General features: G+C 46.8%; 2 protein-coding genes across 3 annotated transcripts; one reads left to right on the top strand and one right to left on the bottom strand.

The window, feature by feature from the left end:
* Positions 1-4,811: 4,811 nt before the first annotated feature.
* mettl25 (methyltransferase like 25) lies at positions 4,812-75,000 on the bottom strand. 2 transcript variants are annotated; one of them, XM_070900192.1, is made up of 12 exons: positions 74,529-75,000; positions 64,593-64,745; positions 61,782-61,888; positions 44,353-44,991; positions 42,759-42,912; positions 27,321-27,415; positions 27,172-27,201; positions 22,040-22,137; positions 17,533-17,623; positions 7,582-7,656; positions 5,730-5,801; positions 4,812-5,217 (listed from the first exon to the last, which is right to left on the bottom strand). In XM_070900192.1, exons 1-12 carry the CDS (start codon positions 74,728-74,730, stop codon positions 5,131-5,133), a joined length of 1,803 nt encoding a protein of 600 aa, XP_070756293.1. In that variant the 5' UTR covers positions 74,731-75,000; the 3' UTR covers positions 4,812-5,130. The 2 variants fall into 2 exon arrangements, with proteins under 2 accessions (XP_070756293.1, XP_070756294.1); XM_070900193.1 differs by lacking the exon at positions 64,593-64,745.
* A 41-nt stretch (positions 75,001-75,041) lies between these two features.
* Positions 75,042-85,370, top strand: ccdc59 (coiled-coil domain containing 59). The gene is made up of 4 exons (XM_070901572.1): positions 75,042-75,207; positions 77,785-78,019; positions 79,428-79,506; positions 84,668-85,370. The coding sequence occupies exons 1-4, from the start codon at positions 75,060-75,062 to the stop codon at positions 84,836-84,838; spliced, it is 633 nt and encodes a 210-aa protein (XP_070757673.1). The 5' UTR covers positions 75,042-75,059; the 3' UTR covers positions 84,839-85,370.
* The last annotated feature ends 33,661 nt before the right edge of the window (positions 85,371-119,031 follow it).

Raw genomic sequence — 119,031 nt, 5'->3', positions numbered from 1 at the left:
AGCTGCGTCTGGCTGATCTCTCTTGAGCTTCTCTCAGTTTGTAGTTGATTGCTCGCATTGTGGGTTGATGAGGTGTGAACGGCCGTTCCTGTGGCCCTTGATGGCTTCTGCCTGCAGTCGAGAGCCTGTTCTCCCAGTTTTGTCTGTGTATGGGGGTAGCAGCTTGTTTCGTGCTATGAACTTCTTGTTCCAATATTTTGTTAGTTGTCGTACCTGCATTGTAAATCAACCTAGTTTCTTCTTCCCCTACCAAGAATGTCTGTGCAACCAGTGCTGCTGCCTCTAAGGTCAGGTTTTTGGTCTCTATGAGCTTTCGGAATATGCCTGCGTGGGCTATTCCTTCAATGAAAAAGTCTCTCAGCATTTCTCTCCTCAGTTCATCGGAGAACTCACATAAACTAGCCAACCTCCGAAGTTCCGCCACGATGTCGGGTATGCTCTGGCCCACACAGCGTCTGTAGTTGTAGAACCTGTGTCTGGCCATGTGTAGGCTGCTCACTGGCTTCAGGTGGTCTCTTACCAGTGTGCTCAATTCTTCAAACGACTTGTTTCCTGGTTTCTCGGGTGCCAACAGATCCTTCATTAAAGCGTATGTTTTCGAGCCACAGCTGGTCAAGAGATGGGCTCTTCTCTTGTCTGCCTTATCGTCGCCTAACCAGTCTTTGGTTACAAAGCTTTGCTGGAGCCTTTCTATAAAGTCCTCCCAATTGTATCCCGCATTGTACTTTTCATCTGATCCGTTGTTCGCCATTCTGTGGATTCTGTAATCCCGTAACCCGTCGCCACTGTAAAGTCCTGTCCCCTCAGTACAGATTCACACGAGGCATGTCGTGAAGCCAAGGTCACTCTGGACCTGCACCTTTATTTCACAGCTCTGGAATGCTGCACTTGCCTGAGACCTGTCCTTATATACCTGTCTCTTGCAAGTGCACCCCTGTTGGTAAGGTATGCTGGTGGTTACAGATCATATCTTATTACAGTCATGTATAGCATGTTGGGATACAGTTATATATAATAATGTAAGATACATGACAAATACCAAATATTTAAAAGTGTGAAAGCAAGCCGATAAAGCTGTAAAAAAATGTTGGGATCCAAGATTTTTAATAAATAGCAAAAGCAATGGGGTAATGTTGAACTTAAATTGTGGTTAGGCCTCAGTTAAATTTTTGGGGGAATTTTAATCTCTAAGGACAAGTGGATTGGGGGCGAGTGGGAGAAAAAAAAATTTAAAAATGCTGAAACCCGACCCCAACCCGCTCACTTCCGGTTGTAATGGAGGAGGTTAAGGCGTGGGGGACCAATCCACTCTCAGGAGGCAAGTTGGTTAGTTCAATCTTTTAAGGCTACATTCCTCCAGTATAACTGGATTTTTATTTTTAACTCATGGAGACCAGGTTTCCAAGGCAAGTCCAGGAAACCTGGCAGGAAAAATGAGAGAAAGCCGGGATTCATGATGCAAGTGCATTTACAGTACTGCTTGTGGGCCAGGAGTTCTTCCCCCCGGCGCCCCTAAGCTAATTTCTTTACACATCCGTGATCGGACACTGCGATGTCCAACCCGCACACAACAATATCCGACTCACCCCACCCCCGTGATCTCCGACTCCTACCCCTCTGCGTTCCCCAACTCCCCCACAATCTCCGCCATCCTCCCCTCCCGCGATCTCAGACTTCCTCCATCCCATCCTCCCTCGATCTCCGAGTCCCCTCCTATGACCTCCACCTCCCTCCATCGATCTCTAACATCCCTCAGCCCCCCACACATGATCTCCGACTCTCTTCACCACCCCCCTCCCTCCGTCCAATCTCAGTCTTCTCCTGCGATCTCCGACTTAGCTGGCAACCGTTACCCGACTGCTTTCCTGCCCAACAGGCAGTCACAGCCTGTCCTTCTGACTGGCTGTCGGGCGAGAAACCTATTGAGAAAATGTAAAAGATGTCCTGCAGTTAATTTCAGCAGGACGTTCAGGAAACCCATACTTCCGAAATGAGTGGGTAAAAAGACATAAGCCTGCCTAATTCTCAGATGCAAATCCTCACCCCTGCTCTCTTCACAGGCCCGAGTAAATATCAGGGGCATTGTGTCTAGTTTAGGGTGCTTTATTTCAGCAAAAAAGTCAAGGCCACTGAGAGCTACGGACAAGACTGACAAAAACTAGAGAAACTGGGGTTCATTTCCCTTGAACAGAGAAAGCGAAGAGGGGATCTGATAGATATGTTAACATGACGAGGGGGACATTGATACGTTAAATAAGGATAAAACATTTTTACTGGTTGGTGATTTGATAACTGGAGTGCATAAGTTTATCATCAGAAGAACAAAGGGAGAAGTTAGTTTATTTTTTTTAACACAGAGGCCTAAAAATTCGCCAAACTTGCACCCGTTTTTTTGGCGATATTGCGCCAGTTTTGGCGAAAAACGGTGTGGCGGGAAATTCGGAGAAGCCTTGCAGTGGCGCTTTTCAAATACCGCTGGAGAGAGGCGCACCACTGTGCAAGTCTCGAAATATCGCTTTCGCCAAAAATTTGGCTCTGAGCGCACCTGTATTTAGGACAAAAAAAATGCCAAGGAAAAAGTTGCGTTGCAGCCCTTGGATCAGCGGTAAGTATGAAGACCTGCAAAAAAGGTAGAGAGTTTTGATTTTTTAATTCTTTTGCAGCGATTCACTTGTTAAGTGTCTTGTGAATGTTTTGTGATTTAAAAATTTTTTTTGCAATTTATTTTTTGGTGTTTTCCCCCCTCCCTAGGCCTCTCTCACAACAGTATCGGCCTCGGAGTAAAGTTGCAGATAATTCGCGGTTTGCTCCACAATTCCTCGTGCAACGCCAATTTTTACCGTGGCGCAAATTAAAGCTTGAATTTACGGCCTCATAGCGATAGTGTTGCAGTAACGGTATTTTTTGCGAAAAAATACAATTATCGCCGAGAACCGAATTTCTAACCCTCCAGAGCATTTGTTTGGAAGCAAAGTGGATAAATCGCTGAGAAAAAAAATGAAAACGTCCAGGGAAAGGGACCTTTTCCAAAGAGCAATAATAGATGACATTGACCTTCTTTGCCTTCTATGATTCTATGACTCCACTGTAATAGAAACATAGAAAATAGGTGCAAGAGTAGGCCATTCAGCCCTTCGAGCCTGCACCACCATTCAATATGATCATGGCTGATCATGCAACTTCAGTACCCCATTCCTACTTTCTTTCCATACCCCTTGATCCCTTTAGCCTAAAGGGTCACATCTAACTCCCTTTTGAATATATCTAACGAACTGGCCTCAACAACTTTCTGTGGTAGAGAATTCCACAGGCTCACAATTCTCTGAGTGAAGAAGTTTCTCCTCATCTCGGTCCTAAATGGCTTACCCCTTATCCTTTGACCGTGAACCCTGGTTCTGGACTTCCCCAACTTCGGAAACATTCTTCCTGCATCTAACCTGTCCAATCCTGTCAGAATTTTTTATGTTTCTATGAGATCCCCTCTCATTCTTCTAAATTCCATTGAATATAAGCCTAGTCGATCCAGTCTTTCTTCATATGTCAGTCCTGTCATCCCGGGCATCAGTCTGGTGAACCTTCGCTGCACTCCCTCAATAAGCAAGAATGTCCTTCCTCAGATTAGGAGACCAAAACTGTACACAATATTCAAGGTGTCACAATGTTGTAAAGCTTTCCCACTACCCATATTGTGGATATATGACGGAAAAATAAACACTATTGACAGAACAGTAAAGAAATTGCATATGATACCGTTTACTTTTAAAAGGCTGCTCTCAGTATTAAAATGAATGGGTAAAAAGATATAAGCCTGGAAATTCAATGGCTCCCTGCCTAATTCTCAGGTGCAAAACAGGTCCTTAAGTATCCAATATGCTGTACGTGCTCATAATGGCCCAGAAGTGCACCACCTGCTATATTGGTAAAGGCAGGAAAAGAGGCATCCTGGGCCCACACCTGATACAGGCATTAGGCCCTTTACATATCCAAGCCAAACAAGCCAAAGGTGGGCAGAGGAAACGTTACAAGGACACCCTCAAAGCCTCTGCAACATTCCCACTGACACCTAGGAGTCTCTGGCCAAAGATCGCCCTAAGTGGAGGAAGTGCATCTGGGAGGGCGCTGAGCACCACAAGTCTCATCGCCGACTGCATGCAGAAATTAAGCGCAGGCAGCGGAAAGAACGTGCAGCAAACCTGCCCCACCCACCCTTTCCCTCAATGACTATCTGTCCTACCTGTGACAGGGACTGTAGTTCTCGTATTGGATTGTTCAGCCACCTAAGGATTCATTTTCAGAGTGGAAGCAAGTCTTCCTCGGTTCCGAGGGATTGCCTATGATGATGATGATATGCAAATAGGGAGCCTAATGCCAGTTTAGTTGCAAAATTGGGCTACATTGAATGCAGCTGGTGCCGGATGTGTTCAGGAAAATGTGGTCTACATGTGACCTCACCAGTGATGTATAAAGGACCGCTGAAGGCTGCCACCAAAAAGGTCTGTTTTTAAAAAATGCTCACCTGAATGGGGAGCTAAGAGGATCAGGACTGCTCCTGATGGTTCCACTGCAATGCCGCAGACCGATGCTGGCCCACCCCCAATCACACCCTCCCAGCCGGCGCAAACCAGTTTCTAAGCCATAAATTCTATGATGTTACTCCAACTCTTAAATTTGTCAGAGCATCATTCTAATGCACTCTCAGCCATCATTTATTCTACATAATTTAACTTCTCTAACAAAAATGTGCAATGCAAGTAGATTTGAATTCATTTTCCATCTGTTTACACTGAGTGAAGGGGCCCATATAACGTGGCTACTGAACTAAAAGCTTTATTTTGGATTATGAAAACTTGACTTCAACTGACTTTGCTCTTTCAGTTGAGCATGTCTTGCCAAGAAATGCAACATATAAAAGAATGACTTTCCCGCTCAAATGTTTTCCATTTGTTCATTAAATTGCCACATGTGCACTACGAGAAGAAAACATTTAATCAACAGTTTAAAAATACCATGTAAAACTAGCAACCTCGGAACTCTTAAAACCATGAATTTAAATTGTACAGGGATGGATAAACCAAAAGGCGTGGAGTCAAAACTTGTATCAACAATGCGGTAAGTGAATTTGGAGCAGTGCTACTTCTTCATGCCAATTATTGCATAACATCTTGGGGACTTCAGGGGATCAAACAGCTGTACTAGTGCTGACCAAGCTATGTTTTCCTGCAAAGGATAGAAGTTTTAGAAATCTTTCAAATGGTTCATTAAAAAAAGGATTCAATAAAACACATGCCATCTTACATTGAATACATGTTTCTGCATTTATAGTCTTCTATTTAATGATAAAATCATATTGTAATTACAGTATTTACCATATGTAAATAATTTATTGTAACTAACACAGGTAATTCACTGCAATTAAGGTACTGTAATTTCACTATTATTCTGTTTATGCCCCATCGCTGTAAATTATATCTCTCAATAGGATTATATAACTGTCTTCTGTCTAATGGCTGTATTTTAAGTGCCAGTTTTTTTTTAATTAAATGAAATAATCAAATGTAACTATCAAATATAAAGAACATCTGTTAGCCATATGTTTCAAAGAATACAAAATTATATAGATCGATTTAAAGAAATATAGCATTTTCTGAAAATCTCTGAAATTACATTAGGGCATGACATCTTTGGCAAAATGAAGAACCCCATATACACCCCCAGAGAGAGAGATTTACCTGTTCTTTGAGGTAGCAAAGCCGGTCCAAAAGTATCAAACCCTCTATACAAGGGGCTAAGGCTACTTTCAGCTGAAAGAAAGATGCATAAAACAGTTCCAATTGTCTAAGTAGTTCATAAGTATCAGGTCTTCAGATACCTCAGCTGAATGGTGTATTCAATAGTTATAATTTTTAATCTATTTAAACAGCTGCCCATAATTGTACTTAATAGAAAGTATTTTTCATTGAGGTTCACGACTTTCACTCATATGGTATAGATTCTTATGTCAATATAATATTCTGAAATTCCATGGTATTTTAGCATCAAGAAGGTCTTAGTAAAAGTTAATTAAGTATACTATACATAAATATGCCAACACATTATATGAGAAAATGACCTCTTCCTTTTCCTTGCTCTAATTAGCACAATTCTGGAATATACAGGACACAATATGTTTTACCGAGAGACACAGTGTGCTCTTTGTTGGACTCCTTCGACTTGTTGCCAACAAAATTGCAGAGAGGCACTGTAGCATAGCTGTTAAAGTGCTCCCTTCATGGTACTGATGGTGTTCTAAGGATGGCTGAGCACCAGTATGTGTCATTAGGACTGTTTTTAGATGGACACCCAGGAATGTAATATTGTTCATCAGACTGTACTGACACAAACTTCAAGGATGGGAATTGGGCATCAGAAGGTCTGAAAGAATCCACATTTTGTTCACCAATACTGCAACCCTCAGCATGGTGTAGAGGTTAACTTCTTGATTAGCAGCAAACAATTAACAAAACCAAATATTAGACGTTTCATCCCTAAAATGTGTAATAACCAAACTTTAAAAAAATAGGTGTAAATCGTTTCTCAACAATACAACTTCTACTTAACTATGTTTGTGGTTTAAAATAAATTTCTACTAAAGCCAGGGAACCGAATGATGTCATTAAGCCGGACTATACTGCAAGAGATCTAAAATAACTCAAACTGAAATGTTATTATCTCTTTAATTACAAGTGCATCCAGCGGTATTACAGGGTTTAAAATGTCCATTTGTATGTGTGATGAGTAGGTTTCTCAGAAGCATTTCGATTAAGGTGTCAGTACTGCGATAATTGTCACAGCAGTTGCAAATCTAGCTCAATTATCTATTTCTGTACTCATTTACATTCTTGGTAAATTTAAAAATAAACTTTTTGTTGAATTTGTTTTTTTTGTTCTGGTTAAGGTAAAGGATGTCAATACTGGAGGATGAAACACATTCTTAACTTTTGGCACCCAATGTCAGCATCAAGCACTCTCACATCTAGTACACCTTGGCACTAGAGTACCAATATGAGTTTTCTTTTTTTCCTCAGACACTACGCTGTGGCCTCTTAGAATGGGATTTCTATTTTAAGCCAAATGACAACTTTGTGCCGTGGACCCATGTTCAATATTGACGAGATTGAGTCGGTCCAAATTCATTTGACTTATGACCCTTACAGCCATCAAAGAGAGCAGGCTTTCATTCAACAGTCCGAGCTGATTCTGTGATGAAAGGATAGTGTCTCCTTTGAATGGGCAATTGAGATTTCTTGTTGAAAAAAAGCCAACTGCTGCATTCAATTATTCAGCAGATATGAAATACCCTCCTTCCTATCCAGTGCTTGATGGATCTTGAGCAGGACACTTTTCATTTACTATATTTAGTTTATTGCAGATTTGGTCCGAAGAATCTATACAATGTTACAAAAATATTGCTATTACAACAAACTTTTGTTTTGGCTGCACTGTCAGGCTAACAGTGTTAGCAGCAGTGATTCCGGAGGAATGAGCACACTTCCTTTGTTTCACATGTGCAAAGTCTTTTTATGTATATTCCCCAAAGCTTACCAGGTTAAATGCTTCCAACTCTTTCATTCGGGGCATGTATCTGTCATAATAACCTTGTATTAAACTGTCTGACATCTGAAAAATGGAAAAATAAGGCACACATCTAAGTCCAATTATAACCATGTGATCGACTGGAATTGTTCCAGCTAATGTCATAAACATACCTGTCAAAGTACAATTGTTACAATATGTAGTTGGTGTACCCCATACAGATAATAATACATAGCTTTGGCTAAAAGCTCGTTACTTAAGCAATTTGATTTGGGAGAGGTCAAGAAAGCCTTTGCAGACATGCCTTCCTTTCTATGGTGCCAGGTCTGCCACATTTAGTCAAGTAAGACACAACAGAATATGGTTAATGTCAACTTATATTTAGAGGGGCATTACCTTCATGAAAAATCTTTAGTTATTGCTTGGGCAGGTGAAAAGCTAGACAGTCTCTTGTCGCTTTTCTCAAATTACCTCACTGACAGATTCACTTCTTTGGACGAGATTTATTTCATAGCATTCAGTATTTGTAAATAAATCAAAAAACACGTTATGCCACTTTAAAGTATAAATGGTGCTGGTTTTGTAATATTTCTACTTCAGGAATAATTATCCAGAACATCTTCTGATTACCATGAAATGACTGCAGCACATTTAGCACAAGCTTTTCAGTATAATGCTTGCCAGCAATAACTAGTGTCAGAGAATATTTGACAGTTTCAAAACAGTTTAAACTATATAATTTTATCGGTTTTCTGTAGAAGACAAACACAACATAAAATGCATATATAAAGACTCTCTGCAAAACAAAACAGAGGTAGAAAAAGAAGGAAACAGGAAATAACTTAGATGAGTCTCCATAGGTTTCTGAACATGGTCGCTCCACTACCAAATGAAAACCCTTGGTTTATTCTAAGGTATCAAATGGATGCCTATCCTATGGAGAGATGTTTCAGTGTGAAGGAGGGCATGCCGAGGAGAATAGTGAGGAGCAGCAGAAAGAAAAGACAGACTCTTTTACAAGTATGATTCTGCCAAACTACAGAAAATTGAAATGTTCTTGGTTATCTTTTAGGGTCAGGTTATACAACCAATTGATTCCAAAACTACTTTGCAAAACTGCCAGTATAACTTGAGTGAAGTTGCTAAAATGGCAGCACTTCACATTCTGATAAGTGGTGTAAGGCTATGTTAAGGAAATAAGCTCACACCATTATGCATCCTGGGGAATGCAGCTATTCATGGTGTGAGATCTGTGACTCTGCTGCTTGAGAGCGATGGCAAAGTGGCGGAATTAGGCTTCTCTATGAAAGAAGATGTCTGATAGCTCCATGTGCATGACTCGAAAGCTGCCTGGCTAAAGTTGAAGTCATCAAAAACTCGGCTGCCCGTGTCTTAACTCGCACCAAGTCCCTTTCGCCCAGCACCCCTGTGCTCGCTGACCTACATTGATTCCCGGTTAAACAACGCGTCAATTTTAAAATTCTCATTATCGTTTTCAAATCCCTCATGGTCTCGCCCCTCCCTATCTCCTTTAAGATGCTCCTTAAAACCTACCTCTTCTGCCCTTATGTGGCTCAGTGTCAAATTTTGTTTTATAAAGCTCCTGTGACATGCCTTGGGACAGTTTACTACTTTAAATGCACTATATAAATTCAAGGTGTTGCTGTTTGGCTAATGTTGTTCAGATGCCCTGTGGCAGTCTGGAGGGATACCAAGCTGGAAACATTGCGATTTGCTGTCACCTTTACTGCCACGGATGGAGCAGTTGTGGCAGCTGAAAATCTTCGTGATGAAGTTAGCAGAAATGTCCAATGGCATCCTTGGACAGGTGCAGCCATTGGATGCACAGTTCCTCAGAAATGTCCTCGTAGGACTGGTGCAGGGGAGTTCAGTAGCTGGTGGGCTGCTGTCCTCAGCCATGCTGCCCGATTCTCCTGGCCTGGACATGCTGCAACTCCTCCTCCATTATGATGGCATTGAGTTGTATGCCCATGGGGAAAGGTGCCCCTTGTCTGAAGTTGATCTGAGTGTGGGCTTGGAGGTGGAGAAAAGTCAGGTATCCCAAAGTTGTTTTTACTGGGAAGAGAGAACAATACTTTGGTAAATTAAGAACAGGTGTCAGCGATTAAAAAAGTGAAGGAGTGGGTTAAAAAAAAGTTCTTCGGTAGCTTGCGGTCAGTAAGTGAAGTCGATGCCCTCTTCAGCTCACCAATCCCTCAATTACACTTGTCTGATGTGATAGGGGTAGCTATTAGACCATCTTTTGGGGGTTGTAAAATTACACTGAGTACAGGATGTCGTAAAGCAAGGAAGCTTCTGTGTACTTGAACAGTGCAGCTATTCAAATAAGCCCTGAGGGACTTTGACAGACTTACGGTTTGCAGTTAAAAATATCGAGGAAACCTATGTTTAGTAGGTTCGCATAAATGCACCCAAATGCGCTAACATGCAAATTTCCTTGATCTTTTCATGGAATAACTATGTAACAATGGCGCAAGTCTTGAAGACAGTGAGGTAATGGAAGGACTATCTGTTTGTATCCAAATTTTTTTCCCTCTTTGTTTTATATTTCTGTCTCTCGACAGGTCACCCATAAATGTTCTTTAGCTGATGAATCAATATGCATCTCTTGCATTTCTCAAGGCTGGGGAGTAAGCAAGAAGCAATATATAGTGTATTTATAGAAGGGCACCTGGATTAAGTAAATAGAGGCTGTCAGAGAGGTGCTACAGGCGAGTAGGTGGAACTGAGGCTCAGGCCAGGAGGAGCTGAGGTGGAAGTTATGGACACAAGGAAGCAGGAGGTTGGAGCACATGGGGACTGGGAATAATCAGAGAGATTTCAGTCTGGGGCACGAGAAGACTTGAGATGTAGGAGCAATCGTAGAGTGGGATGTGCTCCAGTAAACAAGGAATACTTAATCTCAGGCCCCCCGAGAGAGGACCCTGGGGCAAAATCTATTGGACAGATTTCCAACAGTACTTCAGTCATTTTATAGCCAAGTTTTGGCATTGGTATTGACTTGTTTTTTTGCATTATAACCTTTGTTTTTTTGATGTATATAGTCGACAGGCTGAGAAAACAGTATGGCCACGCATAGACGTTTGAAAAATGTTTGAGTGATTTGATTGTTTTGCTTTGTGGTAGTTGCTGGTTCCTGATTGGCAGCTTTGAAAATATTCGATTGGTTATTTTTTTCATGTGGGGGGGGGGTGTTGATTCATGCTGGATAACATTTCCTACCTGTCTGTATTTCAGCAAATCTGTGTGGCTAACATATCAAATAGTTGTTATTTTGGCCAATCATCATCATCATCATCATAGGCAGTTCCTCGAAATTGGGGAAAACTTGCTTCCACTCTAAAAGTGAGTTCTCAGGTGGCTGAACAGTCCAATGTGGGAATTACAGTCTCTGTCACAGGTGGAGCAGACAGTGGTTGAAGGAAAGAGTGGGTGGGGAGCCTGGTTTGCCGCACGCTCCTTCCGTTGTCTGCGCTTGATTTCTGCATGCTCTTGGCGACTCGAGGTGCTCAGCGCCCTCCCGGATACTTCCTCCAATTTGGCCGGTCTTGGGCCAGGGATTCCCAGGTGCCGGTGGGGATGTTGCACTTTATCAAGGAGACTTTGAGAGTTTGAGAGTCCTTGAAACGTTTCTTCTGCCCACTTGGGGCTCGCTTGCCGTGTAGGAGTTCGGAGTAGAGCGCTTGCTTAGGGAGTCTCATGTCGGGTATGCGGACGATGTGGCCCGCCCAATGGAGCTGGTCGGGCGTGGTCAGTGCTTCGATGCTGGGGATGTTGGCCTGATCGAGAACACTGACATTGGTACGTCTATCTTCCCTGTGGATTTGCAGGATCTTGCGGAGGCAGTGTTGGTGGTCCTTCTTCAGTGCTTTGAATGTCTGCTGTATATGGTCCACGTCTCTGAGCCATATAGGAGGGCGGGTATCACTACTGCCCTCCTCCGTTTTGGCTGCCCCCAAAAGTTTGTCACCATCCTCCACCTGTTCCTCGCTGACATGCAAGCCGTGATCCTGACCAACGGATCCACCGCACTCCCAATCCACATCCGGCCCGGGGTCACGCAGGGCTGCATCATCGCACCAACGCTCTTCTCGGGCCAATCAAATGCAAGAGTGACATCTGTTGCATATGTTATACATTGAAGTGTGAGGAACAATTACAACAAACTATGGATACACGTTGGATTCAAGACTTTAAACGGTGCAGACATATATACATTATTTTATATGTTATTATCCTTCCACAAATAGCTAGTTATTAGAGGACCTCCAGGCCATATTGTAAAAGTTCCCCCATTTCAAGTTATTTTGTGTGAGATGAACAATCCATTCGGTTAATTTTTAGCTTTCTGAAAAACCCAGTATTCAGAATCACAAATTGATTGCATTACTTCCTAAACAATCCTTGCTGATACATCAAGTAGCACAATGCAAGAGATTGAGCTGCAACTACTCTATAAATAATCAGTTGGTTTGTTGGTGCTTGGGAGAGAAGGTATAAAAATAACTATAACTGCCAACTGTTGGAACAAGAGGCCTGGGTCCTTTTGTTCTGGTCGGTCGTAACTTTATCATGCTCAGTTCTTGGCTTAGTTACGTTCCACCGAGCAAGTTAAACAATAAACAGATTTTTTTCAGCAAGTTATGAAGGATTCTAAAAAACAACAATAACTTGGAGAACAGGAACAAAGAGAAAATATTACTACATTTTGAGCAATGGAATAGATTTTTAAATGTAATTCGGCCTTTTCCATCGAGTGAGATCAGATTCAATGTGCCAGGGTTTAGATTTAAGTGAGTAAAGCTCATTAATATATATTGGAATCTAATATACTCAGACACATTAGTCTTCAAGAGTATTTAAAGGGTATAGTTGAAGGAAAATAACTTTTGGAATTAGCCAGGATCTCAAACTTAAATCATTGCCCCTGTAACCAGTAATCTTGCGAATTCTTTTAACATGTATAATATGACAGACAAAACTAGAAACGCACAATATAAACAAGAGGATAACATCAACATATCAGAAGATCTTATGTTCTCTAATCTCGACATAACCAGTACTCTGGTCAGCATTAATAGCTGTTATTTGTGCTTTTACAACAATCCTTGCAGCTCAATCTTTAGTTTGAGAACAACGATCAAAGACAGATCTTGCACAACTCTGGTATTCTAACAGTACCTGCATCAATGAAGGTTTCCCATGGTGCCAATCCAACTTCAATCTTTAATTAGAAAGCCAAACTTCCAGCACCCAAAACAGACAAGGCCACTCTGCTTTGCCAAATACATTTTTACCATTAACTGGTGTCATTTATTCTCTGCATAAAAAAAGTGAGACTTACATTTATGGCACTTTGATCAGTAGGGTATCTGGCCAGAAAAAAAACTAGACTGATTAGGGACCAGAGTAACCAAGTCGAAGAAGATTTGGAATCAATATTGATGAGTAAAGCACTTTGGGACATTTTACTACAATAAAGGTGCTATATAAATGCAAGTTGTTGTTGTTGAGTGACGTGGCTAAAGCTGAACCAATTTAAATAGTCCTGCTTTTAAAAAAAAGAGTAAAAATAGCTTGATTCAATATATCCGGTAGGTAGCCTTTGCCGCTGGCTTCATTAGAAGTCTGTAACAAGAGAGGTACAGAGGAAGGTGCCAATTTTTTCTTTAAATAAAATCCAGATGAGCATCATTCTGAGCTAGGAGCTTTATATGGTGGAAGTATTAATAGCATTTTCTATTTGTTGAAGAATAATTGGTTTCTCCAGCTCTTCCATTACAGTTGATGTGGGTTTGGGTAATTTCAGTAGATTGAAACAAAGAAACTCAATCAGCATCAGAACATCCACTCGTTCATTTATAAAATACCACAGAAAAGATTTTTAAAATTGCTATTAATATAATTTGGATTTGTAATTAAATTATTAGGGAGTCTGCCAAAATTATATATAAAAAATACGTTTCCTAATCAAGTGGTGGGGTGGGAAAGGTGGCGGGGTCTGACTTCCAAGTTAGAAACCACCTAATGCATTAAAACATAAAATTATAGGAAATCAGTAGATTAAGATTCCACTTTTTGTGAGGAGAGGAATGATATTTATGTATTTTCTACTCAATTTTCACTTTTTAACAGCTTCCTATGATGTGCTTCATATCCAATCCAAGCGAGCAGGCTATCTACTCCCAAGTTCTTAAACTGGATTCTTTGAGGTGCTTGAAAGCAGCCTGAATAGACTTTTGTTCCCACTCTATGGGGAAGCAACTGGCATGAATTCAGCACATTCCTAGAGTGGTACGTCTTCGATGGGGAACTCCAACATGTGGGGAATTATCAGTGCAAACTTGCATCAAATGCACGGTGGCTACAGTGTGTACCATCCACAGGCTGCATTGCAGCAACCCACCAAGCTTACTTTGATGGTATCTCTCTCCCCTGAAACCTCTACCACCAGATGGATAAGAGCACCATTACCTCTACATTCATCTCCAAATCGCACTCCATCATAGTTTGAACATATACTTTTATTTGTTCATTGCTGCTCGGTTAAAATACAGTAATTTCCTACGTAACACTATCTTGGGAGTACCATCACCACAAGGACTGCACCAGTTCAAGGCTGTGGCTCACCACCTTCTCATAGCAATTAAGCACAGGCAATAAATGTAGTTCTGCCAGTGTCACCCATATCTGGGAACAATTATATAAAAAAAAATTGAAAAGGAAATGTTTGTCACTAGAGGATAGATATTCTGGGTCCTCGCTCACTTCTAATGCATATTGAAAAATCATGGGCAACACACCGATAATCATCTTATATGCTGGATGGGCCAGGACTCAAATATCTGCGCTTATTAGCGGTTATAATAGACAGCACAAAAAATTAATTTTTAGAAGACTTTTTTTCTTTTAAGTTAGCTCTGAATGGACTTTCTCCTGTATAAAAAAAAAACCTTGCTTTCTACAACAAATAATACCGTACAAATCACTGCAATATTCTTACAAGTCCTCAACAATATGCATAAGGAGCACTTCAGATTTTCTTTTAAAACTTTTTTGTTTACCTCCCCATTGAAAACAGCTGTAACACAATCCATGTATTAGCTTATATAGAACGCCTAGGAAGCAGACAATTCTGAATGCTTTTCAACATGAATTTGTATCACCACTAATTCATTTGGTTTTAAATTGGGGATATTCAGGAACTCAAATCCCTCAATGCATAATTTTATTCAAAAAATCTGGGGCAAAGTGCGTCCAACTTAGAAATTCGAGGCATAAAATTTGGTTTGAATGTTCTTTATACCTCCAAGGAAATGTCCTATCTAATGATTACCCTAACCCCCCCACCACCACAGTTGAGTAGGATCAGTCACTCGCATAAGCAATCTGAGCATCTTACTTTTATTGGTGTTGACTCACATTGCTGTATATCTGTTTGCACAATAGTAAAACCCAGGTGTACAATAACATTACCCCCTTGTGCCTTGGACTGGATCGTTGTGCCATTTACACGTCTATTTTTTTCAATCTCTCTGAAGGCAAATGGAGCAAATATTTAGTGAGATTAAAGCCAGATACACATCATTGCTTTGCTTTATTTCACAGGATAGTGAACATACAGAACATCCGCTCTGGCCAGATTCACTTAATTAATCTGTATAATGCACTTTAATAATATAAAATAAAGAATAGGCCACGCTACACCACATAAGTGGATCACCATACTTGGCTTAAAGATGGCTTCCATCTATCATCCAGCATTTTTAATCACTTCATCTCGTCAAATGCCCTCACAGCTCTCTTTAGCAACCATTCCGGTTTCAAAAATCTCCACTTTCTTGTGTTTTAACGCTTGCTGTTCAGAACTAGAAAGGGATGACTCACTGGACCTCCTTGCAAAGGACTCGGATAAGCAATTCCCCAACACAACATGTGTGAGATGTTTATTAATTACTGAAACAAGTTAACAAATTGCTCATTAATTACAGACAATGAGGAAACTTCAGTGAGTTCATTAGCATTTTAACTACCCATCATCTCAGAACCCTTTTTTTAAACTGTGCATGATACATTATGCTTTAGAACACAATACAGGTATTGTATTTAAAGCAAATCTCTTTTTCCAAATTCTTTCTGTGGAAAATGATCAAAAGATCTAGAAATGTGACAATCTTTGATGTCCATTATATCTACCTTGTAAAATCAAACAGCATGGTTACTCACTAACATTTTGTCAAAGACCACAATGCCAATCTCTGTTACATACCTTGGCTCCAGCAATGCCCCAGAGGAAGAAGGGCAGGGGTGGAGGGGTCAGCTGTGGATGGCGACCCAGACACACTTAGAGAAACATGGCTATGAGGTCCACAGGTGGGGGGGGGAAATGTGCAATCCAAGTGCACCTTTCCTCGAGAATACAGCACTCACTCTTACAGATCATATAACTCTCAGAAATCCCCTGAAATTTGATCTAAGCAATCTCATTAAATTAAACACAGGGGTCAAAAACAAATCCCAACCACTGTATTATTACAAGATCCACTGACTTCTACTGAAAGTTGTATACGATCTTGCAACCTAATGATTATTAATTACTTGAACATAAAGGTTTCAACAGACACTAGGGATACATTCTAGTGGGGGTTCTCCTGCAGAAATTCACCCCCACTATTCTTTTGTCAATAGGTACATCTACAAGAAGTTACAATTTATATATTGAAATAGGTTTGGGCTAGTAATGGCAACGAGGTTTGATATTTCTTTTTCTGTCAGCTTTTGTTTCCTCCTTGTTTAATTCACAAAGTGGACTTCTCGTGGAAAATAGTGAGAAAGGGCTGTTTGAATTTTAGTAATTTGATTGCATATTGCAACCAGTGCTTCAAATTAAGGGGTGAATAAATAATTTAAAAAAGGTTGTTCCAAAAATATATAACACATTAAACCTTTTCTCGGCAACACAAGCTTAAATATAGTTGGTCATTCCATGAAAAATCATAGTGTGAGCCACTAATGAAAGAAGAGCTAGCTGTACAATGTATTATGAATACATGCTTCCAAAAAATCCTGCAATCCGTTAAAGGAAACAGCAGGCACGTAACTCCCATTGTGTAGTCCAATTTCTCATTGGCAACATTTGATTGATTGCTGGATTTGGAGAATAGCCAAAATAACCAGTCATATTTTATAATTTCTTGCTACTGCATCTAGAGATTTATTAGACTTTCCTGCTGAAATGTTATTGTTACAAGGGGAAAATCAGTTGTTTTTCCTTTTAATTTTGCTGCATTCTAATTTGTACCCTTGTTACTGTCTCCTCTCTCTTGCTGTCCTCCTGGAATGTACAAAATCCAGAAGCCTGTGTGGCCCGTTAATTTTTCATGGTCCCACATTGGCACAAACTGAAAGGTATAAGAAGTTTCTCTGCTGATTGGTGGGGTCGCTCCACTTCCATGAGTAGCCTTCACGAAGTGAAACTCATTCACAGAAGATCACATAGTTCAATGGCAGCAGAGGTCCCAATTCCAAGCCAATCTAACCTGCCCAGTTCCTATACAAATGCTTATTGTGCCTGTGGACTGTTCAGCCACCTAACGACTCTTTTTTTTTTTAAAGAGTGGAAGCAAGTCTTCCTCGATTCCGAGGGACTGCCTATGATGATGAAAATTCTCTGTGCGCTTTTTGAATGCAGGTGTGAACCAATTGATTTTAAACAGGTCAACGCCTAGTATAAAACCATATGGAGGAATGTATTACCAGAGCGTGCAGGAACAACAAACCATTTAAAGATTCTAGCAACATCTAGTGGCAGACAGCAAGCAGTGCAAGAACATGTGTAGCGCACAATTCACATTATTCTGCCTGACATGAAACTAATGCATTGTGACAGTCTGAATTCAAATAGTAGATCTCAGAGTTTGAATAAATAAAACTACCAACCTTTGAGCTATCCATTCCCAGCTTTTCTATGGATTTTCTGGTGTAGTCCACAAAGGATGAGGACTTAGAATAGATCTTGCCAACATGGTTGCTGCAGCAGTTAGTCAAATGTCACAAAATGCAATCATTTCAGTTAAATTTATTACTAAAATAGCTAAACATATTAATTGCATTTATTTGTTTCTCATACCAGAAAACCTCAGTTAAGTCAATTTTCATTGTTTTAGCAGAAAGTAATATGGTACCACAATGGGACACACAGTGTCAGCTGTGGCTCAGTGGGTAGCACACTCGCTTCTGAGTCAGAAGGTTGTGGGTTCAAGTCCCACTTCAGGAACTTGAGCACACAGTGCTGCACTGTCGGAGGTGCCGTCCTTCAGATGAGACGTTAAGCCGAGGCCCCGTCTGCCCTCTCAGGTGGACATAAAAAATCCCATGGCACTATTTCGATGAAGAGCAGGGGAGTTATCCCCGGTGTCCTGGCCAATATTTATCCCTCAATCAGTCAACATAACAAAAAATAGATTATCTGGTCATTATCACATTGCTGTTTGTGGGAGTTTGCTATGCGCAAGTTGGCTGCCGCGTTTCTCATTTTACAACTGTGACTACACTCCAAAAGTGCCTTTAAAGCGCTTTGAGACATCCGGTGGTCGTGAAAGGCGCTATATAAATGCAAGTCTTTCTTTCTTTTTAATGTGCTATTGTACAGAACCTCCTTGGATGTGCAAAGTTCATAAGCCTCTGGCATTCAATCAGCAGCATTTCTTCAAAAGAGTGAACGAGCCAGAAAGGCCTTACTCCTTCAGCATGCAGTTCAGCTGGTCATTCAATACATTTTTTCATATAAAAAAACATTTTTAAAAGCAGTTTTTATTTTTGTAGGCCGTGTAAAAAGAACCCAGTAATGCCCGTAAAAACATCACATTTTTCATAACTGCTGACATACACACACGACAGAATATTGTCCTTCCAACTGAAATACTCCCAACCTGCAGTATCAGTTTTACAACAGTATTATGTTTAAGATTAATGCATTTAATAACTCTTGCTATCAACTCCTATTTTATTTTTCACCTTGTTTTATTAAAAGTTACATATCCTGAAGAAACTAAGTGGTGCAAAATGTGTTAGAATCAGAATATTGGGCTTGATCACCTCTGGGAACCAAGTTGAAATTCAGCCCAGATAGATTAAATGAAAGTCTGTCCTCTTTCAGAGCATTATAATGGATTCTATGTGAAATGATTTCAGCCAGTCGCAACCCAGCTCCCAGTGGATTCCCCCGAAAAGAAACTGCTCTTAAATTTAGCACTAGCTGAGGGTTCAGCAATCTCTCTACAAGAAACCACGAGGACAGGCTGTGTGGGAAATGGAAATGATACACTGGTACAGCATGCAAACTACTCAGAGTTTGGGATGAAGTGCACAGCTCCATATTGCATATTGTGAAATATAACTAAGGGATAAGGTCCATCAATGTAGAGCAATGCAAGGGGTGACCTAATTGAAGTGTTTAAGGCTGACAACCTCGAATCTCGTCGCCGAGAGCATGCAGAAATCAAGCGCAGGCAGCGGAGTGTCCAGCAAACCAGTCCTACCCATCCTTTCCTTCAATGACTATCTGTCCCACCTGTGACAGGGACTGTGGTTCTTGTGTTGGACTGTTCAGCAACCTAAGGCCTCATTTTTAAGAGTGGAAGCAAGACATCCTCGATTCTGAGGGGCTGCCTATGATAATGATGATTAAGATGACTGAATAGTAATGTTGTCGTGTCACTCCAGGAGGCTGCTGCGGAAATAGTGAAATATTGCACGGACACAGTAAGGGATACCGTACTGTGATTGGCACTTAGGCAGATATTTTGGGTCAGCATAGAGGCAACTTTACTCTGCAGCTCACTCGTGCTGAGCCCCACTTCTGCTCGAGCGTGTGATGCTAGCAATGGGAAAGAATCCCTCACCTGGAGCATTAAAGAAAAATAAATTTGGTTGGAATAAAAAAAGATGTCGCAGGCTCAAAAATAGGAGTTTTTAAAAAAAATTACGAGTCTCTCCATAAATTTTCTTAAAATAATGTCAGATAGTTGCTTGAAAAGGACTGCTTCAGGATATGGAGAGTGAGCAAGGATTAGATTAGATGGCTGATGAGATGAAAAACACCGTCACAAGTTTGATTAACTGAATGACCTCTTTGTGTGCTGTAACACTCCATGATTCTACGACTATTCTCCCTTTTTGATAATTTAATAGTACAACTAGCCTCTACCATGGAAGGATTTGAGTGCACAATGTGTGTGTGCGTCTGTCTGTGTGTGCGTGTGCGCATTTGTTTGTGTGTGTGTGTGTGTGTGTGTGTGTGTGTGTGTACATCTATCTGTGTCTCTGTGTTTATCTGTGTGTGTGTGTGTGTGTGTGTGTGTACACATCTATCTGTGTCTCTGTGTTTATCTGTGTTTATCTATGTGTGTGTGTGTGTGTGTGTGTATGTGTGTGTACATCTATCTGTGTCTCTGTGTTTATCTGTGTGTGTGTGTGTGTGTGTGTGTGTGTGTGTGTATGTGTGTGTACATCTATCTGTGTCTCTGTGTTTATCTGTGTTTATCTGTGTGTGTGTGTGTGTTTGTGTGTGTGCATTTGCATCTCTGTCTTTTCCTTTTCTCTTTTCCTCCCCACCTGGCCCTCCCTCCCTCCCACTCGGCTGCCTGCTGGTTGTAGAGAAGTCTACAGGCCAGAGCATTCCCAGGCTTCTAGATTCAGGGTTGTGCGCGTGTGTGCGCTAGCAGAGCCTGGTCTCCAATCATCCTGGTTCCCCTTACGGTTGGACCAAGACCTTGCTCTGTCAAGTTCGTGTGGTGGCTGGTGTGCAACGGCCACCCCCACATTAAAAGAATTCACGCACAGGCACCTTCCACCCTCTAAAATGAAGTTCGGGACCTGCAACATCAGGACCCAAATGGACAACCCCATTTAGAATTTATATTAGTGTGGAAGCAAGTCATCCTCGACTCCGGGGGACTGCCTAAGAGAGAGATTAAAGGATTTGACTGGGTAGATAGAGAGAAACATATTTGTTCTGGTGGGCGAGTCCAGAACAAGCGGGCATTACCTTAAAATCAGAGCTAGGCCATTCAGGGGTGACGTCAGAAGGCACTTCTTCACACAAAGAGTATTGGAAATCTGGAACGCCCGCCCCCAAAAAGCTTTTGAGGCTAGGTCAACTGAAAATTTCAAAACTGAGTTTGAGATATTTTTGTTAGGCAAGGGATATGTAATCAAGGCGGGTAAATGGAGTTAAGATATAGATCAGCCATGATTGAATTGCGGAACAGGTTTGAGGGGCTGAATGGCCTACTACGGTTCCTATGTTCCTAACACAGGCAATTCTTGATTATCCGTGCACGGATCTAACGGAGAACCCGCTGTAACGGCGTTTTAAAAAACTGTCGCACACGTGAATATCTCGATCGCCTCAAGTGTCAATCACACATAAATTCACTCAGGCGTGCACTCCTTTGCAACTGACACAGGCATTAAATAACTGTCACACACGTGAAAATCTCAATCACTTCAACCAGCAAGCACACATAAATTGAAGCAGGTGTGGACTTCTTTCTCACTTTGCAACTGCCACACGCATTGAAAACAGTTCAAGCAGTCGGGTGCACAATTTAAAATGTCTTGTGGAGGCACTAAAAAGAAACGAAAGATATTGTGCATTCAGCAGAAGTTAGAAATTATTTTAATGAAGAAGAAAATGAATCCATTTAAACAAGCAGATATAAGATCGCTTTTTAAAAAATCTCAGTTTTAACACTTAACTCTTTTAACATAATAAAATAATTTATAATTTCGAGACGCTATGAATCCATTGTCATGTATTTTATTACGTTCACGCTATGATAACACGAACTAAGACTTTGTGGTTGGTTCGATCACCGTCAAATTTCAGCTCTGAGATGTGCACTCGCCCTAGCAGCAAAATCGGTTACCCGGAATAGCCCAATCCCCGAGGGACCCGGATAATCAAGAGTTGCCTGTATTACGGAATAGTTCAGTGTCTGTTAAATTGGTAGCTTGGTGTTGGTAGCAAGACAAATGATACTGCCACTGTGGCCTAAAGATCTCCATTAATGCCAAGCTCAGATCACTCTTAGTGTAGAATGTTCACTTGTGAGTGAGATAACCCACTCTGCTGCCAAATTATGAACATATGTGCGTTGTGGACTCATGCTCACTGGAACTAGATTGAAATGTTATAAACTGTTTAGGAACCTTGACAGCCATTAGAAGAGGAGCTTTTTTGCCCCATTACTTTGGGCTTAAGTAGAGATGAAAGGAAAGAGTACAAGCTCACCCCGCCACCCAGTCCCCTAGTTCTATTCCAATGAATTGTACTCCGATGCTGTGCAATGTACTGTGTCCTTCCTAAAGTCTATGTCATTCAAGATCCCAGAGATGCCAACTATTATATTCTTGAAATTTCACGCAAACCTCCAAAACCTACTTTGTTCTTTGCAATGTAGTGTATGTCTTTCCATTTCCAAAGTGTTCTTTGATAATAACTTGCAGGACTGCACGATAAAATAACGATTCTGAAGGAAGCTGCCAATGACAAAAGGACAAACAGCAGAACACAGCGTCACCTTACTATCAATTCAGAACAAATCGACACATGTAATTTAGCACACACACAAAATCAAGGGATTAAGAGTGTAATGGGTTTGATAACAATCGGCAGTGATGGCAACTGCTGGTAAGAATACTGTAAAAATTCCGAATCACAGTAGTGCCAACTACCTACAGTGCAGCGTTTATTTATATGCTTAACTTTTTGTCTTGCCAAAAGTCAACACCATATTGAGTTTTCATTCTGTCTCTGTTTTTTGTGGTTTTTGCTGCTGTTTTCTATAAAACAGCCACACTGCTGAGAATCGCTTCTGGAATTCTGGGATAGTCTGATCAAATGACAAGCACACAGCTGAATTCTGAAAATGTCGTGTCATGTATCACACCCACAGAAATGATGGAAGCAACAGTAAATTGTGCAAAATGGTTTCTTGCAAAATGAGCAACTACTTCTACTCTGAATAAGCAACCAGTCAATCAAATAATTATTCATCAGCCAATAAAATCTGAAACTGTTTGAACATCTTCAAAACACTTCCCTTACTATTTGTTTTGCTCTAAATTCAGCAGTAAAAGACACCATGGCCTCACATTCCTCTATTTCACTACATATCTATGCATGAAGAAACAAAGTGCTGCATAAAGGGTGGGAGGAGTGTGAGTGGGAAGGATTATATTAACTATCTACAAATTATTTTATCACATTAGCAAGGGAATAGCAATGAGCCCAGTTTAAAGAGATCCCACATCCTTCCACCAAGATATAATGTGATGCTAAAAGGCTGCAAGGTGACTTGGACAGGTTAGGTGAGTGGGCAAACGCATGGCAGATGCAGTATAATGTAGATAAATGTGAGGTTATCCACTTTGGGGGCAAAAACACGAAGGCAGATTATTAGCTGAATGGTGACAGATTAGGAAAAGGGGAGGTGCAATGAGACCTGGGTGTCATGGTACATCAATCATTGAAAGTTGGCATGCAGGTAGAGCAGGTGGTGAAGAAAGCAAATGGTATGTTGGCCTTCATAGCTAGGGGATTTGAGTATAGGAGCAGGGCGGTCTTGCTGCAGTTTTCCAGGGCCTTAGTGAGGCCTCACCTGGAATATTGTGTTCAGTTTTGGTCTCCTAATCTGAGAAAGGACATTCTTGATATTGAGGGAGTGCAGCGAAGGTTCACCAGACTGACTCCCGGGCTGGCAGGACTGACATATGAGGAGAGACTGGATCGATTGGGTCTATATTCACTGGAATTTAGAAGGATGAGAGGGGATCTCATAGAAACATATAAAATTCTGACGGGACTGGACAGGTTAGAGGCAGGAAGAATGTTCCCAATGTTGGGGAAGTCCAGAACCAGGGGACAAAGTCTAAGGATAAGGGGTAAGCCATTTAGGACTGAGATGAGGAGAAACTTCTTCACTCAAAGAGTTGTTAACCTGTGGAATTCCCTACCGCAGAGAGTTGTTGATGCCAGTTCATTGGATATATTCAAGAGGTAGTTAGATATGGCCCTTACGGCTAAAGGGATCAAGGGGTATGGAGAGAAAGCAGGAAAGGGGTACTGAGGCGAATGATCAGCCATGATCTCATTGAATGGTGGTGCAGGCTCGAAGGGCCGAATGGCCTACTCCTGCACCTATTTTCTATGTTTCTATGTACATATGTCAAATCATAACAGAAATTATATCCACTCTTGTTGGACAGGAATTTCTTTACAATTAGCACATGAACTAACTAGTCCTTTGAGCAAAGTCCTTCAAACTTCAAAAATAATAAAAGCTTTCTTTAACATTCTCAGGTCTCACTGTTAAGCTGAAAGTATTTTGAATCAACAAAAAGTTTAACACTCTTGCACAACCAAAGATAATTCTTCCTCCAATTTTTCTCTCTGAGTGATGTCGGGGTATTGGCAGCACTGTAGTATCTCACTCAAAAGACCGTTCTTCACAAATTCACATAATTCAACAATGGGAGATTTTGACATCAAGCTTTATGCTATTCTACAATCACAGCTACATACAACAGCAAAACGACATTCATTTACATAGTGTCATTAACATAGAAAAATGTCTCATGGTGCTTCAAAGAAACACAATCAGACAAAATTGGATGTCAAGCAAAAAGGAGATGTCAGGAAATGTGGCTAACAGCTTAGTCAAGGACTTAGGTTCTAAGGAGGGTGTTAAAGGAGGAGATGGAAAAGCAGAGAAGTTTAGGGAGGGAATTCCACAGCGTTGAACCTAGATTGCTCAAGGTACTGTTGTCAATATTGGAGTGAAGGGAATGGGTGATGGACAAGAGGCCAGAGTCAGAGGAAAGCAGAGTTTTCGGAGAGTTGTAGGGTTGGAGCAGGCTACAGAGATTGGGAAGGGTGATGAACATTTTATATTTGAGGTATTGGGAGACCAAGAGCCAATGTAAGTCAATGAGCACAGGTTAGTGGAATTTGGTACAGGATAGGATATGGGTATGTGATGAGGAGGAGTTGAAATTTATGGAGTATTGAGGCCGGCCATGAAAGCTTTGGAATAGTCGAGTCTGGAGATGACAAAGGTATGGGTGATATTACGGAGGTGGAAGTAAGCAATCATTATGATGAAGAAGATATCGGGCAGGAGTGACCACAGACTGAAATGGAGTCAGTGGCAAGGGTAGGGAGTCCGAGGGAATGAAGAAGATGGCTTTGGTCTTCTCAATGTTTATGTGGAGGAAACTGCGACTCATCCAGGACTGAATGTCGGTCAAGTAGTCTGATAGTGGAGAGCCACTGGAGGGGTCAAGGGGGTTAGTAATGAGGCAGAGCTGCGCGTCATCAGCATACATGTAGAACCTGACATTGTGTTTTCAGATAATGTCACCAAAGATTGGCATGAAAATGAGGAAGAGAAGGGGGCCAAGATAAATCCTTGGAGAACACCAGAGGTAATGATGTGGGGGAGGGACGAGATGCCATTGCTTGAGTTGTTCATGCTATGAATGTTTAGGTAAGAATAGATGCAAACAAGGGCAGTCCCACTGAGCTGGACAACGGAGGAGGGGCATTAGAGGAGGATTGTGTGATCGACTTGTGTCATGGGCTGCAGAGCGGTCAAGAAGGACCAGGAAGGATAGTGCACCACGATCACAAGGATGTCATTTGTGACTTTGATTAGGTCTATTTCAGTTCTGTGACCGGGCAGAACCTAATTGGAGAGATTAAAACATGGGAAGTATATTTAACTTTGAACGATGGCATAAAATGGGTGATATAACACCCATTAAAATTATCTCATGGAATTGCAGGAAAGATGGCTACAGATTTCAGAGGCGACAATACATTCAATGACTTTGGAGAGAAAAGGAAGATTGGAGATATAGGGCCCAAAATTGCCCACCGCCCGAAACGAGTCACACCTACAGTTTTCAATATGTTCCGTCTGCCCCAATGCATAGGGCGGTCAATCGGGAGAAATTCACTACTTCGTGCTTTTTTTTTTGAAGCAGGGCGGAAGTGGCCTCAACATTGGGGCGGGACGGGGTGGAGTAGCGGTCACTAGCAGGGCAGAAGTGGGGGCAGGGCGGAGTGGCCAACGCTGTAAGTCCTCAGCACCGTGCTGATGACATCAACGCGCTAGCGCATCACAACGTCCGTCCCCATCAGTTAAAACGAAGAGCCGCTGCGAACTCTGCAGCCACTTTAGTGGCAAACACTGGGCCACCAGGGAGGGTTTTGGCCGGGTTAGCGGTTTGGGGGGCGCCGGGCTGCCAGCCAAACACTCGGCCATAATTGTCGGCCCGACCTCAAAAAAAACACGGAGTTACTGACAGAGTCACCTCCCCTTTAAGGGCGGTCACGCGGTCAAGCCACAGAAATGGTACTGAGAGCAAAAGCTGTCAATGGCACCGAACGGCGGTTGCGCCGCTCCCGTGGGGCAATTCCGGAAAGCGGTCATTTCCCACGGGGCAATTTCAGGAAGAGATCGCCACCGATCGGTAAGGAGTTGGCGCGTGCACGAAACGGCAGGAAAACGGTCAGAGTGGTCCCCTAGAAAGGGGCAATTTCGGTCCCATAGTTTGCAAGGACAAAGGGGTGGAGGTGGATTATTTTTCAGGAGAGGTGGCATGGCAGCTGCTCTGAAAGAGAAGAGAGCAATACCCGAGAGAGGGAACCATTTACAATGTTAGATAGCATGGGGACCAATGTTCCCTCTAATTTTTTCCCCTGCGTGGGCCCTTTAAATTTGCTGCGTGGCCGCATCTTTTCCAGCGGTAGCAGCTGGTGAGCAGCCTGTGTGGGATCTCGCGATTAATGTGTGGCCACATGGCTGCGCATCTTAGGGGCAACATTGGTGGGGATCAGGATGGGGTGATGGGTGGCTAAATCAGTTGTGCACCACATATACTCAAGCATGTGCCCCATGCTCTTACCTGCAGGAGTTACGGATAATAATCAGAAACCTTGCTGACTTTTCTTTCCCTAGTCCATGGAGAATCAATTTAATTACTGTGCTCCACCACTGGTTCAGCGGAGATCAGCTCACTCAGCCTACACCAGGGATTGAATCTGGGAACTTCCTTGTCTGTATGGCCCAATATCACATCGGATAGTATCAGCCATGTTAAATTTGTGAACCCACACATTACATCATAGTAGTTCATTTCTTTTCTTTACAAAAAGACATGCTTGGGTTTTATCTGAGAACTGTACAAAAGTCATATGAAGAGAATTTCAATCCTTGGCGGTTATGCAGAAGGAAAGGAACTGTGTATTCATTGGCTTCATTGGGAAGGAGTGACTATTCTTCCTGAACTACTGAAGTGAGTCTGCAACATAAGTGTTTTGCCCCATAGCTGCCAAATTATTCTCATGCCCAAGACATTCTATAATGCTATCAGTATTCATATATACATACTACCTGACAGCTAAGAAAGGGCAATCAATATTCCATCAAACACAATTGCACTAAAGTTCAAAATAAAGTTATTACATTCATTAGTTGTTAAAGGTAGAATATAATTGGATACACTTACCCCGTGGCCAACTGTCACTCTTTCCAATGGCTACAAAGTGAGATGAACATAAGATTTTTAAGCTTTGAATAGGTTGACTGTGTAAACCTATAATTTACGAAAATCGTGCATCACACACAGTAAATTGCAAGGCTGATGTGAAAATGTACCAGACATGCAGACATTCTAGCATTCCGTCCACAACGCCAGACACTGCCTCTCAAGTACCGGCTCATAGGAAACCCCCATGGTCCCGGACAGCATTCTGCAAAGAAAGAAAAAATGAAGAACTCATTATCCTTCAGAGGTAAATTCCGAAGCCTTCATATTTTGAAGTTGTATTTTTAAAATACCATTTTGGATAAGTAATTGCTAACACATCAGTTAATATATGAAAATAAATCAAGAAAACTAGTGCTTGAAGACAATGCTGTAACTCAAACTATAAAGGCTCTCTCAGTGTCGAGGTACTGTCTGGTCTGCCATGGCTGTTAAGTTATTTAGGGTTTCTTGTTTCTCAATTAGCTTTTCTACAATGCCATTTACAACCCTCTGCAGTACTATATATGTTCTTAAATTTTACTTTTGTGCTCCACAGGGTGAAAGATGTCCATGCCAGGGAATGGAATACTTCCCTACAGTTTTCTCCCAATGTCAGCATCAAGCACTGCTGTGACCTAGCAGCATGTCTTAAATCTAGCCTTAGAAGAATGCTCATTACTGCACCAACTTTTCCCAAAATAGCCTTCCTTGTGGCCTCTTTCAGTGAAACATCTAATTTAGTGCCAATCTCTGCTGAATTGTAGGAGGTTTGTGATATGGACTGGTAATTGGACTGAGAGTGCCCCAAATTTATTTCAGTGCAATCCTTGCAACAAGCAGAAAGAGAGATTTATTCCATCAGAGTGTGCTAGATGCTAACCCAGGTCTCAGATAAAAAGACAGATTTTTAACCCACTGTACCGAGTCACTCTACAGTAACATTGTTCCTTTTTGCTAAGTATGACAATATCTTACTTTATTTTTCATGCAGCAGGACAATAAAGGACAACAATAATGGAGTGACATAATTAGTGCAGGGTTAAGCATAGCCAAATGCAGGAAATATCACTGATCTGCATTGAACCCAAATGTTAATTACCCTGTATATCCAAATCTGTTGAGCTAAAGTTGAATGAAAAACAAGGATAGGTGCAAAATCCTTTGTTTAAACTGAAATTGGATCGTCCTACAATTCTAAATATTAAATGTTAAATGGGAAATATCTACATACCTACTGGTACCTTTTATCTGGCCCTTGCTACTTACTACATTGTACGCTTTAAAGGTGCTGCTTAGAGGTTCCCGATATGACAAAATAGGTAAAAGCAAAATATCTGGGGGTACTGAACCAGGAAGACCTCAAGTGTGTCCCTAAGTTATCCCTGACTTAATGAGCCTCAGCCAGGCCAGCAGTACAAGCATTACAATTGGCCTGATTGTCTCTGGACTAGGAAGGATAAACTGCTCATCAATATGCAGTCTGTTGGAAATTGCATACATGTGGACAAAGGGTATGGTCAGGATTGGACCTAGTGGCGATATCTCCATAATCCAATAGCTCAGTGACATTCAATGCCTTTGGGTGATGTACAGCTGAACTGCACACAGACACACCACAAATCATTGTTTTGAGGAGAAAATTGGAAACAAACTGGTCATTGGGCATCAATGAGAACATACACATTTATTCTGAGGCTGCCTCATAACCAGCAGTTTTAAAGCATAAGGTAAAATACCAAGTGATGGCTGAGAGGCACTAATAAGTGTACACATATCTTCCTTTAGGATTGTGTGACTTCTCAGTAAAATACATTTCCCCTTTAGTATTTATGAAAATAGAAGTGGCATCAATTTCCTGTGACAATTGTATTTCAATATAAAAAATGCATCGACAAGTTAAAATTATAATGTTTTCATTGCAGACTGTAAATATTTTGACAAAATTAAATCATCCAAAGAACAGATATCAAAGTCAAATTACTGACTATTCCGAAGGCACCTCGCGGGAAAAAAATGATGGTAGAGGCCAAAGAAAGAGCAGTAAGACAGTACAGGAAGATAAAAATTGGCTAAATTGCTGCCAGATAAATAGAATAAAAAATCAATGCAAAACAGAACCAAGCAAGGATCAGACACAGCTGCAAGTGAGGTAGTAGTACAAGACGCAGGCAAGTACATCATTAAATCCAGTTACTGGCAGGGATTACATTGGAACGAAAGCCAAATTCAAACTATGGGGAGTAATATGAGAGGGTGGAAAAGCATGTATGCAGCTGAATCCACAAAACTGGAATCAAGTTGTTTTCTCTGCTCTTTAATTATAACAAAAAATTCTTTGGAGGTAACTGGGGTAATGTGAAGATGGTGAGCTCTATGGTATAGTACAGTGTGTAACGCAATCAGTGAATCCATAAGTGTGGGGTAATATTTAACTCTCTCACCGCAGTGTGATGTTTTTGATGTAGATTTGTAGATCCCATCTTGAGACATTAAAGAAAATGATGTGGTTGCTATTATGGTCACAAACGGAGATGGTTGACAACATTACGGTTTAATCTAAATGCTCATAAATAATGTACACAAGTCATGTCCTAAAGTAATATCACCACTGCTGAATGGTGGCGCTAAGTTTACTGCCAAACTTTAAGAAGGATTTTGATCTGACAGCAGTTGTGATGAAAATAACGCTAGGGAAAGATAAAGAAAACCTCCTGAAATCAGCTCTAAATTATACCTTCCATAACTGTGATTAGTTTTCAACATGCAATGAATCTGAAATGGAGCACTGCCCCTTCTCCCCGTCACTCAGGCTGAAGGAAAGTAATACGGCAGGCCTTTTTGATCACTACACTGTCAACTTAAAAGTATCAACTGCAGGTTACAACTCTACACTAATAGCACCAAAACAGATTCTAACTGCTCACATATCTCATTGCTGTTTGTGAGATCTAGTTGTGCACAAAATAGTTGCAAGATGTGTCTACATAATCACAGTCACTGCACTTTAAAGCAATTCATTGTATGAAAAGTGCTTTGAGATGTTTCTCAGAGATGATATGATGTGCTATATATATGCAGGTCTTTTTTTCTATAGCCAGACAAGTGATATATTTTATCGTGACTGTGATAATGGTATTTACTATCATGTATTATTTGCTGCATCATTTGCCACGCCCACTGGCTTGACCAAAACTATCAAACTGCCTCTGTGAAATGAAATAGTAATAGTACTATACCTGAGGCACTGCCAAAGTAGCTGTATTTAAAAAAAAAAGCTAACACAGATTATCTAGTCATTATCATATTGCTATTTATGGGAGCTTGCTGTGTGTAAAATGGCTGCTGTTTCCTACATTAAAACAGTGACTACAAAAGTACTTCATTGGTTGTAAAGCACTTTGAGATGTCCTGAGGACCTACAAGTTGCTATACAAATGCAACATCCTTCTTTTGGGCCCCAGGAGGTGGCACGGTAGTACAGTATGCTAGAGGTCCAATGTGCTCTGCTACAAGGCAGCAGGATGATTCATGCTCCTGATTCTCACTTAGCGAGCTACTGACCTCCGATATTACATAGGATAAACGACACAGAAACAGGCCATTCAGCCCAACCAGTTCATGCCATCACAGGAGATGTTGAGCAGACAGCAGTCATTCACCCCACTGGATAAGAGGGAAAAGTTGATGAGTTAACCTAGACTGGTCTCACATAAGCCCCAGCAACTGGTCCCTCGCGATATAAGCAGAAGCCTGGGAGCAGATGGTGAAGGGTGGGCAACACTGGGAGACATTAACAAATATAGGGAGAAAAAGATATAATGAACACATTTTTATATAGAGCCCTAATCTCAAAGGACTGGAGTTTCCCAATAGTCTTAGTGCACAAGAAATAGCAAGAGTAGGAGTAGGAGTAGGCCATTTGGCCCCTCGAGCCTGCTCCGCCATTCAATAAGATCATGGCTGATCTGATCATGGACTCAGTTCCACTTCCACACCCCTACCCCATAACCCTTTATTCCCTTATTGCACAAATATCTGTCTATCTCCGCCTTAAATATATTCAAAGACCCTGCCTCCACAGCTGTAGGGAATTCCACAGATTCACAATACTCAGAAGAAATTCCTCCTCATCTCAGTTTTAAATGGGCAGCCCCTTATTCTATGCTTCGTAGTTTTAGTTTCCCCCATGAGTGGAAATATACTCTCTGCATCCATCTTGTCCAGTTCTCTCATTATCTTATATGTTTCGATAAGATCACCTCTCATTCTTCTGAACTCCAATGAGTATAGACCCAACCTAATCAACCTATCTTCATAAGTCAACCCCCTCACCTCCAGAATCAACTTAGTGAACCTTCTCTGAATACGGAGACCAAAACTGCACGCAGTACTCCAGCTGTGGCCTCACCAATACCTGTACAGTTGTAGCAGGACGTCTCTGCTTTTATACTCCATCCCCCTTACAATAAAGGCCAACATTCTATTTGCCTTCCTGATTACTTGCTGTACCTGAATACTAACTTTTTGTGTTTCATGCACAAGGACCCCCAGATCCCTCTGTGCTGAAGCATTTTGCAATTTTTCTCCATTTAAATTATAATCTGCTTTTCTATTTTTTCTGCCAAAGTGGATAACCTAACATTTTCCTACATTATACTCCATCTGCCAAATTTTTGTTAACTCACTTAACCTGTCTATATCCCTTTGCAGATTTTTTGTGTCCTCCTCACATTTTGCTTTTCCACCCATCTTTGTGTCATCAGCAAACTTGGTTACATTGTACTCGGTCCCTTCATCCAAGTCATTAATATCGATTATAAATAGTTGAGGCCCCAGCACCGATCCCTGCGGCACTCCACTAGTTACTGTTTGCCAACCGGAAAATGACCCGTTTATCCCGACTCTCTGTTTTCTGTTAGTTAACCAATCCTCAATCCATGCTAATATATTACCCCCAACCCTGTGAACTTTTATCTTGTGCAGTAACCTTTTATGTGGCACCTTATCGAATGCCTTCTGGAAATCCAAACACACCACATCCACTGGTTCCCCCTTATCCACCCTGCTCATTACATCCTCGAAGAACTCCAGCAAATTTGTCAAACATGATTTCCCTTTCATAAAACCATGCTGACTCTGCTTGATTGAATTATGCTTTTCCAAATGTCCTGCTACTGCTTCCTTAATAATGGACTCCAGCATTTTCCCAATGACATATGCTAGGCTAACCGGTCTATAGTTTCCTGCTTTCTGTCTGCCTCTTTTTTTTTTTTAAAACAGGGGCGTTACATTTGCGGTTTTCCAATCTGCTGGGACCTCCCAGAATCCAGGAAATTTTGGTAGATTACAACCAATACATCCCCTATCTCTGCAGCTACTACTTTAAGAACCATAGGATACAAGCCATCAGGTCCAGGGGACTTGTTCGCTTCTAATCCCATTATTTTGCTGAGTACTAGTGATTGTATTACTACCTCCCTATCGCCCCTTGATTATCCCCTATTGGGATGTTTTTAGTGTCTTCTACTTTGAAAACCAATACAAAATATTTGTTCAAAGTATTTCCCTGTTCTCCATTATTAATTCTCCGGTCTCATCCTCTAAGGGACCAACATTTACTTTAGCCACTCTTTTCCTTTTTATGTACCTTTAGAAACTCTCACTGTCTGTTTTTATATTTCGTGCTAGTTTACTTTCATAATCTGTTTTCCCTTTATTTATTTTTTTAGTCGTTCTTTGCTGGCTTTGAAAAATTTCCCAATCCTCTGGCCTCCCACTAGTCTTGGCCACATTATATGCCTTTGTTTTCAATTTGATACCATCCCTAATTGCCTTAGTTAGCCATGGACGGTTATCCCATCTTTTACAGCCTTTCCTTCTCATTGGGATATTATTATTTATTATTATAATTATTTAAATTATTATTTATTTAAGCTTAGGACACTGGTTAGAGATCCAACTTTCTCACCCTCCAACTGAATTTGAAATGCAACTGTGTTATGGTCACTCATTCGTAGAGGATCCTTTACTACGAGATCGTTTATTAATCTGGTCTCATCATACAGTACTAGATCTAAGACAGTCTGCTCCCTGGTTGGTTTCGCAACGTACTGTTCAGGGAAACTATCCCGGATACGCTCTATGAACTCTTCCTCAAGGCTACCCTTTTATCCCGGATACGCTCTATGAACTCTTCCTCAAGGCTACCCTGGCCAATTTGCTTTCTCCAATCAATGTGAAGGTTAAAATCTCCCATGATTATTGCCGTTCCTTTATTACAAGCCTCCATTATTTCTTGATTTATAATCTGTCCAACAGTGTAGCTACTGTTAGGGGGCCTATAGACTATGCCCACCAGCAACTTTTTCCCCTTATCATTCCTTATTTCCACCCAAGCTGATTCAACATCTTGATCTTTTAAGCCAATATCATTTCTCACTAATGCACTGATCTTATCCTTTATTAACAGAACTATCCCAACCTCCTTTTCCTTTCTGTCTATCCTCCCGAATTGTCAAATACCCTTGAATATTCAGTTCCCAGCCTTGGTTGCCTTGCAACCATGTCTCTGTAATGGCTATCAGATCATACCCATTTGTATCTATTTGTGCCGTCAACTCATCGATTTTGTTACAAATGCTGCGTGCATTCAGATAAAGAGCTTTTAAATTTGTTTTTCTACCCTTTTTTCCTGCTTTGACCCCACTTTCTGATTCACTTTTTTGTTTATACATTCTGTCCCTTCCTGTCATGCTCTGGTTTTCATTTCCCCCAGTGCTACCCTGCTTTATTGCCTTCTCATTCTTTGACTTCTTAAATTTTCGTTCAGCTGAACCCTCTCTCCCACTATTTAATTTAAACCCCTCTCTACAGCCCTAGTTATTTGTTTCGCCAGGACCCTAGTCCCAACACGGTCTAAGTGGAGACCATCACAACGGAACAGCTCCCTCTTACCCCAGTACTGGTGCCAATGCCCTACGAACCAAAACCCATTTCTCCCACACCAGTCTTTGAGCCCCTTGTTTAACTCTCTGATCGTATTTACCCTATGCAAATTTGCTCGTAGCTCAGGTAGTAATTTGGCCCCTAGCTGCTCATACTCCCTTAGCAGAACCTCTTTCATTGTCGCACCTATGTCGTTGGTAGCTATGGGACCATGAAACTGGATCTTTCCTCTTCATCTCCTCTCCAGCCCAGTGGAGATGTCCTTAACCCTGGTGCCAGGTAGGCAACACAGCCTTCGGGATTCACGCTCTCGGCTGCAGAGAACAGTATCTATCCCCCTTATTATACTGTCCCCTATCACAACAACATTTCTTTTTACTTCCCGCACTTGAGTGGCTCCCCGTACCACGGTGCTCATGCCTCACCTTTATTCCTGGGCCTACACCTGGGGAGGAAATAGCCTTTTAAAATTTCCTGCACTGTGTGAGGCCATTTCTTCCCCAGCACTCAGATGTCATTCCAGAATATCAGGAACTCATTTAAAATTGACCATGGATGTTAATTTATCAGTAGGAAGCTTCAAGTCACAACACAAATACACAAGTATCATGGTACGCTAAATTTCTCTGTCATCAAGACAAAGAGTGTAAATAAAACTGAAGCTATTGTATTTTTTACACCGGGACTAACAATTGTAAGATTGCTGTTGCTCCAATATCAGCTATGCAGGAATCAGCAGCTCAAGAGGACTGTATGGGTGGTTTCAATTAAAGTTATATGCCTGCTCAATTTAAATGTCATTTCAATGTGATAATCGCATTAGTGTTTTTTCTCTCCTCCAGAATACCATCTCATAGAGCAGACTGACGACTCTACAGTGCCTTTACTGAGCATTACACTGACTTCATAATCTGACAGTGTGTTAAAACAGACCAAGATCTAATTCAGGCATTAGTCAGGACTGTCAAGTTGGCGTGTTTTAACGTATACTATAAGCATGGGAAGTTTTACCCGTGGTTTCTGACCATTGCTCTGTGCCTCCTGCAAGCCACTGCTGGAACGTACATCAAACGTTCACTTTGGGCTGTGAAACAGCAGTCAAGCCATGACACACGGCATGACATCACAATGGGGAGCCAGTGCGCAGAAGTAAGCCTAGCCAAAACAAGCAAATAAATCTTTATAACTGGACTTCAGAAGAGAATTAGAGCTGAAAAAACAACGCGTGTAGTGCAAATAAAACATAAAAGGGACCAACAGATTACAGAAAATAAACCACTTGTGATGTGGTCTCCATGAGTACAAGTGCTGTTGGCAAATGTTGGACCTGCCTTACATATTTTCTTGGGTTAGCGTCACTGGTGTCTCCCATTAGCAGATCTAATCTACATCTCTCATGATACGGAGTTTGTTTTCACTACCCATTATGTGGAGTAACCCGGGGTGCGGGTAGGGAGAAGGTGAGGGGCTATAACAATGATATTCTTTTGTTATATGAACTGGATATCATGATCCTATACATAGCCCCGTGTGTACTTCTCCAATCTTCTGAAAGACAGATTAATTAGCCATTCATTGGGACACGGTCAGAATTCCCAATCGTTGAGCTGCTTTAGTTTACAATCAATAAGTGTATCTACAGGGCAACAGTTATAGCAAATATAACTTTATTTCAACTTAACTTCGGTCCTTCCTCAATAAAGAAAATGCACCACGACATCCCTGTTAGCTGCCAAAGCAACACTTTGAAGAAAGGTTGAGCAGGTTTGGCCTATACTCATTGGAGTTTAGAAGAATGAGAGGTGATCTTATTGAAACATATGATACTGATGGGGCTCAAAAAGGTAGATGTGGAGAGGACGTTTCCACTCATGAGGGAATCTAGAACTAGGTGGCATAGTTTAAGAATAAGGGTTCGGCCATTTAGAACTGAGATGAGGAGGAATTTCTTCTCTCAGAGGGTCGTAAATCTGTGGAATTCTCTGCCCCAGAGAGTTGTGGAGCCTGGGTCATTGAAAATATTTACAGTGGAGATAGACTGATTTTTGAATGATATGGGAGTGAAGGGTTATGGGGAGCGGGCAGCGAAGTGCAGCTGAGCCCAAGATCAGATCAGCCATGATCTTATTAAATGGCAGAGCAGGCTCGAGGGGCCAAATGAATGTTCATTAAAAAACATCCCGACAAACATGCACACCAAAGGCATTGGACTGTCTCATACTTCTGAGCTTTGCAAAAGCTAGTGTCCAGAGTCCCACACCTGGGATGGAAGTAGCTGGTTTAATTGGCAGCGAGAGAAGGAATCAGAGGTCAAAATTGCCGCAAAAGAACAAAGACCAAATGGCCTACTTCTGCTCCTATTTCTTTTGGACAGCCGTATCACCAAATCAGTCCAAGGCTTGGTTTGGGCTCAGCTGGCTCTTTTCTTAAATTAGGTTGGCCTCGGTCTTTAAACTATCTCTAAACAGACCTTAAAAATTGATCTGCAAAACGTGGGTCTTTGTTCTTTTGTGGCAGTTACTTCCATCCCAGGTGTGGGACTCTGGACACTAGCTTTTGCAAAGCTCAGAAGTATGAGGCAGTCCAATGCCTTTGGTGTGCATGTTTGTCGGGGATGTTTTTTCAATGAACTGTGAAAATGACATATCCCTGTAACACTCTCCTGGGAGGCGCATAACATTCTTCAGCAATGATATCACAAAGGATCACAACACATTTTAACACGGTTCATCAAGAACTACTTTTAACACAATCAGCACTGGCTGATAACGGCAAGTCTGAATATAGAACAAACCAGGGAACTTTCTGAATGAATGTTTATTAATCATTTATATTTTATACATTATCAGGTACTGGAAAGTGAATTAAAGGCGCTCGTTTACCTCATGACCATAAACCATTCAAGCTTATGATGCCACTGGATTACAGCCTGGCACCTTTCCCTTCCCAGTGGTTTTCTTCTGACTTACAGTGCAGCAACCCTGGCCTTCAAATGAAGAATCAAGTTGTTTAACTTATTCCCCTCAATATCTGTGGCACTTTTATTTGATAAAGACATACAATTTTGCTTAAGCAGAAAAAAAACAATGTACAACATTTTCAGATTTGGCATCTTCGAAAGTTGATTTGCAACTTAAAAAAAAAGACTTGTGGTTTTAATATCTGACTCGTTGGAAGATACTACAGTCTGGTTTGTCTTAGGTAAGTTGTTCTTTTCACGTTTTAATTTGTCTTAGCTGTGTTATGGAAAATCTGAGCCTGTATACCCAGTATTGGATGAGCCGCAGTTTTCTCCAGCTAAGAATCAGGAAGACTGAAGTCACTGTCTTTGGCCCTCCATCACAAATTCTCTCCCCTTGCCAATGATTCCATGGCCTTGAAATGGCCGGCGGGAGAATAGCTACGGAGTACGCCGCCGACATTCGAGCACTTAGTGTGCACTTACCCGCTGGGAACCCTCTTTCGAGAAAATATTATTGCTGGATCCCAGGGGTGCACTCTGTGCCCAGGGAGCGTACCTGGGATCATGTGGGGCAATCAGGAAACAGAAGGTTTCCCTCAGTCACTCCCCCCCCAGTCTCTCACTCCTCCCCCAGTCTGGATTTACGTTCTTAGAATTAATTTGGGAGAAAATTATCAATAGACCAGAAGTAATCACACTACACAGCAGACTACTTAACTACTTTATTCAAGCAGAGATGTATATTCGGATAATATTCAACTGAACTTTTGGGGGTTTGCTAATTCCTCAGGCAGGCTCAGTGTAAAGGGCAAACATATTTATCGTAATTTAAACTAAAAAGCATCAGATGAAGATTGTTTTTATCATGACGGGTGTCTCCTTCTGCTGTGCAAACAGGCTCCTGCATAATTCATGCATAATTGCTGGGCAATTAGCCCAATTCTGCACCAGCATTGAGGATAATACAGTCAGAGCAGATGATCTGTCAAACACATGCGGAAATCCCGAACTTGCTGTTCATTTCATACTGACCGCAACCTCTGCCCCGTTATCTCTCCACGGCCACTGTCTCAGGCTGAATCAAACTGCTTGGAACTTCAGCATCCTGTTCCGCTCTGCACTGAGCATCTGACACCACATCCTTTCCGTCATAATGACAGCCTACTTCCACTTCCGTAACATTGCCCGTCTCCACCCTTACCATAGCCCATCTGCTGCTGAAACCCTTGGCCACACCTTTGTCACTTCCAAACTCAACTTACCAATGCTCTCCTGGTCAGCCTACCATCCTCCAATCTCTGTAAATTTCAGCTCATTCAAATCTCTATTGCTTGTATCTTATCCTGCACCGGATCCTGCTCAACCATCACCTCTCTCCATGCTGACCTACATTGGCTCCTGGTCCAATGCCTCATGTTTACATCCTTTTGCGGCCTCGCCTCTCCATAACTCTTACGCCCGCCAGCGCTACCCCCAGAACTCTCTGTTCTTCGGACTCTGGCTTTTTTGTAACTCCCTTCCGTTTTCCCCATCATTGGCGGCTGTACCTTAAGGCCATGCCTGGGTCCCATGCTCTGGAATTCGCTTTCTAAACCCTTACATCTCTCGACCTCCCTCTCCACCTTTAAGACACTCTTTAAAACCCACTTCTTTGACCAAGTTTTTGATCACCCCTCCAAATGGCGTGGCATCCATATTTTTTATTACGCCTTTGTGAAGCACCTTGGGATATTTTTTGACATGGAAGGTGCTATATAATTGCAAGTTGTTGTTGTTAGAATCATAGAAATTTACAGCACGGAAGGAGGCCATTTCGGTCCATCGTGTCCGCGCCGGCCGACCAACAGCTATCCAGCCTAATCCCACTTTCCAGATCTTGGTCCGTAGCCTTGTAGGTTACGGCACTTTAAGTGCACATACAAGTATTTTTTTAATACTTTCTGCCTCTACGACCCTTTCAGACAGAGTTCCAGACCCCTCCCACTCTCTGGATGAAGAAATTTCCCCTCATATCTCCTCTATACCTCCCCCCAATTACTTTAAATCTATGGCCCCTAGTTGTTGACCCCTCTGCCAAGGGAAACAGGTCCTTCCGATCCACTCTATCCAGGCCCCTCATAATTTTATACACCTCAATCAGGTCTCCCCTTAGCCTCCTCTGTTCCAAAGAAAACAGACCCAGCATCTCCAATCTTTCCTCATAGCCAAAATTCTCCAGTCCAGGCAAATTTCTTGTAAATCTCCTCTGCATCCTTTCCAGTGCAATCACATCTTTCCTGTAATGTGGTGACCAGAAATGCACATAGTACTCCAGCTGCAGTCTAACCAGTGTTTTATACAGTTCAAGCATAACGTCCTTGCTCTTGTATTCCATACCTCGACTAATAAAGGCAAGTATTTCATATGCCTTCTTAACCACCTTATCCACCTGGCCTGCTACCTTCAGTGCTCTGTGGACCTGCACTCCAAGGTCGCTTTGTTCCTCTACACTTTTCAGTGTCGTACCATTTAATGTGTATTCCCTTGTCTTGTTAGACTTCCCCAAATGCATTACCTCACACTTATCCAGATTGAATTCCATTTGCCACTGTTCTGCCCACCTGACCAGTACATTGATATCTTCCTGCAGTCTGCAGCTTTCTTCTTCATTATCAACCACACAGCCTATTTTAATGCCATCTGCAAACTTCTTAATCATACCCCCTACATTCAAGTCTAAGTCATTGATATATACCACAAAAAGCAAGGGACCCAGCACTGAGCCCTGCGGAACCACACTGGATACAGCCCTCCAGTCACAAAAACACCCATCAACCATTACCCTTTGCTTTCTGCCTCTGAGCCAATTTTGGATCCAACTTGCCACTTTGCCCTGGATCCCATGGGTTTTTACTTTCATGACCAGTCTGCCATGTGGGACCTTATCAAAAGCTTTTCTAAAATCCATATACTCTACATCATACGCATTTGCCTTCATCGACCCTCCTGGTTCCCTCCTCAAAAAATTCAATCAAGTTAGTCAGACACGACCTTCCCATAACAAATCCATGCAGACTGTCCTTGATTAATCCAAGTCTTTCCAAATTAAGATTTATCCTGTCCCTCAGGGTTTTTTTCCAATAATTTTCCCACCACTGAAGTTAGGCTGACTGGCCTGTAATTACTCGGTTTATCTTTTCTCCCTTTTGAAACAAAGGTACAGTATTAGCAGTCCTCCAGCACCACACCTGTAGCCAGAAAGGTTTGGAAAATGATGCTCAGAACCTCTCCCTATTTCCTCTTTTGCTTCTCTTAACAGCCTAGGATACATTTCATCCGGGCCTGGGGATTGACCCACTTTTAAGGCAGCTAAGCCCCGCTCTCACTATGTTTATCTCATCTAATATTTCATACTCCTCCTCCCTCATTGCAAAGTCTGCATCGCCCCTCTCTGTTGCTGCTTAAATAAGTCAGAGCGTGTAGCAATAGCCTTGGAATGGATGGTAGAGGCAGAGAAGTAAAGCCGGGTGTCATTATCAAAAATGTAGAAGCTGGCCTCATGCTTTTGGATTATGTTGCTGAGGGAAGGCGTACAAAACTGTCAAAATGAGGGGCTGATTTTGATCATTTAATTTGGACCCGAGGTACAGTAGGTGATCATGCAGGACATATGAAAAGAAACTTTGAGAAAAGATGTAAAAGGACAATTTTCCTGACCCTTGCCCCAGTACACAATTTCCTGGGGGCAAAGGTCAAGAAAAAGAGGCGGCGATCCATTTTGCCGAATCTCCATCCCTTTCATGTTGTGCTGATATTTTTGAGGCTTCCATGAAGAGACAGGGCTGGTGCCTGTGCCTGCAGTAGGCTCAGAACCATTGCAGCTAAGCTAATGAGATCGGAAGGAGTGCCAAGTGAAACATGGAGTTTTGGACCATCTTCAGATCTCCACTGACCCTCGTGGGGATTCTGGGGCCAAAGATTGGAAAACAAATCTTCCTATTCTAATTTTTAAACTTCCCCACATGCAATTGGAACCTACTGGCTGCTGATCTCTGCTCCTGTCCAATGCTGAAGCTGAAGCGGGTGAGGGGGCAGGAAAAGTTGCGCTGTAGTGCTTTTGTTATGGTATGCATAAGAGGAAGCATGAAAAAAGCAGATTGGCAGATGGAGACAGAAATTGTGAGCTACAAGAGAGAGTGGAGCAAGATGTAGATGATCTATGGACGGAGACACTCGTCAGTAGCTTGTAATGAGCACCTGAGGTGTGACTAGGGCATGTGCTGGAGGAACATAGCAGGAGATGGCGAGTAATGGAAAAGACAAAGTTAGAGTTCTACCCACTTTCCAGGATGATCATAGTTTCAAAATCTGGCCATGGAAATGAAGTATAGCTTCGTGATCAATCCAGATCTGACAGTTGACAACCAGGTCAGCTGCTCGCCATGTGTTTAAGCTTACAGTATAGAGAATTCAGGCCACATCGAGGTGGCGTACTGTGGAATCAGAAGGAAGGAGACTTATAGGACTTGTAAAGATCAGAGCTGAGGAGGAGGAAAGATAATTGTGGACTAGATGCACAAAGGTATTGGTGGTGTCATGGTTGATATGCCAGAGGAGGCTAGGTGTGGTGTCTGAAGGGACTTTTGTGAAGGAATTGGGCTTAGTTTCTTCCAATGGTGGAAAGCAAGAGTGAAGATATTTTAGAGAGCAGAGAGATGTGGAGTATAAAGAAGATGAAGAAATGATCAGATCAGGAACAGTCACGGATAGGAACTTCAGAGGCCACGATGAAGTTGAAGGAATGGTTGTTTGTTGATGGGGAAGCTAACATATGCAGGGGAAGGTTGAGGGAGATGAGGCGGGCAAGGACATCAGTGGAGACGGAGGAGGATGAATTCAGGTGCAAATATGAAACTGCTGAATGAAGAGACCCTAACCTTTCTTTCCTTCTTTCTTCAAGTAATTCTGCTTAGCACCATGTAGTTTTTCACCTCCTTAATTAAACATTAAAATTATGCTAAATTCTGAACACATATAATGCTCAAGGCATTGAAATGTGATGACTAAAGAGTAATAATGTGTTATCAGCCTTAGTCCTGATATTTTTTAATCTGTACAAATAGCTTTGGGGAGGAGGGGGGGGCTCCAGTGAAAATAATGCAATACTGTTGAGAATTCTAATAATATACTCGAATTATATAGAAATTCAAATGCAAACATTATATACAAGAAAAGTAATAATGTTCTTTGTAAATTTCAATACAGTGCTGCTGTAATAATGTTTGCTGTAGTTGAGGTAAAACCAGAATTATCAGGAGCAGACGGTGAGAAAATCATCACTTCTATTGAACTAAATGGAACAATGCATTGAGTGAAGCTGATTTTCAGAACTTAAAAATTAATTTCATTGCTATTTGCAAGGCAAATGCGTGTAGCTTTAATTAAATAAACATTTTTATTCTAAGGAAGTAAAATCTATGCATTAGTTTTCTTGTAGCGTAAGGTTTTTTATTTTGTAAACATGCTTTTATTATTTTTTTCACACAATGCACAATGCCTTTTATTGTTGCTACCAGCACTATCAGTAATGTAACTCCTGCAGTGCACTGCATGTGTTCATTGTGTTCAGTAGTTTCTGGTTCCAGCTCAACCCTATTTTATTTGGCAATCCTTTGCTTACCTTCGCTGTCATCCAATAATTCAAACTCCTCCGAGAGAAGATGGTAGCAACAGCCCACACTGCAAACAGCTTTGAGCTCTGGTTTAGTCATGAAAATGCGCAAGGTATTTGAGGCAAGGTCACCACAGGTATGCAGACCGACCATCATGGAATCCTGGAAAGTAAGCAGTAAAGTCCCGGTTACATTTGTGTGACAAATCACATGGAACAGAAATGTCCTGGAGCACATGCTGCAGAGCAGACCCCTGAAGGTTGATTCTTGCGTGCCATAGATAAAATAACTCTTTTAATTGTAACAAACCTCATGTGCTGGTTACAGTTCAACAGGTGCTGTCCTTCCAGTACCTCATCCAAGTGACCATTCTACTTGGTCACTTTCCAGCAGGCAAAAACTCTGAAATCATTTACGAGGCAGTTATGGCGGTGTGATGGGAAGAGTATGGAAGGATGAGTTAGATGGGACAAATGTCCTCCCTCATCATTGTGCTCTTTATGAATCACTGGACAGGAATAGGAACCCTGACCAATTTTTCCCTCCAAGATCTGAACACACTGCAGTCAACTATTGTAATCTCACCATTACTGAAATCAGCTAACCCAGCAACATCCTGGGCTGTATAGCTCAGTACGACACCACATAAAGCATTTGCTATCTGAATCACAGAAGCAGCAAACTCACTCTTTTGAAAAGATTTGAACTGACAGGAATGATCTCACCATACTTTATATTGCAATGAATGGGAATATTATATACCATTTATTCTAATTTTGGTAATCTTTCAATGAATAAAATCCGATTATATTATTGCCTTTCAATAGAACCGCTGTTAAAAATTCTCAAGTTTCATCAAATAAACTACTTAAAATCAATTAAAAATAATTGTTCTGCTGCTTCTTATACTCGTAAAAGGCAAGCAGAGCGCCTGCCACCTTGTGGCAGTCACAAAATAGCCTAGTATGCAAGAATGTCTTCCCCATTTGAAATAGTATATAACTAACAAAGCTAACTTCAGTGCCATAAACGGTTATAAACAGACCACAGCATCGTATCTACTTGTTATACTTTGGGGGTTCATCAATGAGTGATGTGAGTTAAGGAATGGAACATTTACTTTCCACACTTGTTACCCAAGATCCCAAATAATGTACAGCACAACAGAATGCAGGGCACAGCTCACTTTTCTCAACCTAGCAATAGGTTTTAATCCCAACTTCCAAATCCTGCAAGAGTATCTTCTTATCGTAGCCTTATGAATTTTTCAAATTCCCACATCAGACATCATAGGGGCTGACTGATTGGCAGAACAATGCCAATTTTCACCAAGTGAGGGGCAGTTCTGTGCTGTGGGTACACACACACAGACACACACACAGAACCGGGGTGACTACCATAATTCACTTCTTCATGAGGGACCCTTACAGTTAGCCGAGAGAGGTGACTTTCAAGCCAGCATCCTGGCCTGAATTTAATTTAAACTGGGGTTCCAAAGGTGAAAGGACAGTATACCAACTTAACCCACTGTGTCACTCACACAACCTAATAGTTATCTTAATACACATCTCAAACATTGTACTTTGTGTAAGGATGCCTAACCTTAATGTCAGAAATAATGTCTCGGAGTTCTGTTGTGGAAGTAACATGCAGTGTTAATGGGGAATACAGATTTGCCTCTTTGATTCGCTTTGCTTTGGCCTCCAAGCTTGCAGTTTTCCTTCTTTCTTTCTCTTTTTCATCTAGATTTTTCTTTTGCCTCGACAGTGAACTCATTTCCACGGCATCAGTTGACAGAAGTTCCAGAAATAGATTCTCAGCACCATTACATTCATTTTCAAGTGGTCCCACAATCTGTGCAGATGCATCTATTTCCTTTGTCTTGTTTGTCTCTGACTCTATGAAAGCAGCAGAAATAGGAGTCTGTACAGGTGACTGTACATGGCTAGACTGAGTCTGAGGACTACTCTCTTGCTCCCTACCAAAGCCAATCTGTTCCCTGATGTACGTAAAACTCTCCACACTATGCATTTGCTTTTCCTCCAGATGTTCTGGTGCAGAGTCTTGGTTCAGAGGCTTTTTTTGACGCTGATAAACTTTCCAGTATCTTTTTAATTTTCTGTTCCTCTCATTCGCCCCATTGGTGTTGGTGCTGGAAGAATCGATGCCATACACATTTAGGCCATACTGCATTGACAAGTAGGAACTCAAATAGCCCTTTCCTGATCCTATATCAATTACCTAGGGGAAATCAAAACAAAAGGGTCAATATCATTATAATAATTTACAACAACATCAATCTAATTTAAAATATCCTAAGGTAAACTGTTTTCAATTGCAGTCCAAAAATGTATTCATAGCTGAATAGCATTTTCATGTTCTCTTTTAATGTGATGCCTTTATTATTGTTCTCCATATTGGACACAAGGGAATACTATAACCAGGGCTTGAAATGTGGAGCATTACACTTCGAATTGTGAAAACTGGAAATACATAAAAATGTTACATTAACAGCACTTCATTCATGTCTGGAGCAATAATATTAAAACAGTATTTTGGATACATCATGCTGGACGTGAGACAGAGTAATTGGTGCTATACAAGGTCATCCCTAGGACTGCTGCATAAGTAAACTGAACATTATCAACACAGCAGGGATACTTAACCCTTTCCAAACACTGGAGCTGACTCATATTAATGTTCTTCTGCAATGGCAAGTTAAATTATGGCAGGATTGTAATTATTCTACAGTCAGAACTACCAACCAACACTTATCTGCACTCCTCTACAAAATCAATGCAACAACTTGTGCCGATCATCTCAAGATAATGTCAACATTAAAAAGGAATAGGAAGAAAATAAAGCGAGAAAGACAGAGTATTTTAAATTTTTCTTCATTAATGTTTTAGTATTGGATAGCTGAGAATATTGCAGCGAGTATCAGTGTAACGTATATACAACTATTTGTTCTTATATATAGCACAGCCATCTTAAGAGTAGATTGCTGCACTTGGATGGTTTGTCCTCAATTTCATTTGTGTAATAAGGCTCAAAATATGTATTACTTGTGCAAACTGTTCAAGCACAATGGGCAGTGTTCTCTGTTCAGTTGCTTTAATACACTGAAAATGACCATTTGAATTAATTTTAAACCAGTTTGAGTGTATGCCTTTCTACTTAAATAATAATACATATTTGGGGAGAAAGAGTGAACTTATACTTATAAAGTACCTTGTGTGTGGGAAGTGTGTGATACCAAATTTATTCTGTTCATGAACAAATTAAAGCATTGAGGTAATAACATTTAAACATTTTTATTCAAAGAATTACTGATAGGAGGGAAAAAGTACAGATGGTTGTGAGAGCACATGTTAGAACATAGCGGGCAGCCTTGTACAAAGTTACTGCTACTCCTATGATACTGACCAGACTTTGGATATAACGAAAATTAAAACACACATAGCCTGTACCTTAAGACTTTCCCCAACATAGTTTGGGTGATTTTCTGTACGACTGAAGGGAGAAGTTGAGGAGGAAATTCAATAGAGCCAAAGAGGAAAGTGAAGTAAAAACAATAAAGAAAACATTTACAAACTATTCGGATTGGAAAGCAGCTAATGAAACGCCTCTGTTTAAAAAAGGGGGCAGACAAAAGGTAGATAACTATAGGCCGGTTAGTTTAACATCTGTAGTGGGGAAAATGCTTGAAGCTATCATTAAGGAAGAAATAGCGGGACATCTAGATAGGAATAGTGCAATCAAGCAGATGAAACATGGACTCATGAAGGGGAAATCATGTTTAACTAATTTACTGGAATTCTTTGAGGATATAACGAGCATGGTGGATAGAGGTGTTCCGATGGATGTGGTGTATTTAGATTTCCAAAAGGCATTCGATAAGGTGCCACACAAAAGGTTACTGCAGAAGATAAAGGTACGCGGAGTCAGAGGAAATATATTAGCATGGATCGAGAATTGGCTAACTAACAGAAAGCAGAGAGTCAGGATAAATGGGTTCTTTTCAGGTTGGCAATCGGTGGTTAGTGGTGTGCCACAGGGATCGGTGCTGGGACCACAACTGTTTGCAATATACATAGATGACCTGGAAGAGGGGACAGAGTGTAGTGTAACAAAATTTGCAGATGACACAAAAATTAGTGGGAAAGCGGGTTGTGTAGAGGACACAGAGAGGCGGCAAAGAGATTTAGATAGGTTAAGCGAAAGGGCTAAGATTTGGCAGATGGAATACAATGTCGGAAAATGTGAGGTCATCCACCTTGGGAAAAAAAACAGTAAAAGGGAATATTATTTGAATGGGGAGAAATTACAACATGTTGCGGTGCAGAGGGACCTGGGGGTCTTTGTGCATGACTCCCAAAAAGTTAGTTTGCAGGTGCAGCAGGTAATCAGGAAGGCAAATGGAATGTTGGCCTTCATTGCAAGAGGGATGGAGTACAAAAGCAGGGAGGTCCTGCTGCAACTGTACAGGGTATTGGTGAGGCCGCACCTGGAGTACTGCGTGCAGTTTTGGTCACCTTACTTAAGGAAGGATATACTAGCTTTGGAGAGGGTACAGAGACGATTCACTAGGCTGATTCCGGAGATGAGGGGGTTACCTTATGATGATAGATTGAGTAGACTGGGTCTTTACTCGTTGGAGTTCAGAAGGATGAGGGGTGATCTTATAGAAACATTTAAAATAATGAAAGGGATAGATAAGATAGAGTCAGAGAGGTTGTTTCCACTGGTCGGGGAGACTAGAACTAGGGGGCACAGCCTCAAAATACGGGGGAGCCAATTTAAAACTGAGTTGAGAAGGAATTTCTTCTCCCAGAGGGTTGTGAATCTGTGGAATTCTCTGCCCAAGGAAGCAGTTGAGGCTAGCTCATTGAATGTATTCAAGTCACAGATAGATAGATTTTTTAACCAATAAGGGAATTAAGGGTTATGGGGAGCGGGCGGGTAAGTCGAGCTGAGTCCACGGCCAGATCAGCCATGATCTTGTTGAATGGCGGAGCAGGCTCGAGGGGCTAGATGGCCTACTCCTGTTCCTAATTCTTATATTCTTTTGTTCTTATTTGAAATTATAGTCAATTATGCTCATTTTTAAGAGTGTGACTACTTATGGTGACTATGTATTGCCTGAAAGATCAGCTCAGCATGTAGCCGTATATCCCTAGTATGTAATTCCTGCTCATGCCTACATACTAAAGCTGCAGAAGTGCCATATCCCATCGTCATATGAAGAAGAAAGCATGGCACTGGTGAAGACAGTAGTGGAGCCTACAGACAGAAAACAGCTGAAAATTGAAGGCAGTTGAGCTGAAATTGAACTACAGTCCCATCGTACTATATGATTTGTACTGCAGTGATATCGGATTTTATTTCACTGCATGTAACACAGTTACAAGGCAGTAATTCAATCAAGCATTTCTAATCACATCATAAACCGCAAGGGCAAAGCTCGAGTGGTTCTGATTCTCAGCGGAGCCTCGGAGATTGAATTACTGCCTTATATTGTGTTCGTTTTCATGAAACATATTGAAAAGTCTTGACCAAAAGTTCTCAGCTTTCTTTTTTTAGAATGCATGGAAAGTGGTTGAGGCTGTATGGCAAGTAAATGTAACCAAATCAAATGGGATGTCGGATCTGAAGCTGTGTGGCACCACATGACTGGTACTATAATATTATGGAGGGACGGAGGGGGAAACGGATTACTGGGAAATAAAATGTTGTGTGCTTTATAGAAGGTACTTAATGGAGTGCCATGGAATGCTGTTTTTATTCTCATGCGTGATGAAAGCCTACTAACTCCAAAAAATGACAAACAGCAGCAGCATGAAAAAGCTTCCCTCAAAACTGTTCCCAGCAGGAACTTTCCACACTTGCTTCCTCTTTGGCAACTGGTTGGATTTTCTCTCAGAACAAAATCAGCTGCAGCTCAGCTCAATAAAAATTGACTTTGACAATCAAATTTGTCGAATACAAGGTAGGAGCATGTGAAATAGGGTTAATGACAGACAAGCGGATCTCAGGAAAACGTGATAATCTCCTGCAGCGGGAGGTTAAGTAGTAAATGTTGTAAGTACTCAAAACCACAGCATTGTGCTGACTTATAAGTATGCCATAAAGAAAGGAGAACCCTTACCCCTAAAAGTAATCCCATAATCCCTACCCCCATTCACAATATTAAACTTCCCTTAATCTTAACTGGAATTTTAATCCCTACAAATAAATAAATCTTATTCAAATAACTGAAAACAAAGTAGCACATTGTATAAAAGTATGTTTGATGAGTGAATGGTGAGGATGAATTTGAGCTGGTGGTGTGAGCAACTGGAAGGCAGAACTAAGGGAAGGAGTGAAAATGGTAAAACAGCGATTACCAGGATGTTGTCAGTCTCAGATAGACCAGTTTGGCATAAACATGAGGACTGGTCGCCCTCTCATCTGCTGTATTGGGTACATTGCTGGGGATAGAAATCAGCAAGTCTGACTCTCATTAAAAGAACACAAAAAGTCTACGTATTTGTTATTTCTTAGAAAAGCAACAACATGAAATTGCATTTATATAGCATCTTTAATGTAGTAAAACAACCCAGGGCTCTTCATAGGAGTATTAAGAAAGAATGTGACAGTGAGCCACATAAAGAGATATTAGGGCAGGTGACCAAAAGCCTGGTCAAAGAGGTAGGTTTTAAGGGGCATCTTAAATAAGGAAAGAGGGGTACAGAGGCGGAGTGGTTTAGGGAGGGAATTCCAGAGCTTCAACCCTAAACAGCTGAAGGCATGGCCGCCAATGGTGGGACGAAGTAAATCGGGCTGCACAAGAGGCTGGAATTCGAGGAACACAGAGTTCTTGGAGGGTTGTAGGGCTGGAGGCAGTAACAGAGATAGGAACTCCATCAGCTATGTAGTTACAAGTCTTGTGTCTAGCTTGCATCCATAGTACATGGGAAATGTGCATCACAAGTTGCACTTGAAGTTATAAGTATCATGTCAAATTTAAATTGTTACATATACAAAGTGTGTTTTGTCTTGGATAAAGGGTCAGACTAGATACTGCAAGCTCAAAGTAAGTCCTTTATTACAGATCTCAGAGTGCCTCTCCAGACAGTGAGGCCTCCTTATACACAGCTGCTCCCAAGGGATTGTGGGATCCCTTGGGACTCCAGGGGATAAGCCCTCTGGTGGTTAGACATGGTAATTACAGGTTTACATATATAACAGTGTATGTCACATTTTTCACCTGATTGACTCATAGCATATTCACAAAAAATCACAATAAATCACTGTTAACTGAACAACGTTAATTGCCCAAAATATTACTGAGCAGGTAGGAAACCAATCAATGAGAAAGCCGTAAATAGTTACGAATAGACAATTGATGATGGAGAGATCAATGAATGTAACTAAAAATAAGGGTCCTGAAATTATGCCATGAGTTGCCTGCATATGAATGCTTTAGGCATTTGCCAGAGATTTGTATTTCTGCCATTTTAGCAGAGGGTTAACAGGTCCAATTTTTGGTTGTCAACTGGCCAATGCTATATTGTCTGTTGCTTTAAACCTCTGAAACTTCACTCCAGCACTATCCATGATGAGCACCACCAAGGAGAACTATTTGTGTATATAAATGTTATTAGCTTGTCAAATTGAAGATAGTTGGTTCCAGTTATACAAAATAAAAGAAAGCTTAAACCAAAATATCGGTGTCACATTGAATGAAAACATGAGTGAAAATAGACTGGCTTCAAATGATCTAAATTAATATAGAAGTTGAACATAATATATTCTATTGACTAACATCACTATGCATAGAAAAAATATGCAGAATGTTAATAGCTTCAAGACTTAAAAGCCCAAAATCAAAATAATAGGATATATAACATGCCAGTCTTGGCAAAGATTGCATGCTGTGCAGAAATTTTCAGACTATTAATTCCTGCACAAATGGAGTTTGCACCAGCCAATTTGAGATCATTTTTTTTTTAACTTTAATAGTTATTCAGCCTTACTACAGAGGGAAGGGTCAGACTGATATTTGGGCTGCAGCCCCGAATCAAACTCAGACTGTGGTCCAGAATTAGTACTAAATAGTAGCTGGTTGAATTTTCTCCGCCATTCCAGTGGGCTCCTGGCATGACTTTAACAGGAGGTCCAGCAGAACAGCTTAGAAATTGGCCGAGACCCGAATACACTGCGTCCCACTCCCAACCTGAAGCAGGGAGACCCAATCTCCCTGGCCAATGTAGCCTATGGCAAGGCTGGAAGCTAGTCCACTGAATCAGAGAAAGCACACTGGCCTCCAGGAAAGCACAAGTGGACACCACTGGGGAGGGAAGAGAAATGGGCCCAGGCCAGTGAAGCAGGATTTTTTTTAAATTGATTGTAAATTGCTTCTCAGTGTTGGTGGGAATTTGGAATTTCCTCCCCCAATAGTGGTCAAGCACCGGAATTTCTGGGTGTGGGTCTGGCGAGCACCCGAGCTAAAATCCAATGCTCTCCCACTGACCCTACATACACTGGCAGGCGTGTTCCTGGTCTTACCCATCATCCATACCTTCCCTTCCCTTCTCTTTCCCCATCACTGCCACCAATTTCCCTCTTCTTTCTCCCGTTCATGCTAATCCTTTTCCTCTCCATTATCCCTCTTCCTTCTCTCCTTCTTTACCGCTTATTTCTCCCCAGTCCTCAGCACCACTCCTACCCGAGTCCTGCCACAAATGGAAGTGATTCTGGCTGCTGCGTATAGTAGTTGGGAATTGCTGCTCTCGTGCGAATTCCTGCTCACGGTACGCGGTGGCCAGAATCATATCCATTCCTGGTAGGACTCATACAGGTGCAATGCTGAGGGGAGAGGGGCTTGGTCTGCGCTGACTTTTGTCAGCAAATCTGGCATCATGTACAAGGTCCCCAAAATAGTGATGGTTGGCATATATGAAATACTCAGTATCCATATACCAAATGCTTTATTTGTATTTCTAACAAATCCTTGGGACTTGTTACTACTATCTAAATGCAAGCTGTTGTTGTATTTAATTATACTGGAAAATCCTGTGACCCAAATTTTATTTTCTGCTGTGTAGCACTGGTATGGGGAAATCTTTTGCCTTTCTGCAGAATATACCTTTGGGACAGAAGCAAATAGATTAAAGCGCTGTGCTTGGAATTTGTAATTCAGTTCGGAAACAGTGAAGGAATGCAAACTGCTGCAAAGGTTAAAGGTATGTTGTACATTTGGATTTAAACTTGGATGCAACTCACAAATACAGAGCCTGGGGGGAGCGCAGTAAGGAGTTGGTACACCTTAGATTATGAAGAACATTCGTGCATCAGGTTAAAATTAACTACAGTTGAGATAAAGGTCAGTATCAACAGAAATAATGTACATCGCTATCATCAAACAGTCTGGATCTTGAATTTAAAATCCGTTTAATGAAACCATGAGTACTTATGTCATTGTTTCCATTCGTCTACATTTTTAATTTGTTGTGTATTGTAACCCTTATCTTATGCATACAACAGTTAGATAAATATTACCAGATTTATTTGGAAGATTGTCTGGACATTAATTTGAAAAATTGTTTTCTGACTATAATGTTGGTGGATCAAATTACTTGCTGTGTATTTATTCAAGAGTATTTCAAGGAATGCAATAGGTCATTGTGAGGAACTAATTTTGTTCAAGGCCAGTCTACCATGATGGTTTTTGACACCATGTTGTAAGCTAGCAAAGCACAAACTCTGGCTTCAGCGCATTTAAATTGTCAAAACAAGAACTGGCAATTTGGATAAAGTCATCGCACAGAGAATTAATAATTCATTAATTTATCAATTTACACTGATGTAAACTACATGATTTGATAGAAGTTGAGTTTAAATATTGACAATAAAGTCTGTCAAAGGACACTCCACCCTCACAGAATCTCTCAGCTGTAAAGTATCTGGGCTATAAAATGTTTTATTTATGGCTTCCACTTAAAATGGCTAGCTACCTCCTCCCTATTTCTCATTCCTTTTTCTGGCTTCTCCCAGTTCTTGTTCCCTCTGCTTGCCTTCTTTATCCCTCATGTCCTATTTCACATCCTTACTCCATTTCTTGTGCCCCAGGTACTAGATTTTCCTCGAAACGAAAAATGGGATCCCATGGAACATACTAACAAAATGGTGGGGATGTGTGGTTTTGAACGCAGGAAGAAATTTTCATCATCGCAATGTCTGGATAGCTATAGCTTTTATCTTTAAAATCAAAACTGACACCTAACAGGAGGCACAAGGCAGAACAGATGGTGTATCCTACAACATGAAGGAATTGGTGCCATATAAGAATTTATTTGGAATGAAAAGCCGGGTAGACACAGGGACTGTGGAGACTAGAGGGGTGCACAGTGCCATATATTCTATAATTTGCACAATAATTTACACATCAGTGCATTCATACATACTGATTTTCTGCAGGTGCACAATAGCACATGGAATGAGAATTCAGCACTCAGTGTTTAGAGATTTAAAATGTCCTATCCTTTCACGTGACAGAGCAAGGAGAGCCCAGTGGTTGATTGGGTGTACCTGAAGAGCACAATTCACCTCAACATCAACCAGTACCACTCCCATTTGAAGCAGGTATCAGCACAGGATCACACACCATGGGAATAAAAGACTTGCATTTATATAGCGCCTTTCACGACCGCAGGACGTTCAAAAGCTCTTTACAACCAATTGAGCACTTCTGAAGTGTAGTTACTGTTGTAATATAAGAAACGGGGCAATGTGAAAATGTCCAGATAATCTTTATCTTTAGTGATCTTGATTGAGAGATGAATATTGGCCAGTACACCGGGGACATCTCCTCTGCTCGTCTTTGAAATAGGCCATGGCATTTTTTACACCCATTTGAGAGAGCAGACTGGGCCTCGGTTTAACGTCTTATCCGAAAGATGATTCCTCTGACAGTGCAGCACTCCCTCAGCACTGCACGAGAGTGTCAATTGTGGCTCAGTTGATAGCACTCTCGCCTCCGAGTCAGAAGGTTGTGGGTTCAACTCCCACTCCAGAGCCTTGAGCACACAATGTAGGCTGACTCTCCAAGTTTTGCTGGTAAAATCAGGGTTTAAGAATCCTCAAACAAAATCAATGGATGTCAAAAGCATTTTTACCTTCCGAAGCATAACTCTAACTCACCTAGAGTGTGAGCAAAGAAAAGAGCAAAGAAGAACCAGGAGAGGGTTGAGTATAGGGCAGAGGATGCAAGTAGCAGGTTTAAAAAAAAAACTTGCAGTTTTCTCAAAAAACTTGTAGTTTTCTCAAAAAACAGTATTGGTCCTAGTACTGAACCAGTACCAGATTCAATAGTAGCCTTCAAAAGGGAATTGGTTAAATACTTAAAGAGAAATAATTGTAGGGATATGGGGAAAGAGCGAGGAAGTGGGACTAACTGGATTGCTCTTTGAAAGAGCCGGCGCAGACTCGATGGGCCGAATGGCCTGCTCCTGTGCTGTATTATTCTATGATTCTATATAGTGTTTTATCATGTCTCTCAGAAACATCCCAAACATCATATACAATTAATTACTTTGAAATACAGAAACATAGAAATTTACAGCGCAGAAGGAGGCCATTTCAGCCCATCGTGTCATCGTCGGCCGACAAAGAGCCGCACGGCCCTCGGTCAGCAGTCCTGAAGGTTACATATAAACCTATGAACAATGACCGAAAGGCAAAGAGCACCCAGCCCAACCAGACCACCTCACACAACTGCGACATCCCTTACACTGAAACATTCTACACTCCACCCCAACCGGAGCTATATGATCTCCTGGGAGAGGCAAAAACCAGATAAAAACCCAGCCAATTTAGGGAGAAAAAAAATCTGGGAAAATTCCTCTCCAACCCATCCAGACGTTCAAAACTAGTCCAGGAGATCACCCTGGCCATATTCGATTCACTGCAGTACTTACCATTATATCTGCGCCAGCCAACAAAAGGCCGCAGGGATCAGTGCTGGGACCCCAATTATTTACTAATCTACATTAACGATTTGGAAGAAGGGACTGAATGTAACGTAGCCAAGTTTGCTGATGATACAAAGATGGGAAGAAAAGCAATGTGTGAGGAGGACACAAAAAATCTGCAAAAGGACATAGACAGGCTAAGTGAGTGGGCAAAAATTTGGCAGATGGAATATAATGTTGGGAAGTGAGAGGTCATGCACTTTGGCAGAAAAAAATTTAAAAAGAGCACGGTATTATTTAAATGGAGAAAGATTGCAAAGTGCTGCAGTACAGCGGGACCTGGGGATACTTGTGCATGAAAAGCAAAAGGATAGTATGCAGGTACAGCAAGTGATCAGGAAGGCCAATGATATCGTGGCCTTTATTGCAAAGGGATTGGAGTATAAAAGCAGGGAAGTCTTGCTACAGCTATATAAGGTATTAGTGAGGCCACACCTGGAATATCGCGTGCAGGTTTGGTTTTCATATTTACGAAAAGATATACTTGCTTTGGAGGCAGTTCAGAGTAGGTTCACTCGGTTGATTCCGGGGATGAGGAGGTTGACTTATGAGGAAAGGTTGAGTAGGTTGGGCCTCTATTCATTGGAATTCAGAAGAATGAGAGGTGATCTTATCAAAACGTGTAAGATTATGAGGGGGCTTGACAAAGTGGATGCAGAGAGGATGTTTCCACTGATGGGAGAGGCTAGAACTAGAGGGCATGATCTCTGAATAAGGGGCCACCCATTTAAAACAGAGATGAGGAGAAATTTCTTCTCTCAGAGGGTTGTAAATCTGTGGAATTCGCTGCCTCAGAGAGCTGTGGAAGCTGGGACATTGAATAAATTTAAGACAGAAATAGACAGTTTCTTAAACGATAAGGGTATAAGGGGTTATGGGGAGTGGGCGGGGAAGTGGCGCTGAGTCCATGATCGGATCAGCCATGATCTTATTGAATGGCGGAACAGGCTCGAGGGGCAGTATGGTCTACTCCTGTTCCTATTATGTTCTTATGTCATCCAGTCTAATCCCAATTACCAGCTCCAGGTCCGTAACCCTGCAGGTTACAGCACTTTAAGTGCCCATCCAACCATCTCTTAAAAGTGGTGAAAGTTTCTATAGCCACCACTCTTCCAGGTAACGAGTTCCAGATCCCCACAACCCTCTACGTAAAGAAGCCCCCCCCCCCCCCTTCAAATCCCCTTTAAACCTTCCACCAACCACCTTAGAACTATGCTCCCTCCTATTAGACCCCTCCACCAATGGAAATAGGCCCTTACTATCCATTATGTCCAGGCCCCTCAATATTTTGTACACCTCAATGAGGTCTCCTCTCAATCTCCTCTGTTCCAATGAGAACAAACCCAGCCTATCCAATCTGTCCTCATAACTAAGATTCTCCATTCCAGGCAGCACCCTAGTAAATCTCCTCTGCACCCTCGCGAGTGCAATCACGTCCTTCCTATAATACGGCAACCAGAACTGCACACAGTACTCCAGCTGTGGCCTAACCAGCGTATTATACAATTTAAGCTTAACCTCCCTGCTCTTATATTCTATGCCTCGGCCAACAATGGCAAGCATTCCGTATGCCTTCTTAACCACCTTATCCACCTGGCCTGCTACTTTCAGGGATCTGTGGACAAGCACTCCAAGGTCCCTTTGTTCATCTACACTATTAAGTGGCCTACTGCTTAATGTGTCTACCCTTTCCTTATCAGCCCTCCCAAAGTGCATCACCTCACGCTTCTCTGAATTAAATTCCATTTGCCACTGCTCTGCCCACCTAACAGTAGATTGATATCCTCCTGCAGCCCATTACTTTCCTCTTCATTATCAACCACACAGCCAATTTTAGTATCATCTGCAAACTTTTTAATCATACTTCCTATAATCAAATCTAAATCGTTGATATATACCACAAAAAGGGACCTAGTACTGAGCCCTGCGGAACCCCACTGGAAACATCCTTCCAGTCACAAAAACATCCATCAACCATTACCCTTTGCTTCCTACCTCCAAGCCAATTTTGGATCCAACTTGCCATTTTTCCCTGGATCCCGTGGGCTTTAACCTTCGTGACCAGTCTCCCATGTGGGACCTTATCAAAAGATTTGCTAAAGTCCATATACGCATTGTACGCACTATCCTCATCAACTCTCTTGGTTACCTCCTCAAAAAATTCAATCAGGTTAGTCAAACACGATCTTCCCTTCACAAATCCGTGCTGACTGTTCCTAATTTGCCTTTCCAAATGTAGATTTATCCTGGTTTTCAGGATTTTTTCCCAATAATTTTTCCATCACTGGCCTGAAATTATTCGGCCTATCCTTTTCTCCCTTCTTAAATGATGCAGGCAAAGGCAGAGTGAGTAAGAAGCTAAAGAGGGTGAAAACAAGACAGAATTTGAGAGAAAAAGAAAGTGATTAAAAAGCAGACATTCGAAAAGCGCAGCAAATGATAAAAGGGTAGATGGTGCAAGATGCAGGTGGAGTGAATAAGAAGCAAGCAGACAGAGAAGGCAACGCGGGGATTGACAAATCAGGGAAAATGTAGAAAATTAAGTAGTATGTGTGCAGAATTGTTAGACAGAAAGCTACATAAACTTAAGGAAGTAGCAAATGAGAGTGTGGGGGAGGGTGGCAGAGAATGAAATATACCATCTCTTATATAAGGGTAGAAATTACTGCTAGTGACGCTATTATATGGGGGTTTAACATGCTCATACCAAAGGCTTCTCCTCTCTGCTATTTTAATGGAGGTATTACCTATTTAAAATAAGCAGGTTAACATCTTTGTTCAACAGCGGAGAGAGGCATACATGCCATTAAGTGCTTGTACAGTAACATTGTCATTTCTATCCTATAAGCTAAAGATAGAATATTTTCTGATTTTGAAATATGCTACTAAAAAAAGACAAAATGTAAATACATGAAAGATAAATAATTTAGAAGGATCAATTTAGAAAATGAATTAAAGTTTAAAATCAATGTTCAATTAGGTCATATAAACAGCCTCCCAAAGTTTTAGCCCATCAATGCCTTGTATGCGAGCTATCAATTTGAAAGTCAGAATCAAAATTCTTTTCAGAAAGTATTATTTTAGGATAGGTATTATATCAAAATGTACATCAACAGTTGATGATTTTACACTAGCACAAGAAAACTGATGAACTAAAATAGTGATTATATTTCAAGTTATGCCTCGCACTGATTAATCTGATGGGTGACCTCTAATTGGGAACAAACCAATTGGTTAAAGGGGAGAAAAATGTGTCTCCTGTGAAAAATGACCATTGTATAGAATGACAATAATTTACTCACCATTGGCCTTTTAGAAAGACCACCATAGCCGTATTTTCATTGTTTCTTTCTTTGCTCGCTCCTCCTGTTGCCCTCCCCATGCTATGCATAATTTCCAGGCAGACAGGAATCATTTACCCTTGATCAATGTCAGACTTGAGCTGACTGCAAGAGTGTGGCGACTCACTCTAATTTCCCTCCCGTGGGAGGCACATCTTGTATCTACTTGCTTTATCTCTTCAAAAATAGAGCAGAGATTGACTACCCTCCTGCATTGAAAAATTTCATAAGCAATGTATTTTTGTTCGAGAGGAAGCTTCTAAACATTCGTACGTTTGAACTGAACCTGAATTTCCAAATGCTTCTCAATGCTTATACTGTTCCTTTAGAGATACAAAATGATATCATCAACAGTGCTGCAGCCAAGTTTATAACTAATCCTGTCAAATGATATTAGAGACATCATTTTCTTAAATGGATAGTACATGTTGCATATTAGCCAATGGTTATATCATTGATGAGGTCACATCTGGAGATTTTGAGATTTGAAAAATACTCATATTGGAAACATCTGGAGTCAAGATAAACTGTCTCAATTCTTATTGAAATGTTTTTTTAAATTTATAGGAATATATTTGGTCACTTACATGTATACATCAAGTTTAGTTTGGTGACCTTTAATATAGGTTTCAAAGTTCATTTAGATTTACAGATTTTTTTTGTTAATAGTAATTTTTTGGTGAATTATACGCTGCTTAACGTGAAGGATGTCAGTGCTGTGGAACAGAACATTTTCTTACTCTTCCCATCCATTGTTAGAATAAAATTCACTTTTGTCTGATGAAGGGTGAAGCAGCCTCATGTGCCTTAATTAAAGTCTGAAGAAACTCTCTTAATGGCACCACTGACATTTCCACTAGATACCCTTGAGCATTCTTTCATTAAAATTCACAGCTTGTGCCAAATTTTAACTATACTGCCCAAGCTCAGTTTGTGTAAAGATCTTCAGAACTGGCACACAGAGGAGAACTCAATCCTACTGAGACACAAGCAGTGCATTAATCCACTGCATTACCCAATTTCTTCACTTTGACAGAATTTTGAACTTCATGTTTCAGCAATAGGTAGCAACTCAGGATTAGCTAGTTATTTAAAACAAGTATTAACTGAAACTTTAGTCAATCTATGTAAACAGACGGGGTAAATATAAATTTGACTTTTGTAAATTAAATTCAATCCAATCAATAAAATATGGGCATATATTGTTTCTCTGCATTATTCAGAGTCAATGGGCAGAAAATCTATAATCTGACACTTTTATGTAAAAACCTCAATATGATCGATAAATACAGTGTGTAGTGATCAACAGAAATGTGCGGGCATTTTTATAGATCAGTTATATAATTGCACACGTTAGAATTTCAAGGACGTGCATGTTATTAGACAGTCTAGAGTAAGTGCAGCCAGCACGTTAAAGTTCAGGTTGTTTTAAGCTAGTCATTCACTGTACATTTCCGAAAATGTCCCTCGCCTCCTTATAATGGTTCATTACTTCCTGAGTCACATTTCTTAAAAATAACCTCTGAACTCAATGACAGACTTCACTACAGCATACCAAACAAGAACTGATTCAAACACAGACTTTGTGGCATTTTCTGCTTGTATCAATCTGCTTAATAAAGTCGATTCTTTGTGCACTCCAGAGCCAGTATGAACACACATCCTCTTACTGTAACCATCGGCAAATGATTGCTTGGTGTCGGATTCCTACTGTTAAATGCTTTGGGATATTTCCATACTTTCTGGTCTTATTTTGGATTAGACTAAACACAAATTCAAATACTAACTATGGATCAACAACACGTATGTGAACTATTTTTAAATTAAACTGATTTATGGATTGTGCAGATAATTTTTATAAAAAAGCACTCCTACTCCTCTTGGCCTCACCAAAGAATTTTGGGCCACCCTGCCCCAAGTTCCTCCTCCCCTTCCCTTCCCCGACTGGGATTCCCTTTGAAAGCACTTACCTTGTGCCGGGTATGGGGACCATTCCCACAGGTCCCCAGCAACTAGGGTTCCCAATCCTCTCAGAATGACTAGAGATTTTCCCGGAATCAGGGATTCCTCCCAGAGTGCTGCCTCCAGCAGCCTGGGAGATTGGCTCTTTAAATTTCCCGCCACAATGCGTCCCTACTCCGCTCCGTCACGTGACCCATGGAGAGCCAGGACCGCATGTAGTGCAGTCAGGAGGGGGCTAGAGTGTCAGGAATCACGGGTGTCGGCAATCCCGTCTCAGCAATCGGGGAGTCTCGGTGTGACTCACGGGTTAACTGGGACTTGTACAGCTGACTCGCGCTAAAGCAATGTTACTATTATAGGGCTCAATTTTCCCCCGTATTTGCTGTGTTTTTTTTGGAGTAGGTTGCTTTTTCTGGCCTAACTTAAAAATCCCCAGTTTCCCCAATCAATTTGCACCAGCGTAACTGACTTAGTTACGTTTTTTTTTAAGATACTTTTTTTTTTCTCAAAAGGGGGTGTTACCAGCCACCTATGCCAATTCTGGCCATTTAGGCAACTTTGGCCAGCTAATAGTTACTCCATTTCTACTTCGGCCAGCGTATGTGGCCTCTCGAGAAAACCCTTGCGGAGAATTAAAGAAATCGGCGCAGGTAAGTGCAGCAGATGCCCGGACAGCAGCAGCAGGAAAGGTAAGAGAGAGGGTGGGGGGGGGGGAAGCCTTTCGGGTGTAGTTAGGTGCGGGGACCGGGAGGGAGGAGACCACTCAGCCTGGGCTAGGATGGGAGAATGCATCGACAAGCCCTTCGGCCAGGGCTAGGGAGCAGATCGGGAAGCTGAAGACAGGACAGGTAGGTGGGGGGATGGGTCATTTCGGCCCGGGATAGGTGCGGGCCGGCCTGCTGCCTTCCCAGGCCGAAAGGACCCCGCACCAGCCCACTGCCTTCCTGTTCACGGATGGCTTCTTGGTTCTTGAAACTTGTTGCACAACAGTTGCTAGCACACAAGCCAAAATACTCAACTACAGGGGAATCAACCTTTATACGGTAAATGCAATGGCATTTGTCGAAGTCATGTGATCAAATGTCACATGATCAAATTTCAGTTGGTCAGATGTCACGTAATCAAACCTCCACGAATGTCTCCAGCCAGAGTTAATATCCTACCAGCAGCAGCCTCCGAGCTTCACAATTTTAACGTTGAGGTAGTCTCTTCCCACCTCTTTTGATGGGGTAGCAAAGAGCGAATGAGGCCCGGCCACTAAAATTGCCCAAACCTGCCTGTTGTCGCTCACTTGGCCACATATCCACCTGAGATATAAAATCATCTCCCTTCAGCAGGAAATTTGGAGAGCTGGCAGAACCGATCTAATATTCCACGATACAGCACCATTTTCTAAATCTGCACGCTTGGTGGATGCAAACTGCTAATATCATTCAAAAGCATTAGCATATTCATTTCTACAAAAGCATTTCACCAGCACTACTCTCACACTATCTCATGCTCTATATATGGAAGGAGCCTCCATGGAAGGAAACTCCATGGAAGGACCTGGCATTTCCAACATATCTTGGACTAAAACAATTTAGACTAGTAACTGCATCAGAGACACTGTACTGCCGCCAGGAAATTGGTGCTTTAAACAGACTTAGAAATTGTCCTACTACTACACGATGACGACGCTTTAACTAATCAATGGTTGGAAGTTCTCTCTCACCTGTTGGATATTGCAATATTTGGCAACACATGCGATGACTTCAGACATCACCTCAACCTCATGGGACTTCTTTGTATTCATAAACGTGCTGGTTTTCAGAAACATATCTAAGAAGACAAAAATATTTTAGGATTCTTCTCCTCCACCACTACGCTGAGAAACTGCCAGGTGTTTACACATGAAGAGGTGACTACCTATACTCGTGACCTACAAGCTGCAATAATATTATATAACAAAATAAAATCTAGATAAAAGGCAACCTCATAGCAACATGAGGAGAAATTCAACTTACAGCCACCTGTAAAATTGGCATTCGGCATCCAAATTTCGCATCGCAATCTGCTGCGCCTGATCTGGACCGGAAATGCGCCAGACGCCATACTGCCGTGGGCAACCTTTAATTATCCAGCGCACTCCCTTTAAATATGCAAATTGGGGTGCAACGCCGGTTGCAGAATGGAAAATCCAGGTGCAAATGGGTGGAGCTTGTGCCGTGCATGCCTGGTTGTACACGACTTGAGCGGTGTAACCAGTGGGATCAAGTAATTTTCAGTTCTTATATTTGTGGTCCCACAAAAAGCTCCAGCCTGCCTTGCACCCTTTTGTCTCTTAATCTCTTCTGCCTTCCACCCTATCACAGACGTTCTCTTTTGTTCTTTCTTCCCCTCCCCCCTTTCAATGCCCCTACACTGACATAAATATATGATTACATATAAAGGACAAAAAGCAGGAGAAATGTTTTAGAGGGCTGTAATGCTATGGAATGTACTACCAGAGGTAGTGATTGAAGCAGTGACCATGTCAACATTTAAAATGGGGTTGGATGGATGATTGGTGCAAATGGGAATAAAGACACTTGATATTAAGATTACTGCTTTCGTGTAGCATAAGCATCAAATATGGACTAGTTGAGTCTAATGTGCTGTTTCATAGAAACATAGAAAATAGGTGCAGGAGTAGGCCATTCGGCCCTTCGAGCCTGCACCACCATTCAATAAGATCATGGCTGATCATTCCCTCAGTGCCCCTTTCCTGCTTTCTCTCCATACCCCTTGATCCCTTTAGCCGTAAGGGCCATATCTAACTCCCTCTTGAATATATCCAATGAACTGGCATCAACAACTCTCTGCGGCAGGGAATTCCACAGGTTAACAACTCTCTGAGTGAAGAAGTTTCTCCTCATCTCAATCCTAAGTGGCCTACCACTTATCCTAAGACTGTGTCCCCTGGTTCTGGACTTCCCCAACATCGGGAACATTCTACCCGCATCTAACTTGTCCTGTCCTGTCAGAATCTTATATGTTTCTATGAGATCCCTGCTCATCCTTCTAAACTCCAATGTATAAAGGCCCAGTTGATCCAGTCTCTCCTCATATGTCAGTCCTACCATCCTGGGAATCAGTCTGGTGAACCTTCGCTGCACTCCCTCAATAGCAAGAATGTCCTTCCTCAGATTAGGAGACCAAAACTGAACACAATATTCCAGGTGAGGCCTCACGAAGGCCCTGTACAACTGCAGTAAGACCTCCCTGCTCCTATACTCAAATCCCTTAGCTATGAAGGCCACATATCATTTGCCTTCTTCACCGCCTGCTGTACCTGTATACCAACTTTCAATGACTGATGAACCATGACACCCAGGTCTCGTTGCACCTCCCCTTTTCCTAATCTGCCACCATTCAGATAATATTCTGTCTTTGCATTTTTGCCCCCAAAGTGGATAACCTCACATTTATCCACATTATATTGCATCTGCCATGCATTTGCCCACTCACCTAACCTGTCCAAGTCACCCTGCAGCCTCCTAGAGTACCCCTCACAACTCACACCGCCCCCAGTTTAGTGTCATCTGCAAACTTGTTGTAATTTCTCTGTAATTCTATGTATATATGTTTGGAGCCTACATCTAAATATTAAACCATGCAGTGTGTTGCTTCTCTGTGGTGCCACCGTGCCTACTCAACTTTTCTACATTTTTCTCAAAAGATAGACATTTGAAATCATGTGCAATATCATATAACATACAATTGAGAATTCAGTAGCACATGTCTAGGTTTACAATAGACATGGTATTCTGCGCAAAAATAAATAATACGAAGAAGAAATCAGGCATTCTGAGAGAGAAATCAGAAAGTTTGAAATTTGGAAAAAGTTCCAACTATGACAAGTTAAGCCAGAACTTCATTTGGTTAGGCTTAATGGCAAGATGGTCAGATTAGACATTTGACCAGATGCTGAAAGAAAGTGAGAATTGTGATTTACAGAGAAAATAAATATAAATGATAACAGAACTATTGCACAAGAATTAATGGATCATTTTAACTCAAGAATCGTTGCTTACTTAAACAATTCATCAAATAGAAATGAGAAGACTGAGAGATGACCTGATAGAGGTTGTTGAGGTTATGAAAGGGTAAACATAGGGAAGATATTTCCAATTACGGAGGAGACTAAAACTAGAGGTCACAAATACAAGATAGATGAATAAATCCAATAGGGAATTCAGGAGAAACTTCTTTATCAAGAGAGAGGTTGGAACCTGGAGCTCGCTGCCACAAGAATTAGTTGAGGCGAATAGCGGAGATGCATTTAAGGGGAAGCTGGATAAACACATGAAGGAGAAAGGAATAGAAGGTTATCTTGATAGGGTTAGAGGAAGAGGGGTGGGAGGAGGCGAGTGTGGAGCATAAGCACCAACATGGTACAGTTGGGCCGAATGGCCTGTTTCTGTGCTGTACATTCTATGTAATATGTGCAATAGTCCACATTCCATTTAAAAAACACTCAATACAGAATCTGTGATTTCCACACCTTTTTGTTTATCTCCCCACACCTCCTGCCGCAGGTCATCCAGTGGTGTGCACACTCCAAGGTTTGGCAGAGAGTGATCCTGAGTAACTCTCATGTAGGCTGCCACATCACTAAGTTTTTGGGACTGGTCCCATACGGAGACACCTGTTTCTTCTGGTCATGAATAAAGAAACTGTTTAAGCAATAACGGAACCCGAGCTCTAATTACCATTATTGCTTAGAGCAAAGTTTCTTCATTCTTTTGAGCATGCTGGATCCACTGTGGCTTTCAAAACACCAAATACGCATTTCTGCTGCATAAGAGTCTGAAAAAAAACTTTATGTACCCAATGAAGATTACAAAGTACAGATCAATACAAAATGTAATTTGTGGTAAACATTTGAAGCAATTTCAAAGGCACAAAGAGTGAGTTTAGCGCTTAGAATGAAATGCTGTATTATGTTATTACGGCACACCTTCGTTGAAATAAACAATATTTTGGATTAACAAACTGCAATTAATACTTGCCTTATAACTCATTAGTGCATGTGAGGGTGGGGCATGAAGCTAATTGACACTATCGGGCAGGAGGTTTCTGAAGATGACAGCAAATGATTCCCAATCGAAACATAAACGAATGATGAAAGGAAGGAGGTGGAATTTGCTCCAAAATGGCACAACGTAAGGAATTTTAAAAATAACATACAAACTTTAAAAGATAAATCAAAATATGATCATTACTTCTTCAAATCTATTTTATAAGCATTTATTTGCCTTTAAGTGACTATTTTAAGTCCATCTTGGCAAAAGATTCAAGTGCTGATTAATGAAACATTTTTTTTTAATATAATGTGCAGATAGCAAGAACTCCAAGATCAAGATCTGGTCATATACATTTTTTCTGCCCCAACAATATACAGGTACGACCTCCCAAATCCGGAAACCTCGGGACCAAGGCCGTTCCGGATTTCAGGTATTTCCGGATTTCGGAAAGTATTTCCGATGTCCCAAATCCAGAAACGTCCGGGCCGAGGTTCGAGTATTTCCGGATTTTGGAACTCTTGGAACAGCGGTACCTGTTGTCTAAATAAAACAAATGGCAGCAACATTGGAGAACGACGGGATATACTTCACATTCATTTTTATTTTGCACAAAGTGCGGAATGTGGGGAGCACAGGGACCAAAATCTACTGCTGCCTACAGCAGTCTGGTGTAATAGCAAGCAGCTGTCAGATGATGCAATATTGTGTTAAAACTGCCCCTGAGCAACTTTTATTCAATGAATCTGGTCCATTTTACAAAATGCGTACCGTGTACCAGAACATGCCGTAAAATGCTTTGGAATTTTGAGCAACTGAGATGACTGTCTGTACAACTGTATTTTGGGTATGAGTGAGCTGCGACTACAAAGCTAATATTTTTCCACCTGGCATGTTAAGTTTACACAATTGGCAACATCCTTGCAGCCCTTAATGATGAAAACTAAATGCCATCATTGAAGCTCTTGAACACTGATTTTAAAAAGTCATACAATCAAGCATGCAGCATACCAACTCCCTCCACACATGCTCACTCGAATACCCACAGATTGTGGCTGCATTAATCAAGTCACGTTAATTTGGCAGAGAAACAGGACCCAAGAATCACAGCATGGGTCGGCAAGATGAAAATCCGTCGTAACTAAATGCAAGGGCCTCCTGTGTAATTGAGTAGAGAGACCACGGCTGAGCTCTGAATCACACCGAAAGACTGGAGGACAGCTTGGTGACTTTAACTCTTTCCCACAGAAAGAGGAGTATGTGTGTCTGTGCGTGTGGGGGTGGGGTACTATTTACTGTTGTGAAAAAAAACTGTTTGGCTCAGCGGTGACCCGTAGTTAGTTAGAAAAAAAACACCCGGGAAAAACCTGCGTTGCAGCCATTGGGACAGCGGTAGATATGAAGACCTGCAAAAAAGTTACGTTAAAGTTTTTATTTTTTAATTCTTTTGCAGCGATTTGATAGTTAAGTGTCTTGTGAATGTTTTGTGATTTTTTTTATTTTTTGCAATTTTTTTGGGGGTGTGTGTGTGTCTGTGTGTGTGGTGGGAATTATTTACTGTTGTGAAAAAAACATCTGGATTTCGGAATTTTTTTACGGATTTCGGACCAGAACATTCCGGATTTTGGAACTCCGGATTTGGGAGGTCGAACCTGTACCTTTAACTGAACAGTAGGGTTCAGACGAGCAACCCCTACTTTAGCTTGGAATTTTGCAGCGTATGAGCACCATTTGTTCCCCAAGAAAATTCATATGTAACTGATTTACACAGGTTCTATGCTGAAACATCGCTACCTGCTAGTTTCCGTAAACTGTTTGCGTATGCATGCGAAAGATCAGCTCGCATGAGTTTCTTGGAGTTATGTAAATAATGCGCTGGAGTAGATTTACGACGTGCAATATTAACTGATATCGGTGTAACTTAGATTTCTGGAATTCGATGGCGATTTTAAAAAGATTATTGAGACCTGCACTATACTTCACAAAACTGATGTCATTCTTAATGCACCTGACATTTATCAAGACCCCATGTCCCCCTCAGAAGGATGAAGCAGCTGGAATGGCCTTCCCAATGAGCATACCCCTCTTCCCTTTAATAACGGAAGAGGAAGAATAGCAGCAGAGCCAGGAGTGTTTGAGAATGAAGTGCAATGACAGAAGCAACTGACGGCGCGAAATCATTGCATAGCGAAACAACCAGATATGAAGCTACATCTGGTAGGGATGTTAATCTCAAACGGCAATTCTAAATCATTTGCACTTTAGCAATGCTTTTTGACACTCGTGTTGGATGCTGCCTAAATTGATACCATGGTGAAGGTGTGCAAATTAATCTTTGTTACTAGACATAGCAATGGAGCCACTGGCTTTTCATTTGTCATTTACTCTCTCCTGCCATCCACCCTATCACAGACCTTCCCTTTTGTTCTTTCCTCCTCTCTTCCCTGACCATGTACGTGCTTAAAACCTGTTACATCTCTAACTTTTCCCAGTTCTCACAAAAGGTCATCACCTGAAATGTTAACTGTTCTTTTTCTCCACAGATGCTGCCTGACCTGCTGAGTATTTCCAGCATTTTCTGTTTTATTTCAGATTTCCAGCATTCATAGTATTTTGCTTTTGTAACCTAAACCAGAAATAGGTTCATTTCCAGGAGGCCTGGTGATAAAATGTCAATGATCTAAAGTGGACAACTGAGAGTTTCAACCGAGTGTCAGTTGTGGCTAAGTAGGAAGCATATTCACCTCTGAGTCACAAGGTTGTGCACTAATCCAGGAATTTAAGCACATAAACCTAGGCTAACACTGCAGTATGGTACTGAGGGAATGATGCACTGTTGGAGCTGCCATCTTTCGAATGAAATGTTAAACCGAGGTCCCGTCTGCACTCTCAGGTCGATGTAAAAGATCCCATGGCACTATTTCGAAGAGCAGGGGAGTATCCCTGATGTCCTGGCTAATATTTATCCCTCAAATCAGCATAACAAAAACAGATTATCTGGGTGATTATCATATTGGTGTTTGTGAGAGATTGTTTTTCAAAAGCATGGTTGAATTTCAAATTCAAATGGAGGGTGAGAAAGTTGGATCTCTAACCAGCGTACTAAGCTTAAATAAAGGAGACTACAAAGGTATGAGGGCAGAGTTGTCTGAAGTGGATTGGGAAAATAGATTAAAGTGTAGGGCGGTTGATGAACAGTGGTGTACATTTAAGGAGATATTTCACAACTCGCAATAAATATATATTCCAGTGAGGAGGAAAAGGTGTAAAAGAAAAGACAGCCATCCGTGGCTAACTAAAGAAATAAAGGACGGTATCCAACTAAAAACAGGGGCATACAAAGTGGCCAAAACTAGTGGGAGGACAGAAGATTGGGAAGCTTTTAAAAGCCAGCAAAGAATGACGAAAAAAAAGATTAAGAAAGGGAAGATAGACAATGAAAGCAAACTGGCACGAAACATAAAAACAGATAGCAAGAGTTTCTATAGGTATATAAAAAGGAAAAGAGTGGCTAAAGTAAATGTTGGTCCCTTAGAGGACGAGACCGGGGAATTAATGATGGGGAACATGGAGATGGCAGAAACTCTGAACAAATATTTTGTATCAATCTTTACGGTAGAGGACACTAAAATATAGTCACGGGACTATAGGGAGGGGAGGAACTTAATACAATCACAATCACTAAGGAGGTGGTACTCAGTAAGATAATGGGACTAAAGGCGGATAAATCCCCTGGACCTAATGGCTTGCATCCTCGGGTCTTAAAATAGTGGCAGGGATTGTGGATGCAATGGTTGTAATTTACCAAAATTCCCTGGATCCTGGGGAGGTCCGAGCAGATTGGAAAACTGCAAATGTAACGTCCCTATTTAAATAAGGAGGCAGACAAAAAGCAGGAAACTATAGACCAGTTATCCTAACATCTGTGGTTGGGGAAATGTTGGAGTCCATTATTAAAGAAGCAGTAGCAGGACATTTGGAAAAGCATAATTCAGTCAGACAGAGTCAGCATGGATTTATGAAGGGGAAGTCATGTTTGACAAATTTGCTGGAATTCTTTGAGGATGTAACAAACAGGGTGGATAAAGGGGAACCAGTGGATGTTGTGCATTTGGACTTCCAGAAGGCATCTGACAAGGTACCACATAAAAGATTACTGCACAAGATAAAAGTTCACGGGGTTGGGGATAATATATTAGCATAGATAGAGGATTGGCTAACTAACAGAAAACAGAGAGTCGGGATAAATGGTTCATTCTCGGGTTGGCAATCAGTAACGAGTGGGTTGCCGCAGGGATCAGTGCTGGGACCCCAACTATTTACAATCTATATTAACGACTTGGATGAAGGGACCAATGATAATGTTGCCAAGTTTGCTTTCGATACAAAGATGGGAGGAAAAACCTGCAAAAGGACAGACAGGCTAAGTGACTGGGCAAATATTTGACAGATGGAGTATAATGTTGGCATGTGTGAGGTTATGCACTTTGGCAGAAAAAAATCAAAGAGTAAGTTCTTATTTAAATGGAGAAAAATTACAAAATGCTGCAGTACAGAGGGACTTGGGGGTCCTGGTGCATGAAACACAAACGGTTAGTATGCAGGTACAGCAAGTAATCAGGGGGGTCAATGGAATCTTGGCCTTTATTGCAAAGGGGATGAAGTATAAAAGCAGGGAAGTCTTGCTACAGTTGTACAGGGTATTGGTGAGGCCTCACCTAGAATACTGCATGCAGTTTTGGTTTCCATATTTAAGAAAGTATATACTTGCTTTGGAGGCAGTTCAGAAAAGGTCACTAGGTTGCTTCCGGAGATGAGGGAGTTGGGTAGATTGGGTCTCTACTCATTGGAATTCAGAAGAATGAGAGATGATCTTATCAAAACGTGTAAGATTATGAAGGGGCTTCACAAGGTGGATGCAGAGAGGATGTTTCCACTGATAGGGGAGACTAGAACTAGGGGCATAATCTTAGAATAAGTGGCCATCCATTTAAAACTGAGATGAGAAGGTATTTCTTCTCAAAGGGTTGTGAATCTGTGGAATTCGCTGCCTCAGAGAGCTGTGGAAGCTGGGTCATTGAATGAATTTAAGACAGAGATAGACAGTTTCTTAACTGATAAGGGGTTTATGAGGAGCGGGCAGGGAAGTGGACCAGAGTCCATGATCGGATCAGCCATGATCGTATTAAATGGCAGAGCAGGCTTACTCCTGCTCCTATTTCTTATGTTCTTATGAAAGTTGGCTGCTGTGTTTCCCAAATTACAATAGAGACTACACTCCAAAAGAACTTCATTGGCTGTAAAGGACTTTGAAACATCCAGTGGTCGTGAAAGGTGCTATATAAATCCAAGTCTTTCTTTCTTTCAGTTAACTAAGAGTCACACTTACTTCTCTTCATTGTGCAAGTTTTGATGGCTCTTTATTTTTATACCACGCAGTAGCCTATTTGCACACAAGGTTCCACAAGCAGCAATTAAATAAATGACCAGATAATCTGTTTTTGGGTGTAGGTTGAAGGAAAATATTGTCCAGAGTCACTGGGCACAACTGCCTGGCTGTTCTTTGAATAAGATGCTATGGTGTCATTCATCTGTCTGCTGTTTGTCTGCTGGGTCAAGGATGTCTCGGAGCGGGTGCAGGACATTCTGAAATGGGAGGGAGAACAGCCAGTTGTCGTGGTGCACATTGGTACCAACGACATAGGTAAAAAAAGGGATGAGGTCCTACGAAAAGAATTTAAGGAGCTAGGAGCTAAATTAAAAAGTAGGACCTCAAAAGTAGTAATCTCGGGATTGCTACCAGTGCCACGTGCTAGTCAGAGTAGGAATCGCAGGATAGCGCAGATGAATACATGGCTTGAGCAGTGGTGCAGCAGGGAGGGATTCAAATTCTTGGGGCATTGGAACCGGTTCTGGGGGAGGTGGGACCAGTACAAACCGGACGGTCTGCACCTGGGCAGGTCCGGAACCAATGTCCGGAACCAATGGAGTGTTTGCTAGTGCTGTTGGGGAGGAGTTAAACTAATATTGCAGGGGGATGGGAACCTATGCAGGGAGACAGAGGGAGACAAAAATGAGGCAAAAGCAAAAGACAGAAAGGAGATGAGGAAAAGTGGAGGGCAGAGAAACCCAAGGCAAAGAACAAAAAGGGCCACTGTACAGCAAAATTCTAGAAGGACAAAGGGTGTTAAAAAAGCAAGCCTGAAGGCTTTGTGTCTTAATGCAAGGAGTATCCGCAATAAGGTGGATGAATTAACTGTGCAAATAGATGTTAACAAATATGATGTGATTGGGATTACGGAGACGTGGCTCCAGGATGATCAGGGCTGGGAACTCAACATCCAGGGGTATTCAACATTCAGGAAGGATAGAATAAAAGGAAAAGGAGGTGGGGTAGCATTGCTGGTTAAAGAGGAGATTAATGCAATAGTTAGGAAAGACATTAGCTTGGATGATGTGGAATCTATATGGGTAGAGCTGCAGAACACTAAAGGGCAAAAATCGTTAGTGGGAGTTGTGTACAGACCTCCAAACAGTAGTAGTGATGTTGGGGAGGGCATCAAACAGGAAATTAGGAGTGCATGCAATAAAGGTGCAGCAGTTATAATGGGTGACTTTAATATGCACATAGATTGGGCTAGCCAAACTGGAAGCAATACGGTGGAGGAGGATTTCCTGGAGTGCATAAGGGATGGTTTTCTAGACCAATATGTCGAGGAACCAACTAGGGGGGAGGCCATCTTAGACTGGGTGTTGTGTAATGAGAGAGGATTAATTAGCAATCTCATTGTGCGAGGCCCCTTGGGGAAGAGTGACCATAATATGGTGGAATTCTGCATTAGGATGGAGAGTGAAACAGTTAATTCAGAGACCATGGTCCAGAACTTAAAGAAGGGTAACTTTGAAGGTATGAGGCATGAATTGGCTAAGATAGATTGGCTAATGATACTTAAGGGGTTGACTGTGGATGGGCAATGGCAGACATTTAGAGACCGCATGGATGAATTACAACAATTGTACATTCCTGTCTGGCGTAAAAATAAAAAAGGGAAGGTGGCTCAACCGTGGCTATCTAGGGAAATCAGGGATAGTATTAAAGCCAAGGAAATGGCATACAAATTGGCCAGAAATAGCAGCGAACCTGGGGACTGGGAGAAATTTAGAACTCAGCAGAGGAGGACAAAGGGTTTGATTAGGGCAGGGAAAATGGAGTATGAGAAGAAGCTTGCAGGGAACATTAAGGCGGATTGCAAAAGTTTCTATAGGTATGTAAAGAGAAAAAGGTTAGTAAAGACAAACGTAGGTCCCCTGCAGTCAGAATCAGGGGAAGTCATAACGGGGAACAAAGAAATGGCAGACCAATTGAACAAGTACTTTGGTTCAGTATTCACTAAGGAGGACACAAACAACCTTCCGGATATAAAAGTGGTCAGAGGGTCTATTGAGGAGGAGGAACTGAGGGAAATCTTTATTAGTCGGGAAATTGTGTTGGGGAAATTGATGGGATTGAAGGCCGATAAATCCCCAGGGCCTGATGGACTGCATCCCAGAGTACTTAAGGAGGTGGCCTTGGAAATAGCGGATGCATTGACAGTCATTTTCCAACATTCCATTGACTCTGGATCAGTTCCTATTGAGTGGAGGGTAGCCAATGTAACCCCACTTTTTAAAAGAGGGAGAGAGAAAGCAGGGAATTATAGACCGGTCAGCCTGACCTCAGTAGTGGGTAAAATGATGGAATCAATTATTAAGGATGTCATAGCAGCGCATTTGGAAAATGGTGACATGATAGGTCCAAGTCAGCATGGATTTGTGAAAGGGAGATCATGCTTGACAAATCTTCTGGAATTTTTTGAGGATGTTTCCAATAAAGTGGACAAAGGAGTACCAGTTGATGTGGTATATTTGGACTTTCAGAAGGCTTTCGACAAGGTCCCACACAGGAGATTAATGTGCAAAGTTAAAGCACATGGGATTGGGGGTAGTGTGCTGACGTGGATTGAGAACTGGTTGTCAGACAGGAAGCAAAGAGTAGGAGTAAATGGGTACTTTTCGGAATGGCAGGCAGTGACTAGTGAGGTACCGCAGGGTTCTGTGCTGGGACCCCAGCTGTTTACATTGTACATTAATGATTTAGACGAGGGGATTAAATGTAGTATCTCCAAATTTGCGGATGACACTAAGTTGGGTGGCAGTGTGAGCTGCGAGGAGGATGCTATGAGACTACAGAGTGACTTGGATAGGTTAGGTGAGTGGGCAAATGCGTGGCAGATGAAGTATAATGTGGATAAATGTGAGGTTATCCACTTTGGTGGTAAAAACAGAGAGACAGACTATTATCTGAATGGTGACAGATTAGGAAAAGGGAAGGTGCAACGAGACCTGGGTGTCATGGTACATCAGTCATTGAAGGTTGGCATGCAGGTACAGCAGGCGGTTAAGAAAGCAAATGGCATGTTGGCCTTCATAGCGAGGGGATTTGAGTACAGGGGCAGGGAGGTGTTGCTACAGTTGTACAGGGCCTTGGTGAGGCCACACCTGGAGTATTGTGTACAGTTTTGGTCTCCTAACTTGAGGAAGGACATTCTTGCTATTGAGGGAGTGCAGCGAAGATTCACCAGACTGATTCCCGGGATGGTGGGACTGACCTATCAAGAAAGACTGGATCAACTGGGCTTGTATTCACTGGAGTTCAGAAGAGTGAGAGGGGACCTCATAGAAACGTTTAAAATTCTGACGGGTTTGGACAGGTTGGATGCAGGAAGAATGTTCCCAATGTTGGGGAAGTCCAGAACCAGGGGTTACAGTCTAAGGATAAGGGGTAAGCCATTTAGGACCGAGATAAGGAGAAACTTCTTCACCCAGAGAGTGGTGAACCTGTGGAATTCTCTACCACAGGAAGTAGTTGAGGCCAATTCACTAAATATATTCAAAAGGGAGTTAGATGAAGTCCTTACTACTCGGGGGATCAAGGGGTATGGCGTGAAAGCAGGAAGTGGGTACTGAAGTTTCATGTTCAGCCATGAACTCATTGAATGGCGGTGCAGGCTAGAAGGGCTGAATGGCCTACTCCTGCACCTATTTTCTATGTTTCTATGTTTGTGGGACCTTGCTGTGCTCAAATTAGCTGGGACAGTGACTACACTTCAAAAGTACTTCACTTTGGGGCGTCCTGAGGTCAAGAAAGGTGCCATATAAAGGTTATTTCTATAGTGTTTGCTAATCCAACTCATCATCCCAAAACTAGTGGTAACATTGAACGAAAAGACGCATCCCTAGCTAGATTTTCAACAGAGGAATGATTTTTTTTAAATCCAGATGTATGCTCAGCTTCTCCTGGGGTTTTGTGTTGCTGCAGGTTATTAAGATTACAGTCAGCTCTGCTGCTGCTGCCACTCGATCCAACCCTTTCTTACCCGGGCTGCCTCCTCCCTGCTGACTGAGGAGGTGCGAGATGACAGTTTCGGGTGACACGGCCACAAACTCATTCCAAACGTCTTTGGTGTAAAAATCAACCGTGTGCACGTTGGCTATCCTGAGGTAAATGTCCAGGAACTCGGTGAGACATCCAATTTTGCTCTTCACCACGTCTAAACCAACCTCGTCGGAAAAGAGCATTTTTCTGGTGCCAGCTGGGGAGGTTTACCGCGGGCCCGGCCTCTCGTTGCCCGCGGGAGGAGAAGGCAGCGGCTCCCAGGGGTGGCTGGGTCGGCCCAAAGCCGGCGAGGGTGGCCAATGTGGTCGCCCGAGTCGGTAAAGGAGACGACCGATGTATAATTAAACCCCGGCACATAGATGCGCGCCTTCCGATCGCCAATCACCGTCATGCGCATATTGTTCAAAAGCCGGAAAGCGGCGGCCGGAGGGTTTTTTTTTGGGATCTCTCCCGGCCGCCGTAGTCACGTGGTGGACTGTCGAATGTTGATGACGTCGTCGGCAGAAGGAAAATGGCGCCGAGCGGCCGGCCGAAAGGCTCTTCCTTTCAGGAGAAGCGTTTGAAGAGCCCGGCTCCGGGCGGCGGCGCACACATTTCAAAACCTAAGCCGCGGTGGAAGGCTGACCGCTTTAAGAAGGGCTGGGGTAGTGTTAAAGAAGGTGAGGCCTCGGCTCGGGTTTTGCTGCAAGCGCTGGGCATGTTGGCGGCAGTTGCCAGACGGAAAACAGACCAGTGCTGCTAGTCACATGATCCAACAGTAATTGAGTTGCTGACTACTCGGGGCAATCAATCTCTTATCATTGAACCAAGGCTCCCCACCCACCCTTTCCTCCAACCGCTGTCTGTCCCACCGTGACTGGAGCGTGGGCAGGTACAGCGAGAGACTGGAGGGATGTGATCGGGTCCCAGGGGCAGCACGGGCCAGCCCACACTGCGATATGTGTGCGCACTGGGTCCGAGCAGCAGAACTGGTCTCCAGTCGTCTTGGATAACCCTTGCCACTGGACCAAGACCTAGCTCTGTCATGCCCGTGTGGTGGCTGGTGTGCAACGGCCACCATATGTTTTTTTTAAAAAAACCATGCACAGGCATCTTACACCCTACAGGATGTAGCTTAGGACCTGGAATATTAGGTCCTTCATTGAAACACCTGTAAACTCATCTTGTTTTGACGTGGTAGCAAGTAATCCTCGTTTCGAGGGACTGTCTATGATGACAGATGCTGTAATTCCGGTATTGGACTGTACAGTCGCCCGAGAACTCACTTTTAGAATGGAAGCGAGTCTTCCTCGATTTCGAGGGACTACCTATGATGATGATCATTGAATCGACAACTGACCCACACATGACATGAGGTGAAGCCATCAGTGGTGGCGAGCTTACGGTCCAAAGTCACCTGTTCCCAACCATAGGAACAGGAGGAGGGCATTCAGCCCATCGAGCCTGTTCTGCCATTCAATGAGTTCATGGCTGATCTGCGACCTAACTCTATACACTTGCCCATATTCCTTAATATCTTTGGTTAACAAAAAGCTTCTCAATCTCCAAATTAAAATTAACAGTTGATCTAGCATCAATTGCCGTTTGCGGAAGAGAGTTCCAAACTTCTACCACCCTTTGTGTGTACAAGTGTTTCCTAATTTCACTCCTGAAAGGTCTGGCTCTAATTTTTAGTCTATGCCCACTAGTCCGAGAATCCCCAACCAGCGGAAATAGTTTATCTCTATCTATCCTATCTGTTCCCCTTACTATCTTGAAAACTTCGATCAGATCACCCCTTAACCTTCTAAATTCTAGGGAATACAACTCTAATTTGTGTAATCGCTCCTCGTAAGTTAACCCTTGATGTCCGGGTATCTTTCTGGTAAACCTACGCTGCACTCCAAGGTCAATATATCCTTCCTGAGGTGCGGTGCCTAGAACTGCTCACAGTGCTCCAGGTGTGGTCTAACCAGGGCTTTGTACAGCTGCAACATCACTTCTACCCCCCCCTGTATTCTAGTCCTTTAGATATAAAGGTCAGCATCTCCTTAGCCTTTTTGATTATTTTCTGTACTGTTCATCTCCTTATTGACTCGCCTAAGTGACCATTTTCACCTGTGAGCATTGAGAGTGAATGTTTAGACTGTTTCACAGGTCATCCCAGCTGAGCCCAATCCTACCCATACATTTAGTAGCATCGTCATCATCATAGGTAGTCCCTCGAAACGAGGATGACTTGCTTCCACGCCAAACAAAAGGATGAGTTCACAGGTGTTTCGAAAGAAGAACCCGAACTACATCCTCAAGGATGAAAGATGCCCGTGCTTGGATTTTTTTAACATGTGGTGGCCGTTGCACACCAGCCACCACACGGGCTTGACAGAGCTAGGTCTTGATCCAGTGGCAAGGATTACCCAAGACAACTGGAGATCAGCTCTGCTGCACGGACCGAGTGCGCACACATGTTGCAGTGTGGGCTGGCCCGTGCCTCCCCTGGGCCCCGATCACATCCCTCTGCAGTCTCTCGCCACTCCTTCGCCCCGACCGCGCCGCTCCTGCTGTACCTGCCCACGCTCCAATCTCTGACCTGGACCTTGATGACGTCACTCTTCCCTGCTGTCGTCCTCCTGCACCAGCTCGTGCTGTACCTTGCCTCCACGCTGCCCATGGCTGATGCTCACCGCTCCTTTTATGGCCCCGACCTGCCGCTGATGGCCTGCGAGAGACGTTTAGTAGCACCGCTTCACCAGATAGCAAACAGTAGCGGGGGCCTTTTTTTGAGGTCATGTTGAAGCCTGCTTCCCTCATTTTACCCTCCACTTGTTTACTCGGTGCTTTTTATTTTGTTTGTTCTCCCAGTCTATCTGTGTTCTGTTCAAACAGTAACGATGGACTGTATGACCTCCAGGAACTTCCACATAGAATGCCAAATTGTTGCTTGCACAGAAAAGTATTATTTATTTTTAAAAAGCAATGAATCTTTTCCTATTACCGGCACAGACACGATGCGGTCGAATAGCAGCCTCCTGTTCTGTGAATTTCTATGATTAAAATGTTTGTGTGGGCATCACTTGAGTCAATTGTGCAGCTTGTGTTGCTATGATGTGCTCTGGGAAACAGTAACATTACATATACATTTTTTTAAATTGACCATTTCAAGGTGAATATAAATCCAATGTAGCTATCGATTTGATGCCAGATATGTTCCAGAGTCTAGATTATGATCAAGTTCTAATAATATTGTTCACTTACAGGTCAAGGCTTTGCTTTCCAGCGGAAGGAGAAGATTAAGCATGAGTACAAGAAGTTATTGAGAAGAGAAAAGAAAGCGCAACAACCTCAAGAAATCCAGTATACCGAAAATTACCCAGATCATTTGCGCCACCTGTATCTAGCTGAAGAAGAGCTGCTTAAAAAACAATCCGAGAAAGTTCAAAATAAACAAACCGCAACAATAAATCAACCCGATTCTCAGGCAGAGTTGAAAAGGTAGGAGATTTTGAACATTCTTTCAAAATTGTAAAATTAATATGAAAAGAAAAAAAGAACTTGGTTGTATATAGTGCCTTTCATGGCGTTTCACAGCCAATTAAGTACTTTTGAAGTGCAGTCACTTGTAATGTAGGAATGGTTTGATGTTTTTTTTTAGTTTATAATATAATCTAGAATATAATAATTGGCTGTAAATTTGTAGTATATGGTGTTCCTGTATTATTTCCCACATGAGTTAAACTTGCCTGGAGAGTCGCATCCTAAGTGCAGAATACTGTATTTACACATTGAAAAACATCTGTCACATGTTGGCTCATTCACCCAATCTATCTAAACCAAAGGCTGATTTGTTAATGTTTTAAATTGTTTACCCTGGAGACATTTTTGTGTCATATGCAAATTTATAAATTGTTTTCTAACCACAGAAGTTAGAACACTGAATATTTTCCATTTGGAGAGACTAGAGGAAAACCTAGACAAATTAGGCTAATGTTCGAAATGTGGCAAATGCAGTTCAATATAAATAAATGTAAAAGAGCACATTTTGGCGGAAAAAAGAACAGAGAATGAAAATAGAACCTAAATATTAAAATTCTCTGGGGCTGAGGAATTGAAAGATATGGGGCTACTTCTAAGATCTTTTAAAATATGATATATATGGAGAAAAACATTAAAAGGGCAAATGGAATTGTGGATTTTATTTGTAGGGACAGTGAATGGAAAAGCACTGAGGTGAAGAAGAATCTACGTGCAATATTGGTCAGGCCACAGTTGGAGTATTGTGTGCTGTGCTGAGCACCCTATTACAGAAAGGACATTAAAGCTATGGAGAAGTTGCATCATGAACTCGCTAGAAAAATACGAGGAATGACTGGTTCTAATGAGAGGGTTGAGGAATTCGGACTATTCACTGGAACAGAAAAGGTTAAGGAAGATCTGTTATACGTCTTCAATATTTTGAAAGGGTTTCAGACGGTAAATAGTACAAGATTACTTACATTTTTGGTGAATCGAAAACCAGGGGCATAAATTTAGGATTAGTACTAAAATCATAAAGGGAGACATTAGAAGAATTTTTTTCATGCAAGAGTTAGTAGATGTGGCTATTTGAAGCTAGATCACTCCCAACATGTAAAATACAATATGATAAACACTTAGAGAAAGCACAGGAGAATAGGTAAGTCTGATGTGGAGCTAGCCGAATGGGACAGGTGGCACCCATCTGCTGAAATTTCCATGATTCTGTCATTGAGCTGTGGCCCTTTGTATCAATGCTGTGAAATTGCAGAGTGGTGACTTCAGTCGCATCATTAGAAATGAGTAAGTTCTGGAAGATCTTGTAGCTGAAGATGCTTACCTAAATGCAAAGGACATCCTGTGCTTTCATTGCGCTTTCTGATTTTAGGAAAAAGAATAAGTCGTCATATCAAAAAACTAAAGAGGAATATGAAAAAAGGCGGGCAGAGCATATAAAGCAGAGAGAGGTAAGTGTCATGCAGTATGCTTTTGGAATTGAAGTGTGATTCTATAAGCTATCCATTAGATTGTTTCTAATTGGCAAATATTATGGTTTCAGAAATGCAGTGATACATACTTCAAGATTGTAATATGTAGAGTCAATAACAAACTTTCATTGACAAACAGCAAGGATTTAATGGAATCATTTTATGATAATTAGAAATCGAATTTAAATGTTCTGAATTAACAAGCATTTCTTTATTACCAGTATATATGTATGTCCTTAAAGTTCTGGTGGTGAAATGATTTGAAATATTTTTATTGCAAAATTGCATCTATTTATATCTGTTAGAAGAAAATAGTCAATAACATAACTGATGTGGTCAACAAATTGACCACGAGAAATGTGGCACTGCATAGTACTGGCAAATTTCCTCTGTACCTCTTAAAGTCCTTCCTAAAATGTGGTGCCCAGAATTGGGTGGGGCGGGGGGGGGAAGGGGTTTAAATAAGTGGGCTGGGGTGGGGACCCCAATCCACCGACTTCCGGTTTTAATGTAGGCAGGACAAGGGGGAGGGGTGGGCGGGCAGCCAATCCGCTCGCAGGAGATGGGTTGGCACTTTAAATATTATAATGAGGCTGGCGTGCCTCATGGTGATCCATCATTTCATGTGGACCCCATGTCTCCGTTCCTGCACCCTCTTTAAAATTATACCATTTAGTTTATATTGCTCCTCATTCTTTCCAAAATGTATCACTTCACATTTCTCTGCATTACATTTCATCTGCCATGTGTCTGCCAGTCTGTCTATGTCCTCCTGAAGTCTGTTACTATCTTCAATATTTACTACATTTCAGAACATCATGTTGCCCACCTCTACATCTACTTCTTAACACTATTTCTACCCTTTGTGCCAACTAACTTACTTGTTTGTATTCCTAATTTTCTACTCCTATGAGGTGCTCCCTGAGTCAGGTGGAGTTAACTGGTGGGTGGCTGGGATGGTTCCCTGGAGCCTTAAAGAAGCAGCTGTCCAAAGAGGCCAGATTCTGGCAGCTTTCTCTTGCAAGGTGTGCCAAGTCCACATTTGAAGCGCACTCATGTAGGCATTGGAGGAAGCCTTAAGCTCCTGTTGCTCCCCAAAAATGTTGCCAGGTGGATTTCCTGCCTCCTGCCTCTTCCAGTTCCACCCCGCCTCCCCCCCATCCCCCACCCTCATCTGAGTTCCATGTGGGTGAAGGCAAAATGGAAATTAGCCCACACTGAGAAAATAGCATTTGCTTAGGCTGAACCTGGCAATACTCCAAAATCCAATTCCCATTATTGCCCAACTGCCAATGGCTATCTGACATACCGACAACCTCGCTAGATAACTCAGATTGATCTGTGCCAATTCATCTGCACCTGGAAGTTCATAAGACTACAGTAACACAGCCAGAAAAATCCAGTGGACATCAAACAGTGCTGCAACAGGTGGCCATACTTGATATGACTGCCCAGAAATGGCCATCATTTAAGACTCTATATGTGAATGTTTCCCACATACCATATCAAAGCAAAATATTGCAGATGCTGTAAATCTGAAATAAAAAAAAAGAATGGTTGTTTTTCGGACTGGAGGAGGTATACAGTGGTGTTTACCCAGGGACCACTGCTTTTCTTGATTTATATTAATGACTTGGATGTGAATGTACAGGGTACAGTTTCAAAATTTGCAGATGATACAAAACTTGGAAATGTAGTGGATAGTGATAGACTTCAAGAGGATATAGACAAGCTGGTTGAATGGGCAGACACGTGGCAGATTAAATTTAACGCAGAAAAGTGTGAAGTGATACATTTTGGTAGAAAGAATGAGGAGAGGAAATATAAACTAAAGGGTACAATCCTAAAAGGGGTGCATGAACAGAGGACTTCTGTTATATATATTAATGATTTGGATGTGGTGTACATGTGCACAAATTGTTGAAGGTGGCAAGACAGGTTGAGAAAGCAGTTTTTAAAAAAAAAAAAAAGCTTGTGGGATCCTGGGCTTCATGTATAGAGTACAAAAGTGTGGATATTATGATGAACCTATATAAGACACTGGTTCGGCCTCAACTGGAGTATTCTGTGTCCAATTCTAGACACCGCACTTTAGGAAGGATGTGAAGGCCTTGGAGTGGGTGCAGAAAATATTTGAGAAGGATTCTGGGGATGAGGGACTTCAATTATGTGAATAGACTGGAGAATCTGGGGTTGTTCTCTTTAGAGCAGCGAAGATTGAGAGGAGATTTCAGAGAGGTGCTCAAGATCATGAGTGTCTGGACAGAGTAGATAGAGAGAAACTGTTCCAATTAGCAGAAGGGTCGAGAACCAGAGGACACAGATTTAAGGTGATTGGCCAAAGAACCAAAGGTGACATTAAAAAAAAAAACTTTTTTTACACAACAAGTGGTTAGGATCTGGAATGCACTGCCTGAAAGGCTGGTGAATGCAGACTTAATCATGGCTTTCAAAAGGGAGTTGGATAAGTACCCGTACACAAAAAATTTACAGGGCTGGAAAATGATTCTATAAAATGCTGGAAATACTCACCGGGTCAGGCAGCATCTGCAGAGAGAGAAACTTCTAATATAGGCTCTGCCAAAAAAGTGTGAATATGTTGTATCCAGGAGAAATTGCAAATCAGATTGGAAAGCAGCTAATGTAAAGCCTCTGTTTAAAAAAGAGGGCAGACAAAAGGCAGGTAACTCTCGGCCGGTTAGTTTAACATTTGTAGTGGGGAAAATGCTTGAAGTTATCATTAAGGAAGAAATAGCGGGACGTCTAGATAGGAATAGTGCAATCAAGCAGACGCAACATGGATTCATGAAGGGGAAATCATGTTCAGTAACTAATTGACTGGAATTCTTTGAAGATATAACGAGCATGGTGGATAGGGGTGTACCGATGGATGTGGTGTATTTAGATTTCCAAAAGGCATTCGATAAGGTGCCACACAAAAGGTTACTGCAGAAGATAAAGGTACGCGGAGTCAGAGGAAATGTATTAGCATGGATCGAGAATTGGCTGGCTAAAGGAAAGCAGAGAGTCGAGATAAATGGGTCCTTTTCAGGTTGGAAATCGGTGGTTAGTGGTGTGCCACAGGGATCGGTGCTGGGACCACAACTGTTTACAATGTACATAGATGACCTGGAAGAGGGGACAGAGTGTAGTGTAACAAAATTTGCAGGTGACAAAGGTTAGTGGGAAAGCGGGTTGTGTAGAGGACACAGAGGCTGCAAAGAGATTTAGGTTAAGCGAATGGGCTAAGGTTTGGCAGATGGAATACAATGTCGGAAAATGTGAGGTCATCCACCTTGGGGGGAAAAAAACAGTAAAAGGGAATATTATTTGAATGGGGAGAAATTACAACATGCTGCGGTGCAGCGGGACCTGGGGGTCCTTGTGCATGAAACTCTTTTTGGAGTTCACCTGCAAAAACATAAAACATTAAACCGTGCCACCCAACCTGGGTGACACACCAGACATTTACAAGGCCCTTTTCGCCTTTTTTGGGGGGTTTTTTGTGTTTTTTTTTGGCGCTAAAATCAAATTTTTTTCCGGTGCCCCCTATAAAAGGGAAGGGGATACTAAAAGCACCGGCAATTAAAACAAATTAAACTTAAAAACGTAAAATCAAATTAAAATTTGGTTGCCGGGTGTGATGATGCACTCCAGTCCCTCCGGTGCCCACCTCTCGCGTGCTCAATCCCAAAAAGTTCGTTTGCAGGTGCAGCAGGTAATCAGGAAGGCAAATGGAATGTTGGCCTTCATTGCGAGAGGGATGGAGTATTAAAGCAGGGAAGTCCTGCTGCAACTGTACAGGGTATTGGTGAGGTCGCACCTGGAGTACTGCGTGCAGTTTTGGTCACCTTACTTAAGGAAGGATATACTAGCTTTGGAGGGGGTACAGAGACGATTCACTAGGCTGATTCCGGAGATGAGGGGGTTACCTTATGATGATAGATTGAGTAGACTGGGTCTTTACTCGTTGGAGCTCAGAAGGATGAGGGGTGATCTTATAGAAACATTTAAAATAATGAAAGGGATAGACAAGATAGAGGCAGAGAGGTTGTTTCCACTGGTCGGGGAGACTAGAACTAGGGGGCACAGCCTCAAAATACGGGGGAAGCCAATTTAAACCGAATTGAGAAGGAATTTCTTCTCCCAGAGGGTTGTGAATCTGTGGAATTCTCTGCCCAAGGAAGCAGTTGAGGCTAGCTCATTGAATGTATTCAAATCACAGATAGATAGATTTTTAACCAATAAGGGAATTAAGGGTTATGGGGAGCGGGCGGGTAAGTGGAGCTGAGTCCACGGCCTAATCAGCCATGATCTTGTTGAGTGGCGGAGCAGGCTCGAGGGGCTAGATGGCCCACTCCTGTTCCTAATTCTTATGTTCTTATGTCATCATAAATTTCTTTAATCCTGTTGTGGTAAAAAAATAACCACTCACGAGTCTACTGAGTTCAGCAAGTAAAGTGTTTATTCGAACACATGCAAGGGAGTGATCCTCAGTTGCCTGAGATACCACACTCAACAATACAGAGTTTGCAGCATACTTTTATAATACACACGTTACTGTAATTTGAGTTGTTTTGCGACAGTCATAAATCAGTACACACTGTTTCAACACTTATACCCCATCAATGGAGTTCTTCAAGCCCAGCAGGTACCTCTGTTATCTTAAGTCCTTCTCGCCTGGCCTCCCGTTCCCATGGTACCATCTGGCCTTCATTTTCCTTACCTTGTTTTGAACATAATGATGAGTAATTTTCCCAAGCTTCTGAATGACACTTTATTTTTCTAAGCTTCTGAATAAACTAGCTGTCTCTAAAGATACCTGTAGCCAAGTATCCCAGCATACCTCAGTGAAGAAGGGTACTGAAGTTGCATGTTCAGCCATGAACTCATTGAATGGTAGTGCAGGCTCGAGGGGCCGAATGGCCTACTCCTTCACCTATTTTCTATGTTTCTATGTAAGAACCATTACCATCTACAGCATTTATTTCAAAAATACATTTTACTAACAATTCAAGCATTGCTATTATAATGTTAGCCTTGTCCCACTTCAAATCCCATTGAATTAATAAAGAATGTTCCAGAGTTTATCCATTCTAACTGTATATATTAACTTCTTTCTAAATATTTTTTACTAAAGGCGGCTGAGAAAAATCAACGAGAAAAGGAAGAGGCACTGAGGAAATACAAGGAGCAAAAACTGGAGAAGTACAGAATGCTCAGCAAAAAAACAAGAAAAGGACAACCAAACCTGAACCTACAGATGGAATACTTGCTTAAAAAAATACAAGATAGTCAGGGCACAAAATAAGATCACATACCTCCAACCTCAACAATGGTACCATTTTGATCTCTTGTGTATCTCATTTTGTTGGTGCCTAAAAGATCCCATTTAATTGCCATTGATCCCTGAACTTGACTAACCTGTAATATTCCATGCTTGATACTGCTAGCAAAATTGTTCACTTGCAGGGATCTGTGTATGGGCAGATCTCAGGTGACCGATGTAATTGGTCCAATGCAAACAAGGTGCAAATTGAACAAGGCAAAAATACACCTGGAAAAATACCTTGTCCATTTGTCATCATGAAAAATAACTCTACTCATGGAAATAGCCTGCTTGAACCTTGAAATGTACAGAATATGATTTATATTTGTAAGTTTTGAAGTATTCACTTTAAATATTGAACCGAAAGAATCTATTATTTCTCTAGCCCTTTGATGCCTTGCTCAAGGAGTCTTTTCGTATGGAAAGTATCATTGATTTTGTTATAAAAAGTGACCCGTGGGGTCAGGTAACTTTCCTTCGTTAACTGATATTAAATTATGAGATGTGATACAAATTTTGTTAATCTTCCTTGTATTTGTGAAGTTGAATGATTCCTTGAGTTGGAGAACTGAGCACCCTGCATTTGCAATGCAATGTTGTCATTGTGTATTTGAAAATCAGCTTCAACGTAGCTGGATGCAGAGTACAGTTCCATTTACTGCACCCAAAAGTGTCATTTAGTTCCAATCTCAGAAGAGCATCCCCTAGTGCACTAGTCTGAATTTTCCCATCCTTGTAACTCTGCTGATTCAGATTGCCAATTTGAACTGAACTGTAGCCAGTTTGTTTTGCTGTGGAATAGTGTCCACTAAAAGATGATTGAGTATTCAAACTAATTTTGTGTAGAACCCTTAGTGGCAAAAGACTTCCATTCCATCCATCTGAACTGGATTTCAATTTAGGTTTGAGTTGAAATGGCAGTGTGATAACATATGAAACCTCAGGATACCACATAGTCCCTTTTCCTGTTTAACATGAAGACATCTACTCTTCTCTGCCCCCCCCCCCCCCTCCCCCTGTTTACAGGCTCAGATTATGTCCTCCATGACCCATCACAACATTTTCCTAAACGACATGGAGCAAGAGTTGTTACAAAAAGCAGGTTTCAAATCATTAAGATCTGTATCAGTGTCCATATTCAAAAGCCTCAAAGTCTCCATGTTCTGTTTATTTGGGATCAAATGTTTGTTTTAACCTAGGCTAGAAATTATAGGCACTATTTTTGATAATTTATGATTTTGTACCCATAAATAATTATCAATGATTGGCAGTGAAACGCATTTCCACATTGTTTACCCATTGTCTGTATCACAGTCAATTAAGTTATTGCTTCAGATAGAACAAAGCAAAATTCTCTACCTTTTTAATACTGTGCTAAATGCCAAATTCACTCAAGTATGTGTGTGACATTTTCATTTCCTGCACCAATCTTATTTTTCCTGAACGGGAATACTGGTTATTACCAGTTTTGTGCTATGAATTTGCATTCACTGGGAATAGGGTTGAAACTTCCCAAATTAATTTTCTTTGGACTCGTTCATATGTATATCATCAAAAATTTAACCAGGTACTACCCACAATTTTCCAATTGTTAGCAATGCAAATCATTAATTTTAACAGCTATCACAAGGAAAGTTTGAGTAAAACTTAACATATCGACTTAAGAAAATGCCCTAATCATTGGTAAGAGCCCTTTAATCCTATACTCTCAACAAGTATAACATAGACAAACTTGGGGTCGGAATTTGAGGTGGGTAATAACAGCGAACTAGCAGCATTTCCTGTCATTACTCCTTTGCAACTGACCGCAACAATTAAGTATAACTGGGGTTTAAACAGTGTATTGACTGCTAAACTAATTTCAATTTTGTGGAGTGTCAAATTTCTCCATGATAACAATTACAATTTTTGAGAAAGTTTAAAAAAAAAATTACAATGTTTGTTCATGATTATTTCAGGTTATACCTTACCCCATGTGAGAGCCCACTCTTTTTTTTGCTTTCTAACATTTTTTAAAAGTTGGAATAAAAGCAGATTCTCATTTCCTGCTTCCCAGTCTGTGAATTCTGCAATGTGATTGCCTGCTTAGACAACTTGTGGGCGTCACAGCAGATCGCGAGATCTCTGGGCAGCTTTCTTCAGGGTCAGCGGCAAACGTCTTTGCTTTGCCGCTAACTGCAAATTCCGAGCCAATGTATCATTCACTTGTGTCCTCTGATTTTATTTTAGCTTCTTGTGATGATTAAAGAGATTATGGATTTAGTATAATTTTATGACCAGTTTGCAGAAGACCAAACATTTGTCAATCAGCAAAGCTGTTTGAATCCACACAATCGGCCCAATATGTTCTGTTTCTAAACCAATTGGAAAGCCCAGACTCTTGAGATTGACTTTAACATGATAGCAGATAGCAAAAGCTTTTACAGATATATAAAACGGAAAAGAGTGACTAAAGTAAATGTTGGTCCCTTAGAAGATGAGAAGGGGGATTTAATCATGGGAAATGTGGAAATGGCTGAGACTTTAAACAATTATTTTGCTTCGGTCTTCACAGTGGAAGACACAAAAACCATACCAAAAATTGCTGGTCATAGGAATGTGGGAAGGGAGGACCTTGAGACAATCACTATCACTAGGGGGGTAGTGCTGGACAGGCTAATGGGACTCAAGGTAGACAAGTCCCCTGGTCCTGATGAAATGCATCCCAGGGTATTAAGAGATGGCGGAAGTTATAGCAGATGCATTCGTTATAATCTACCAAAATTCTCTGGACTCTGGAGAGGTACCAGTGGATTGGAAAGCAGCTAATGTAACGCCTCTGTTTAAAAAAGGGGGCAGACAAAAGGCAGGTAACTATAGGCCGGTTAGTTTAACATCTAGTGGGGAAAATGCTTGAAACTATCATTAAGGAAGAAATAGCGGAACATCTAGATAGGAATAGTGCAATCAAGCAGATGCAGCATGGATTCATGAAGGGGAAATCATGTTTAACTAATTTACTGGAATTCTTTGAGGATATAACGAGCATGGTGGATAGAGGTGTACCGATGGATGTGGTGTATTTAGATTTCCAAAAGGCATTCGATAAGGTGCCACACAAAAGGTTACTGCAGAAGATAAAGGTATGCGGAGTCAGAGGAAATGTATTAGCATGGATAGAGAATTGGCTGGTGAACAGAAAGTAGAGAGTCGGGATAAATGGGTCCTTTTCGGGTTGGAAATCGGTGGTAAGTGGTGTGCCACAGGGATCGGTGCTGGGACCAATATACATAGATGACCTGGAAGAGGGGACAGAGTGTAGTGTAACAAAATTTGCAGATGACACAAAGATTAGTGGGAAAGCGGGTTGTGTAGAGGACACAGAGAGGCTGCAAAGAGATTTAGATAGGTTAAGCGCATGGGCTAAGGTTTGGCAGATGGAATACAATGTCGGAAAGTGAGGTCATCCACCTTGGGGGAAAAAAAACAGTAAAAGGGAATATTATTTGAATGGGGAGAAATTACAACATGCTGAGGTGCAGAGGGACCTGGGGGTCCTTGTGCATGAAACTCTTTTCGAGTTTATCTGTAAAACATAAAACATTAAACCGTGCCACCCGCCCTGGATGACACAGCAGACATTTACAAGGCCCCTTTTTTTTCTTTTTTTTTGGTCCTTGTGCATGAAACTCTTTTGAGTTTACCTGAAAATAAACATAAACATTAAAACCATGCCACCCGCCTGGGTGACACAGCTGACATTTTCAAGGCCCCTTTTTTTTTTTCCTTTTTTTTTTTGGTTTTTTTTTGGGGGCGCTAAAATCAAATTTTTTCCAGTGCCCCCTATAAAAGGGGAGGGGGACACTAAAAGCACCGGCAATTAAAACAAATTAAACTTTAAAACGTAAAATCAAATTAAAATTTGGTTGCCGGGCGTGATGATGCACTCCAGTCCCTCCGGTGCCCACCTCTCGCGGAAGGCTGCGAGCGTACCGGTGGACACCGCGTGCTCCATCTCCAAGGACACCCTGGACCGGATGTAAGAGCGGAAGAGAGGCAGGCAGTCAGGTTGAACGACCCCCTCGACCGCCCGCTGCCTGGACCGGCTGATAGCACCCTTGGCCGTGCCCAGGAGCAGTCCTACGAGGAGGCCCTCGGACCTACCCGCTCCCCTCCGCACAGGGTGCCCAAAGATCAGGAGAGTGGGACTGAAGTGCAGCCAGAATTTCAGGAGCAGCCCCTTCAAATAATGGAACAGGGGCTGCAACCTTGTGCACTCAATAAAAACATGGAACACGGACTCCTCCAGACCGCAGAAATTGCAGGCGGCCTGGGAGTCCGTGAACCGGCTTAAAAATTTGTTGCACGGCACTGCTCCGTGCACCACCCTCCAGGCCAAGTCCCCGATGAATAGTGGGAGGACCCCTGCGTAGAGTGCCCTCCATCGGGGACCCCCGCCTCCTCCGGACGGCAAGATGGTACGCCATGGCGTGTCCGGACGGCCGGCGAGGATGGCAAAGTTGAGGGTGTGCAGGAGCAGCCCGTACAGGAAACCCCTCCGCGCGGAACTGAAAGGCACGGAGGGGATTTCCCCGAGGCGGCTCAAGTTGTGAGGCGCCGGCCCCCGAGGGAGGTTCCGGGGTTTGGCGCCGATGAGGAATTCCGTCCGGACGGGGGTCAGTTCGGACGGGATCTCCCCACGTGCTTGAGCCTCCTCGATGCACCTAACGGAGTCAGGGCCCAGAGCTGTTTTTAGCGACTCGATGGCATCGGCCGCGTGGCGGACGTTGGCAGAGTTTAGGCGCCGCGCCAGCGTGTCTGGCGCCATCCAGCCCGCTCCTCCGCCATCGAGCAGGTCCCTCACCCTGGTCACCTCACCAGCCACAGCCCTCTCTTCCGACCGCCACATAAAGCCTCGGCCGTGGAGGTACGGATTCCCGAGCAGCGGCTCCTGCAGGACGGCCGCCACTCCAGCCGGCGGAGAGCTGCGCTTGGTGGAGACTTTGTTCCAGACCCTGATGAGTTCCCTGTAAAAGACAGGCAGCTCCCGGAGGGCGGTCCTGGCACCCCCCAAGTTCACAAACAGGAGCTGCGTGTCATAATTGAGGTCGAGCTGCTGGCGGAAGAAATACCTCGCCAGAGCGCACCACCTAGGAGGGGGCTCGACGTAAAGGTATCACTGCAGGGTCTGAAGACGGAAAGTCGCGAGCTGGGCGCTGACGCACACCAACGACTGACCGCCCTCCTCAAGCGGGAGACTCAAGACCGCGGCAGAGACCCAGTGCTTCCTGTTGTTCCAGAAGATGTCCACCAGCTTCTTCTGTATCTTGGCGACAAACGCAGGGGGAGGGGTCAAAGTGACCAGCCGGTACCACAGCATTGCGGCCACCAGCTGGTTTATGACTAGCGCTCGACCCCTGTAGGACAGCACTCGGAGCAGTCCTGTCCAGCGCCCTAGGCGAGCGGCGACCTTGGCCTCCAGCTCCTGCCAGTTCGCCGGCCAGGCTCCCTCGTCGGGGCTAAGGTAGACTCCCAGATAGAGGAGATGGGTCGTGCTCCAGGCAAAAGGCCTGAGCTCCTCCGGCAGGGAGTCCACCCGCCACTGACCCACCAGGAGTCCGGAACATTTCTCCCAGTTGATCCTGGCGGAGGACGCGGCCGAGTAAATCTCCTGGCACTCACGCATCCTCCGCAGGTCAGCGGGATCCTCTATCGCGAGGAGCACGTCATCGGCGTAAGCCGAGAGGACGACCTCCACGCCCGGCCCTTGCAGAGCCAGTCCCGTCAACCTCGTCCGCAAGAGGCGCAGGAAAGGCTCCACGCAAACGGCGTATAACTGGCCGGACATGGGGCATCCCTGGCGCACCCCTCTCCTAAAGCGAAGGGGCGCCGTCAAGGACCCGTTAACCTTAATCAGACACTCCGCGGCGGCGTACAAAAGTCGGATCCGGGCGACGAAATGCGTCCCGAACCCGAAAGCGCGCAGAGTTCCGAGCAGATAGTCGTGATCCACCCTGTCGAACGCCTTCTCTTGGTCGAGGGATAGGAAGGCGACCGACAGACCAGCCTCCTGGGAACAATGGATGAGGTCCCGGACCAGATGGATGTTATCGTGGATTGTCCGGCCCGGGACCGTGTATGACTGGTCGGGGTGGATCATGTGGTCCAGCACGGCACCAAGGCGAGCAGACATCGCCCTGGCGAAGATTTTGTAGTCCGTGCTGAGGAGGGAGACCGGGCGCCAGTTCTTAAGGAGGCGGAGATCGCCCTTCTTAGGCAGCAGGACGATGACTGCCCTGCGCCAAGAGAGGGGCATCTCCCCGGTCGCCAGACTTTCCCCCAGGACCCGCGCGTAGTCGCTCCCCAGGACGTCCCAGAACGCCCTGTGGAACTCCACGGTCAGCCCGTCCAGCCCCGGGGATTTTCCCCTCGAGAGCCGGGCGAGGGCACCGGTCAGCTCCGCCAGGCTTAGCGGAGCTTCCAGATTTTCGGCGCCCTCCGGGCTGACCTTCGGCAGGTCCTCCCACAAAACTCTACGCGCTTCCTCGCTGCACGGATCCGGAGAGAACAGAGCCCCGTAATATTCACGGACCCTGTTGTTGACGCCCTCCGGATCCGAGACGAGAGAGCCGTCGTCGGCCAGCAGCGTCAAGAGCTGCTTACGGACACTCTGCCTTTTTTCCAGCGAGTAGAAGAAGGGGGAGCCGCGGTCCAGATCCCGCAGGAACCGGATCCGCGACCTCATGAACGCGCCTCGGGACCCGACGAGCTGCAGGTCCTTCAGCGCGGCCTTCTTCGCTTCGTACACCGTCCGCAGGGCCGGGTCCTGGATGACTTGACCGAGACGGGCTTCCAGGTCGAGCACCTCTTTTTCTAGGCGCCCGACTCTGGCCGCCCGCCTCTTGGTCGACCCCCTCGCGTACTCTTGACAGAAGACGCGGACGTGAGCCTTGCCCACGTCCCACCATAGCCTCAAGGAGGGGAAGCCCCCCTGCTTCCTTCTCCAGTCGGACCAGAATCGACGGAACGAGTCCTGGAACCGCACGTCCTCCAGCAGCCGGTTGTTAAAGTGCCAGTACGCGGACCCCGTCCTCGCGCGGAGCGAAGCGAGCTCCGCCCACACCAGGTGGTGGTCCGAACACGGCACCGGCCGCATGGAGGCCGCCGGGACGCAGGAAACGTACGCCTGAGACACGTAAAGGCGGTCGACTCTAGACCATCCAACTCCAGGCCTCACCCAAGTAAAGGCGCTGGAGTCGGGGTGGAGATTTCGCCAGACGTCCACCAAGTCGAAGGACCCGACCAGGTCCCTCAACTTCTCCATCGCCGTCATGCACTGCGGGGCACCGGAGCGGTCCCTCGCCTCGAGGGTACAGTTAAAATCCCCCCCGAGGACAATGCAGTCGCCGACGTCGACGGAGCCAAGAAGAGCGGACACCTCTTCAAAGAAGCGCGTTTGCTGCGGGCCGGGATGAGGGGCGTACACGTTCACGAGATGGAGCGGCACGTCCCCCAGGTGAACCGTTACGTGCAGCAAGCGGCCTGGCACGGGCTCCTCGACCCCCAAGATCTCCGGCTGAAAATGCGGGCCCAGCAAGATGGCCACCCCACTAGAAATGGCGGTGAGGTGGCTCATGCGGACCTCTCCTTGCCATTCCAGGAGCCACGTGGCTTCGTCTCCCGGAACGGTGTGGGTTTCTTGCAGGAAGCACACCGCATATTTCCCCTCCCGCAGGAGCGAAAAATTGTCAAATCTACGGCGTGCCCCTCTGCCGCCGTTGATGTTGAGGCTGGCTATGGTTATCTTCATGGCAAAAGCATAGTGCAACCTCTACCTTAACCTATTGTGGGGGAGGGAGCGGAGTCTTTTGTTGAACTCCGCTCCCTCCGCAGCCCAGCGAGGAGTCCCTCGAGCTCGCGCAGCTCAAGGTGCTGCTCCTTTGTCAAGGGCCCGCCCGCGGCCAAGGTTTTAACGGCGGCGCGGACGGACCCCTTGATCAGCTCTGGCTCGGACCATTTTTCCAGGGCCAGTCGGGCTTGGTCGCGGCGACCCCGGCTCTGGGCCAAAAAGTCCCGGAGTTCCTTTGCAGGAACGAGGAGGGCCTCAGCGGCGGCCGCGAGCAGATCCACCGCCTCACTGGCGGTGGTCTCTAGTTCTTCACCCGCGTCCCCCACCGAGTCCCCGTCCTCCTCCGGGAGGTGGCCGCCAGCAGCCGGCCCATCGACCGCACAAGGTACGGCAAATGAACCGGCCGCTCCAACCGGCCCTGGCACTGCCCCGATCCCACCCCCAGGATCGTCGGCAGAGGAGTCCCCACTGGGCTCTTTTAAAAATGGTGCTGGGTCGGGAAATGACAGCGGAAGGGGTTCCCCCTCCGCCCCAGGAACCGGAGAACAAGGAGAGACCCGGCCATAGGAGATCCCCAGGCTCCCCAAGTGCTCCAGCTCCAAAGTAAGAGGCGAGGGTGGGTGTTCCTCCCCCTCCCCGCTGCCACCCCCCGGCCCAGCATCTACAGTGTCATTAAAACCAATAAATTGTTTTTCTGCCGGGTCGAGCGACTCCCGGGGGAAGTTGGATAATAGCTGGGCGGGCTCAGGTTCGGCCTTTTCGGCCCCGCCCGCCTCGGTCCCCGGGACGCTCGACCCGGCGGCTACACATTCTTCCACTGGCCCCACGCCCCCCACGACAGGCAGATCTTCTATGCCCTCCCCAGGAGGCAGCGGCTGGGCAGCCTCGACTGCCTCACCCTCCCCGGGGACAGACTCTTCGCGCCTGCAGCGCAATTTGGGAGCGCTGGTGGGGGACGCGGGACACGCGGCGGGCACCGACTCCTCCGCGGAGGGATGTTGTTCCCCCTCCGCCTCATCGGAGCCGCGCCTCCTTTTGTTCCTGGGGGTGCGCGGAGGCAGGGAGACCCCCATGTCTGCCGGGGCCTCCCGCTCCGCCCCCCCCTTTTCCTTTCCTTTCCCGCGCCCGGGCCCCTCTGTGGTGTTATTCAAGGGCTCGGGCACGGGCCCGGGGCACCACGCGCTCGCCGGTGACTGGGTTGGGCTGAGCGCGGTGGTCAAATTATCTGGCGCACCGAGGGGACCCGCCTCTAGATGTTTTGCCTTCTTCCGCGCCTTCTTTCCGGTCGGACGCTCTCCCTCCCCCCCGCCGGAGGCCCTGAAAACAAAGGCCTCCGACGATGCCCGCGCACCCATGGCTCCCGGCACGCGGACGCAACTAGGGGGAGGGGTGGCGGCGGCGCCAGCCTTGGCCGCCTTCGGTGGTTTGGCGGCCTTGGAGGCGGGGCAGTTCTTACGAACATGCCCCACCTCCCTGCAGGCATGGCACCGCACGCCGTCCGACGTCCAGAAGACGCGGTAGGCAGTCCCCTCGTGCACCACATTAAAATTCCCCTCCGTCGTGTCCTCCCGCGCCAGCCGGACAAAGAGCTGGCGGCGGAAGGAGAACACGTGGCGCAGGCTGTTCTCCCTGAGGCCGAGCGGTATGGGGTTGATCCCCGACCTTACCTCCCCCAGTTGGTGTAGGTGAGGGAGGAGGAGCTCAGCAGGATTCAAAGGGCGGGACGTTCGATATGATGACCCTCTGCGCGGTGGCCTCGAGAGGGTCCACCGGCAGGAACGTCCCGCCCACCGTGAGCCCCTTTTCAAGGGCCAGGGACACCGCCCGCTCCGACCCCAGGAAGAACACGGCCTTCCCAGACATCTTGGAGGCTGCGACAATGGCCGAGGGGCCGACTACCCCAGCCATCGCCCGCACGCACTCCTCGATGGTCATTGTGGGGTGAGTGTAGCTCTTGACCCCGTGTTTTTTAGTAATGAGTCTGAAAGGTGGCAGGGCAGCGGGTGGCGCAGGAGGGGCCGTGGAAGCGGTTGCCACCTGCGCATACGTCCTTGCTGGCCCTGCCACCGGCGTGGATGGGGTCGCCATCACGGGGTCCCTTTAAGGGCTACACCCACCCCAAAGTCACAGGCCTTAATGGTCTTTAATGGCCTCGTATATTAACTGAGCAGAGGAGCCCTTAACGAGGCACCTCTCCCCTCGTTGACAATTGGGGAGAGGCCTTGCTCCCTCTGCTCAGTTGTCTTAATTGGGTTTTGTTTTTTAAAATTAGGAAGAAAAGGGGCCTCAGAGAGAGAGGGGAGAAACAGAGGGTAACGGAGAAAGAGAGAGGGGGGTGGGAAGGGGGGGGGGGCTGCGAGGGCAGGTCTCCCCTCGCAGCTGTGGGTGGGTGCACTCCCCAGATGGCAAAACACACAAAAAACACAGTCTTTGGGTTGGTCTTCAGGTGGGGGGAGAAGACGTCTTCACCTGGGGTAGCTGGAGCCACCAGGCACACAATCCTAAACGATCTTTAATAGGATGATTAATGACAATCTTCAGCCTGGTAGCTCCAGCTATCCCAGGCTAGGCAAATGTGGGGGGTGGGGGGGGTTCCAATTGTGGGGGGGGGGCCTAGTTGTAAGCAAGGCCCCCACACACACTACCACACACACACACACCCCCCGCGATGTTCCGGCCCTCAGTGGTCTTCTTTCCTCCCCCCACCGATACAACAAAGTCTGTTTGGGGAAATGCACCCACACCCACCTGTAGAGATAGTAGAGTCTCCCTCCTTCCACACTGGATGTTGTTGGTTTTTCCCCCTCTCTCCAACTCCTTGCAGAATGGTAAAAGTTGTTAAAGTTTTCTGTTCTCCTCCTCTCCCTCTGGATAAAAGTTGGTGGTGAAGCCCCTTCCTTCCTTCTCTTCCTGGGCTGTTCTCAGGGCTCTCCAGGCAGGAGCAGAAGTTGGTAGCTGCTCCTCTCACTGCTCACAGCTCCAACTGAGCAGGACACGCCTCCACTGCTCCACGATTGGTTTCTTGAAACTCTTTTGAGTTTACCTGCGAAAACATAAAACATTAAAGAGTGCCACCCGACCTGGGTGACACTCCAGACATTTACAAGGCCCTTTTTTTCCCCCCTTTTTTTTGTTTTTTTTTTGTGTTTTTCTTTTTTTGGTTTTTTTTTTGGGCACTAAAATCACAATTTTTCCCCAGTGCCCCCTATAAAAGGGAAGGGGACACTAAAAGCACCGGCAATTAAAACAAATTAACTTTAAAACGTAAAATCAAATTAAAATTTGGTTGCCGGGCGTGATGATGCACTCCAGTCCCTCCGGTGCCCACCTCTCGCGGAAGGCCGCGAGCGTACCGGTGGACACCGCGTGCTCCATCTCCAAGGACACCCTGGACCGGATGTAAGAGCGGAAGAGAGGCAGGCAGTCAGGTTGAACGACCCCCTCGACCGCCCGCTGCCTGGACCGGCTGATGGCACCCTTGGCCGTGCCCAGGAGCAGTCCTACGAGGAGGCCTTCGGACCTACCCGCTCCCCTCCGCACAGGGTGCCCAAAGATCAGGAGAGTGGGACTGAAGTGCAGCCAGAATGTCAGGAGCAGCCCCTTCAAATAATGGAACAGGGGCTGCAACCTTTTGCACTCCATAAAAACATGGAACACGGACTCCTCCAGACCGCAGAAATTGCAGGCGGCCTGGGAGTCCGTGAACCGGCTTAAAAATTTGTTGCACGGCACTGCTCCGTGCACCACCCTCCAGGCCAAGTCCCCGATGAATAGTGGGAGGACCCCTGCGTAGAGTGCCCTCCATCGGGGACCCCCGCCTCCTCCGGACGGCAAGATGGTACGCCATGGCGTGTCCGGACGGCCGGCGAGGATGGCAAAGTTGAGGGTGTGCAGGAGCAGCCCGTACAGGAAACCCCTCCGCGCGGAACTGAAAGGCACGGAGGGGATTTCCCCGAGGCGGCTCAAGTTGTGAGGCGCCGGCCCCCGAGGGAGGTTCCGGGGTTTGGCGCCGATGAGGAATTCCGTCCGGACGGGGGTCAGTTCGGACGGGATCTCCCCACGTGCTTGAGCCTCCTCGATGCACCTAACGGAGTCAGGGCCCAGAGCTGTTTTTAGCGACTCGATGGCATCGGCCGCGTGGCGGACGTTGGCAGAGTTTAGGCGCCGCGCCAGCGTGTCTGGCGCCATCCAGCCCGCTCCTCCGCCATCGAGCAGGTCCCTGACCCTGGTCACCTCACCAGCCACAGCCCTCTCTTCCGACCGCCACATGAAGCCTCGGCCGTGGAGGTACGGATTCCCGAGCAGCGGCTCCTGCAGGACGGCCGCCACTCCAGCCGGCGGAGAGCTGCGCTTGGTGGAGACTTTGTTCCAGACCCTGATGAGTTCCCTGTAAAAGACAGGCAGCTCCCGGAGGGCGGTCCTGGCACCCCCCAAGTTCACAAACAGGAGCTGCGTGTCATAATTGAGGTCGAGCTGCTGGCGGAAGAAATACCTCGCCAGAGCGCACCACCTAGGAGGGGGCTCGACGTAAAGGTATCTCTGCAGGGTCTGAAGGCGGAAAGTCGCGAGCTGGGCGCTGACGCACACCAACGACTGACCGCCCTCCTCAAGCGGGAGACTCAAGACCGCGGCAGAGACCCAGTGCTTCCTGTTGTTCCAGAAGAAGTCCACCAGCTTCTTCTGTATCTTGGCGACAAACGCAGGGGGAGGGGTCAAAGTGACCAGCCGGTACCACAGCATTGCGGCCACCAGCTGGTTTATGACTAGCGCTCGACCCCTGTAGGACAGCACTCGGAGCAGTCCTGTCCAGCGCCCTAGGCGAGCGGCGACCTTGGCCTCCAGCTCCTGCCAGTTCGCCGGCCAGGCTCCCTCGTCGGGGCTAAGGTAGACTCCCAGATAGAGGAGATGGGTCGTGCTCCAGGCAAAAGGCCTGAGCTCCTCCGGCAGGGAGTCCGCCCGCCACTGACCCACCAGGAGTCCGGAACATTTCTCCCAGTTGATCCTGGCGGAGGACGCGGCCGAGTAAATCTCCTGGCACTCACGCATCCTCCGCAGGTCAGCGGGATCCTCTATCGCGAGGAGCACGTCATCGGCGTAAGCCGAGAGGACGACCTCCACGCCCGGCCCTTGCAGAGCCAGTCCCGTCAACCTCGTCCGCAAGAGGCGCAGGAAAGGCTCCACGCAAACGGCGTATAACTGGCCGGACATGGGGCATCCCTGGCGCACCCCTCTCCTAAAGCGAAGGGGCGCCGTCAAGGACCCGTTAACCTTAATCAGACACTCCGCGGCGGCGTACAAAAGTCGGATCCGGGCGACGAAATGCGTCCCGAACCCGAAAGCGCGCAGAGTTCCGAGCAGATAGTCGTGATCCACCCTGTCGAACGCCTTCTCTTGGTCGAGGGATAGGAAGGCGACCGACAGACCAGCCTCCTGGGAACAATGGATGAGGTCCCGGACCAGATGGATGTTATCGTGGATTGTCCGGCCCGGGACCGTGTATGACTGGTCGGGGTGGATCATGTGGTCCAGCACGGCACCAAGGCGAGCAGACATCGCCCTGGCGAAGATTTTGTAGTCCGTGCTGAGGAGGGAGACCGGGCGCCAGTTCTTAAGGAGGCGGAGATCGCCCTTCTTAGGCAGCAGGACGATGACTGCCCTGCGCCAAGAGAGGGGCATCTCCCCGGTCGCCAGACTTTCCCCCAGGACCCGCGCGTAGTCGCTCCCCAGGACGTCCCAGAACGCCCTGTGGAACTCCACGGTCAGCCCGTCCAGCCCCGGGGATTTTCCCCTCGAGAGCCGGGCGAGGGCACCGGTCAGCTCCGCCAGGCTTAGCGGAGCTTCCAGATTTTCGGCGCCCTCCGGGCTGACCTTCGGCAGGTCCTCCCACAAAACTCTACGCGCTTCCTCGCTGCACGGATCCGGAGAGAACAGAGCCCCGTAATATTCACGGACCCTGTTGTTGACGCCCTCCGGATCCGAGACGAGAGAGCCGTCGTCGGCCAGCAGCGTCAAGAGCTGCTTACGGACACTCTGCCTTTTTTCCAGCGAGTAGAAGAAGGGGGAGCCGCGGTCCAGATCCCGCAGGAACCGGATCCGCGACCTCATGAACGCGCCTCGGGACCCGACGAGCTGCAGGTCCTTCAGCGCGGCCTTCTTCGCTTCGTACACCGTCCGCAGGGCCGGGTCCTGGATGACTTGACCGAGACGGGCTTCCAGGTCGAGCACCTCTTTTTCTAGGCGCCCGACTCTGGCCGCCCGCCTCTTGGTCGACCCCCTCGCGTACTCTTGACAGAAGACGCGGACGTGAGCCTTGCCCACGTCCCACCATAGCCTCAAGGAGGGGAAGCCCCCCTGCTTCCTTCTCCAGTCGGACCAGAATCGACGGAACGAGTCCTGGAACCGCACGTCCTCCAGCAGCCGGTTGTTAAAGTGCCAGTACGCGGACCCCGTCCTCGCGCGGAGCGAAGCGAGCTCCGCCCACACCAGGTGGTGGTCCGAACACGGCACCGGCCGCATGGAGGCCGCCGGGACGCAGGAAACGTACGCCCGAGACACGTAAAGGCGGTCGACTCTAGACCATCCAACTCCAGGCCTCACCCAAGTAAAGGCGCTGGAGTCGGGGTGGAGATTTCGCCAGACGTCCACCAAGTCGAAGGACCCGACCAGGTCCCTCAACTTCTCCATCGCCGTCATGCACTGCGGGGCACCGGAGCGGTCCCTCGCCTCGAGGGTGCAGTTAAAATCCCCCCCGAGGACAATGCAGTCGCCGACGTCGACGGAGCCAAGAAGAGCGTCACCTCTTCAAAGAAGCGCGTTTGCTGCGGGCCGGGATGAGGGGCGTACACGTTCACGAGATGGAGCGGCACGTCCCCCAGGCGAACCGTTACGTGCAGCAAGCGGCCTGGCACGGGCTCCTCGACCCCCAAGATCTCCGGCTGAAAATGCGGGCCCAGCAAGATGGCCACCCCACTAGAAATGGCGGTGAGGTGGCTCATGCGGACCTCTCCTTGCCATTCCAGGAGCCACGTGGCTTCGTCTCCCGGAACGGTGTGGGTTTCTTGCAGGAAGCACACCGCATATTTCCCCTCCCGCAGGAGCGAAAAATTGTCAAATCTACGGCGTGCCCCTCTGCCGCCGTTGATGTTGAGGCTGGCTATGGTTATCTTCATGGCAAAAGCATAGTGCAACCTCTACCTTAACCTATTGTGGGGGAGGGAGCGGAGTCTTTTGTTGAACTCCGCTCCCTCCGCAGCCCAGCGAGGAGTCCCTCGAGCTCGCGCAGCTCAAGGTGCTGCTCCTTTGTCAAGGGCCCGCCCGCGGCCAAGGTTTTAACGGCGGCGCGGACGGACCCCTTGATCAGCTCTGGCTCGGACCATTTTTCCAGGGGCAGTCGGGCTTGGTCGCGGCGACCCCGGCTCTGGGCCAAAAAGTCCCGGAGTTCCTTTGCAGGAACGAGGAGGGCCTCAGCGGCGGCCGCGAGCAGATCCACCGCCTCACTGGCGGTGGTCTCTAGGTCTTCACCCGCGTCCCCCACCGAGTCCCCGTCCTCCTCCGGGAGGTGGCCGCCAGCAGCCGGCCCATCGACCGCACAAGGTACGGCAAATGAACCGGCCGCTCCAACCGGCCCTGGCACTGCCCCGATCCCACCCCCAGGATCGTCGGCAGAGGAGTCCCCACTGGGCTCTTTTAAAAATGGTGCTGGGTCGGGAAATGACAGCGGAAGGGGTTCCCCCTCCGCCCCAGGAACCGGAGAACAAGGAGAGACCCGGCCATAGGAGATCCCCAGGCTCCCCAAGTGCTCCAGCTCCAAAGTAAGAGGCGAGGGTGGGTGTTCCTCCCCCTCCCCGCTGCCACCCCCCGGCCCAGCATCTACAGTGTCATTAAAACCAATAAATTGTTTTTCTGCCGGGTCGAGCGACTCCCGGGGGAAGTTGGATAATAGCTGGGCGGGCTCAGGTTCGGCCTTTTCGGCCCCGCCCGCCTCGGTCCCCGGGACGCTCGACCCGGCGGCTACGCATTCTTCCACTGGCCCCACGCCCCCCACGACAGGCAGATCTTCTATGCCCTCCCCAGGAGGCAGCGGCTGGGCAGCCTCGACTGCCTCACCCTCCCCGGGGACAGACTCTTCGCGCCTGCAGCGCAATTTGGGAGCGCTGGTGGGGGACGCGGGACACGCGGCGGGCACCGACTCCTCCGCGGAGGGATGTTGTTCCCCCTCCGCCTCATCGGAGCCGCGCCTCCTTTTGTTCCTGGGGGTGCGCGGAGGCAGGGAGACCCCCATGTCTGCCGGGGCCTCCCGCTCCGCCCCCCCCTTTTCCTTTCCTTTCCCGCGCCCGGGCCCCTCTGTGGTGTTATTCAAGGGCTCGGGCACGGGCTCGGGGCACCACGCGCTCGCCGGTGACTGGGTTGGGCTGAGCGCGGTGGTCAAATTATCTGGCGCACCGAGGGGACCCGCCTCTAGATGTTTTGCCTTCTTCCGCGCCTTCTTTCCGGTCGGACGCTCTCCCTCCCCCCCGCCGGAGGCCCTGAAAACAAAGGCCTCCGACGATGCCCGCGCACCCATGGCTCCCGGCACGCGGACGCAACTAGGGGGAGGGGTGGCGGCGGCGCCAGCCTTGGCCGCCTTCGGTGGTTTGGCGGCCTTGGAGGCGAGGCAGTTCTTACGAACATGCCCCACCTCCCTACAGGCATGGCACCGCACGCCGTCCGACGTCCAGAAGACGCGGTAGGCAGTCCCCTCGTGCACCACATTAAAATTCCCCTCCGTCGTGTCCTCCCGCGCCAGCCGGACAAAGAGCTGGCGGCGGAAGGAGAACACGTGGCGCAGGCTGTTCTCCCTGAGGCCGAGCGGTATGGGGTTGATCCCCGACCTTACCTCCCCCAGTTGGTGTAGGTGAGGGAGGAGGAGCTCAGCAGGAACAAAGGGCGGGACGTTCGATATGATGACCCTCTGCGCGGTGGCCTCGAGAGGGTCCACCGGCAGGAACGTCCCGCCCACCGTGAGCCCCTTTTCAAGGGCCAGGGACACCGCCCGCTCCGACCCCAGGAAGAACACGGCCTTCCCAGACATCTTGGAGGCTGCGACAATGGCCGAGGGGCCGACTACCCCAGCCATCGCCCGCACGCACTCCTCGATGGTCATTGTGGGGTGAGTGTAGCTCTTGACCCCGTGTTTTTTAGTAATGAGTCTGAAAGGTGGCAGGGCAGCGGGTGGCGCAGGAGGGGCCGTGGAAGCGGTTGCCACCTGCGCATACGTCCTTGCTGGCCCTGCCACCGGCGTGGATGGGGTCGCCATCACGGGGTCCCTTTAAGGGCTACACCCACCCCAAAGTCACAGGCCTTAATGGTCTTTAATGGCCTCGTATATTAACTGAGCAGAGGAGCCCTTAACGAGGCACCTCTCCCCTCGTTGACAATTGGGGAGAGGCCTTGCTCCCTCTGCTCAGTTGTCTTAATTGGGTTTTGTTTTTTAAAATTAGGAAGAAAAGGGGCCTCAGAGAGAGAGGGGAGAAACAGAGGGTAACGGAGAAAGAGAGAGGGGGGTGGGAAGGGGGGGGGGGGCTGCGAGGGCAGGTCTCCCCTCGCAGCTGTGGGTGGGTGCACTCCCCAGATGGCAAAACACACAAAAAACACAGTCTTTGGGTTGGTCTTCAGGTGGGGGGAGAAGACGTCTTCACCTGGGGTAGCTGGAGCCACCAGGCACACAATCCTAAACGATCTTTAATAGGATGATTAATGACAATCTTCAGCCTGGTAGCTCCAGCTATCCCAGGCTAGGCAAATGTGGGGGGTGGGGGGGGTTCCAATTGTGGGGGGGGGGCCTAGTTGTAAGCAAGGCCCCCACACACACTACCACACACACACACACCCCCCGCGATGTTCCGGCCCTCAGTGGTCTTCTTTCCTCCCCCCACCGATACAACAAAGTCTGTTTGGGGAAATGCACCCACACCCACCTGTAGAGATAGTAGAGTCTCCCTCCTTCCACACTGGATGTTGTTGGTTTTTCCCCCTCTCTCCAACTCCTTGCAGAATGGTAAAAGTTGTTAAAGTTTTCTGTTCTCCTCCTCTCCCTCTGGATAAAAGTTAGTGGTGAAGCCCCTTCCTTCCTTCTCTTCCTGGGCTGTTCTCAGGGCTCTCCAGGCAGGAGCAGAAGTTGGTAGCTGCTCCTCTCACTGCTCACAGCTCCAACTGAGCAGGACACGCCTCCACTGCTCCACGATTGGTTTCTTGAAACTCTTTTGAGTTTACCTGCGAAAACATAAAACATTAAAGAGTGCCACCCGACCTGGGTGACACTCCAGACATTTACAAGGCCCTTTTTTTCCCCCCTTTTTTTTGTTTTTTTTTTGTGTTTTTCTTTTTTTGGTTTTTTTTTGGGCACTAAAATCACAATTTTTCCCCAGTGCCCCCTATAAAAGGGAAGGGGGACACTAAAAGCACCGGCAATTAAAACAAATTAACTTTAAAACGTAAAATCAAATTAAAATTTGGTTGCCGGGCGTGATGATGCACTCCAGTCCCTCCGGTGCCCACCTCTCGCGGAAGGCCGCGAGCGTACCGGTGGACACCGCGTGCTCCATCTCCAAGGACACCCTGGACCGGATGTAAGAGCGGAAGAGAGGCAGGCAGTCAGGTTGAACGACCCCCTCGACCGCCCGCTGCCTGGACCGGCTGATGGCACCCTTGGCCGTGCCCAGGAGCAGTCCTACGAGGAGGCCTTCGGACCTACCCGCTCCCCTCCGCACAGGGTGCCCAAAGATCAGGAGAGTGGGACTGAAGTGCAGCCAGAATTTCAGGAGCAGCCCCTTCAAATAGTGGAACAGGGGCTGCAACCTCGTGCATTCAATAAAAACATGGAACACGGACTCCTCCAGACCGCAGAAATTGCAGGCGGCCTGGGAGTCCGTGAACCGGCTTAAAAATTTGTTGCACGGCACTGCTCCGTGCACCACCCTCCAGGCCAAGTCCCCGATGAATAGTGGGAGGACCCCTGCGTAGAGTGCCCTCCATCGGGGACCCCCGCCTCCTCCGGACGGCAAGATGGTACGCCATGGCGTGTCCGGACGGCCGGCGAGGATGGCAAAGTTGAGGGTGTGCAGGAGCAGCCCGTACAGGAAACCCCTCCGCGCGGAACTGAAAGGCACGGAGGGGATTTCCCGGAGGCGGCTCAAGTTGTGAGGCGCCGGCCCCCGAGGGAGGTTCCGGGGTTTGGCGCTGATGAGGAATTCCGTCCGGACGGGGGTCAGTTCGGACGGGATCTCCCCACGTGCTTGAGCCTCCTCGATGCACCTAACGGAGTCAGGGCCCAGAGCTGTTTTTAGCGACTCGATGGCATCGGCCGCGTGGCGGACGTTGGCAGAATTTAGGCGCCGCGCCAGCGTGTCTGGCGCCATCCAGCCCGCTCCTCCGCCATCGAGCAGGTCCCTGACCCTGGTCACCTCACCAGCCACAGCCCTCTCTTCCGACCGCCACATAAAGCCTCGGCCGTGGAGGTACGGATTCCCGAGCAGCGGTTCCTGCAGGACGGCCGCCACTCCAGCCGGCGGAGAGCTGCGCTTGGTGGAGACTTTGTTCCAGACCCTGATGAGTTCCCTGTAAAAGACAGGCAGCTCCCGGAGGGCGGTCCTGGCACCCCCCAAGTTCACAAACAGGAGCTGCGTGTCATAATTGAGGTCGAGCTGCTGGCGGAAGAAATACCTCGCCAGAGCACACCACCCAGGAGGGGGCTCGACGTAAAGGTATCTCTGCAGGGTCTGAAGACGGAAAGTCGCGAGCTGGGCGCTGATGCACACCAACGACTGACCGCCCTCCTCAAGCGGGAGACTCAAGACCGCGGCAGAGACCCAGTGCTTCCTGTTGTTCCAGAAGAAGTCCACCAGCTTCTTCTGTATCTTGGCGACAAACGCAGGGGGAGGGGTCAAAGTGACCAGCCGGTACCACAGCATTGCGGCCACCAGCTGGTTTATGACTAGCGCTCGACCCCTGTAGGACAGCACTCGGAGCAGTCCTGTCCAGCGCCCTAGGCGAGCGGCGACCTTGGCCTCCAGCTCCTGCCAGTTCGCCGGCCAGGCTCCCTCGTCGGGGCTAAGGTAGACTCCCAGATAGAGGAGATGGGTCGTGCTCCAGGCAAAAGGCCTGAGCTCCTCCGGCAGGGAGTCCACCCGCCACTGACCCACCAGGAGTCCGGAACATTTCTCCCAGTTGATCCTGGCGGAGGACGCGGCCGAGTAAATCTCCTGGCACTCACGCATCCTCCGCAGGTCAGCGGGATCCTCTATCGCGAGGAGCACGTCATCGGCGTAAGCCGAGAGGACGACCTCCACGCCCGGCCCTTGCAGAGCCAGTCCCGTCAACCTCGTCCGCAAGAGGCGCAGGAAAGGCTCCACGCAAACGGCGTATAACTGGCCGGACATGGGGCATCCCTGGCGCACCCCTCTCCTAAAGCGAAGGGGCGCCGTCAAGGACCCGTTAACCTTAATCAGACACTCCGCGGCGGCGTACAAAAGTCGGATCCGGGCGACGAAATGCGTCCCGAACCCGAAAGCGCGCAGAGTTCCGAGCAGATAGTCGTGATCCACCCTGTCGAACGCCTTCTCTTGGTCGAGGGATAGGAAGGCGACCGACAGACCAGCCTCCTGGGAACAATGGATGAGGTCCCGGACCAGATGGATGTTATCGTGGATTGTCCGGCCCGGGACCGTGTATGACTGGTCGGGGTGGATCATGTGGTCCAGCACGGCACCAAGGCGAGCAGACATCGCCCTGGCGAAGATTTTGTAGTCCGTGCTGAGGAGGGAGACCGGGCGCCAGTTCTTAAGGAGGCGGAGATCGCCCTTCTTAGGCAGCAGGACGATGACTGCCCTGCGCCAAGAGAGGGGCATCTCCCCGGTCGCCAGACTTTCCCCCAGGACCTGCGCGTAGTCGCTCCCCAGGACGTCCCAGAACGCCCTGTGGAACTCCACGGTCAGCCCGTCCAGCCCCGGGGATTTTCCCCTCGAGAGCCGGGCGAGGGCACCGGTCAGCTCCGCCAGGCTTAGCGGAGCTTCCAGATTTTCGGCGCCCTCCGGGCTGACCTTCGGCAGGTCCTCCCACAAAACTCTACGCGCTTCCTCGCTGGACGGATCCGGAGAGAACAGAGCCCCGTAATATTCACGGGCCCTGTTGTTGACGCCCTCCGGATCCGAGACGAGAGAGCCGTCGTCGGCCAGCAGCGTCAAGAGCTGCTTACGGACACTCTGCCTTTTTTCCAGCGAGTAGAAGAAGGGGGAGCCGCGGTCCAGATCCCGCAGGAACCGGATCCGCGACCTCACGAACGCGCCTCGGGACCCGACGAGCTGCAGGTCCTTCAGCGCGGCCTTCTTCGCTTCGTACACCGTCCGCAGGGCCGGGTCCTGGACGACTTGACCGAGACGGGCTTCCAGGTCGAGCACCTCTTTTTCTAGGCGCCCGACTCTGGCCGCCCGCCTCTTGGTCGACCCCCTCGCGTACTCTTGACAGAAGACGCGGACGTGAGCCTTGCCCACGTCCCACCATAGCCTCAAGGAGGGGAAGCCCCCCTGCTTCCTTCTCCAGTCGGACCAGAATCGACGGAACGAGTCCTGGAACCGCACGTCCTCCAGCAGCCGGTTGTTAAAGTGCCAGTACGCGGACCCCGTCCTCGCGCGGAGCGAAGCGAGCTCCGCCCACACCAGGTGGTGGTCCGAACACGGCACCGGCCGCATGGAGGCCGCCGGGACGCAGGAAACGTACGCCCGAGACACGTAAAGGCGGTCGACTCTAGACCATCCAACTCCAGGCCTCACCCAAGTAAAGGCGCTGGAGTCGGGGTGGAGATTTCGCCAGACGTCCACCAAGTCGAAGGACCCGACCAGGTCCATCAACTTCTCCATCGCCGTCGTGCACTGCGGGGCACCGGAGCGGTCCCTCGCCTCGAGGGTGCAGTTAAAATCCCCCCCGAGGACAATGCAGTCGCCGACGTCGACGGAGCCAAGAAGAGCGGACACCTCTTCAAAGAAGCGCGTTTGCTGCGGGCCGGGATGAGGGGCGTACACGTTCACGAGATGGAGCGGCACGTCCCCCAGGCGAACCGTTACGTGCAGCAAGCGGCCTGGCACGGGCTCCTCGACCCCCAAGATCTCCGGCTGAAAATGCGGGCCCAGCAAGATGGCCACCCCACTAGAAATGGCGGTGAGGTGGCTCATGCGGACCTCTCCTTGCCATTCCAGGAGCCACGAGGCTTCGTCTCCCGGAACGGTGTGGGTTTCTTGCAGGAAGCACACCGCATATTTCCCCTCCCGCAGGAGCGAAAAATTGTCAAATCTACGGCGTGCCCCTCTGCCGCCGTTGATGTTGAGGCTGGCTATGGTTATCTTCATGGCAAAAGCATAGTGCAACCTCTACCTTAACCTGTTGTGGGGGAGGGAGCGGAGTCTTTTGTTGAACTCCGCTCCCTCCGCAGCCCAGCGAGGAGTCCCTCGAGCTCGCGCAGCTCAAGGTGCTGCTCCTTTGTCAAGGGCCCGCCCGCGGCCAAGGTTTTAACGGCGGCGCGGACGGACCCCTTGATCAGCTCCGGCTCGGACCATTTTTCCAGGGCCAGTCGGGCTTGGTCGCGGCGACCCCGGCTCTGGGCCAAAAAGTCCCGGAGTTCCTTTGCAGGAATGAGGAGGGCCTCAGCGGCGGCCGCGAGCAGATCCACCGCCTCACTGGCGGTGGTCTCTAGGTCTTCACCCGCGTCCCCCACCGAGTCCCCGTCCTCCTCCGGGAGGTGGCCGCCAGCAGCCGGCCCATCGACCGCACAAGGTACGGCAAATGAACCGGCCGCTCCAACCGGCCCTGGCACTGCCCCGATCCCACCCCCAGGATCGTCGGCAGAGGAGTCCCCACTGGGCTCTTTTAAAAATGGTGCTGGGTCGGGAAATGACAGCGGAAGGGGTTCCCCCTCCGCCCCAGGAACCGGAGAACAAGGAGAGACCCGGCCATAGGAGATCCCCAGGCTCCCCAAGTGCTCCAGCTCCAAAGTAAGAGGCGAGGGTGGGTGTTCCTCCCCCTCCCCGCTGCCACCCCCCGGCCCAGCATCTACAGTGTCATTAAAACCCATAAATTGTTTTTCCGCCGGGTCGAGCGACTCCCGGGGGAAGTTGGATAATAGCTGGGCGGGCTCAGGTTCGGCCTTTTCGGCCTCGCCCGCCTCAGTCCCCGGGACGCCCGGCCCGGCGGCTACGCATTCCTCCGCGGTCCCCACGCCCCCCACGACAGGCAGATCTTCCACTCCATCCCCGGTAGGCAGAGGCTGGGCAGCCTCAACTGTCTCACCCTCCCCGGGGACAGACTCCTCCCGCCTACGGCGCTGCTTGGGGGCGCTGGTTGGGGACGCGGGACACGCGGCGGGCACCGACTCCTCCATGGAGGGATGTTGTTCCCCCTCCGTCTCATCGGAGCCGCGCTTCCTTTTGTTCCTGGGGGCGCGCGGAGGCAGGGAGACCCCCATGTCTGCCGAGGCCTCCCGCTCCGCCCCCCCCTTTTCCTTTCCTTTCCCGTGCCCGGGCCCCTCCGTGGTGTTATTCAAGGGCTCGGGCACGGGCTCGGGGCACCACGCGCTCGCCGGTGACTGGGTTGGGCTGAGCGCGGTGGTCAAACTTTCCGGCGCACTGAGGGGACCCGCCTCTAGATGTTTCTTCTTGTTCCGCGCCTTCTTTCCGCTCGGACGCTCTCCCTCCCCCCCGCCGGAGGCCCTGAAAACAAAGGCCTCCGACGATGCCCGCGCACCTACGGCTCCCGGCACGCGGACGCAACTAGGGGGAGGGGTGGCGGCGGCGCCAGCCTTGGCCGCCTTCGGTGGTTTGGCTGCCTTGGAGGCGGGGCAGTTCTTACGAACATGCCCCACCTCCCTGCAGGCATGGCACCGCACGCCGTCCGACGTCCAGAAGACGCGGTAGGCAGTCCCCTCGTGCACCACATTAAAATTACCCTCCGTCGTGTCCTCCCGCGCCAGCCGGACAAAGAGCTGGCGGCGGAAGGAGAACACGTGGCGCAGGCTGTTCTCCCTGAGGCCGAGCGGTATGGGGTTGATCCCTGACCTTACCTCCCCCAGTTGTTGTAGGTGAGGGAGGAGGAGCTCAGCGGAAACAGAGGGCGGGACGTTTGAAATGATGACCCTCTGCGCGGTGGCCTCGAGAGGGTCCACCGGCAGGAACGTCCCGCCCACCGTGAGCCCCTTTTCGAGGGCCAGGGACACCGCCCGCTCCGACCCCAGGAAGAACACGGCCTTCCCAGACATCTTGGAGGCTGCGACAATGGCCGAGGGGCCGACTACCCCAGCCATCGCCCGCACGCACTCCTCGATGGTCATTGTGGGGTGAGTGTAGCTCTTGACCCCGTGTTTTTTAGTAATGAGTCTGAAAGGTGGCAGGGCAGCGGGTGGCGCAGGAGGGGCCGTGGAAGCGGTTGCCACCTGCGCATATGTCTTCGCTGGCCCTGCCACCGGCGTGGATGGGGTCGCCATCACGGGGTCCCTTTAAGGGCTACACCCACCCCAAAGTCACAGGCCTTAATGGTCTTTAATGGCCTCGTATATTTAACTGAGCAGAGGAGCCCTTAACGAGGCACCTCTCCCCTCGTTGACAATTGGGGAGAGGCCTTGCTCCCTCTGCTCAGTTGTCTTAATTGGTTTTGGTTTTTTTTGTGTAAATTTGGAAGGAAGAGGCCTCAGATAGAGAGGGGAGAAACAAAGTAGCAGAGAAAGAGAGAGGGGGGTGGGAAGGGGGGGGGGGGACTGCGAGGGCAGGTCTCCCCTCGCAGCTGTGGGTGGGTGCACTCCCCAGATGGCAAAACAAAAAGTCTTTGGGGTGGTCTTCAGGTGGGGGGAGAAGATGTCTTCACCTGGGGTAGCTGGAGCCACCAGGCTCACACTACCAACGATCTTTAATTGGGTGATTAAGAAAACAATCTTCAGCCTGGTAGCTCCAGCTATCCCAGGCTAGGCAAATGTGGGGGGGTGGGGGGGGTTCAATTGTGGGGGGGGCCTCAGTTGTAAGCAAGGCCCCCACACACACTACCACACACACACACACCCCCCGCGATGTTCCGGCCCTCAGTGGTCTTCTTTCCTCCCCCCACCGATACAACAAAGTCTTTTTGGGAAATGCACCCACACCCACCTGTTGAAATGGTAGAGTCTCCCTCCTTCCACACTGACTGGATGTTGTTGGTTTTTCCCCCTCTCTCCAACTCCTTGCAGAAATGATAAAGATGTAAAATGTTTTCTGTTCTCCTCCTCTCCCTCTGGATAAAAGTTGAAGGTGAAGCCCCTTCCTTCCTTCTCTTCCTGGGCTGTTCTCAGGGCTCTCCAGGCAGGAGCAGAAGTTGGTAGCTGCTCCTCTCACTGCTCACAGCTCCAACTGAGCAGGACACGCCTCCACTGCTCCACGATTGGTTTCTTGAAACTCTTTTGAGTTTACCTGCGAAAACATAAAACATTAAACGGTGCCACCCGACCTGGGTGACACTCCAGACATTTACAAGGCCTTTTTTTTTCCCTCCCCCCCCCTTTTTTGTGTTTTTTTTTTGTGTTTTTTCTTTTTTTTTTTTGGGCACTAAAATCACAATTTTTCACCAGTGCCCCCTATAAAAGGGAAGGGGGACACTAAAAGCACCGGCAATTAAAACAAATTAACTTTAAAACGTAAAATCAAATTAAAATTTGGTTGCCGGGCGTGATGATGCACTCCAGTCCCTCCGGTGCCCACCTCTCGCGGAAGGCCGCGAGCGTACCGGTGGACACCGCGTGCTCCATCTCCAAGGACACCCTGGACCGGATGTACGCGCGGAAGAGAGGCAGGCAGTCAGGTTGAACGACCCCCTCGACCGCCCGCTGCCTGGACCGGCTGATGGCACCCTTGGCCGTGCCCAGGAGCAGTCCTACGAGGAGGCCTTCGGACCTACCCGCTCCCCTCCGCACAGGGTGCCCAAAGATCAGGAGAGTGGGACTGAAGTGCAGCCAGAATTTCAGGAGCAGCCCCTTCAAATAGTGGAACAGGGGCTGCAACCTCGTGCATTCAATAAAAACATGGAACACGGACTCCTCCAGACCGCAGAAATTGCAGGCGGCCTGGGAGTCCGTGAACCGGCTTAAAAATTTGTTGCACGGCACTGCTCCGTGCACCACCCTCCAGGCCAAGTCCCCGATGAATAGTGGGAGGACCCCTGCGTAGAGTGCCCTCCATCGGGGACCCCCGCCTCCTCCGGACGGCAAGATGGTACGCCATGGCGTGTCCGGACGGCCGGCGAGGATGGCAAAGTTGAGGGTGTGCAGGAGCAGCCCGTACAGGAAACCCCTCCGCGCGGAACTGAAAGGCACGGAGGGGATTTCCCGGAGGCGGCTCAAGTTGTGAGGCGCCGGCCCCCGAGGGAGGTTCCGGGGTTTGGCGCCGATGAGGAATTCCGTCCGGACGGGGGTCAGTTCGGACGGGATCTCCCCACGTGCTTGAGCCTCCTCGATGCACCTAACGGAGTCAGGGCCCAGAGCTGTTTTTAGCGACTCGATGGCATCGGCCGCGTGGCGGACGTTGGCAGAATTTAGGCGCCGCGCCAGCGTGTCTGGCGCCATCCAGCCCGCTCCTCCGCCATTGAGCAGGTCCCTGACCCTGGTCACCTCACCAGCCACAGCCCTCTCTTCCGACCGCCACATAAAGCCTCGGCCGTGGAGGTACGGATTCCCGAGCAGCGGTTCCTGCAGGACGGCCGCCACTCCAGCCGGCGGAGAGCTGCGCTTGGTGGAGACTTTGTTCCAGACCCTGATGAGTTCCCTGTAAAAGACAGGCAGCTCCCGGAGGGCGGTCCTGGCCCCCCCCAAGTTCACAAACAGGAGCTGCGTGTCATAATTGAGGTCGAGCTGCTGGCGGAAGAAATACCTCGCCAGAGCACACCACCTAGGAGGGGGCTCGACGTAAAGGTATCTCTGCAGGGTCTGAAGACGGAAAGTCGCGAGCTGGGCGCTGATGCACACCAACGACTGACCGCCCTCCTCAAGCGGGAGACTCAAGACCGCGGCAGAGACCCAGTGCTTCCTGTTGTTCCAGAAGAAGTCCACCAGCTTCTTCTGTATCTTGGCGACAAACGCAGGGGGAGGGGTCAAAGTGACCAGCCGGTACCACAGCATTGCGGCCACCAGCTGGTTTATGACTAGCGCTCGACCCCTGTAGGACAGCACTCGGAGCAGTCCTGTCCAGCGCCCTAGGCGAGCGGCGACCTTGGCCTCCAGCTCCTGCCAGTTCGCCGGCCAGGCTCCCTCGTCGGGGCTAAGGTAGACTCCCAGATAGAGGAGATGGGTCGTGCTCCAGGCAAAAGGCCTGAGCTCCTCCGGCAGGGAGTCCACCCGCCACTGACCCACCAGGAGTCCGGAACATTTCTCCCAGTTGATCCTGGCGGAGGACGCGGCCGAGTAAATCTCCTGGCACTCACGCATCCTCCGCAGGTCAGCGGGATCCTCTACCGCGAGGAGCACGTCATCGGCGTAAGCCGAGAGGACGACCTCCACACCCGGCCCTTGCAGAGCCAGTCCCGTCAACCTCGTCCGCAAGAGGCGCAGGAAAGGCTCCACGCAAACAGCATATAACTGGCCGGACATGGGGCATCCCTGGCGCACCCCTCTCCTAAAGCGAAGGGGCGCCGTCAAGGACCCGTTAACCTTAATCAGACACTCCGCGGCGGCGTACAAAAGTCGGATCCGGGCGACGAAATGCGTCCCGAACCCGAAAGCGCGCAGAGTTCCGAGCAGATAGTCGTGATCCACCCTGTCGAACGCCTTCTCTTGGTCGAGGGATAGGAAGGCGACCGACAGACCAGCCTCCTGGGAACAATGGATGAGGTCCCGGACCAGATGGATGTTATCGTGGATTGTCCGGCCCGGGACCGTGTATGACTGGTCGGGGTGGATCATGTGGTCCAGCACGGCACCAAGGCGAGCAGACATCGCCCTGGCGAAGATTTTGTAGTCCGTGCTGAGGAGGGAGACCGGGCGCCAGTTCTTAAGGAGGCGGAGATCGCCCTTCTTAGGCAGCAGGACGATGACTGCCCTGCGCCAAGAGAGGGGCATCTCCCCGGTCGCCAGACTTTCCCCCAGGACCCGCGCATAGTCGCTCCCCAGGACGTCCCAGAACGCCCTGTGGAACTCCACGGTCAGCCCGTCCAGCCCCGGGGATTTTCCCCTCGAGAGCCGGGCGAGGGCACCGGTCAGCTCCGCCAGGCTTAGCGGAGCTTCCAGATTTTCGGCGCCCTCCGGGCTGACCTTCGGCAGGTCCTCCCACAAAACTCTACGCGCTTCCTCGCTGGACGGATCCGGAGAGAACAGAGCCCCGTAATATTCACGGGCCTTGTTGTTGACGCCCTCCGGATCCGAGACGAGAGAGCCGTCGTCGGCCAGCAGCGTCAAGAGCTGCTTACGGACACTCTGCCTTTTTTCCAGCGAGTAGAAGAAGGGGGAGCCGCGGTCCAGATCCCGCAGGAACCGGATCCGCGACCTCACGAACGCGCCTCGGGACCCGACGAGCTGCAGGTCCTTCAGCGCGGCCTTCTTCGCTTCGTACACCGTCCGCAGGGCCGGGTCCTGGACGACTTGACCGAGACGGGCTTCCAGGTCGAGCACCTCTTTTTCTAGGCGCCCGACTCTGGCCGCCCGCCTCTTGGTCGACCCCCTCGCGTACTCTTGACAGAAGACGCGGACGTGAGCCTTGCCCACGTCCCACCATAGCCTCAAGGAGGGGAAGCCCCTCTGCTTCCTTCTCCAGTCGGACCAGAATCGACGGAACGAGTCCTGGAACCGCACGTCCTCCAGCAGCCGGTTGTTAAAGTGCCAGTACGCGGACCCCGTCCTCGCGCGGAGCGAAGCGAGCTCCGCCCACACCAGGTGGTGGTCCGAACACGGCACCGGCCGCATGGAGGCCGCCGGGACGCAGGAAACGTACGCCCGAGACACGTAAAGGCGGTCGACTCTAGACCATCCAACTCCAGGCCTCACCCAAGTAAAGGCGCTGGAGTCGGGGTGGAGATTTCGCCAGACGTCCACCAAGTCGAAGGACCCGACCAGGTCCCTCAACTTCTCCATCGCCGTCGTGCACTGCGGGGCACCGGAGCGGTCCCGCGCCTCGAGGGTGCAGTTAAAATCCCCCCCGAGGACAATGCAGTCGCCGACGTCGACGGAGCCAAGAAGAGCGGACACCTCTTCAAAGAAGCGCGTTTGCTGCGGGCCGGGATGAGGGGCGTACACGTTCACGAGATGGAGCGGCACGTCCCCCAGGCGAACCGTTACGTGCAGCAAGCGGCCTGGCACGGGCTCCTCGACCCCCAAGATCTCCGGCTGAAAATGCGGGCCCAGCAAGATGGCCACCCCACTAGAAATGGCGGTGAGGTGGCTCATGCGGACCTCTCCTTGCCATTCCAGGAGCCACGAGGCTTCGTCTCCCGGAACGGTGTGGGTTTCTTGCAGGAAGCACACCGCATATTTCCCCTCCCGCAGGAGCGAAAAATTGTCAAATCTACGGCGTGCCCCTCTGCCGCCGTTGATGTTGAGGCTGGCTATGGTTATCTTCATGGCAAAAGCATAGTGCAACCTCTACCTTAACCTGTTGTGGGGGAGGGAGCGGAGTCTTTTGTTGAACTCCGCTCCCTCCGCAGCCCAGCGAGGAGTCCCTCGAGCTCGCGCAGCTCAAGGTGCTGCTCCTTTGTCAAGGGCCCGCCCGCGGCCAAGGTTTTAACGGCGGCGCGGACGGACCCCTTGATCAGCTCCGGCTCGGACCATTTTTCCAGGGCCAGTCGGGCTTGGTCGCGGCGACCCCGGCTCTGGGCCAAAAAGTCCCGGAGTTCCTTTGCAGGAATGAGGAGGGCCTCAGCGGCGGCCGCGAGCAGATCCACCGCCTCACTGGCGGTGGTCTCTAGGTCTTCACCCGCGTCCCCCACCGAGTCCCCGTCCTCCTCCGGGAGGTGGCCGCCAGCAGCCGGCCCATCGACCGCACAAGGTACGGCAAATGAACCGGCCGCTCCAACCGGCCCTGGCACTGCCCCGATCCCACCCCCAGGATCGTCGGCAGAGGAGTCCCCACTGGGCTCTTTTAAAAATGGTGCTGGGTCGGGAAATGACAGCGGAAGGGGTTCCCCCTCCGCCCCAGGAACCGGAGAACAAGGAGAGACCCGGCCATAGGAGATCCCCAGGCTCCCCAAGTGCTCCAGCTCCAAAGTAAGAGGCGAGGGTGGGTGTTCCTCCCCCTCCCCGCTGCCACCCCCCGGCCCAGCATCTACAGTGTCATTAAAACCCATAAATTGTTTTTCCGCCGGGTCGAGCGACTCCCGGGGGAAGTTGGATAATAGCTGGGCGGGCTCAGGTTCGGCCTTTTCGGCCTCGCCCGCCTCAGTCCCCGGGACGCCCGGCCCGGCGGCTACGCATTCCTCCGCGGTCCCCACGCCCCCCACGACAGGCAGATCTTCCACTCCATCCCCGGTAGGCAGAGGCTGGGCAGCCTCAACTGTCTCACCCTCCCCGGGGACAGACTCCTCCCGCCTACGGCGCTGCTTGGGGGCGCTGGTTGGGGACGCGGGACACGCGGCGGGCACCGACTCCTCCACGGAGGGATGTTGTTCCCCCTCCGTCTCATCGGAGCCGCGCTTCCTTTTGTTCCTGGGGGCGCGCGGAGGCAGGGAGACCCCCATGTCTGCCGAGGCCTCCCGCTCCGCCCCCCCCTTTTCCTTTCCTTTCCCGTGCCCGGGCCCCTCCGTGGTGTTATTCAAGGGCTCGGGCACGGGCTCGGGGCACCACGCGCTCGCCGGTGACTGGGTTGGGCTGAGCGCGGTGGTCAAACTTTCCGGCGCACTGAGGGGACCCGCCTCTAGATGTTTCTTCTTGTTCCGCGCCTTCTTTCCGCTCGGACGCTCTCCCTCCCCCCCGCCGGAGGCCCTGAAAACAAAGGCCTCCGACGATGCCCGCGCACCTACGGCTCCCGGCACGCGGACGCAACTAGGGGGAGGGGTGGCGGCGGCGCCAGCATTGGCCGCCTTCGGTGGTTTGGCTGCCTTGGAGGCGGGGCAGTTCTTACGAACATGCCCCACCTCCCTGCAGGCATGGCACCGCACGCCGTCCGACGTCCAGAAGACGCGGTAGGCAGTCCCCTCGTGCACCACATTAAAATTACCCTCCGTCGTGTCCTCCCGCGCCAGCCGGACAAAGAGCTGGCGGCGGAAGGAGAACACGTGGCGCAGGCTGTTCTCCCTGAGGCCGAGCGGTATGGGGTTGATCCCTGACCTTACCTCCCCCAGTTGTTGTAGGTGAGGGATAAGGAGCTCAGCGGGAACAAAGGGCGGGACGTTTGAAATGATGACCCTCTGCGCGGTGGCCTCGAGAGGGTCCACCGGCAGGAACGTCCCGCCCACCGTGAGCCCCTTTTCGAGGGCCAGGGACACCGCCCGCTCCGACCCCAGGAAGAACACGGCCTTCCCAGACATCTTGGAGGCTGCGACAATGGCCGAGGGGCCGACTACCCCAGCCATCGCCCGCACGCACTCCTCGATGGTCATTGTGGGGTGAGTGTAGCTCTTGACCCCGTGTTTTTTAGTAATGAGTCTGAAAGGTGGCAGGGCAGCGGGTGGCGCAGGAGGGGCCGTGGAAGCGGTTGCCACCTGCGCATATGTCTTCGCTGGCCCTGCCACCGGCGTGGATGGGGTCGCCATCACGGGGTCCCTTTAAGGGCTACACCCACCCCAAAGTCACAGGCCTTAATGGTCTTTAATGGCCTCGTATATTTAACTGAGCAGAGGAGCCCTTAACGAGGCACCTCTCCCCTCGTTGACAATTGGGGAGAGGCCTTGCTCCCTCTGCTCAGTTGTCTTAATTGGTTTTGTTTTTTTTTGTGTAAATTTGGAAGGAAGAGGCCTCAGATAGAGAGGGGAGAAACAAAGTAGCAGAGAAAGAGAGAGGGGGGTGGGAAGGGGGGGGGGGGACTGCGAGGGCAGGTCTCCCCTCGCAGCTGTGGGTGGGTGCACTCCCCAGATGGCAAAACAAAAAGTCTTTGGGGTGGTCTTCAGGTGGGGGGAGAAGATGTCTTCACCTGGGGTAGCTGGAGCCACCAGGCTCACACTACCAACGATCTTTAATTGGGTGATTAAGAAAACAATCTTCAGCCTGGTAGCTCCAGCTATCCCAGGCTAGGCAAATGTGGGGGGGTGGGGGGGGTTCAATTGTGGGGGGGGCCTCAGTTGTAAGCAAGGCCCCCACACACACTACCACACACACACACACCCCCCGCGATGTTCCGGCCCTCAGTGGTCTTCTTTCCTCCCCCCACCGATACAACAAAGTCTTTTTGGGAAATGCACCCACACCCACCTGTTGAAATGGTAGAGTCTCCCTCCTTCCACACTGACTGGATGTTGTTGGTTTTTCCCCCTCTCTCCAACTCCTTGCAGAAATGATAAAGATGTAAAATGTTTTCTGTTCTCCTCCTCTCCCTCTGGATAAAAGTTGAAGGTGAAGCCCCTTCCTTCCTTCTCTTCCTGGGCTGTTCTCAGGGCTCTCCAGGCAGGAGCAGAAGTTGGTAGCTGCTCCTCTCACTGCTCACAGCTCCAACTGAGCAGGACACGCCTCCACTGCTCCACGATTGGTTTCTTGAAACTCTTTTGAGTTTACCTGCGAAAACATAAAACATTAAAGAGTGCCACCCGACCTGGGTGACACTCCAGACATTTACAAGGCCCTTTTTTTTCCCCCCTTTTTTTTTGTATTTTTTTTTTGTGTTTTTTTTTTTTGGTTTTTTTTTGGTCACTAAAATCACAATTTTTCCCCAGTGCCCCCTATAAAAGGGAAGGGGACACTAAAAGCACCGGCAATTAAAACAAATTAACTTTAAAACGTAAAATCAAATTAAAATTTGGTTGCCGGGCGTGATGATGCACTCCAGTCCCTCCGGTGCCCACCTCTCGCGGAAGGCCGCGAGCGTACCGGTGGACACCGCGTGCTCCATCTCCAAGGACACCCTGGACCGGATGTAAGAGCGGAAGAGAGGCAGGCAGTCAGGTTGAACGACCCCCTCGACCGCCCGCTGCCTGGACCGGCTGATGGCACCCTTGGCCGTGCCCAGGAGCAGTCCTACGAGGAGGCCTTCGGACCTACCCGCTCCCCTCCGCACAGGGTGCCCAAAGATCAGGAGAGTGGGACTGAAGTGCAGCCAGAATTTCAGGAGCAGCCCCTTCAAATAGTGGAACAGGGGCTGCAACCTCGTGCATTCAATAAAAACATGGAACACGGACTCCTCCAGACCGCAGAAATTGCAGGCGGCCTGGGAGTCCGTGAACCGGCTTAAAAATTTGTTGCACGGCACTGCTCCGTGCACCACCCTCCAGGCCAAGTCCCCGATGAATAGTGGGAGGACCCCTGCGTAGAGCGCCCTCCATCGGGGACCCCCGCCTCCTCCGGACGGCAAGATGGTACGCCATGGCGTGTCCGGATGGCCGGCGAGGATGGCAAAGTTGAGGGTGTGCAGGAGCAGCCCGTACAGGAAACCCCTCCGCGCGGAACTGAAAGGCACGGAGGGGATTTCCCCGAGGCGGCTCAAGTTGTGAGGCGCCGGCCCCCGAGGGAGGTTCCGGGGTTTGGCGCCGATGAGGAATTCCGTCCGGACGGGGGTCAGTTCGGACGGGATCTCCCCACGTGCTTGAGCCTCCTCGATGCACCTAACGGAGTCAGGGCCCAGAGCTGTTTTTAGCGACTCGATGGCATCGGCCGCGTGGCGGACGTTGGCAGAGTTTAGGCGCCGCGCCAGCGTGTCTGGCGCCATCCAGCCCGCTCCTCCGCCATCGAGCAGGTCCCTGACCCTGGTCACCTCACCAGCCACAGCCCTCTCTTCCGACCGCCACATGAAGCCTCGGCCGTGGAGGTACGGATTCCCGAGCAGCGGCTCCTGCAGGACGGCCGCCACTCCAGCCGGCGGAGAGCTGCGCTTGGTGGAGACTTTGTTCCAGACCCTGATGAGTTCCCTGTAAAAGACAGGCAGCTCCCGGAGGGCGGTCCTGGCACCCCCCAAGTTCACAAACAGGAGCTGCGTGTCATAATTGAGGTCGAGCTGCTGGCGGAAGAAATACCTCGCCAGAGCGCACCACCTAGGAGGGGGCTCGACGTAAAGGTATCTCTGCAGGGTCTGAAGGCGGAAAGTCGCGAGCTGGGCGCTGACGCACACCAACGACTGACCGCCCTCCTCAAGCGGGAGACTCAAGACCGCGGCAGAGACCCAGTGCTTCCTGTTGTTCCAGAAGATGTCCACCAGCTTCTTCTGTATCTTGGCGACAAACGCAGGGGGAGGGGTCAAAG

This window comes from Pristiophorus japonicus, chromosome 15, assembly GCF_044704955.1.
Source record: "Pristiophorus japonicus isolate sPriJap1 chromosome 15, sPriJap1.hap1, whole genome shotgun sequence".
Lineage (NCBI taxonomy): Eukaryota > Metazoa > Chordata > Chondrichthyes > Pristiophoridae > Pristiophorus > Pristiophorus japonicus.
Note: the sequence above shows the minus strand (reverse complement) of the source record. Positions and strands in the feature narration are given on the sequence as shown.

Bases quoted from the DNA above. Each gene is read 5' to 3' on its own strand.
- ccdc59 (XM_070901572.1), top strand. From the start codon at position 75,060: ATGGCGCCGAGCGGCCGGCCGAAAGGCTCTTCCTTTCAGGAGAAGCGT. The intron at 75,208-77,784 runs GTGAGGCCTCGG...GTTCACTTACAG, and splicing joins CTGGGGTAGTGTTAAAGAAG to GTCAAGGCTTTGCTTTCCAG. The intron at 78,020-79,427 runs GTAGGAGATTTT...TTCTGATTTTAG, and splicing joins TCTCAGGCAGAGTTGAAAAG to GAAAAAGAATAAGTCGTCAT.
- mettl25 (XM_070900192.1), bottom strand. From the start codon at position 74,730: ATGCTCTTTTCCGACGAGGTTGGTTTAGACGTGGTGAAGAGCAAAATT. The intron at 5,802-7,581 runs GTAAGCTTTGGG...TCTTTCTTTCAG, and splicing joins AGTTGGAAGCATTTAACCTG to CTGAAAGTAGCCTTAGCCCC. The intron at 5,218-5,729 runs GTAAATCTCTCT...TATCCTTTGCAG, and splicing joins TTTGCTACCTCAAAGAACAG to GAAAACATAGCTTGGTCAGC.